Source organism: Martes martes, assembly GCF_963455335.1.
Source record: "Martes martes genome assembly, chromosome: 8".
In the NCBI taxonomy this organism is placed as follows: Eukaryota; Metazoa; Chordata; class Mammalia; order Carnivora; family Mustelidae; genus Martes; species Martes martes.
The window spans coordinates 11,300,525-11,444,339 of NC_137895.1; the positions used below are offsets into that span (position 1 = coordinate 11,300,525).

At 50.9% G+C, this 143,815-nt stretch overlaps 1 protein-coding gene across 1 annotated transcript; it reads left to right on the forward strand.

Annotated features, from left to right (window-relative positions):
• Positions 1–12,789: 12,789 nt before the first annotated feature.
• On the forward strand, positions 12,790–121,396 carry CACNG2 (calcium voltage-gated channel auxiliary subunit gamma 2; the record flags this gene model as incomplete). Its single annotated transcript, XM_080811782.1, has 4 exons — positions 12,790–13,000; positions 107,542–107,625; positions 119,695–119,835; positions 120,861–121,396. 4 exons carry the CDS (start codon positions 12,790–12,792, stop codon positions 121,394–121,396), a joined length of 972 nt encoding a protein of 323 aa, XP_080667908.1.
• Positions 121,397–143,815: the final 22,419 nt, after the last annotated feature.

The window sequence follows — 143,815 nt, forward strand, 5'->3', positions numbered from 1 at the left end:
AGCATATACAAAAATTAAATCATTATGTTGTGCACCTGAAACTAATATAAGGTTATATGTCAATTATTCTTCAATTAAAAGAAACTATTCCCAACATAGTTGTCAAATAAAAAGTTAATATTTATAATAGACAAAGAGCTCTTACAAATGGATAAGAAATTCACGAAGAGGATTGCATCAAAGGGTAAGACTCAGGAAGACAAGGTGCAAATCCAGACGGCCAACAAACACATGGAGAGAGGCCCTAACTCACTAGTTGCACAGGAACTTGAAATGACAGGAACTGTGAGATTTCATTTTGTCCCCATCAGACTGGCAAAAACTAAAAATACTACTAACACCTATTGCTGGCATGGATGCGGGGAAATAGACTCATAAGATTGTTGTTGGAAAGGTGACAAGTTACAGCATTGCTGGAAAGTGATGTGAAATTTTAAAAAATACATATACCCTCCAACTGAATAATCCCACTCCTGGGTCTCTAGTCCATCGAAATAAAAGCTCCAGCTGCAGGATACGCATACACGGGTGGGTCCTGCAGCACTGCTTATAGGCTCAGGGTGCAGGGGCAGACAGGAAGTAGAGTGAATGCCTGTCAGTCAAAGACCGGATGAAGAAACGAGAGTGACTGCTTGCTATGAAATATAATGCTTGTAATGCATTACAAGAATGAATTCAGGCTGATCCAGCTGACTCAGAGCCTCACTGGAGTTGCTATTTGAATGATAAAGCAAGATGCAAAAGCGGGGGCCTCCTAGGACCCCGCTTTGTGAAACAGCACTCAAGACCCACACGTGCGGGGCATGGGAATAGGAGAAGGTGGGGGTTGACGGGTGCACATTGCTGCAGATACCTAGGATTGTGTGAACGCCTAGAAATACACAGGATATTAACATGGGGATGGGAGAAAGAAGTGTGTACGGAGGAGGGAGACAGGCCAAAGGAAAAAAGACGGGGAAAGAGCTAGCATGGTGATGTGGTCCCTGTTAAGCCCTTCTGCAGATCATCTGCTCGCCAATCCCAGTGGGGAAGTGAGAGGAGATGTGCAAGAAGGGGTAGCACCAAAGGGCCTGGCTCGTCCAGAGAAAGAAGGGGAGCATGGCTAGAACTTGGGGTATACGTGGGGGTCGGGGGCTATGGAGGGAATAAAGCAGATGAGATTGGAGGAGACACGACCAGGCCTCACAGGGTGTAGACCCCACTGAGGATTCTCAGCAGGGAGATGCTACCATCTCCCACCTTTGCCAGGCACCCTCTGTGTACCCTCTATGCACAGCTCTAGGTGCGTGATATGAATTAATCCATACTATCTGAGGCGGCCGTGTGATTTCTCCCATTTCCAAGCTGGAGGAATTGAGCCTCTGAGAAGGGAAGCATCTTCCCCGAGATCCCTGGAACTCTAACCCCATCTTCTAGCTCCAGACTCCATGTTGTTCCCCCTACCCCATTCAGTGTGGTCTCTGTAGCTAAGTATAACCCTCTACATCGGAGGTTAGGACTAGGTGTGAGGCCAGAAAGAAGGCAAGAGCTCAGTAGATGCCCACCTGTCACTGACTCAGGGAAGTGGAAGGACAGGTGCCCCGCAGGACCTCTCCCCCATCTGGGGCAGAAACTCTACACGGGCAGAGCTGTGGGCAAACCATCATGAATCTGCCGTTTGCTGCTTGACTGAGACTCAGTTTCCCCAGGTTTTCTGTACTATTAAAGGACGACAAGGCTGGCACACAGTAGGCAGTCAGCAAATACGAGACTTTACAACGCGAGAACCTGAGGGCTGGCATCTTGACTCTCTCATTTCCTGGCTGTGTAACCTTGGGCAAATTGCTTACCCTCTCTGTGCTTCGGATTCCCCATCTGTTGAATGAGAACTATGACAGACCTCCCCTGGAGGGCTTGCTGTGAGGGTCACGGGAGTTCACGTGACCTGAAACAGACCTGGGGCACAGGCCACCCTCAACCAATGTGGGAGCTGGGTGGTCAACCGAACCCCCGTCATTGAAGAAAATGTGCTCCTATATCACTTTTGCTTCTTGTCTCTCTCCTTCCCCCCCAGCCCCCCCACCACCATTTAGCAACAAACATGTACCGACAGCCTGTTTTGTGCCCAACTCTGCATGGGATGCAAAGGACAGAGCAATGAGCATGAGGGACAGGAGTGCAGCCTCTCGGGACTCAGGACTGACCAGGAAAGACAAGGAACAGTGTTTGCAGCACAGGGAAGTGAGACCCCAGGGAAGAAAGCTCACGGTGTGCAAGAGACTCCGCTGACACCAACGGGGGCACACACAGGCACACAGGGGTTGTTGAAGAGAACCCTACATCAGGGAAAGACGAACTTGACACCCGGCAAAACCCACCATGGTCAGGAGGTGGGGTCTTCTCTACCTGCCACCGTTTTCCCCCATCAGGCCTGGACAACGGGTGCTGGGCCACATCTGGTAGGCTCTGGACCTGGCTACCCTCCCTGCCCACCACAAGGTACCCTTCGCCATCTCGACCCTCCTACAAGGAGCCAAGTCAGCTCATTTATAGAATCAGCGATGAACATGGTAGAGCATAACAACCAATTGTTCGTACTGAAAACTTCCAAAGGGGAGACACACACTTGATCGATCTTCACGATGACAACAGCCCCGTAAAGTCACCATGATGCCCATTTTACAGATAAGCAGACAGAGGCAGAGAGGGGGAAGAACCTGTCTCAAGCTCACCTAGCTTGTGGGGCAGGCATCAATCAGGATTTCTAGCCCTTGGCCCTAGCACCCCCCAGGTACCCCACATTCTGGTCTTTGGGTCAATAGCTCAATATGGTACCAGCTCCTCCTTCCCTTATACCCAAGGCCTAGAGAGAGAACGCTGCCAGGCTCAGAACTCTTCGCTCTTGAGCCATCCTTGGGTGTGATTAATGCCCCTTTAAGTCCCTTTAAAGTATGGAAGCCCATCCCTAAAAGGCAGTACCGTCGGCCTTGGGACTGCTAGTCCACTGGAGGAAGAGGCAAAGGTCACCTCCTCCATGAAGTCCTCCCCCCTTGTTGTTTTCTGGGCTGTCCTCCTGTCACACCGTGGACTGCCCTCTACCACTCCACCTTCGGGCATTGGTTCCTGCCAGGGACGGCCTTAGCTTTGCTCACCGTTTTGTTCTTCGCACAGAGCTCTCACCCCGCTAGCACTGCTCTTTTTTTTTTTTTTTAATATTTATTTATTTATTTGACAGACAGAGATCACAAGTAGGCAGAGAGGCAGGCAGAGAGAGAGGAAGGGAAGCAGGCTCTCCGCTGAGCAGAGAGCCAGACGTGGGGCTCAATCCCAGGACCCTGGGATCATGACCTGAGCTGAAGGCAGGGGCTGTAACCCACTGAGCCACCCAGGCGCCCCGCTAGCACTGCTCTTGATTCAAGACCCTCCCTGATCTGGCCCACCCTGCCAGCCTGATCTCAGCCAGTCCCTCCTGGCACCTTAGCAAAACGAATTACCTGCAGTCCCCCCACCACACACACACATGATGGCAATTAAACAATCAATTTGTAATCAATTACTCAAGGTCTGCCTCCTGGGCGTGTGCGATCCTGAGGGGCTGGGACCACGCCAGTCTCACTCACTATGTGCCTTGGCACATAGCAGGTGCTCAACACCAACAACAAAAAAAATTAGAGGATAAAGTTTTTTATTTTTAACAAATAGTTCTCAAAAATCACAAACACCTCTTGGGTTAGAAATAATTAAAAGATTGAGGGATTGATTTTCTAAATCTTTTTTTTTTCAAGTATTTATCTTCTAACAAATTCTTGTTGCGGGAATGTTTCACCTCCCCTGTCTTTTCAACTACTGTTCCTTCTGCCTGGAAAACCATGCCTGGCCTTCTCTGTCCCTGTCTCCTGTTCATCCTTCCAGACCCAGCGCCGCAGCCACGCAGTCCCAGAAGCCCTGTGCTGAACACCCAGGTGACGCTGCCTTGCCTTCCTCGCCGTGTCCGTGTGTCCCCCTCGGCCCTCCGTCCACATCATACTGACTGCCACCGGCAGGTCTCTCTCCACTTGACCGATTGCCTCCGAGCAGGGACCACATCTTTTTTCATTTTTGTATTTTATTCAAAGCACGTAACATCCAATAGGAGCTCAACATGTAGCTAATATTTATTTAGGGCTTACCATGAAGGAGGCACTGGAAGTACTTTTTTATTTCATTTAATTGTCAGCATAACACCTCGAGGCCAACGACACTGCCCCATTTTTCAGACAGGCCAGCTGAGACTTGGGAATGTCTGGTAGCTTGCCCAAAGCCACAAGGCTAGGGAACATCTGATCCCCATCCCTCGGCTCTTGCGTGGTCCTGCCCCGCCGCTCAGCAGCCCCTCCTCTTGATCTGCCCAAAATCTACAGAGAGAGGAGCGCCCTCCCTTCTCTTTGCTGCTTGTCACCTTTCCAAGTTCCACTTTGCCAGGGGACGTTGGAAGTCCCCCCCCCCCCGCTTCCTCCCAGAAATCTCCAGCACCTTCTGAAGACACTGTTGGCTTCCCTGTGCAGAGTTCCAGGCCAACTCTCCCGGGATGTTCCAACCAGGCCATTCTGATTTCCTGCCTCCTCTTGCCTGCTGGAGCCTCTGTTTCTCTTCCTACTAGCCCAGGGGCTTTCTCGAGCAATACACGAGTATTTGGTGAGCACCTGCCTTGTGCCAGACACTGTGGGGCCGACACCGTGGGGGAAGCAGGGAGGATAATAATAACACGACCAGACACTTGCCCTTACATTAGAACTCAGAAGATAGATGGATACATAAGGTGTGTGGTGCAGGGGTGCTACTAAGGGTTAAGGGGGAAATTTCAGCAGGTAAAGAATGAACGATGATAGAGGAGGGGCAGGTGGATTTCTCTATCCGGTGGTCGGTTGGGTCTCTGAGCAGACAACTGTGGGAAGGAGGGACTGAATCAGCTGCCAGGGGACAGGCATCCCAGACACCAAAACGGTGACGCAAAGGCCCTGGGGTGGGTGTGGGGCTGTGGGATCCAGGCATGGAGTCTGGATTGACTGGAAGAGAGGAGAGAGGGAGGGAAGTGGCAGAGGAAGGACTTCAAGGTGGCTGAGCCTGGTCATGAGGGACACCCAGGACCCATTCTCTGTCCCCTCCCAAACCTGCTTGTCCACGCACCAGGCCTCCCTCTCACTTCCTCCACCACTGGATTCCCCAAAGAGTCACTGGAAATCGCCTTTTCTCCCTGCCCTTCTGCCCTACCCTCTCTTGTTTCACCTCTGCATCTTTATGTATCCTTTTTATTGTATTATTTTTTTCTACTCCGTAACTTTCTGATTGATTTTCTATCATCCTATTCTCTACCATGGCTCAGTTCCTGGTGAAACTGCACACCGGCGGGGGGACCTGGGTGGGGGACAGCGATTTGGAGATTCCGAGCTCAGACTGGGGCTGCAAGTCCCAGGTGGGAAAGCCACTTCTCTGTGGGATTTCTGGTCATGGCCACGTCCACGTGTGGATTTTCAGCTTCTGGTTCTCCCCAGGCTCAGGACTAACTTCATGTACTCCATTATGAGCTGGGCTGGTCCCACACTTCCATCCGTTCCTGGCAGCAAATGCTTGGGTCTCCCTGAGGCTCTCTCCACGGCCCTCAGCAGTGCAAGGCATGAAACCCCGCCTTGTCTCCTAGCATCGTCCTTCCTCCCGGCCCCACGGGGCCTCCCTTCAGTGCCTGCTCCAGCATGAGGCTGAACAGCTATCCACGCGAGAAGTCTCTGGTCATCCATGGTGGCCTATGCTTGGGTTAAGAGAGCAGAGCAGGCCCAGGAGGGGCAGCGCAGAGAAGCCAGGCCAGCGCTGGCCTCCCAGCCATGTGGTCCCAGTCTTCCCACAGCATCTGGGGGCCACCCACACCTCCCTCACCCCACCATACCCGCCGAGTGTCAGGAGCTTCTAGAGGCCTGCTCCCACTATCTTCCAAAAGCTTATATCTGGTCCCTATTGTTTACTCCTTACAACCTTGACCTTATTCATTCATTCAAAAAATATTCTCTGAGCACCTATAATATTTCCAGCACCTTCAAGGCATGGGGGATACTGTAGTGAACAGGACCAGTGTGGCCTGACATCCTGGGAGAGGCAGGTGGCTAGGGAGAGACTTCAGATAATAAACAAGAAATGTCAAGTTGTAAGAAACACTATGATATGAACAAAACAGGCTAATTGGGGTGCCAGGGTGGCTCAGGCATTAAGTCTGCCTTCGGCCTGGGTCATGATCCCAGGGTCCTGGGATCGAGCCCTGCATCCAGCTCCCTGCTCAGCAGGAAGCCTACTTCTCCCTCTCCCTCTGCCCCTGCTTGTGTTCCCTCTCTCGCTGTGTCTCTCTCTGTCAGATAAATAAAATCTTTAAAAAAAAAGAAAGAAAGAAACAGGCCAATGGCGTATAGAGTGGCATGTTAAGTTGTGCGAACAGCAATGACTATCTGGAGGTCATCTTTAAGCTAAGACCTGAATGATGACCTGGGGATCCAGTGTCCAGGGAGGAAAACATTCCAACAGAAGGAATAGTAAGTGCAAAGGACTTAAGGTAGGAAAAAACTAGACGCCTATTAGCCCCACTTACAGACGAGGTAAGCTGAGGCCCAGGCCAGCTTCTGCCAGCAAGTGGCAGAAAGAGGATTCAAACCCAACTCTGTCTGACTCCCTGGCCTGTCCTCTTCCCACTTCAATGCTTCTGCCCAGGCAAGGGCCACACGGACAGTGACCCCAATGGGTGTCCATTGCCCTGGTACCCCAGTGGGTGGCCTACCACCCTGGGCACAGCGGTCTCTCTGGAGTCAACCCCAGTCTTCCTTCTGTTCCCATCAGCCACACCAACCTCCCGAGGTCCTCACACTGCTTCAGATCCCTTTGCATTTGCATGTGCTGTTCCTCTGCTCCAAATGCCCTCCGCTCTTCCTTGACCCATGTGGCTTTTTCTCCTGGCCTTTGAGAGTGAGCTCCTTAGCAAAGCAAAACCTTCTGAGATACTCCAAGAGAGAAAGAAATGCGTCCTTTTGAACTTCATTCATTCATTCATTCATTCATTGGTTCAGCAAAAATGTATTGTGGACCTACTATGTGCCAGCCATTAAACAGAAATTCCAAATCTGGAGAGAAGTACCACAAGAGGAGACTCCCCAGGGGGCTGTGGGAGCACACGTGAAGAATGCCACATACACCCCAGACCTTCCTTGGGCGGGGTCACACTGCCCCAGGAATTAGCCGTCTGCTTGCCAATCTCCCTGATTTGGGTATTTTAATCTCCTCTGCCTCCCTTGCACCTCAGCCCATGGCCTGACCCAGAGCAGATGTGCATTTAGACGCATGCATTTAGATTTTTGTACCAATAAGGTAATTCATTTTTATAGAGCACCTACTATGTGCTGGGCAGTATTCCAGGTGTTAGAAATACAGTATGAACATGACGGACCAAAATCCCTGCCTTCGCGAGGTTTCACTCTGGGGATGAGGTTGGGAATAGAATGTAATTGAATAAAGGACTGATAGTCCTAATTAATGAATGAACATGCGGAGAAGAGGGAGAATGGGAGCCGGGAGTGGAGAGGCAGTAGAACGTATCAGAACCATACTCAGGACCAAAGCAGAATTCTCAGTCTCCCCATGCCCCACATCCACACCCCCTCCAGGCTGCTGCTTTCTCAGAATGGCTATCTCGGTGACATGCACCAGTATGGATTAATTTTCTCCCAACACCCCCCAAAACCTCCACTTCTTTCCAATCCCATTGCCACTACTGGTCCAGGCCACCACCCTGTATTCCCAGGAGCCCCGTCACAGCTGCCCTACTAGCTCTCTGCTTCCACATTTGCTTCTCACGTGCCCTGTCCCCCCAGCCTCCTCTGGGTTGCTTCTTACCCTCCCACCTCCTTTCCATGGCCTCCATGTTCTAAGCCTAAAACATTTCCCGTCACTGTCTTTAGATCAGCCATATTTAGCATGATTTCCCTAAAACCGGCCAATCATCTTTTCCCGTCTGTGCGTCCTTTTAAACCCTGGCCCATGCTGTTCCCTCAGCCTAGAATGTTCTTCCTCTTCTCAGCTCCTCTTCACCCTCTCACCCGCATCCTGGCCTAGCTCTTTCTCATTCCTACATCTCAGTTTAAGGACATTCCTCCAGGGGCAATGTCCTTCACCTCCTACGTTGGGTTTTGTCCCCATCACCTACCATTCTCCTCGCCTCGGTGTGGCTTTTCCTTAGCTGTCTGCTCCTCTTGCTTGTCTTCGGGTCCTTGGAGGAGGGAACCACGTCTGTCCTGCTCAACATGCCCAGGGATTAGCATGGTGTTGGACACATAGTAGGTGGTTGATTTTTTGAACCAATAAATGAACTGCGGGGTTTGGGGCTAGCAGAACTTAGAGCAGCGCAAAATATTCCCATCTCCATTCTTCCAGTTAACTTGATACATGAGCTTCTGCTTACTCACCTGCATTGACAAGGTTGTTGGAAAGGTAGGTGTAAGCATCTCTGTGAAAACACCCGGCACCTGGAAGTCACTCCCTAAATTCTTGCCAAGTCTGTGGATGAGAAGTAAAACCCAGTGGAACACCCTCATTCAGACAGTTTGTGTCTTGGGTCAAGGCTACAGTAAGACATAGGCCCTCAGGCTCTGCTGCTGGACTAGAATCTCAGCTCTGTCACTCACTAACTGGGCAGCCTCAGGCCAGATACTTAAACTGTGACGTGTCTTGGTTTCCTCATCTGTAAAATGGGAATCATGATCGTACATGTCTCATAGGGTTAGAGTGGGATTCAGCCCAGATCAGTGCCTGGTCTGTTGGCTTCTATTACTGCTATTAACATGTGATACTGACAACCACACTGTAATGTTCCTCCCCTGGTCCTCTTTGACAGATGAAGAGAGGTTCCCAGAGAGGTTAAGAGACTGCCCAAGGTCAAAAATGAGGAAATGGCAGTCTTGTGCTTCAAGGCCAGGTCTGCTGCGCCCAAATCCCATGTTATTTCCACTCCATCAAAGAAGGAGCTCAAAATAGGCCTGTGGCATTTCAGCTAATTTCCTCTAAGCCCTTCCCAAGTAACCAACCACAGACACACAAAGCTGCTCCCCTAAGAGCACCCATTCAGCAGCTGCTAAGTCTGTGTGCCCGGTGGACCCAAACCATGTAATGGGGCTCACACCGAGCCAGCTCTTCCCAGGCAGCCTTGTCGGGTCTGCAGAAGGGACCTGAGGAGAAGGGTAGGTCAGTGAGGGGGAAGGGGGCGCAGAACAGGAGTTAGAGCAAAGGACGCTGGAGAGCAAACTGGATGTAAAAGTGGGGAGAAGAAATGAGAGGCAAGCCACATTTATTGAGCGCCTACTGTGTGCCAGGCACATCACCCATCTCATACTACAATCACTCAGCCATTGTTATCAAGCATCGGCTATGTCTCAAGCCCGATGCGAGGTCCCCAAGACATCATGATGAACAGGACAGAGGTACTGACCTCAAAGGGCTCACAAGTCAGTGAAAGAGTTGATGCCTACACAGTGAAGTGTCGGAAATGGGATGATAGAGGCCTGAGCATGGTGGTGGTGGTGGCAGCGGTGAAAAACAGGGAGTAACTAGGAACCACTCCAGAAAGGAGGAGGAAGCAGTACCAATGCTTTTGTTTTATGTATGGTAGACCTGAGGCTCTAGGAAGCCGACTTATTTGCAGTCATGCAGTTAAGCGGCAGAGGTTAACCTGTGGCCTCAGGCCTGTTCTGTCTCCAGAAGTCTGCTCTGTCCATACTGACAGCCCAAAGCTTTTACATTCCCCCCAACCCCTTTCCTCCTCTCAATGATGATCTGCCCAGGAGATTAATCAATGCTGCTAAGGCTGTAGCTACCGTCAGTGGCTAAGGGGTTACCAGCTTCTGTGGGCAAACTGAAGTTCCTGAGCCTCTGCTACTGATTCCCTTTGAGCAAAAGATTCAGGGGTTGGTCTGTAATGGGATGGGAGGATAAGGAGGACTCTATCTCTAGTCTGAATGGACTTCGTGGACAGGTCAGAGGCTATCAAGGTGACAAGCATAGGAGAGGGCAAGCTGCCCAGTCTTGTGTGGCTTTAGCCAAGCCTCTCTCCACTACCCACCCACCCCCCTCCGCCAAAAGGCTTAACCCATCTAAGGGGCCTTCCTGCTTGTCTTTCACTTCCTCCCTACAGACCAGAAACAAGAAAATCACCCACCCAAACCATGGGCTGAACTTGCTAAGTTCCCTGCTCAGTGGATCAAGACATTAGCCCCTCTCCCACCCCAATTCCCAACCCTGTCCTCAGAGGGCAAGAAACAAAACTGGATAAATCCTCAGTCTGCAAATGTCTTGCTCTATCCTAAAGGTACCTTAGCAGAAGTTGTTGAAATTGTCCTTCTGTTCTCCAGACACCAGCACCATCTCCCACATGCCAGGGGCACAGCAATTGCCCCTCGTAAGAGGCCTGCCCTTCTGAGAAAGAAACGGAGCATGAGAAAAGGAAGTTTTCTGCAGGGTGGAGAAACAGGTCGGGTTTCTACACCGGTTATACCTGCAGACCAACTCTTGGCTAAGGGAAGGAAGATAAACAACACCAAAAAAAGTCCGTTTTTAATTCGATCATCTATCACATACTCTCTGATAATCACCAGATCACTGAGAAATTGTGATCTCGAGACCAATGATCTCGAGACAAGAATGGAGGAAAGAGAAGAAAATATGGAATAACTGAGTTTTGTGATTAAAACATCTGTAACCCCCAAAGAACCCACCAGACTCACACCTCTCTGTAGGCTCCTCCCCCCCAAAATGAAAAACTGCACCTATCATGCCTCATGTTCTCCCACTCACTTAACTACGAAACTGATCAGAGAAAATTGTAATCAATAGCAGTACGAATCTGACGGGCTTCTTTCTCCAGGAGTCACATTAAGGAAAAGTTGCACATGCAGAAAGAAGTAGCGCTGTGATTAACCCAGCAGAGCACTCTGCTGAAGAAGGGGGGAGTGTTGTGATGTGTCTCGGGGTTCACAGCAGGGAGATTTATATCTCCTCCAATCCAGTTTATGAATGACACGGAAAGTTAGAGGGATTCACATCTCTCCCACTTCCCCTGCAAACATGTTCATCCCTGCAATGGAAATCATTGCCCAAGCCCCAGCCACCAGTTACCCTTTCGCACCCCGTTTCCCATGAATAATCTTTCCAAAATGTCTGCTAGTAGGAGCAGATTCAGAATTTCACGGAGAACTAGAGAGACACACACAAGGCAGTGTACAACCCCTGCGAGCTGGAAGAGACAAAGAGAGGAGAGAGGAACCACCAAAAGGAGACGCGGCCAACATGCCAATAAAATGAAAGGAAACAAATCCCCCGAAACAGCAAAGTGAAAACACATATAGACGGTGTTTGTAGTTACCCATCCAGGCTATATTTTCTCCGCTTCCAGGCAGAGAAACGGCGGGTTGAAGTTTTGTGCCCATCTGACTGGGATGGGAGGGTTGTATTTGAAGCTCTGGGCACGTAGAGATGGAATGAGAAGGAGGCTGAGCTGGAAGAAACACCAAGGGGGGAGGGCAGGGGAGAGAGAGTGAGAGAGAGAGAGAGAGAGAGCGAGCTATCTCTAGCTACGCCTTCCTCTGAGCTCCGGGAGCCCAGGAGAGCGCTCATTTTAGGACTGGGGAGAGGGGTAAAAAGAGGAAAGGCAGCCCCCCTCTCTGCCCTGGCCTTGCCACCCCCGAAGGGAGGGAGGACTCCAGCCCCGCGCCCCCCTCCTGGCGGGCCGCCCAGCGAGCCGGGGAGCGCGCGGAGCAGGCGGCGCAGGGAGCTGTCCAGTTCAGCACCACCCGGTAATGCAGTAGGTGGGAGCGCCTCCGCCGGGGGCCGAGCCGGCAGCGAGTGGGGGGGCAGGCGGGCGGCCCATCCTGCAGCAAGACGCCGGCTCCCTTGTTTCCAGGAGCTTTGCAGATAGGGGGAGGGAAACCCGCCTCGATTCTCCGGGAGAAACCCCTTCCCTCCCCCACTTCGCCAACACTACCCCCGCCACCAACAACAATAACCGCCGCCGCTGCTCGTCCTGCCGCCGCCGCCGCCGCCGTGCCTGCCCGCCCTGCTGCTGCCGCCGCCGCCGCCGCCGCCGCCGCCGCTGCCGCTGCCGGGGCAAAACCATGGAAGGCGAGACCCCCGCACCTGTTCAGCTGAGATCAAGGGCTTACAGAATACTGGGAAGTCTGGTCTGAAACGAAAGCGCCCGAGACCCCCCCAAGGAAGAGAACTGGCGAAGCAAAGGATTTTCATGGCGCAGGCCGCAGAGCCGAGCACGAAGACCGAAGGTTGCCTCCCGGCTTTTACAATCTCTAACTGTCTAGGTCCCGACCATGAGAGATTGTGTTGAGAATGCGGCTGTTCCCTGGTTCACTGTGGAAGCCATCTCCAAATTAGCTATCACATATGGAAACTGGAGACCAGAATTTTAGGAAAAGAGATTAAGGCATCTCACTTGGGGGGGTGGGGGGTGTCTTTTTATTTTTTTCTTTTTTTAAAAAAAAATACTGCAACTGGAACAGTTTCTGATCTCAAAAGGCAAGCCTCTCTTCCCGTGTGATCTTTATAATTTACACTCTTTTCCGTGAGCTTTCTTACCTCCCTCTTTTTATATCTCTCCATAGTCTCTATTCACACATATATCCATTATATTAGTAGTGGAATTATTTTTATTTATTTATTTTTTTTGCTTTAGTACTTGTACCCTCACACACACTCTCCCGAGAACCAGAAGTCGGTTGGGTGTTTATATAATGAAGAATTATGGGGCTGTTTGATCGAGGTGTTCAAATGCTTTTAACCACCGTTGGTGCTTTCGCTGCCTTCAGTCTGATGACCATAGCTGTGGGAACCGACTATTGGCTCTACTCCAGAGGGGTTTGCAAGACCAAAAGTGTCAGTGAGAATGAAACCAGCAAAAAGAACGAGGAAGTTATGACCCATTCTGGATTATGGAGAACCTGCTGCCTAGAAGGTATTTGATTTCCCATCTCCTCCCCCTCTCCACCTCACCCCTCCCCTTCTCACTCCCCCTCCCCACCCTCCTCCAAATAAGTCCCCTTTACATTCCACCATTTTCTTACTTCACTCCTTCCACCACAGATCAAGGTTGGCTGGGTTAGTTTCAGAGGAAAGAAAATCAATAAGCAAAAACCATACTCAAATCTCAAACCTCCACCACCCCCTTCCCTTCAACCTCTTCATTGGAATAATCTGTGATATGATGAAAACAATCAGAGATTGTCTTTAAAAGTCGAATGAGCTCTGCCTGCTTTGGAATCATTAGGATTTGCCATTTGGTGTAGCATTGCCATTTACAAGGGGGGGAAATAATTGCTTCTCTCAACACTGCTCCTCTTTTCGTAATGAAGAATTTGAAAATGCTCTTCCTTTCCCCCTCCTCTACCCCTTACTCCCCAAAAGTCCCAGACACATCATCATCTGCAAAATCTCCTTTAAAAAAAAAAAAAAAAGAATCTGTTGTTTCTAAGAATCCTTATTTGGTAAATCCTAATTATTCCAGGATCTCAAGCTGAGTTCAAGAGCATTTCGTAATGTCTGTGAGCCACACGTATCTTTCGGGGCGACTGACTGCGTGTGTGTATGTGTGTGTTTTAACGTTTACAAAGTCTAAAAATACATACGTCTCTCGCAGGAAACAAGCCCAAGTTCTAATAAACAGCAATTCACTTGAGGGTTCGGCTGAGAACCAATTCACTTGCACGCAGAGTGACATGTCTGTTATCCAGAAGGTACAGCAGCATTGCAGCCAGCTTGAGCATCAGACATTGTGCAGGGAGGCCAGGAGCGAGGCGAGGGCTTGGGGAGCTTGAGAGGGGGAAGGGGGGGGCAGTGGACCGGGGGTATCAGCTGTTTGCCTTAATCTTGCAGGGTCACTGAGACGTGTGTGTCTGTGCATGTGCTGTGGGCCAAGGGGTCCCCGCGGCGTAAAGCCTGGGAGCTCAGGGTACAGATGAAGGCATGTGTTTCTGAGATACATTAACAAGCACAGAAAAAAAAAGAAAAGAAAAAAAACTCCTGCAGGTCATACAACCTGCATTTAGCAACAGACTTGAATATGAGGGACTGCATTCGAACGGCTATGTATATATATATATCCGTATCTGTATGTACAAGCTACAGCTTACCCATAGAAGGACGTGAACAGAGAGCTACATGTTTGTGTGGAGAGAAAGGCTTATGTGCTTTGCTTCTGACATGAACCAGTGCCGGAGGCTGTTTGAGGCAGCGCTGGGAAGCGGGGACTGCAGGATTGTTTGTTAAGCTCAACATGGGATAGCGATGCAGGCACTCGAAGCCAGGAGATGGGGGAGAAGAGAGGGAAACGGATTGGAGAGGGAGAAACTGATGTGGCCCCAGGGTCTAACCCAAACTGTGCAAAAGCCGCTCTTTGGGAAATGGTTATGTCTGGGAAAGAGGACCGTTTCGTGCCCCCCTTCCCACATTCTTGGTGCAAACGGTTGAGTGATGGCTGAACATGTTTTGAATAGCTAAGTGACTTCATGGAGCGATGGTCTATTTGACGCATACTGCATTTTGTGCCTTTTCTCAATCCAAACCGCTGCCTTGAACATAGTCTGCAGAGGAGCTGTCTGCTGAGTGCTCTGTGCTCTTCCCCAGCCAGAGAATCAATATCAGGAAATTAATAGGGACTGTTTTAAACACACCCGTCCTTAAAAAATGAAAAGGCTTTCAAGCAGCTTGTCATTAGCAGTGGAAAGGCTTCCATTTAATTAAACATTTATGGCAGACTTCTCTTCCCAAAGAGAAGAAAACCAAAGTGAATGAGAGTTGCTTTAGGGAAATGATCGTAGTAGCAATTTGCCTTCCTTGGATTTTAGTTAGATGGATGGAGATAGGCAGCCAAGAAATTACAGGAAAGACGGAACATTATTTCAGGAGAAATATACTCAGAAATTGGTAAGTTGGCATAAATATACTTTGTTATCAGGGTTTTACTTGCAAATTCTTCAGACGGTGTTCTCTGAAACAGTTTATAATTCCCAGAAGGCAAGAGGACTAGAGGTGGCTTTGGATCACTTGTGTATTAAAAAGCTGAAGTATTTTCTTTTAAATTCCATCTGTTTGGTGCCTACGTCCCCAAATTTGCTGCCCATCCCCTTTAACTTTCTCTCCACGCTGCACCTCCTGCCACCCTCCACCCCCACCTCTCCCCACCCTGAACCATCCTTAAAAGGGTTAGCATTACAACACTTTCCCAAGGGCTGTGTGATGCTCAGCAGGAACTGTGGGTTTGGCCCCTCTCCCAGGTCTGGGGCTTCCAGGCAGTGAGGGCAGGGCTGGGCCAAGCTCCCTTCAGGACTCTATTCCCTTTCCACTTGTAGCCAAGGCCCAGGCAGGAAGGGTGGGTGCTTGGAGGCCCCCGTTCAACGTGGCCTTCCATTTCCAAAGCATCTGTCCCTGTGGGGCTCTGTGGGTTGGGACTGCCTTAGGAAGTTGGGCTTTGGCCCCTTAGGAAGTGGTTTAAAGATTTTAAGCCACTTATTTTCACAGACCTCGCTGATTTCCAAAGACTGTTAAGAGCACTTATTTCTGAAGATTGGCATAGACGGTTCTCTTGGGGTGTTCCTCTCCTTGCTTTCTGGAGCATTCAAATAGGGTCGGCCTTTACGGAGATCATGTTGTCAATGTTTCACCCGTCCCCCAATCTATGTTTTTTTGTGTGAGAAATTGGACTCTCAAAAAAGATTCCCCCATCACCTCTTGACTGTGTTTCCTGCCCGCACCCCCCAAAAAAGTTGTGAACAGACCTCAAATCGCCCCAAGATGCTGATAACTCCAGATGAAAAACAACCCTGTCTGCTTCTGGTCTCTTCCGCTTCCTGGTTTTCACTCGGGCTTTTTGTCGCCTGAGATGTGTTTCCTCCCATTCACTTCTTGATGAAAATAAAAATCAGGAAATAGTTCCCTGCCTCTGTTGCTCCTTCTGAAGTGAATCAGTCTGCTGAAGAATGAGGAGGGTCGGGATCACCTGTTCGTGGTCGACACCCAGCAGGAGAGGAGAGGAACCAAGAAGCTGCAAGCTTTATTATGTTTTCCTCTGCATAGTGAACAGCAGCGTCTCTGTGTGTGGACTTGAGCTCTCTAGCAGACTGCGAGTCCTTAGTGGGACTGACGGTGTGGGACGGGCTGCGTGAAGACACAGGTAGGTAGAGCCCGATAGGAGAAGTCCTTGAACTTTTCAGGAAAGCTGTGCTAAGTGCCTCCGAATGGAGAGATGAGTTAGCCCTTTCAGGGAACCATTCGATAAAATCCACAACAGGACCCGAAAACATCATTTCTGAGCGAGGCATCTCTGGGCCGTGCTGTGGCTTGCTGCTCAGGATATTAACCTCTGTTGCCACCTAAAGGAATCATCGTCTCCAGGGACAGCAAGAAATTCACTCTGTGTTTGTTCTCTCCTTCGCCTCCCTCCCCTCTGTCCTGGCTCCACGTCTCCCCCAGAGGATTTCCAGCCCTGCAGAGGAGGAGCCAACGGCAGCACAACGTGGTCTATAGCAGAAACCGCCCTCCCTCTCTCGCCCCTTTCCTTGCCGTGAGGCAGCGCGCAGAAATCTTCCTCTCTGTCTCCACTGTTCCATTCTCTCTGTTGGATTTCCGAGCTCCTCTTTCATCCACGGCTTCTCCTGTCTTGGCTTCCGCGTGCTGCCCGCTCACCGTCGCTACCTCCCCACTCCCTTTGAGCAAGAAGTGTCTCCATCCTCTTGAACTGTCTTTGCCAAGTTGAGAGTTGCATACCCTTTGCTTGGCCTGCGGGGTGGCGAGTGCTCCACGCTGGGTCCGGCCCTGGCTCTCTGGTTCTCCAGAAGGAAAACATCCATCTTTTATTTTAGGGATGACAACAGCTTCCCAGATCATCTTGCCTTTTAAGTGTGGAGGTGCTGAGTATGGAAGTTCCTAATGGGCCATCGCTTGATGCAAATATCACTCGAGAATCCCCAAGATAATCTGATTCTTTGTAGGCACTTTGCACACAATAGGTGCATAAAAATATTTATCAAGGGATGGATTTTGAAATTCTTCAAATTATTTAGGTGAATTCAAACATCATAAGGACATGTGACAAGCAAGTGATCAAGAGAGGGACAAGGGGTGAGGAAGTCAGGATGGCTGGTTTGTTCCTCCTGGTGCTTCTTTTCTAAAAGAATAATAACGAGTCACAAGATTCATTAATTCAGTTCAGAAGGAGTCCGTCATTAGGGTTGTGCAGCTCCTAATTGGCTAGTGGAAAATTATCAGCAGACTCTGCAAGCAAGGAAAAAATAACCGATTGATTTTCTCCCCTTTTCTGCTTTGAAAGTACACCAAAGTCCAGTTGGATTGTAATAGTCACCAGAATAGACACTTGGGGTAGAGAGCAGCCATTATGGACCATCCCCATTTCGGTACTCCAGAACCTTCTATTCTCTAGCAGACCTCCCCCACCCAGCACCCAGGACCCTGAGAATAGTCCCTAAGGTCTTAGGTTCTGACCAGCAGTTTTCCAAAGAGCCAAGCCCCACATTCCTAAGCATCCTCACCTGGGAAGGCAAACTTGAACCCTTTACTGTGGAACAAACTCTGTGAGTCCTTGCCCACTCACACTGCCCTTCCCACCGCCGCCAGCCCCCACCCACAGCCGCCCTTTACAGCTGAGAAGAACTAGGCACACAGAAGTGACATCACATACCAGGGCCACATGGGCAGAGCCATTCAGAACTTGAATCCAAGCCCCTTGTTTCCACCCTGCGAGCCTTCAGAGGGCTCTACGCACATACCCTGGCCTACTGTGGCCTTGTGCTCATAGTCACTGTTAGCCCTGGATTTTATTCTGTGTCCCATTAAGTGTGCCCCATCGAGGGCCCAGCCTGAGCTTGCCAGGAAATCTGGGTTCTGACACGCCTGACTCTCCAAACGCCACTCACTCCAGCTGCCGTGTGCCTTGCGGAGTGACCATTCTGCCGTAACCCCCCTCATTCCTGCGAGGCCGAGGGAATGCGACACTGAACCTCAGGCCAGACCCACCAAGCGCCTCTTTGGGTTTTGCCCTTTCATTTTCGGAGGTGTCCTCAATGTAAACTATCCATTGGTTTTATGTTTGCAAACATTTTTCAGGAAACAGCAAATTTCAGTCCCCTGGAAGTCATGGAAGTCTTCAGAGGAAGCTTCATGGCGTGTGGGGTACTTGAAAGAATTTCGCAGCCGCACGGGCCTGGGTTCATTCCAAGCACTGCAGCCTGGGAGATCCCGGGCAGGCTCTTTCTCTTCTCCAAGCCTGTTTCCTTCTCCGAAATAGCGTTCTCACGGGGTGGTTTCTCTGACGGACTTGCCTGCGGTTGCAATCAAGCACCCCAACCTGCACCCCTCCTACAGCCCTCCTGACTCTGTCTTCTTCTTTACAGAGTACTTACCACCTTCTAGCATAGTACCTAGTCTCCTCGTGATATTTGGTGTCTGTCTCCACCCCCGGACTGTGCGCTCCAGGAGGGCAGGGACTGGGATCTGTTTTTGCTCGTTGCTGTAACCATGGCAACTGGGACGTTGCAAGCCACCAACCCGCCTTTGTCCAGGGCAGGAAACGTAGGACAGGTGGGGATTCAGCAATGGCGGTCCCTTCACACCGTCACAGGGCTGTTTTTTCAGTGATACACAGTGATCGGTGGTGGCAAAAGCATCCTTTTTTTTTTTTTTTTTTTTTACATTCCAGAAAATAGTGAACTTGACACAGAGGAGGGGAGGCGGTGGGGGGGGGGTGGTTAGGGCAGGGAAGAGAGAGAGAGCAAGAGAGAGAGGGAGGGTGGTGTTCAACACACAAAGGATAAGAATAAGGAAAGATAACAAAAAGGAAAGTGGAGAAAAAATAAATGCCTGAGAAGGAAGTGCTGGGGGGATGAGCGTCCTCTAAATAGATCCTGGCCACGCTTTCCTGCCTCCACATCACTCACGGTCCCTGGCACGGGGATGCTCGGGGACAGCTTCCCCTGAGTGTTCGCTTTCAGGTCGGCGGGGAGGAGAAGATCCCGGACGAATAATGCAAAAGATTTTTAACCTGTTCAAAATTCGATGGTTCCGTTTAGCCTCAAATATAAGTAGTTTGGCCACAAGACCTGTATTCAAATGATAATACGCATTTTCAGCTTCTCGGTCAGTTTACAGGTACGGATCAGGCCATTCCTTTGCTCATTTATTTATTAAATCTTGGATGAAGTTCTGCAAAATGCCAGGTGGAAATCAGGATGGGAAGTGGCTCCTTTCGGGGTCACTGCCCTCAGTCCTTACAGCCTACTGGGAGAGATAGGCCCTAATTCAAAGAATAGACATACACACATACATGTAAATTACAACCATGATAAGTGCTCTCATGGGACTGCGAGTTCATAATATCAAGATTATATCTAATCAGAGAAGACTTCCTGGAGGAGGGGACATGAGAATGAATATTTGAAGGAGTAGGAGTTAATTGGGTAAAGAGAGGAAGAAAGACCATTCCAGGTCAGAGGGCAGTGAGTGCAGAGATCAGTGAGGAAGAGGAAGACAGGGCCTGAGTGAAGGCTGGTGTCTGGAGAACAGAACTGGGGGGGTATAGGGTGGGGGGACGGTGCTGGATGGTGTGGGGACGGGGGTGCAGAAGTAGTTAAGTCCCAAAGGGTGTTAGTCTTGTTTAAAGGTTTTGCTCTTTGACTTCTGGCTTCTTGCTTATAAGCTGTGTGACCCTGGATTAGTTAATCCCATCTCTGTGCCTCCTTTGTGCCATCCGTTTAGTGGAGACGACAGTGACCACCCTTTGGGTCGTTGTGAGGATTCAAGCCCCACTCCCCGCTCTTCTTGTCATGCTCCTCCCACTTCCATCCCAATCTAATCATGCTGGTCTCTCTGGCCTCCCAACTTCCCCTGACAGTACAGAGAAGGGAGGGAATAGATCGACTCAACTCCCATCCAACAAAATTCAAAATCAGCTCAGTGGAAGGGTTGACGGCAGATGCCAGCCCTGAGCTAACATGGGAAGGCAGTGGGGAGCAGGCGCCCACCGGCCTGAGAACCGTCCAGGCCAGTCCCCACCGGGGATACCGAAAAACAGGCACCTCAGTCCATACCAGACATTTGAGGTAGCCTGTTGCCACCTCCACTCCCCCTCCCACAAATTCAGAGAGATTCCTGGCGTCTCTCCCAATCGGTTAGGATCATCAAGGATTCGAGCTGGAATTTGAATGAGGCTCAATTATATCCAGCAGACTTTTTGAAAATAGGAATGAGAGAGGAGAGATGCTCATCCCCGATGCAAAGGAATGCATGTCAACCATTGTGAGATCATCGGTGAGCTGCGTGGGTCTCACGGTATCCTAGTCCTCTCTCCCGGGTACGAGAGGGCCTTCTTCTCCCACTTCCGTTCTCCCCTTGGTTCTAAGGCACGATCAGTTATAAAGTGAACTATCTACTGGAACAGCTTTTGGCAGAGGGGAGAACGAAGTTAACGGACACATCGGTTGTAAAACACACTCGAGGCTCAGAAACCCTGGAACCTAAAATATGTGCCTTAGAAGCAAAGGAAGATGGTAAGCTATCTTGCTGGCAGAGGGAAATGCAGGCAGGGTGCTGAGAGAGCCCGAGGGATTTCGCCAGCACACAGCTGGCGCCTGTCCCGTGACTCAGGGAGCAGCAGAGGACAGAAGAATGTGGGCCCACCAGCACCTTTCTTGACAAGGTATAGGGTGATAGTGGATCTCTGTCCAACAGCCGTTCCCTGAGCACTAGCAGGTACTGTGCGAGGGTCTAGGACGGAGTCAAAGGCTCCGTCCCTGCCCTCGGGCAAGAGGGACTTCTCATCGGGCACAGGAGACACACCAGTGAGCAGAAGACGACGACAGCAGAGCACGAAACATGAGCACAGGGGGTTCTGGGAGCACAGAGACTAGGGGGATAGTGGATGCCGCGGGACACCGGGTCCTGAAGGATGCATAGGGGTGAGCAAGGTAGGGAGAGGAAGAGCACCTCAGACTGAAGGAAGGGCCGAAACAGATGCCCAAGCCGCCATGCCGAGGGTCCCGCGCTGCTGGAAGAGAGAAGGCAGGGAGGAGTGAGCATGGGAGGCTGTGCGGATGTGCTCCCAAAGGAACAGAAATGGCTCACCAGACATGGGAGAGAAGGAGGCCCAGTAAGGCGCAAGCAAGGGCAGCCAGTGGCTTTGCCCATCAGCGAGCCCACTGAATGTGGAGGCTGTCTCGGAGGGCATCCGGGCTTGGCCGGAGCTGGTGAGCTTTACTGGGAAGGGGTGAGGCTCAACGTGCAGGTGGTTGCAGTGAGCAGGCGACTCCCACAGAGCTGGTTGTAGTAAACAGAGGGAAGATAGAAGATTATAAGGGATGCACAAAACACGTGCATCGAGGTCCTCCCTTCTCTTCTGACGTCCCGGGGTAACGCCCCACTCCCGCCCTCGCCGCCTGCCGTGGTTGCAAAGATGCAGGAAATCTCTGCTCAGATGTCACCTTCTCGAGGAGACTTCCTGACCACCCTATTCTAAAGAAGCCCCCAGTCCTGCTACCCTCTTTCCGTTCCCTCTTCAACCTTTAACATTGACTTTTCCCTTCCTAACATTTACTTGTCTGTGATCTGTGCCCCTCTCTAAGACTGTATGCTCCATGAAGGTGGGCCCCATGTCTGCCTTGGCCCAGAGAGAGAGAGAGAGAGAGAGAGAGAGAGTGCTAAGGAGCCCCACGTTGGATGAATGACTAAAGAAACAGCTCCCGCCCTCAAGGAGCTCCCATCGAGGGAGGGGACAGACAGGCTCCCACAAAAACTCCCAGCACGCTCTTGACCAGTCTTTTCTCCTAGGCTTGGCTGGAACCACACAGTGAAAGACACGAGAATAGGCAGGTGTTCCCACTTGCACCCTGCACCCTGGGAGGCTCTCTGGGGCGGGGCGAGGGGTGCCTCCTGGCCACAGCTTTGGCATAAAGCCTCAGGAAGCTGATAAGCCGCCCAGCGCCAGCTCCCTCCCGGGAAGCAGTCACCTTTTCTTGCGATCTAAATCCTTGTCCATTATCACCTGGCCCAGAGGCACTGACTTAGCAGCGCTGGGTCTGCTCTGAGGAGCCAACGGTCTTTATTCCCTCTTCCCTGAACTTCCTTGACCTTGGGTAGTCTTCCAGCTGCTAACAAGAATGCTGAGGATTAGGTGTGCGATCCCAGGTGCATGGCTGCTGCGGTCTTGGGCAGGGAATCAGCACCTTGCTTTGCTACACCAGCGACAGGCCGTTTAAGCCCCCAGCGCCAGCTTCTCTCTGGCCTGGCTATGGGGCAGAATTCACTAGTGACTGGCTGCTGCTGACCCCGAAAACCTTTATTCCAGTCTCGCCCCATTGTTCCCCTCTCTTGCTTTCTCTGCATAAAGGATCATGCATTCTTTTCTGTCACTTCCCTCCCCGCACCTCTGATCCTTCATCCTCCTTGAATTGATCCTAAGGTTGGAAACCCTTCTCCCCAGTTTTCCTCCGATATCTTTTGCGAAGAAGGCAACCCTGGCATCACTTCGAAATTCACCGTAACTCTCATAGTAACAGCTAATCACTCACTGAGTTCTTCCTGGTGCTAAGCACTATTTAGATGCTTTTCAGAGGTTAGCTCTTATTTAACCTTTACGATTCTGAAGGTATGTGCAGCGATGCCCATTACCTCCATCTTAAGAGGCTCAGAGAAGTTAAGTAACTCAGCCAAGGTCACACAGCAGAGCTGGTAGGGCTGGGATCCCAGCCCAAGCCTGTCCATCCCCAAAACTTGTGCACAGACTTCTGTTATGCTAAGTGTATTTACAATTTTCCCCTAGCCCCCAGATATATAGATAAATTTCTCGGAGAAGTTGAAGGCAAGACCAAGCAGAAATTGTCATGTGCACTCCGTGCATGATGAAGTCTTTGAAGCCGTGATGCTTCAGTCGGATAGGCTCCTTACCCAGGGCAGACTGGGGACAAGGGGAGGGGCTGCGAGTTTTTCCTTATTGCTTTGAAAACAGAAGAATGCCTCAAAATGCATAGACATCCCTTTTTCTGTAATCTGCGGATATATACACCCTCTCCCCAACCCTCTGCCCAGAGGGCCTGTGCCCAACCACATTCTGCTTGTCTCCAGGATTTGGCTAAATTGCCACTTCCCCAAAACCTCAGCTGCCCCCCACGTAGGTGACATCCCTTCCCTCTTTCCTTCCACAGCATCCACACATGCCTCTAACACATTGTCCATCTTCCCATTGCTTATTTCCGGCTCTGTCTCCACTTCTAGACCACAAGTTCCCTTAGCCACTTTATCAACAAAATTCACTTGGTTTCTACGTGCCAAGTACCACTTAGGCTCCGGTTTAAAAAAAGTGAGAAGATGTAGCCCGACCCTCCAGGAGCTTTTGCTTTAGTGGGGGTTGTAGGGACACAAGCAAGCACACTCGGGGTGGGGACCTTGCTCCAGGAAGAGGTGTGAGAGAGCATGGAGTGTTCAAGGGACCACACAAGGTTTCTGGTATTGCTCAGAGGGGTGGGAGGGGAAGGTATTAGTACCAAGGGACAAAACTGGACAGAGCCCACATCGTGGAGGGATGGCTACGCTGTACGAAGAGACCAGAGAGGAAATTGTCAAGAAGGGAATGACTCTGTCAAACTCGTAGCTTGGGAGGATGGTTCGGGAAGTAGGGATGGGAAGAGGAGGACAGAGAAGGGACTCCAGGAAGGAGGGGTGTGCAGTCTGGCAAGTGATGAAGCAGCCGACCCAGGGCAGAGGGCTGACCCCAGAGGATCCACAGGACCTGGGGACTGTTGTTGAGTAAGATGTGACCGTGAGTGACCTTGTCCGAGATGGGGCAAAGAAGAGAAACTTGCAGGGAGAAGTTGGGACCTTTCGTCTTGGATAGAGGAACTCCATACCTATGTCCCCGGGCCTTGCCCAGGGCCAGGCATGTAGTCAGAGCTCGGTGAGTGTTGTGTTGAATGAATGAATGAAGAAAAAGACATAGGACGTAGCTTTGCATCCCAAGATCGGGATACATATTAATGTCAGATTTTCTCCAGCACCATCATAATCAAAGGATATTCCAGGCAGTCCTGGGTTCAAATCCTGACCCTGTCCCTTACCAGCTAGGTGACCTTGGGCAAGGAATGTCAGCTCACTGACTTGATTTCCTCAAGGATAAATGGGGAAAGTTGTATCTCACTCCTGAGCTGGCTATGACATTTTTAGTAAGATGTTCCGTGTCAAGTGTTTAGCAACAGGCTAGCTCAGAGTGCGTGCTGACTGAATCCCAAGGGCGTGCTTATCCATCGGGGGCTTGTTACGGATCACACCTCCTGACCTAGCCAGGGGTTGCAAACGGTGACCTGCGCGTGAGTTGGGTGTAGCCCTCAAATCTTCCACAAATGAAGAACTTTCCTACAAAAATCCCTATTTTCAGCTTCTCTTGAGAAAAACAATCTGGTTTTTGTAAGCGCGGGCCCCTTTTCCTGTCTGGCCACAATTGGCAGGGGCGCGGCAGGCAGCAGCTGTCCCTCCAAGTGTGGCAGGGGCTCTGCGGTTCCCCCCAAAGTCCCCTCGGCTCCCAAGCGTCTTCCCTGGCTGCCCGCCTCGAATGCCCAGCTCGTCTGATGCCAATGGCAATTTGTAGGCGGAGTCTTTGTCTTCTGATGGCCCCCAGTGCTGGAAATGTAAGTCAACCAAGAGCGGCCCAGGCAGGGCAGAGCCACTAACGGAATGAGGGAAGCTGTGCCTCTGGAAACAAACGCGCACACGGGGAACCAATGTCCCCTGGCAGCGGCTGCTGACGAGATTGATTAGGGGGAGGGGGAAGCCAGCCTCACCGGCCCCCTTTCACAAAGCATCTCTACAGTAACTTGCTGCTTGTAAACAGAGGCTCTCACCCATTTTATGCCACCCCCATAGCTTCTCGCTCAGAGGTTGACATTTTCTGACCTTGACCCCGGTTCGGGGAAGCGCACCCTGTCGTGCAGACCACGTGGTGAGCTTTATTCAATAACTAAATGGCAGGCTCCGGGGAGACAGCCCACACTGTCGCCCCGGCTGAGGAGAGAGGGCGGGGGTGTTGCTGGAGTGCGGGGAGCACGGGGGATTCTCTGCTTTCTCTGCTTTCCGTCGTGGTTGCTTCAGAGAGAAGAGGGAAATTTCCCGAGTCTTCGGGTTGGGGGTGGGGGCGCCTCCCGCGCCCAGCCATTGCTCTGGATGGATAGGATATGAACGTGAAGCCATACAGTTGGATCCGGGGGATGCTCAAATCTGATCCCAGCTGACACGTGTCGGATGCTTGGTATGCCAGGTTCTGTGCTGATTCGTGGGGTTCGGAAACCAGTCAGCTCCTGGGGAAGGGGTTCTGCCCTGCTCCCTGCTGCTGACATCGCCCATCCTCTTCCCAGCCTTTCCTCCCTACTTCATTGTCTTCATCATGCTTCCCACTCCCTGAATTTGTGTAGAGTGTATATTATTTCTCTCCCAACCAGAATAGAAACCCTGGGGGACCAGGGTCCTTTGTCTGTCCTATTTACTGTCATAGCCCCAGGACTGAGATCAGTGTCTGGCACATAGTAGGTACTTAGTAAATGTTTGTTGGATGACAAAATACATGGCCCTGCTCTGAAAGAGACGGAGGCCTAGCAGAAGAGACAGACCCATATGAGAAGCATTGCCAGGGAGCTCCCACACCGATAAAGGGGTGTGTATGGGCGGGACGAGACAGCAGATCTATCTGGGGAGGTCAGGAAAGGGAGTCTTAGGAAATGCCCTCTGCAATGGGTTTTGGAGCATGAATAGGAGTTTGCCAAGTAGATCTGAAGAGAATGGCCCAAAGAAGGACATGACACTACCTGAGGACGCCCCCATGCGGGTGGGGCCAAGGAGAGAGCAGGGGCCTGTTCGAGAGCAGTATTTTCAAACTGTGATGGAAACACTAAGCCCTGGGGGTCTTACTGACCAGCTGGTGATGATTCGGGGGGGTCCAGGCAGGGGCTGAGATGTTGTTTCTAGCTCCCAGGTGAGGCTGATGTCACAGGTCTGCAGGCCACGCTTTGAAAAACAAGGTTTTGGAGCATGGCCAAAGGACAAGGATCTAAATCCTGCCTGTGCCACCAGCCAACTGGCCTGTTCTTGCTTACCTCTGGAATGAACATAGTGGTCTTCCTCCCAAGCACTGAATAAGTTCGGAACACCTGAGTTTGATAAAGGCATTAGTTCAGTCCCTGGCCCCTCCCGTCAGTATGTTTCCGCTAATGTGATTATCTAGGGTTAAAGGTGGTGCCCACAGGTGTGACAGGAATGGATGGTTTTCCCTGAGAACTGATGGTGTTTGAGGGTCTCCTGTGTGTTGGGCCGTGTCCTAAAGACCACATGCATGTCACCTCGCTTAGGCCACAGAGCACTCTGTGACGTGGGTGTCATGATTTTTATCTTCCCAGTAGGAAACAAAGGGAGCGTATTCACCTCCTATGACTGCTCTAACAAATCACCCCAAACTTAACGACTTAAAATAACACCAACTTATCACCCTTAGAGTTCAGGAGCTCAGGAGTCTGGAATTCATCTCTCTGGTCTGAAATCAAGGTGTCAGTGGGGCTGTGTTCCTTCTGGAGGCTCTGGGGGTGAATCTGTTTCCTGGCCTTTTCCAGCTTCTGGAGATGGCCCTCGTTCTATTGGGGCAGAAGGGCTTCCTCCATCTTCCAAGTTGGCAAGTGCCAGACCCAGTCCTTCTCCTGTTGCATCGCTCTGACTCTTGACTCTTCTGCCTCCCTCCTCCACATTTAAGGACCCTCGTGATTACATCGGGCCTGCCTGGATAATCCAGGATAATCTCCCTCTCTTAAGATCAGCCGATTAGCAACCTTAATTCCCCCTGGCCATGCAGTGGAACATATTCGTGGGTTATAGGAATTGAGATGTGGGCACCTTCAGCAGGCCATTACTCTGCCCAAAACAGGAAATGAGTGTTTAAAGATCCCCTAATGTCACAACCTCAGAATGGTACTCCTGGAGGGTATTTTAGAGCTTATATCAGGAAGGATTAGACTTGACAAGTAACAGAAACATAAAATGAACAGAGGCTTAAATAAGACAAAAGTTTATCCTCTCTTAAGTAAACCAATCTGGAGACATGTAGTACAAGCTTGGTGTACAGGTGGCACAAAGAGGTTAGCAATGCAAGCGCCTACCAGCTCCCTGCTCCACCATCCCTCTGGTGTGGCCTTCAACCTCACAGTCTATAATGGCTGCCAGAGATCCAGCCACTGTCCTCACGTTCCAGGCATCAAGGTGGAGAATGGCACAAAGAGACACAGGCAGAGGGCACCTGTCCCATGGTTCTTAAGGGAGTTTCCTAAGATATCACACAACATTTTTGCTTCGGTCATTGGCCAGAAGTGTCACCTGACCATACATTCCTTCTAAGGAAGTCTAGAAAAGAGCATCTTTATTCCAGGTTGAGGGAAAATATCTACCAGTATATCCAGGGAGCTCATCTAGTCCAGACCTTGTGGCCAAAGAACTTGAGGCCCAGAGAGGGAAGGGACCCCGCCAGTGCCATCAAGCCAGCCGACAACACTCCAGGACCTATACACCCTGCTCCCTCCCGGCGTTTAGTGCAGAGCCTCCAGCACCCAGCAGGGCACTCAGGACATAGTAGGAGCTCAGTAACAGTTGTGGGACTAAAGGACTTTTGGCATCCTGCAACACCAAACAATTCCCCGTGGACCACACTCACACTGCCTCTCTCTGGGCAGGGCTGCCTGTGCTTCTGGATCTCTATCCCATTGCTCCCACCGACGCCTCTGTGCATCCTTGGGTGAGCTCCGGGCTTCTCTACCTGTCCCATGAAGTCACATGGAAGGACAGCAGGATCTGGCCAAAGGGAGCCTTCAGATAGCACTGAGACGCAGAGGGATGGGGACATCTGCTTGGAGACGGGGCTTTATGTCTGGGGGGTGGGGGTGGCCAGAAACTGTCTGGCATTCCGCAGTGACAGTGTTCACGCCAACACGGTGAAGTGGGGGATGGAGACTGATCAAAGCCCGAAGCCAGGCAGCCACCCATCTTCCCACGGGCTGCAAAACCCAATGGTTGAGCGTCTGCTGCCCCTGCAAGTTCAGATGTGCACAAAGACTTTATACTTTCTCAGACTTCTCTGTTTTCAAGCCTCTGTCTCCTCAAGCAGGTAATAAGGCCCTTGAGACAGGGGACTGTCAGATCTGTCTGTGTGCCCCATTGCCCGGTGGGGTGCCTGGTACATGACAGGCACTTGGTCCATTAACATGGGACTGGACGATCAGTCAGAATGAAATAGCCGTGCCAGTGTCTGGCACATAGTAGGCTCTCGGCAAACTGTTCTAAGAAAAGGAGAGATAAAAGGAGGAAAGGAAGGAAAGATGAAAAGACAGATGCAGGAAGGGAGGGATCAATTGGCTTGAGTCTTGGCTCGCCGTGGAAGCAGCGGCTCGGAGAACAGGCTGCTCTCCCGGCCTCCGCCCTGCAATAGCAGAATTCCTTCCCCCAGGACCGAGTTCACAGGAGAACAGAAGAACCTGGCCCGGAAGATCTGTTTCAAAGGGCCTCCCCTCCAGCTTGAGAACACTGTGCCTTTCGGGCTTCCCAGGGGGCCTCGGTGGCCACGGCGCCTGGCACAAGGGTTCCACGGACCTGGCCAGAGGCAGCATAGGTGGGGTGACAGATGCACGCGAGGGAAAGAGTAGTGAAGGGGAGAGGACACCTCCCCACCCCCAGCTCCATGTCTAAGACCAGGAGAGCAGGAGGCGGGACCAAGGAACAAACAGGAAGCAGAAACTCAGCAAAATGAGGTTGGTGCTGCGGGAAGAGCCTGCAAAGGATGGGCAGAGACCGCTGGGAGGGAGGGAAGACAGCCGGGCATGGGGGCCAACCCCTCTCAGAGCAGATGGAGCAGCAGAGCCACAGGGTCCGTGACAGTTGGTCAGAGAGAAGAGGAGCAGCAGCAGAACTCCGAGAAGGGTCTCACCCCAGGCAGGGGCAGACACCCCTTTCCAGCCCCCAAAACACTGCAGGAGGAGAATTCACCCAGACCCAGAGAGTACAGAGAACCACCAGGCAGGGGAGGAATGTTCGTGGACTGAGGGATGAAGCCACAAAGCCTGTGGCCAGGATTTGGGCTAAAATTACAGGCCAGGTGACAGGACCACACACCAGAGCAGCCTGGGACCATAGATTTTCCCTAGAACCCAACCACATCCTGCCCTAGTTTCTTCCCTGATTGATTAAGCAGCACAATCCAACAGAAAGAGCTCTTTCTTTAGGGCATCAGACGGGCGTGAGTTTGAACCCCGACCAGCTCCGCAACCCCGGGGAGGGGGGTTATTCTCTGCCATCTCTCATCTGCCACAGAACATAGGAATTATAATGCGTACCACACAGTGCATTATAAAATTTAAAATAATCTCTATAAAGCACTTGTACACAGAATAGGGGTTCAAAAGATCATCGATGTCGCGAATCGAGATTTCCCAGCCTTCCATCATTTGGGTATCCCCTTCTTTACATTTGCTGTATCCAGGTACCACCTATATTGTTATTAATTGAACAGTTCTCTATAACTGACCCTGTTTTAGCCTCATCCTAAGCAATAATAGCCAAGGAATCACTGGCTTGATGCACTAGTGAAAATTCTAACACACATTAAAAATTCTCCACTTAGATCAGTTGAAATGTTCATCCCTCTACCAACTAAATTCATCCCAGATACCACAACAGCCCATCATTCACTTGGCAAAAGCACCATTCTGACTTATAAACCATCCACCGGTTTTGAAGAAGATGGAGAGACTGGGGTCCCTTCATTGTCATTACTCACTGACTTTCTTCTTTAGTGGCAGGGGGTCACTGGCGTGGAAAGCAAAGAGAAGGTCAGAGGCCAATCCACAGAAATTGCTTGGACTCCAAGAGCCTTTCTGTGGCCTAGGGAACACTCAGCTCTTCATTAAAATGTGACCCATGCTTACATCTCTGGAAGGACAATGGTGTGGACTACAGCCCAAAGAGAGGTCGTGAGCCTATCTCCCTTGCTGACAGATGGGCTTGAGCTGGAGGACTTGCCTCTGTTTTCCCATAGGGTCTTCAGGAACCTGAAGAGGGTCAGGAGATGCCCCCTCGCAAGACCACCTAAGTGAGAGGAATTTGCTCTTTCCTCTGCATCTACTGGAAGTAAAGGGATTTCCTTCTCTACTCTAGAGTCTCTCAAACATTGAGGGATTCGCCCCTAGTGTGAAGAAGTGCTATGAGATCTCTCAATAACAATTATCCCTGGGGGTGAGACCAGCCTTGTAGGAATAGTAATGACCATCTAGCATGACAGTAATGGCAGAAAGGACTTGGACAGTCTGGGACAGTTTCACAATAATGTGGGTTAGGACTCCAGGTGTTGGGTCAGAGCAGAGGAACACAGGTACGTCCTTTTCTACCTTGGATCCTGACTCAACCACTTGGTTTCCAGGCTCATCTGTAGAGCATGCTCTTGAAATTGTAGCTCAGAATGTCACTCCGAACATGTTTTTCCTGGAGATCCAGCACTGTCTTGTTACAGCCTAGACCGCTGAGAAGAGACAGTTATTTCTTAAGCAGTTGAACAAATCAACACATTATTAAAGGTATAAACTAATTGCGGGGTGTTAACGTGGGGGCCTAGAAATAAATCACCCTCTATGCGGCCATGAACGGAGAGGCTGGGAAAGAAAGAAAGGATGCCTCAAAGAAAGAATTGAGAGCAGTGTGCTTTCCCTTTGGAGGGGCCTGAGCTGTCATGAACTAGTTGGCTCTAAGAGCCCCCTTTGGGATGACAGGCGTGGGGGAAGTAAGCGTTCTTGCAATGAAGCTGATGGGATTTTAATAGCCAGACAGATGGCCTGAGAAAAAAGGGAAGATTTTTTTTTCAAATGAGGGAAAACACTTCCATAGCTTTCCTTCAATTAAAACAAAGTGAGAGCCCTCCGTGTCGGGAAGATTTATCACCATTATTAGTATTGTCAGTTTGGAGGTCTTTTTTTTAATAATTGCATGATTAAGCATCAATAATAAAGTAGGGTAGTATTTTACAACAAATTAGAGGGTGTAGATGTCCACTGACTTTCAATGCAATTATTATCACTTTGGCCTCATTTGATTTCACAATAACGATCCCAAATAATTGTGTTGTTGCTCTTCTTATTTATACAATCAAACATTTATTGCTTATCGGATTTTTTAGTGGCCATCCTCCTAGCAACTGCAGGTTCCACACAAGCCACCGGTGAGCAGCCAGCATCTTGTACCACAAAGCCTAGTAAGAGGAGGAAATGCAAAAAAAAGGAGGCATTCCAAAAGAAAGAGAGGCTAGAGAGGGAAGGAAGAGAAGAAAACATCTGCTGAGCAACCCTCCTAGGTGCTGAGGGCTTTCATTGTATCCTCAGAACCACACATAGCATCTGTCTTAGGGTCTCGTGTAGCAGGGAGGAGACTAAGGAGCTAAGAGAATAAGTAATTCATCCAAAGTGGCACAGCTAACAGGTGCAGAGGTGGGAGCCAGTTTCAGGGCTCCCTCTTCACCCTCTTCAGTCCAGCAAGGTGCTTCCCACCCTGTAACTCCTTCTCCAGGTATTACCATACTGTGAGAACCATCCCTGTCCATGAAAATGGGCTATCCAGAGGTTAAAGGTAGCAAATCCACAGGGGAATTCTACCTCCACGTCTGTCTATGTTACACTTCCTTAATTCAATGAACTGATTCTCCTAATGGCTGAACATTGTAAAGATAAGCTGATGGTAGAGGGATTGCTGACCCCCAAGACCATACAGCCCAGGCATCCTTTATCTGTGCCCAAAATGGACACCATAGCAGAGGAGGAAGTGATGTTCCATAGGAAATATACATATACCAAGTACATGCCTACCATGGGCTGGGTACTTTGGGAGCTACCACTGTATAGCCTTTCTTTCATTCAATCTCTACCATGTTTCCTGCATGGCAGTAATTCCCATTGCACAGATGAGAGAACTGAGGCCAAAAGAAAAATGACCTTTTCAGGTTAGTTGCTGGTGGAGTTGGAATTTAAATCCTAGATACCCAATGGATTCTAAACATTAGTAATCAATTTTACTTCAGCATCAGGGTCATGAATTTCAATAAAGGACAAAAGGAAGGAGTGGGAGAGATTAAGGATGTGGTCCGAAAAGAGACTAAGAATAATGGTGGCTGCCCAAGGGACTATGGGTTTAAGTCCTCTCCTGCCTGAAAGCTGACACTCAAGTCCAATTCAGCAAGCACTCACTGGTTGTCAACAATGTGCCCATCATGTCCCTAAAGCACCAGGTGCCAACCAAAGGTTTGGATTTACTGCCTTCTTCCATTTTAGAAGCTTTTGATGCTGAATAAAAAGATGTACTCTTTTCCCCACAGAAAGATAAAATAATTGAGTTGCTCTTCACTGTGCTGTTTCCAAATAAGAAAGTTCTAGTCTCTGTACTAGGGCGTTTGGAAGCATTCTCTATGTGCTAGGTTGCTGCATTGGTTCGCTTTAGGCTTTGAGCTCCAAACCAACTGCAAGTGAGGGTGGAGGTCTGAAGAAAAAGAAAAAGGGAAAAGTCACTGAAGTGCAACCCAAAAGAGAAAGAAGAAGAGGACGGGTAGACAGATGATGGGTAGTTTGATAGATAAATGGATGGATAGATAGGTTGATCGATCAATTGATAAGATAGGCAGATCTTGAGTTTCTAACTTATGAAGAAAGCAGATAAAAATTTTTAAATAAAACATAAGACATATTTCTATTTTCCATTCCTATTCTTTATTTAAAAAAATAAATTTATGGGGTGCTAAGTGACTCAGTCGGTTGAGCAACCAATTCTTGGTTTCGTCTCAGGTTGTAATCTCAGCGTCATAAGATGAACTCTGCATTGGGCTCCATGCTCAACAAGGAGTCTGAGTGGGGTCCTCTCCCTCTGCCCCTGCCCCAGCCTCTGCTCTCTCTTTCTCTCCCTCTCAAATAAATAAATAAAATAAATCTTAAAATTTTCAAAAAATAAAAAATAAATTTATAAAAAGGTTAACAGGAAAAAAGTATAAAAGAGTGCAGGACAGATTCAGAGTTGTTAGATGTGGTGTGCTGGTAAAAATAAAGGTACTGGTGAAGAAGGTGATGGTGGTGGTGGTAATGATAGTGTTAGTAGTGATGGTGGTGGGAGTAGTGGTAATGGTGGTGATGATGAAAGTGGTGATGGTAGTACTGGTGGTGGTGATGATGGTTGTAGTGGTGGTGGTGGTGATGGTAGTGGTGAGAGTAGTGGTGATGGTGGTGGTGATGATGGTGGTGGTGGTGATGGTGGTGGTGGTGATGGTGGCATCCTTTGTGCCAAAAATGGACACCATAGCGGTGTCCACCACCATCACCATGGTGGTGATGGTAGTGGTGGTGGTGGTGTGATGGTGTTGATGGTGGTGATGTTGATGGTGGTGATGGTGGTGGTGGTGGTGGTGATGGTGCTAGTGATGGTGTGATGATGGTGGTGGTGGTGATGATAGTAGTGGTGATGGTGGTAGTGGTAGTGGTGATGGTAGTAGTGGTGATCGTGGTGGTGGTGATGGTGGTGGTGGTAGTGGTGATGGTAGTAGTGGTGATGGTGGTAGTGGTGATGGTGGTGGTAATGGTGGTGATAGTGGTGGTGATCATGGTGGTGATGGTGGTAGTGGTAACGGTGGCAGTGGTGATGGTGGCAGTGGTGGTGATGGTGATGAGAGGTAGTAATGAAGGTGGTAATGATCGAGATGGTAATGACATTAATGATCACAGGGATTGTCATCATAAGAACATTTGGAACAGTCTTCATAGCATCCAAAGCCTTTTAACTCATGTTACTTCATTTTAGAAGAGAAATTCTGTTCATACCAATATGCTGGATTTATCAAAACAACAACTATCTCTAATTCTAGTTCCACCCCGAGTGTCACCCAGCTCAGCCAAGTTCAGAGAAAAGCAAGGAGAGCAACAGGCTCTTCCTGAATCAAACACAAATGGACCACTGGACAGAGACGAATAAACAGTTACAGAAGGGAGGACGAGGCTCTGAAAGCCCTTATGTGCCCTCCCTCAACCACCTGCCCCCAGCCACCAGCCCAAGGTCATTCACCCAAATCAGTCCCCAAAATTGATAGTACGTGATGTCCTTGTCACCTGAGAGCTGCTTAGGAGCTCTTATGAAATGCAAAAATGATGGTGGTCTGGTTCCTAGTGGCTAAATAAAAATCATCTGTAATAATTAAAACATATTTACTTTTTAATTAGGTAGCAACTGAGAATGAGGAGTCCATGGAGAGCAATCTCCTATAACCTCTTAAGGAGTCCCACTGACATGGCGAGGGGGGCGTTCGGTGGCTGGTGCCTTTGCTCTTTTCCACATTTTCCTGTAAAGACCTTCAGCCCTGAGCTGTCCACAACACCACCAGAACCGTTCACACATCATATTTTTTTATAAAGAAAATTCAAAATGCTGATGGATATGCTGCCAACAAAATGATTTCTTCAAAAATAACCTAATAACAGAACATCAGATTAAGGCACGGGCAGCTGTGCGGTTTCCTCTGGTCATGCCAGGTGCCAAAACAATTGTCTGCCCTGGGTTGTGCGGAAAACTTTGGGAATGTTGGCTGTGTCGAAGGGCTGGACATTCCAGCAATAACACCAACCACGTGTCTTTGGGAAGAGGGGCGTGCGATGACATTGATGACCTGAGTAAAGTTTGAGGAGTGGGAGAATCAGGTCAAATCCCTGTAAATGTACCTGGGGAAAGAAAAGGCTGCTGCCAAAGGTAGAGCTGTGTCTTCAGCCCTGAAAGAAGGGACTGGTGTCACCTGTAAAAAGGGAAGGTAAGCGTCTGGCTCTGGTCCACCGGGGCGGGGGAGGGGAACAGGTGTGAATGACTAGCATGGAGGTGGAAATTAGGTCAGATCTGTAGTGTGGGGAGGCGTAGGGGGAATGTTATCGCATGTGCATAGGGAAGGATGGAGACAAATTGGGTCACGTCTTTGTGGAAATGATGAGAGAATTGGGTCAGAACTGTGGGGGAGAACGCTCGAGAATTGGGTCGCGTCTTTGGATAGAAGGGGGAATTGGGTCAAATGTGAATGTGTATGGAAAGAGGGTAGTAGAAGGTGATAGAGAGAGTGGGCTGATCCTCTAAGATCAGAGGGGAAGGGGATGAGGAAGAACCTTTGATGCACACAAGGGTTAAAAATTGAGCTTCTGACTGATGGTCCTTTTTTCCCAGTTCTGTGGACTTGCTGACCCCCCCTCACGTAACGTTGGACAAAGTCAGGCTTTCCTCCTCCTACCCCAAATTGCCTGTCATTAACCTCTGCCAGGACAGGGTGTGATTCATTCTTCAGCGCTTTGCAAGACAACCCCAATTGGCATTGGGGGAGGTAACAATTCCATAACTTGGTGTGGCCTCATTTTACCTGGGATGTGAGCCTGGTGAACAGCCACCCTCCCTTTGAGCTTCAGCGTATCAACAGATCCAACACCAATTCTCGCTTCTTTCCACCCACTGGCGTTGTTGCCTGACCTCATGACTCGGAGCCTCAAAGTACATTTTGTAAATAACAGCTGAGTAATAAGTTCATATAAAGCGACCTCCAAACTGGCTTTGTTCAAGTCTGTGCAATCAGGGGCAGCCGAGCCACGACAGTACTCAAAACCATACTTAAAAGGAAAGTACTTTTATTAATTAACTGAGCTCCTATTGGCCACTTGGTTGAACAGAACTCAGGGCAAAAACAGAATGTGCTGTTCACAACTCTGTCCGCGGTGACACTCAACGGAGAAAATGTATTAAATCCGCAGAACTTTATTACGATTGAACAGAGCCACAGGGTCAGCACACGCCAGTATAAACTTCTCCAGTAATTTCAGCTTCATTTATACCCATGTGGGTTAAGCAGGGTTTCTATTAAAACGGATGGTACCCCCCTGACCTGCCAGTTCCTCCTGGGACCTAAGTAGGGAATTATAATGAATCTGCTCAGATAGGACCTCGTTGGTTAAATCTGCATTTCGGCTTCTTCTGAGAATTCCCTTGTATTGAGATGGATCATAGTGATTAATGACATAGGCTTCAGTGGTGTGTGGACCACTCTGGCGCATCCTGGAGAAAGATGCTCGTGGAGACGGTACAGTGATAGGGAAACCACATCATTCCCTCTGCCCCGCACAATGTTTAAGACATGAGATATCCAAGCACCAGTGCTTTCTATTCTTAAGGGGAGACCAGGGGTATTTTGGAATTACGGGGATGGATGCCTGACAAATATACGTTTAGATCAAATACGTTGACTCTGGTTTTCCTGGTCTCTTGGAATCTTTGAATGTAGAAGGATCTCGCAGAGTCTGAAAGCCTTCACCAGGAAGCAGAGAGAGAGGGACTGAAAGAGAGCCATTCCCTCTGCAATTCAAATCGAACCTTCATTTTCCGCCGCAGAGTTATTTTAAGTCATTCATTATTATTTTTCCTCTGAAGCGCAGGCCGTTTGATACCGCAAGATTGTTAGAACCAAAGAGCGTAAAGAGGACACTGAAGTATTATTCCTGCTGCAATTTCAGATGAATTTGGTGCTGACAAAAGATTTTTAAAATACACACGCACACGTGCGCGCACACACACACTTCATATTACAAGAGGCAGAAAGAGAGACGAGTCTTCCAATCAGCAGCTGAGGGAAATGAGGTCCCTGCCATTTTCCCAGGGTGCTCGCCGAGGCTGGCCGGCAGATGTTCCCAAGCAGCAGGGGTAGGGAAAAGGGTACCAGATGTGGAGGTCGAAGATCTGGGCTACAGGCCATTTGCTTTTCCACTTCTGTGTGGTGTGACCTTGACGGAAGCCCTTTCTTCACCCTCCGAGGCTGTCTGCCCCTCTGGAAAACAGATAGTGTAGGTAATTCCTAACACCTCATTAGGGAGCCACAGCGCACAAAGGACCCTCTCGCAGAGCGCCTCCTCTGAGCAGTCTCCCTGGAATGGGGTATTGACAAGGTCTAGGCTTTGCAGGGTAGATCTGAGACTACAGTGACTTAACATAGGGAGTCACTGGTGACCTGAGGCCAGTGGCTTCGCCTCTCTGAGCCTCGCGATTCTCATCAAGACGAGCGATGCCGCTATTACAGTGACCGGGGACATGTGCCTGACACGCGGCAGGTACACCGTGAGTGGTAGCAATTTGCCTTAGTCACAGGTGGCAAATTCTCTTCTCCTAAAGAGAGGGCCATGGTCCCAACCAGTGAAGGATCTGCGGCTCCCACTAGAGAGTCAGGTTTGGAGGGACTTCAAGACCATAGTAATTAAAGGGAGGTCCAAGTGCAGATGGCTGGTGTGCGGTGACAGCGACAGGGAGGGCGAGATCAGCTGCGTCTGTGTGGCCAGCCATACATATCCCATGTTTGGCCTCCTCAGGAGACCGCGTGAGGCAAGCCTCCCCACCCCCCACAAGGGCTGGGGCAGGACCGCAAGGGGACCTGGACACCCCTGCAGGTCCTGTGTGACTGGTAGGCACCCACCGCCTCCGAATCGGCTTCCCTCTCGGTGCCTCTTTAGAATGAGGGAAAGGGGGCACGACAGGCTCCTGGGGTCGCTGCGAGGGTCCAGCCCGACAGTGCAGAGTGTGGTCCGTAAAGATGGCAGCTGTCACTGCCATCTTGTTGTCTCTGTTGTCAGTGGTAGCTCAGAAGATTCAGATCAGCCTCTCTCCCTCCCTCTCTCTCTGTCTCAAATATCTCCCTACGGAAAGGGAAGGAGCAGGGAGCCGGGTCCTTTGGAGCCCCTGACACCGCAGTGACAGCCGTGTCTTCAGCTGGCAGGGTGACATCAGAAGCTTAATGTCGCCCAGCAGGCCCGTGGTTTTTTGATGGGACGTAATTCCTAGGACTGTTATCCATACAAATGAGACTTGCCATCTTGGACGTAGGCCCAGCTCTCTGAAAAAAGTCAACATGCAGAAGCACCCGTGTCACAGGGTGGCATTCACTCCCACCTGGCTTCAGGAGCTCTCCGAAGCGCACCTGTTGGGTCAGAGAAGGAGACGAGGGGAAAGGCCCAATACTTTCCAATCCCTCACCTCCTTAAGTTACCGTATTCCGCGCTCCCCCAGGCCGACAAATACCAAAAACCAGAATTCACTGAGCACCTACTATGTGCGGGGCGCTGTTCAAAATGACTGGCTTGTATTATTTCACTTTAATCCTGATTACCAACAACCCTTGGAGATGTTCCCATGATTAAACACATGAGGAAGGAGGCTGAGGGAGAGTCACACAGCCAATCAGCAGAGAGTGGGTTACAAATCTCGCTCCAGGGTGCCCACCTCGAGCCCCTGCAACTTGAGTCAGGCACCATGAGTCCGAGCAAGGTCTAGGGACCCAAACTGCCTGCGTTCAATCCAACTGTTTTGGTGGCTTCCCAAGGCCTTGGCTTCCTCATCTGTTAAATGGGAATGAGTTTACCCTGGGTCCTCGCTGAGGAAGAGGTGACGTCGCTTTCCCATGGTCACCCCTCCCCCTGCTCAGAGGCGGTAGAGCCAAGATGGTGGCCCAGCCCCGTGGCACCATCATCCATGGACCAACGTCAGCCCACAGCTGTCCACTGCAGGGTGGGGGCCCAGCCAGCCGATCTCCTCGGTCTCCAGGGCTGCCCTGCCCAAGCATGGACACCACCAGCCCTTTCTTGATACTAAGGAAGGGATGGGCCACCGGCTGCCCAAGCCCCATGGCCGTGAGCAGTCAAGGGCAGCTGCGAGAGAGTCACACGGCCCGTTATCATTTCACCCCGTCCCCTCACTCACTGCACTCTCCCCTCCAGATGCTCACTGCCACCTCCCCACTCCCCTGAGCATTGTCAGTTCCTAGAATGACAAGCAGAGGTGACATAGGTTAGAACTCTGGTACTTCGTCAACTGTAAAGTGCGCTGCCCAGGTGGGGGCTTGGCATGGAGGCTGGAACCGTTGGGCAGAGTCCAGCGCCCTTCTTCCCCTACCTGAGCTCACCTACTCCGCTTCCTCTAGCAACGGTGCAGCAGCAGGGTGCCAGCCCTCTCTGCTTTCTCCCAGCTCTTGGGGTCCCACCTTCTTCTTCATGTCTCCCCTCGCCCCCCTCTCCCTCCACCCACAGTGTTCTTGCCTCTTCTTTCCACCAGAATGACCCCTCCATACAGATGCTATTTCTTCTGCATTTAAGAATTTGTAAAAGAGATCCGTGTGCCTTCTGCAAGACACTTTCTTCACAGGCGACTGTCCCCATTAAAGGTTTACCAGTAGTCCTGCCATTATTGGCGTTCTGAGAATTCGACTTCCAGTCTTTTCTACGTTCTTCTAACCTTGCTGCCTGTTCAGCTTGACGAATAGCTTTCCTTCCCATCACTGGGCCCTGTCCCGACTCTACTGTCTTTGCCTCTGCGGACATTCATTACTGCACTCCTTCAAAACGGATCTGTTAAGGATGCGTCCAGCCCTATTAGCAAGGGAAATGCCAGCCTCAGCGCACACAGCCTACAGTCCTTGGGTTTGCTTCTCAGACTTCAATGTGCACAAGCCCCACCCCCACCCCAGGGTCTGGTTAAAACACAGATTCAGATTCAGGGGCCACGGCTGTGGGGAACCCACGTGCAAAAGGGGGGGATCCAGTGAAGTTTGATGGTGGCGATGATGTGGGAGGTAGCATGTCTGCTGGGAGCGTGGGGAAGGAGGACTGACCACGTGAAGTGAGAGCTGGAAGGGAATGGAAACTGCTCCCAGGTTCAAGGTCATCCCAACAAGCTGGGGGAATCTGATATCCTAAGACCCAGCTAATTAGCGTCGCTGCTCTCTACCTGCGCAGAGCCACACTGAAGCCAGCCTGCGGAGGACGCCTCTGTACTCGCAGTTTCTCAGCCTCCTGCTCCCCATCCCCTTTCCATCTGTTCCAAAGGTTGCCCCTCCCTGGGCTCCTTCCTGGCCTCCCCTCCACACACTTCCAGCAGCTGTGGCTCTAAGTAAGTTCTCTGTTCCTCTCGTCTCTTCTACCTTGGGCCCAAGGAAAGGTTTTTAGCCTCTCTATGAATTGCATCTGTCTCCTTCTTCCCATCACTCCTTAGCGCCCTTCTTCCTTAGCCTTTTGTTGGGGTTACCACCATTCTGCCCCTCTGAGCCCCTCTCCCATCCCTGCCCTCTTATCTCTGAATACACCTCTCTTCTCTTCAAAAAGGCTTGCCAATTTTCCCACTAGTGGAAGCATCTTTCCTGGGTGAAGGGCTGGGAGAAACTGGAGTGCCGCCTCCACGGCAGAAGCTCTGGGCTCCTGATGGCCTGGGAAGGAGAGGGGAGCTTTGTCCTGCAGAACGTGGAGGAAGGAGCTCCAGGCAAGCCCTGGGAGCACACGGCTCCCGTCACATCTGTAACTTAGAGCACCAGCGCCTCGGGTGTCCCAGGAAACACAGCCAAACCTCTCCCTTTGGTCGACAGGAAGGCTGGGAAGGCACATGTGTTCTGAATATCCAAGCTATTGTCTGTTGACCAGTCCGTGAGTTACTGAACAGTGAGGTTCTGACACGGAGAGTTGCCTTACGACGCTGGGGGAGGTGGCAGGTCTGAGCCCGTCTCTGCATGTCAGCCTATAATCGTCTGTCAGTCAGAGACCTCATCAAGCAAATGCCAATTCCAAGCAGTAGGCCCCACGAAAGGGTATGAATTATTTAAACCAATCAGTTGTCAATGAGTGGCCCAATTATGGGGGTCGAATCCAAGGGGAAAGTAGAGTGGTATTTTTCAGCCTGCTTGCAGATTGTCAGATTAATTTTCACTTATTTATTTCTGACCTTATAGAAAATGTATTAGCACAAGGTCAAAACATTTCTTTCTTTCTCTATAATTTTAGAACTTCAGAAGCATAGGCACGGACACCAGTAGAGTAAAAAACAGATACTTTGGACCCGGCTGGCAACTCCAGCAGCCCAGCCTGCACTTTGGGCAAATGACTTAAACACTGAGCCTCAGTTTCTCCTTCAGAGAAATAGGTATGAGAAGGCCTGCCCTGAGGGTGTTCCGGACACTGAACACACTGTGGGTAGAGCCTATTTTAAAGCTTAGTTACTTAACTACTGTGATAATCAATCTTTCTGTAATAGCCCAGCAAAATCATCAGGTTATAAAGATACAAACTTAAAAAATAGATCCCTCCAAACAAGCCAACCAGCCAGAAGACGCAAGCTATAGAATCTGTATTTACATTTCATGTTCAATGTTATCTGTAAGTGACCTAATTTGACATGTTAGGGCAAAAGTTGGGTTGTGGCGTTCTGAGCTTCAGAAGATGAACTGCTCCCCAATCTATTGGGTTTTTCCTTAATTCTTTCTTCATGTTTGCCCTCTCATCAACAATCAGTCATGGTCCAGCCCAACACCCCAGTGCGGGTCACGGTGTCTGGTGCACAATGGATGTGTAATACAGGCTTATTAATTGATTTTTTTTGAATGAGCAAAGTCTGTGAGGGGAATCTTATAGGTAGATCAGTGTTCTATGGGAGCTGAGAGACGCAGGGAGACTTGATCCCTGTCTTCAAACAGTGTATAATCTAAATATGGAAAGAGAGTGATCACAGAAGCACGCACACGCAGGCACACACCTGTTCACGCACACACTCATACACATGTTCATCCGTGCACATACACACTTGTGCACACGCGTTCGTGCATGCACATACCTGTTAGTACATGTGCACACACCCACGTGTCCAAACATGCTCACACACATACTCACACAATGTTCATGCATACACATTCATGCACACTCGTATTCATACATGCACATGCAGGCACTTGTATACACACAAGTTCATACATGCACATGTACTCATATTCATACACACTCATGTGCACATGTTCGTACATGCATGTACTCGTGCACACATGCACACACATGTTCACACATGCACACACGCGAGCACACAAAGGTTTATACATGCACATTCATGTTCATACATGCCACTCGTGGACACCTGTTCATATATGCGCACGCTTGTGCGCACATGCACACGTATTCATACATCCACATGCACACATGTGCGCACACAAGCAGTGGACTGCCAAAGATTAGAGCAGGTGGTTTGGACTCTGAGTTCAATGCGAGTTCAGATAGAATTTTCTGGCAGTCTTGACTCAAGCCAGACCTCAGAGGCTGCATGGAGGATACAGACCCGAGGCAGGTGGACATCCCGGGGTGAGTGGGCAAGAGTACCCGGGAGGTAAGGAGCCCAGACCGTGGAGCTCTGGCTTGTGCCTGGGAAGCCACATGCTCCATGTGGCCAGGATGCAGAGTGGAGCAGGGACTGGGAAACAGGGGCGAGGGGGAAGAGAGGGCCGGGAGCTCAGCAAAGGTGGCAAAGGCCCCGGAAGCATTGACCAATAGTATCCCCTGCCTCCTGACGGTGCGGAAATCTGAGCCGTCCAAGTGCCCGGACCACTTAGACCAGCCCCAGGCACCAGGCAGGAGCCGGACATGCTCGCCGTTTGGTGGTGATGGTGAACATGACCCTTGAAGAGCTTGAGAAGTAACAGCATGGGTGAACTGCTTTAGAAAGCCAAGACTGGCAAAGCAAAAAAAAAACAAGATAATTACCAGATATTTAGGCCAGAAGAGAACTGATTAGCATAGCTCTGTAAGGCATACTTAACAACACCCAGTGACCTAATTTCTCGAAGGAGAAACATGAACCCTCGCTTTATTCCTCCTTGATCCAGAGGCGATGTGATGGCAAAATGCAGCATTCCCTCCCCGGCTCTTTGTCTCAAAGGGTTTTTAACCAGGGAAATCATCTGAACAGCCTCTCAGGGTTCTGCACGGACTTAACATTTCCCCCTCACTGGACATGTTCTTACTTTATAATAATAACTGGTTTGCAAGTGCCCCCTCTGACCTACACTTTCTCCTTGTTAAATGGGCAAATTGACTCAGCAGCCACTGACTGAGGCACAGTGCTACATCCCGGACAGCACTAGGAACTCAGAAACAAGGCCCAGACCCTAACTGTCGAGTGGGGACAACGGCCATGTGAGCAGGTCAGGACAATGAAGTCATGAGGGGACCCGGGGCCACACTCTGCAGGGGGCTTGGTAGAGGCACTTAGAAGAGGGAGGGGTGAGTTCTAGGGTAGATGAAGGGGTCCTTCAAGTTCTCCCCAGGGCAGAAGCTAAGTCTGAAAGCTAATTTCATGTTGCATATGGGCAGGGGCAGGGAATCCTCACGGAAGAAGAAGTACCAGCAAGGCCCAGCAGAGAGGAAAAACAAGGTGCTGGCAGGGGCTGCTGGTCCCTGGGGCCACGGGGGACGCAGCATGTGCAGGGATAGAGCCACGCAGGACACAGAAAACTTCTAGAAGGGCTGACAGAGGCCAGATCACAAAGGTGTGGGTTTTCCTCGGGGTTGTGTGGTTTTCCTCAGAGGGCAATGAACAGCCTTCACTCATGGGTTTTAGAAAGGGGAGTGCTAGATGCAGATTTAAGTTCACGCTAACTGAGCATCTACTATGTGCCAGGCTCCCTCTAAGTGCTTCAGGCACACTGGCTCATTCTAGCCTCATTGACAACCTCAAGTCTGGCCCAACTTCAACCTTTACTTCGAGATGAGGCATTGGATGTCCAGAAGGGGCAAGTAAGCTTCCCACAGTCACACAGCTTGGGAAGCAGCACACCAGGCTTCAGACCAAGGCAGCTTGGCCCCAGGATCCACGGTGCTAATCACCAGGCTCTACTCTTGCTAGAAAAATCACTCTGGCTGCATGTGAGGGTGGACGCCGGGAGGAGAAGCCGAAGGTTAGAGATGAGCAAGGAGGTGTTCGGAATAAATCCAGCAGGACCCTCAAACCTTTGCTGTGTTAGCACTCCTTCCCTCTAACAAGTCTCCCATGGGCCCCTATACCCCATCCTGGGGTCCTTCCAAGTGGGACCTCCCACCCCCAGCAGTGTCCCCAAGGAGTCAGCCGCCCGGTGCACCAGGCATCCCATCATCAGAGCTGGGTTGTAAAATCAGGAATCGATTTCTTCTGGGTCTATTCTCTTTACGTTTCAGTCTAAAACACATGCTTTTCTCCCTGGAAATTCCTCTCTTAATTCTGCTTTCTTGTTCTGTAAACATTAGAAGATGATGCTTATGAGGAACTCCGTTTTATTATACTGCAGTCTAGCGAACATAATCGAATTAGGTGATGTTTTATTTGAGCACACTTCACCCGGGTTCTTCCTCTAGGATTGCACCAGCCCTCCCAGCTCGGGTTTCTTTGTCACCTCTGAGCAGTGAGCAGACAAGGAAGAGGCCTGGAAACCAGGCTCCCATCCTGGTCCCCAGCCTAGCGTGCAGCCTCCGACAGGCTGACCTCCCAGAGCTTAGCTCCCTGGGGCAGAAAGTGGGAGTGCCCATTTTGCATTGCACTGTGGCTTTAGTGAGATTAACCTGTGCCATCCTGGCTCCTGGAGAAACTCCCCGAAGAACACTGGGATGAACACAAGCTCTGGGGGCCCAAGAGCTTCAGCCGTCCCATCTGCCCCTGCATCCCCCGTGCCCAGGACAGTGCTTAGCACCGAGGGGTTTTCCGTATTTTTGAAAGGATGAGTGTCAAAATATGCCTCTCCGTTTCTCAGCATGCATATGCGTGTGCGTGTGCATGCGTGTGGGTGTGGCCCTGCAACTTTCTCGGCTCTCATATCCTTACCAGAAAACTTTTCAATTCTGCACGCCTGAACCTGTCTTGCGACTCCTGACTCACTCAGTCCATGGAATTAGGTCTGCGTGGTATCCAGTTACAGACCTTTCCGCGTCTGTAGCGTGCTCGGGCGCAAGCGCGGCTATGGGGAGGGAGGGGTGTGGTGAAGCGCTCAGCCAGGCCGTCAGGCCGTGCAGAGGAACGTCCTCGTCCTCGGAAACCAGGGTGTTGATTAGTGGCTGTGCTCCTTAATGAACTCAGGTGTGCCCCTCCCCCCCAGGCGTGATTTGTGCTCGTCCCTGCAACAGACAGCCTGGTTCCTTCTGAGCCTCTTCAGGGCATCGGTGCCCTTGGTTAGAAGCGGGCCCATGTGACCGAGGCCCGTGTCCTGAATTTCCCTTGTCATCCAGCCCCCCACAGATGGGAGCTGGGTTAGGGCTCTCTTGTTCTTGCCCGGGACACAGCAGGTCCCCGTGACGTGGCTTTGCTGGACTCTGAACGGTATCAGGCAGTCATCTGAGGCGCCCGGGGAGGCTGAGGACCGCGAGCAGCAAGCTCTTTGCATGTCTGCTTCCCACAGCTCGTGGGGAGAGTCCCCCCGGAGACACATTAATAAAGATTAAAGGTCCCTCCAGTCCCTGTGATCTTCGCCATGTCAAAGGGAAAGAGTCACTTTCTACCCTTCTCGCTGCCGTTTATTAATATTACAGGGCTTTGCTCTAAAAAGAAAAAAAAAACTCAGGATGCTGGAGAAGATGGGTGTTCTGAGGGCTTTCGCTTTTGTATCGCTTTGTCATGTCTCACGGGTGCGAGCGGTACTCATCGGACCTCCAATTTCTCTGATTAGGGGCAGAGCAGAGATCACGCATTCCTCTAAATACTGCTTTGGCTTAAACCAAAGACCTTTGGATTTGGGGGTCCCCAAGCAGACTGGGATCACAGAGAGCAGGGCTGTCCGAGATGTCACCCGCAACGGGGAGACAAGTCCGTATACTCTGAGTGCTTCCTACAGCGGGCCCTGGAGTGGGCCCGTGGGGACGGATGCTGGCAGGGGTCTGTGCTCACGGGCCTTCTGTCCTGATGAGCCCTGTCTTCAACCAGCCCGGAGAATGGGAACCTGGGGCACTCGACCGAGGTCTGTTCTTTTTTTTTTTTTTTAACTATTATTATTCTAGAAATGCCTCATAGTGCTCAGGATTCATTCAAAAACTATTGTTTGAAGCCCTATACGGTGTAGGGCTCCAGGAGGCAGAGACATAAATAAGCCAGGGTCCAGCAAAAGAGACAAGTTAAAGGGAACGCGTACCCAGCTGCCTCCGGGAGAACTACCCTGTGTTCAAATCCTGTCTCCTCAACCATGAAATGGAGAAAAGGGCACCTCCATTGAGGAGGGGTGCAAACAGCCTCGCACAGGCCCGGGAGAAAGAAAGTGCCAAGGAAATCGAATCCATTTAGTCCCCTGCAGGTGGTGGGAGGCTGCATCTAGGGGAGGCCAGGCTAAAGGAGTGCCTACCTCTAATGCCTCGGCAGGAGGGCTTCCTGGAGGAGGAGACACCTGGGGTGAGCCTTGAAGGACAGGCAAGACTGAGTCGGGTGGAGGTAAGGAAACGGCCAACTCAGGCAGAAGGAACACGAGGGCAGAGAGGCGTGGGTTAGCCTGGAGAGTTGGGGGTAATGTGAGCAATTCAGTCATGATTCCCATGCACGGGGGAGCAGGAGATGAGAGCAGAGGAGGGAGCAGGGACCAGGTCAGGAAATGGGACGACGAATGAGTAACCCTGAGCAGGTTACTGACCTCTCCGTGCCTCAGTTTCCCCAACTGTCAAGTGAGGCTATAATAGTCATAAGTACATCACAGGGTGACTTAGAATAGTGCCTTAGAATATAATTAATAAGCTGTTATTAATTCTCTAGTCTCACAAAGAGGGGTATTATCACACCCATTTTTCAGGTGAAGAAACTGAGGCTCAGAAAAATTAAGGAAGTTGCCAAGGCTCCCCTGGGAGTGGGTGTGGAGAAACCATTCAAATACGGCCACTCCAAGTCCCCAGCTCGTTAGGCCACTTTGCATCTAATCCCAGAAGCTTTGTCCTGTGACAAGTTCTGGACCAGGCCCCCCCACCTAGGGGACCATCAGTTGTGGTGTCCCTTTCATTTGGTGACATGCAGTGGGACTAGTTCCCAAAACAGCCCTGCCTTCCAGCGGGGATAACACAGCCCTTTGCAAAGGGGAGCTCCGGGCAAACCCCAGAGGCTTTAGGACAACAGCATCACTGGTATGGTGGCCGCCCTTGGGAACAGACCCCGCCAAGCCCCAGACACCCCAGACCGCCCCGAGTCTCCCCAAGACCCTTCGTGGAGTGCAGTTACGAACTCCATTCACAGATGGGGGCAGAGGCACGGGACAAGAGTCATCTATCCCAAGTCACTCAGCTCCCAAGTGGCGAACGTCACATGTTTTTCCTCCACACGTTTTTTCCTCTCTGGAGACTTTACGATCTCCCAACAAAGGAGTAGCGCTGTTTCAGCCTAAAATGGGTTCTCGGGAACCCAGCATTGAAATTTTGCTCGCCAGCCTGCAGGGAGGGACTGGAGAGAGCCACCGTTAGGCCACTAATGAGTCTAGGCCACTAATGAGACATGTCGGCTCAGCTCCTCGTTCCATTTCTCAACACTGGATTTGGATGGGAGTCTTCATCCAGACCTGCCCTCACACCGTGCACCTGGGAGGGTCCAAGCGTGGAAGGGATGGTTTTCCCAGTAAAAGGGCTTAGAGGCAAGGAACGTACCACCCTGAGAAGGCCTGAGCTCTGGGAACAGGTGCTAATGCCGACACAGGACGTCAGCGTCATCGCCAAGACTTACTGAGTGCTTACTGTATACCAAGCATGCACGGTACTTGCTTTGCGTCTCCTTGAATCCCCACAGTGGGGTGCCAGGGCTGTGACCCTCTCCATGTCCCAGAGGAGGACACCGAGGCACAGAGAAAGTAGTTTACTCCAAGTAGCGTAGCTAAGTGAGAAACTGGAAAGAGGCCTGATGCAGGAAGCCCTGGGTGAGTGGCAAGTGAGTAGGGATGGGAACGCAGTGGGTGTCCAGGTTGTTCCCTGGGGAGCTGGCCTCTGTCTAGTTCACGACCCACCACCCAAACCTGGGTGCACCCGCCATGGGGGCACCCTGTGGGTGACAATGCGGCCGGCCAGGCACGTACGCTGCCCCTCTTGCCGGGGTGGGGGGCCCAGGCTGGCAGAAGGGAGGAAGCCATCCAGCTGAAAGTGGCAACATCTTTGTTTGTGCGGGAACCCAGTGCCATGTGCTCAATTCTGCTTGAATCACGTTGGCAAGAATTCCAGGAGCAGCGTGGAGTTTCCTTGTGATTTTCCAAGACAGAAAGTGAGAATGGGCTTGAACGAAAGCATCGGGAGGAAACAATGCCGAAATGTGGCAGGTGCCCCGTGCACCTCGCATCCCAGAGCTGCTGAGGCGGGGTGAGCCTTGCAAGTACCAGCCGGGGCCACAGGGCTCTGACTCCACCGGGGACCATCCCAAGGCAAGGGTGGGGAAATTTCCCATTCGATTAGGAAGGGAATTCAGCAAATACTTGCTGAGCAGCCCCTGTGTTGTGCCAGATCCTGTCATGGGCACCGGGGACAGGAGATGACTCAGGCTCATCCCTGCCCTGCAAGAGCTCGCAGTCTAGTGAGGGACAGTGACACACTGACATGCAACCATGTACAGTACGGCAACACAGGTGTGTGCTGGGTGGTGAGGGACAGGCGGAGGCTTCTGCACACAGCACCCGCAGAGTCCCAGTGGGATTGTCCCATTCTGGCCCCCGGAGGGGGCTGGGCAGTCGGACCAAGCTAGAAGATATGGGGCCACTGGGCTACTGTCCTCCCTGCAGCTCGGGTGGCAGGGAGCCAAGGTGAATGAGTCAGGCTCTTCTGGGGGACTGCTTACTCAGGCAGCCAGAGGCAAGAGGAGCCATGGGGGCCTCCTCTCCGGGTGGCAGGCTGGGGGAAGGGCAGCATGGAGAATGGGGATATTCAAGACGTCCTCTCTACCTGCTGGATTTTAGCAACTGGGACAGGGGGGATTTGAACCCAAGTCAGTCCATCCAGAAAGCAAAGCCCAGCCCAGTACACCAGGGTTCTACCTGTGCCCCCTTGTCCTCTCACCATCCTCCCTCTCCCCATCATCACCCCCCTCCCCCAGAATGACCCCTGGGTCCTGCTCCCTCCCTAGCCTGGCTAGTCTGCTGCCACGCAGCCTAGTTCACAGGAAAGACGTGGGTTTGGAGTCAGGAAAGCACAGCACACCCTTATGAGCAGACTGACCTTGGGCAAGTTACTTTAACCTCTCTGTGCCTCAGTTTCCCCCGTGGAGATCTGGGAGACCTCTAGGAAGTGAGGCAGGGGGAATGGTTGACACACAGTTCTCGGCAGAGAAGACATCTGATCAAGGTTACCTCCCTCCCTCCTCTCCTTTCCTCCTCGGTGAGAAATGCCATCGCGATCTCCTCGGTAAATGGGCTCCCACCCACACTGGTCCCCACCCACTTGCACTCCCAGAGGGCCCCACCTCAACCTCTTTTCTGATCTGGGATCAGAGCTCGTGCTGTGGGAAGACAGCCTGTTGTCCAGGACCCTCCCATAGAAAGGATGCAGCCCCGCCTTCTGTTTGCCTTAATGATGCGTTCGGAATCTCTCCATGGAACTGTGTCCACACCTGTCGGGAAGCTGTTGGTATTTTCCCAACCCCATCATCTCTTTGACTTCCAAAGACCAGAAGTTTCCTAACCACTGGGCAGGGCTGTATTTCCTATTCTGACTGGAGTTCCCTTCTGACGAAGCCCACGTACAAGGGCCGAGAGGGCATACACTTGGGAAACACACCTTCTGACTCCCTCTCCCTTCTGCTCACTCCTGTAACATGCATAACCCCTTCCCACCCCTGAAATCGCCACTGCTCCCCCAGGCCAGATGCAACCCACACCTGGCCCTTCCCATGCACGGCTCCACCTTATCTCTGTCCCTGACCCCAAAACCTGAGGACAGCCCACCCCATTCTCTCCCCATGATTGCACCTTGATTGCCCCTCTGTGGTGCTACCACAGCCATGACGATTGGTTCTGCTTTGCTCATTACACCGTCCCCCGGAGATCGGAAGCCCCGTGAGGGCAGGAACATTCTTGCTTTGGCAATGGCCAGGTATCCAGCACCTGAGCAGGGCCTGGCACAAGGTGGGCCTTGGATCCGAATGTGCTGAAGAAAGGAAGGGACTGAAGAAGAGATGGGTGAGGAGGTCAGCCTTCGGTCTGAGCTCCATTCCAACACTCGAAAGAGATAGTAATGATCTACTTCTGAGCTTCATTGTCCCAGTCTGTAAAGTGGGAACAATAACCATTCCAGGAATTTTTCTGGTGCTCTCAGACATGAAATGTCTGGTACGTGTTGGGTGCTCCTTTCTGCGTGGCTTCCCTCCCAGTCCCATCACAGTCTCCAACAGTCTGTCCATGAGGGTGCCCATCTCTCCCTGCTTTCTGGCAAGGGCACCAGGCCCCCTAAAGTTAAGGGAGGAATCTGCCTTGACCTTGGTTCTTGTCCTGGTTTGAAATTCACAGTCTAGGGCTCATCTTCTTCCCAACAAAGGTCAGAGTATTTTCCCTTTACACCTGCTCACACTCAAGTTCATGGGCCATTTTTTTTGTTCACTTCTGTGGCTTTGTGAAGCCTTTGTTCTTATTTGCTGTGCTTCTTCTGTCAGGATTCCCAGGGACCAAGCTGACAACCCACTGCAAACCAGGACATGCTGTAATACTGCAGCAGAACACACTTATAGACAACAACCCGAGAGGGACATTGGGATGGCCCCTAGAAATGACAAGTCTGTAGGCTCATCCCCATAGGCACAAAGTCCATGCCAGTCCTCGGTCTCGCTGAACCTCTGTAGGGCCTTGGGCACTCAGAGCAGTTAGAAGAGGACAAGAATTTGAGAAGTGCGTTGTGCCTCTGGGCACCAGAACCATACCAGGATTTTGCCATCTGCCTGGTTCACTAGGGTCCCAGATATCTCTGCACCAACTTGAAATTCTGGAACCTGAAGCTTCTATTCTCTGGGTCATGGCAGAAGAAGACCACAAACCTCAGGACATCTTTCCTTGTCACGGCACTACCCTACCCGGGCCAATCTTATCATCCAGTTCAAAAAAAAAGTTTAAGATGTATTAAAATGAAAACTCTGTACAAGTTAAAAAAAAATTATAAGCACAGAGTATAAATCCAGGGTCCAGTCCCATCCAATTTAGGAAACAACACCTTGCGAAGATAAGCTCCTCAATCCAGGGAACCTCATCCAAGTGCAGGCAATTCCAGCCCAGTGTCCCCCAGCCTGACTTCTGGAGCAGCCTCCACACCCCTCTCCTCCCAGGCAGAGGCTTCCCAAGTCCCAGCCGAGCTCCTCCATCCTCGACACATGAGCCAAATGTGTCCTCAGTGACCAGGACCTCTCCTCTGAGGTTCTGTGTATTCCAAGGTCTAAGCACAAAGCATAACCTCCTTTGGTTTCCATTCACTGTTGGAACTCTAGACATGGAGGCCTGGGTTCTCTTTTGCTCAGCTGCCCTTCCATATGCCCAGAGCTACTTGATCTCCCTTAAAGAAGGCAACCAGGCAAGAATTCCACATTAATCCTCCACACTTAGGCCACAGACATTCCACACACATAGATGATCATCTTGCCTCCAACATTGTGAACGTCAGAAACCAAGGCTCAGGCTACAAGGAGCGACCCACCCATTGCCTATTGCCTGTGAGACCTCTTGATATTTATTCCCTGATCACCGTCAAGCACTTCCCTGCACCAGGCCCGGGGATGCAATGGTGGGCAGAGCCAACAAAAGTCCTTCCCCTCATGACACAACCTCATGCTCCAGGAGATAGACAAGAAACAAATAAAAAAGCAAAATACAGGTCAGATGGAGGTAAGTGCTCTGGAGAATTCAATAGGGAAGGAGGCCGGGGCGGGCCAGGCAGAGGAGCTACAGTCTGCACTGGGGAGGCCGGAGAAGGGAGGCCTCAGTGGGAAGAACATAAAGAAGGTGAGGGGAAAAAAACCACACAGATATCTGGGGCAGAGCCTTGCATGGCAGGAGAAATAAGAATATGCTCCGTGCATTTGAGGAAGGGTGAGGAGGCCAGTGTTCCTGGAGCTGGGGGAGGCTAAGGAGGCAGCAGGGGCCAGATGGAAAGAACTTTCTTTGGCTTTTGCTCTGAGCACAACGGAAGCCATCAGAGGGCTTTCAGTGGAGGAAGGTCATGATCTGGTTGGCGGGTGGGGAACAGGGGCCAGGGTGGAAGGAGGAAGACCAGTTGGGAGGCCATTACAACAGTCCTGGTAAGCGAGGTCGTGGCTTGGATTGGTGGACCGGGGACAGGGATGGTGGTAAGAAGGGGTGGGATTGGGGCCATGTGTTGAAGATAAAGCCAACAGGATTTGCTACGGATTGAATGTGGGTGACAAGAGAACAGGGGTTGCGGATGAGTCTAAGTTTGGGGGGCAACTTAGAATCATCTGCAAACTTACCAATGCACCATCTTTCCGGTCCCCGAATCATCTATAAGAAGGTTGACTACAAGAGCTCAAGACCATTTCCTGGTGTTACATGCATTTCCTAAGTCAGATCAGTTCCCAGAGGCAACAAGTTAGAATCTATTAGACTGTTCCATCCTATACTGCCTGAATGTTTCCAGGACTTAATTAACGAGAGATTTGGAAGTCTTAAGTGAATCACAGCCATTGGTAGCCTCATACACTCGCTCAAAGCACATTTACTGATGACCTAGTATGTGCCAGCAAGTAGGTAAGGTCTTAGTGATGGCTGAAACTGTAAAGAGCAATAAGATGTATAGTTGGTCCCTATTCTCCAGAGCCTTCTGGCCAAGGAAGGGATACAAACACATAAACTGAAGAATTACTGTATCGAGGTGCGTGGTGTGGGGATGAACACTAGGACAGAGCCATAACCACATTGGTGGCCAGACGTCAAGGAGCTAGCTAATTGCTGAAGGATGGAGGAAGGCTTCCGTGGATCCAGACTCGAATTGCTTAACTAAGGCCTTGGGTAGAAAAGTTGACATTCTCCTTACAGGAACTATTGGGCTCCAGTAGAGCCCAAACGTGTGGAACCCTAAAAAATAATAGAGCTCCAAGTGGCTCAGCTCTGCAATGTCACATGTGAGCCAAAGGGTAATTAAAAGAATTCTAATCCAGTGTCTACTCCTGATGCCTAAAGAACATGAAAGAGGACCCAATTCCCAACCCACAGAGATAGCTCTCATGTCTAGAGCCTCCTACACCAAACCCAGAATTCTCCCGCCCAGGCCCCAGCTTTCTGTTCTCGACCCTCCCCCACCTGCCTATAGTCTGGATAGATTTGGGCTTCCTTGCTCCTTGATCCTTGGGTCCCCTTTCTGCCTGCCTCCCTGCTTCTCTCAACTTTTCCTGATCCCGCACAACAAAGCTCCTGACGCCAGTTAGGCAAAGGCTATGTTGGGGTAGAAAATGTGTCCCAACGCATTCGTGTAAGAAATCGGAGATCCTGCCCTTGACAACTAGACTGCCCAACGAGGACAAGAAACACAGTCCCTTCAAGTGCTAAGAGATCCTTTTGAAATTCTTGTAAATGAAGATCACTCTGACACCATAACAAGCCTGAATTGGGTTGGAACATTTTTGTAAGGTTGAAGCAAAGACAGCCCTTCTTAATGGATCGGTATAGCTGGTTTGGGCTTGAGGTTTTCAAAGGTATGGTGTTCTCCGTAGGTTCTCCAAATATGTGTAACGAGCAGTGTTATCATGGACTTCTTGTAAGTATAGGTTTTAAAACTACAAGAAGAAAGGGAAACGTGTGGGAGAAAGCCCAAAGTCACTTAATAAAAACCAATTGAGGAGGGAGAGAAAAGTGTCCCTCAAAGAGAAAGGTTGACTCTCTTTTAAGAATATAGGAAATATCACTCATATGAGGTATGCATGAGTTTGGACCACAGCTCTTGTATGTGAGAAAGCTGCATTACTTTGTTCTAGAACGACTTAGTTCTCTGACTCTGAAAGTCCCCCCACTCCCTACCACACCCACACACACACACACATACACACACATCTGAAATCGGTTGTGTTCTTGAGATGCCTCTTTCTCTCCCTATTATCTTGTAAGAATCCTTTAGGCCAGACACTGTCCAGAGCCTGTAAGCAAGGGCCTGTCATTTCCAGGCCATTTCTTCATCCATGTCCATCCCATCCTGAAGGTGGGCAGCTCCACGGCTGCCACAAACTTGGACCCAGGGGACCAGCCCAGCCTGGGAGCCTAGTGCCTGGGTCCCCTACAGAGCCCAGAGCCTTTAGAGTCTGCAAACACCTCTGGCTTCCCAGGTTGGCTCTCCTTGACCTCTGGTAGCCCTTGGAGCCCTTTTAATTTCATATAATCCAGCTCTGTTTTCTCCGAGAGCCAAGGCTGACACCACAGAGAGGCTGGGAAGGTAGCCTAATGGAGGAACCTTCCCCCACCCCACCCAGCAAGGACTGCGGGCAGGTCCGACACACAGGTCCCAGCCAAGGCAGCCCAGGTTAGCTCCCGCCAACTGCCCCACTGCAGACCCAAGATTATAGGATCTTTCAACTTTTCCAAAGAAGCCAAATATTCAAATTCTTATATGAAACCTGCCAATTTTTCAGGGCTAGCAACTCAACCAAATTTCAAAAAAGAAAAGAAATACCGCGTGGACCAACTCTGTGCTGGCCAAACAGAGTATCTCTGCATACAGTCCAGGCCCTCCAGCACCAGGGCAACTTTGCATATTGGCTCTAAGGCTTTAATGCCACTAACATGCCCCCAGGCTTGAAAGCTAACTAGCCACTGAAGACCCAACCTAAATTAATTGCTCACCAGGGCCTCCCGCCCCGCCCCAGTTCATTCACTTGAGAAGCAGCACTGAGCACCTGCTATGTGCTTGCTGACTGCCTCCTAGGCAAAGATCTCAGAGGTGTGGTCCCTGGTCAGGGGTTCAGGTAAAGGGATGAAGGTGACCAAGAATTAGAGGGAGTGAAGGGTGTTCTGGAAACAGGGGACAGAAGGGTTTGCATGCAAAAAACAAAAAGCATATTTGCAGGATCCAAAGGAGGTCCGAGAGGCAGGGCTGCTGAGAGGGCGGGATGTGGCAGAAGAAGTGGACAGGGCTGGATCAGGCAAGGACTTTGACCTTCATCCTGGGCTTTATGGGCAGAAGGCAGTAACTATAGGGAGTGGTTGGAGGGGACATATGGGGATGGTGGAGACCAGTTAAGAAGCACATTATAAGGAGGCGTCCAGGGAGCTTGGCTGACAGTGGTACAGAGGAAGTGGAGAGGAATGGACAGATTCAAAATATATTTAAGGAACAGAATGGGTGGAACTCAAATGTGGGGGTCTGGGGAGGTTGGTGAGTGTCAAGGGTGACTCCCAGATTTCTGGCTAGTTGAAGTGGGAAGACTCAGTTATTCCCCAAAATTTTTCTCTTTTCTTTTTAAATTCTACTTAGTTAACATACAATGCAATATTGGTTTCAGACGTAGAATTCAGTGATTCATCACTAACACACAACACACACTCCTCATCACAAGTGCCCTCTGTAGTATCCATCACCCATCTAGCCTATTCCCCGTCCACCTCCCTCCATCAACCCTCAATTTGTTCTCAATCACTAGGAGTCTTTTATGGTTTGTTTCCTTCTCTTTCCCCCCCTTCCCATATGTTCATCTGTTTTGTTTCTTAAATTCCACATGAGTGAAATCATATGGTATTTGTCTTTTCTCTGACTTATTTTGCTTAGCATAATACTCTCTAGCTCTATCCACATCATTGCAAATGGCAAGATTTCATTCCTTTGATGGCTGAATAATAGTCCAGTGTGTGTGTGTGTGTGTGTGTGTGTGTACACACCAAATCTTCTTTATCTGTTCATCAGTTGATGGACATTGGGCTCTTTCCACAATTTCATCATTGTTGATAATGCTGGGGTTACATGTGCCCCTTTGAATCTGTATGTTTGTATCCTTTGGGTAAATGCCTAGCAGTGCAATTGCTGGGTCATAGGGTAGCTCTATTTTTAACTTTTTAAGGAACCTCCATACTGTTCTCCAGAGTGGTGGCACCAGCTTGCATTCCCATCAACAGGGCAAGAAGTTTCCCTTTTATCACATCCTCCCCAACACCAGTTGTTTCTTATTCACAGATCTGTCTTGAGCGGCTACCTTGTGTGCAGCTCTGTTCTAGGTCTAGGGTTACAATGATGGAAGGAAGAGGTGAGGAGCTCTGTCCTTGTGGCTCACTCTCAGGTGGGGAGAGATGCAAGCAACAAGATAAGCCAAATATATAGCATGTTGCTGGGACCAGCTACATAATTTTTGGGATCAAGGCCAAATGAGTTTGTGGGGTCCCCTGTTTAAATAAGGTATCTTACAAATTTATAGTCAGCACAGGGTCTGTGTGACTGCACATGGTCACACACCCCCACGAAACGAGCCCTACATACCGCAGAGATAAGTTCTAAGGAGAAAAATACATTAGGGACATAGCCTAGAGTGTTTCTGGGGCAAGGAAGTAGCAATTTTTTATAGAGTGGACAGGGAAGGCCTTAGTGGGAAGGCAATGTTTGAAAAACTACCTGAAGGAGATGAGGGAATATATCTAGGAAACAATAAATAAATAATAACTATCTAGGGAAAGATGTCTTTGGTAGAGGAAAGAGTTAGTGCAAAGGTCCTGGGGCAGAAGTGTGCCTGCTGTGTTGGGGGAACCGCAGGGAGGCTAGTGTGGTGGAAATGAAGCAAGAAACGTAGAAGGGAGTGGACAATGAGAATAATAGGTATTGAGGTGAATGGGGGGCAGATCTCATCAGGCCTTAGCCGCCACTGTAAGGAGGTTATCTTTAACTCCAAGTGAGGTGGGAGCCATTGGAGGGTTTTGAGCAGAAGGGTGACCTAACCTGACCTGTTTTAGCATCAGGACTCCAGATGCTGGGGTGCGGGGTTAACAAAGAGAGACGCGTGGCAATGGGGCAGAGGACAAGTACAGAAACGGAAAAGCCAGGAGGCTGTCACCACGGTCCTGGACAGGAGTTGGTGGTGGCCTGCACCAGGGTGGTCACAGGAGAAGCCGTGAGGGGTGGCCAGATCTGGGGCACATTCTGAAAGCAGAGCTGACAAGGTCTGCCAGCTGATCGCAAACGGGGTATTCATTAGAAGAGGCAAGGGGGACTCTGAGCTTTCTGGCCTGTGCACCTAAGAGGCAGGGAGCTGAGGAAGGACAGACTGGAGACTGGAGGGGGTTGGGAGCTCAGCTGAGATCATGCCAAGTTTGAGACACCAGAGGGGGAGATGTTGCATGGAAGGCCCCCAAGTGAAGACAGCAAGAATGGGAAAGGCAAGAACCAACTTGTGTGGAACTTTGTAGGTCATGGGTTGGAATGTCTTCCTTGGCAAAATGGGAACTCACAGAAGAGTCTTAAGTACGTTCAGAAGACTATGCTGGCCACTGGGGAAGAAGGGAGGGGAGGACCCCTGGAAAACCTTTGCAGGGAGGATGGTGGTTATGACCAGGACAATGGGATTGCAGGAAAGGACCAGATTTGGGGCAGGACTTGCTGATGGATGCAATGCACCTGGGATTGGGAGGAGCAGAAAAAAGCAACGATGATCCGCCTGTTACTGCCATGAGCCAATGGAGGGTGTGAATGGGTCATTTACCCAGACGGGAAAGAAACATTAAAATTTCAACTGGATAAGGAAATGTTGTTGGATGAGCTGTTACTTGGGCAGGAAAGTGAGTGGATGCTTGCCCCGGAGGCCTGGAGATGGAGGAGCAAGGAGGTGACGGGAAAGGTAGGCAGTTTGAAGCAGAAGGTACCACGTTCCTGGCATGGACTTGTTTGGGGTGCTCTGAGCAAGGTCGTGCTGGAGCAGTGAACAGCGGATGGCCGGACAAGCTAGACATGCCAGTGGGAACCTTGTGAAGGAGGGACACTTATTTCAGGTTACCCAGAGGACTGGGTCTCTGGGATGTTTCCCAATCAGTGCTTTCCGGGCTATTTACCTCACTGGTAAAGAATCATCATTGTACAATTGTATGGCATTATTTTATCCTGTTGCTTGATTTGGAAATCATATGCTCTTTTTTAATTGTTTATTTGCATTTAATTACGGGCCTCCCAGACACTTGCCAGGATGTGCTGGAATTCTTTTATAAAGGGCTGAACTTACACTGGGAAAAAAATAGCATCATTTCTCAGGTTGATGTTGAGGACTCACTGATAGTAGAACGGGTGGTAATGTTACCTGGATGATGAACACCTTCTTGGCAGCTGGGAAACAGACATCTGAGCACATGAATTTCTCCTGTGGCTCCTGCCTTTTTAGACAAAGATCTTAAATTTATCCCAGAGTTACTCATTCATTCAACATTTTTTTTTCTAAATTGTTACTTTGTTCCAGGGGATAAGAAGGGGAGCAAATGGCAGAGCCAGTTCCTGCTCCCATGGGGCTTAGACATACACCTCCTAAACACACACACCTGCAAACCATCCTAAGTATTGTGAAGGAAAAAACACTGGGAGTCAGGAGAGTGTACAAGCAAAGGTTTAGCCTGCCTGGGGAGGCTGGGCTTTAAGAGATGACATGGTGGTTAGGTGAAAGTTGAGGAAGAAGAGTGTTCCAGGCAGAGGCAACAGCATGTGCAAAGGTCCTGAGGCAGGGAAGCAAATTGAGATAATTAAGAACCAGGAAGGAAGGTAAAGTGGCTGCAGCAAAGATAGCAAAGCAAGACTTGTGGAAGGAGAAACAAAGACAGATGTGGGTTTTTTTTGTTGTTGTTGTTTTTGTTTTTTTTTGTCCTTAATGCCCTGACAGCCACTGAAGGGTCTTAAGAAAACCATAATGGAGGTGATAGGATGTGCATTTAAATGAGCTCACTGGTGACAATGCAGATGAAGAGATAAGAAGGAGCAGGAATGATTGAGGGCAGACCAGTGAGGAGCCCACTGCAGCTGTCCAGGTGAACGATGGTGGTGGTCAGGACTAAGATGGTCAGTAGAGAGGGAGAAGAGTGGAAGGATGTGAGAGGTAAATCAATAGGACTGAATGCAGTTAAGTAAGTGACAGCATCCCTAAGAATTTTAAATGAAGATCTGCCAGGATAGTTTGACTTACTGATCATTTGCAATATGGCTAATCCACTAGGAACAAAAGCCATCCAGAGCTGTTGTGAGCCAACAGGCACTGGATGGTTTGAATAAAATGGTATTTGGGGCCATCAGACCGCCATACCAAGGCCCAGAAGCAAATAGAAAATAAGGGTCCCCACCCTCATGAATTAAGCCCATGGTCATTTATTCATTCTTTTCTTTATTGATTACTCTATGAGACATCTCATGACACACAAAATATTAGGGGGCCCCAGAACAGAGACCATCAGTGCCTGACGCTGGTAAAAGGGAGGACAGGGGGAAGAAAGCAGTGGGGAGAGCTGATGAGAATTCCAAACCACATACAAGAGCATAAAAGTAGAACATCCAGGAAGTGTGTGGTGTGGCCCGAGCTCAAAGTGCCTGCTTGAGGATTAAGAAAATGGTCATTAGTCCAGGTATGGGTTTTACACTTTATTCGTAGAGAGGAGGCAATTACTGGCTCTGTTTTATAGACTAACATAGGCTTCTTAGATTTTATGGGATTTTTAAAAACCAATATAACTGATTGCAAATCAATTTGCGTGAGGCTACAGATAAACCCTGGCAGAGAACCAGCTAATGGCAGCAATGATGGCATTCTTATCTGATTCAGACTTCATCACCATTTAAACAGCTCACAAACAAGGTCTCCTGTAGTGCTAAATTCTCATTCTAGACAATTTTTTTTTTCAGTATGCCAAGATCAGTATCACTATCTCAAACTTCAGTTAGGAATCAGATACATCAGAGGAAGATTGGTAGGCATCATTGGCTAACCATACCCATAAAATAGGTATTTCCCTATAAAACAGGGGAAAGTAGATAACAAAGAAAAAACAAATGCATACCTAACAATGGAAAGATATTTCTCAAGTCGGATCTTGTTATTAGTCATTTCACACAATTTTTTAATACATCAAACCAAGCCAAGACTTGGAGGAACCCGATAAAAAATTTCAATTGTTAAGAGTTTACACCTATCCCTAACTTTGTTTCTGCTTCAAAATTTTATTTCAACCCAATGTTGCCCAACCTTTAGCATAAATTAATGGGAGGAGTGTTCTATACAGAAAAAACTGACTCTATGTGGGAAATTTTATGTAGAAATATGAGTGCCCAACTTTCTTAACACACACGTGTATAGGACTTATTTGTCAGGCAGTTTTGAAAATGCTCAGTAAATTGTAACTCATTTGGCCCTCACAGCAACTCTTTTTGGAATTAGTGTTAGTATTAGTATCATTATCATTCTTACTACTACCACCATTTTACAGGTGAGGAAATGAGGCACAGAAGGCAAAATCTGTCAGGCTCTGATAGGCGCTACGCAGAAAATTCCAGCAGGATAAGCGGAGAGGGAACACCCAAAAGGGAATGCTGTGAGAGAGAGGGTAGCCGGTGTGCAGGGACTCTCCGCAGAGCAGGGGACACTTGGGCAGAATGAATGAGAATGAGCCATGTCACTATCTGTGGGAAAAGCATTCCAGTCTGTTTTATGTAGAAATATGGATACACATGGTTGCGTCTTACAATGTTTCTTATCACATGAGTTTCACTGTGGAAATAAGAATTGAATGAGAGGGGAGATATAAAAGCAAAAGAAGAAATGCTCCGTGTACATTTCCCACTATGAGACTCCTGTAGCTCTAGAGCTACATCTCCATAAAGTGATTTGACATCCATAAATGCCAATTTACAAAGCATTTTCCACTGCCATCAAGGAAAAGAAAACCATATTTTCCCTCTCTCCCGGCCCAATAAGTAAACTTTGAAAACAATTACAAGCACATGTAATAATAATACAGCAACCTGCATTTCTATAGCAACTTTCACTAGAGAATTTCTCAGTGCTTTGCGAACAGTAATTAATCAGACCCCCTAACATCCCCACAAGGAGCCCAGGGATGTGGGTACGTGCTGAACATCCCCCAACACAGACTCGCTCTCACCCCTGGGGTAGATCAACAGCTGTTGTTTAAAAACTGTAGAGCAAACAGAATTCAACATTTCAGAAATTTGTTGGACTCGGAAGTCCAAGATGTAAAAGAAAATTGCGTCTGGTGCAGGCTTTTTGCCTTGTCATGCAAATGTGATAGAGATGAGAACAAGACACTGTTTTCTACATCACCCACCATCCCTGCATCCCCTGAAGCTAGATTTACCCCATGGCACGAAGTTACTCTGCTGGGTTCATTGTCCCAGAAATGACCCCATTTTGCTCTAAGAAATGTAACAGACTTTCTTAACACACACGTATAGGACTTATTATTTACCAGGCAGTTTTGAAAATGCTCAGTAACTTGTAACTCATTTGGCCCTCACAGCAACTCTTTTTGGGATTAGTATTAATATTAGTATTAGTATCATTATCATTCTTACTACCACCACCATTTTACAGTTGAGGAAATGAGGCATAAAAGGCATTAAGGAGGTGCCTGGGTGGCTCAGTGGGTTAAAGCCTCTGCCTTTGGCTCGGGTCATGATCCCAGGGTCCTGGGATCAAGCCCCATATCGGGCTCTCTACTCGGCAGGGAGGCTGCTTCCTTCCTCTCTCTCTCTCTCTCTCTGCCTGCCTCTCTGCCTACTTGTGATCTCTGTCTGTCAAATAAATAAATAAAATTCCTTTAAAAAAAAAAAAAAAGAAGAAGGCATTAAGGAACTTGCCCAAGGTCTCTCAGCTTCTGAGCTGCTGAGCCAATGCAGTCCAACTCCAGAATCCTTTCTACATGCTATTAACCCTGCGTGACCTCTCAGGGTTGGTATCACCTGTAAATAAGCTTGAATGGGTACAGACTGGTGTATTTTCCCAGCTTGGTCATGCAGTTTGTCTCCTATTTTGAGGAGTGGGGTTTTTTGTTTTGTTTCTTCCCACTCATGTGGTTACCAGAAGTAGTGACTCAGAGGCAAACAGCCAATCCGAAAAGTAAGCGCCACTTGCTTCAGCACCATGGAGAACGCCCCCCTCCCCGTTTTTCCCAAGCACGGCAGCACCCCTTCCAGACCTATAAGGCTCACTATAAGGAGGAAGCCTGAGAATAGGCATAGCCAAGCTCATGGGGGTGAGGGGGGGGTTGTTTTTTACTTATTTCTGCCTTTATGACAACAAGAAATGGGTACAAGATAATCAGACTAGTTTAGCTGGGGCCCTCTCAAGCCTGAGACCTAACACCTCTGGTTTTCCCATTCTTGGGATGTCCTGGGTCTGGAAGCTGATGAATTAAGTACTTAATATTTTCCTACTTCATGTGGATGTGCCTCTCCCCTTTTTTCCCTCCCAGATCTCTGGCAGGAGACCATCTCCCGGGGCAATTAGGCTTTTGCCCAAGGACCATTCATGTACTTTTCCAGTTTGCCCTGGGGGAGAGACATTGAAGTCACTGACCCTTGAATAACACAGGTTGGAACTGCGTGGGTCCACTTACATGCAGATTTTTTTTTAATATCAACACAATACAGTACTGTAAATGTATTTTCTCTTCCTTAGGACTTTATTAACATTTTCTTTTCTCTAGCTTCTATTATTGTAAGGATACTGTATGGAATACATAGAGCCTAGAAACTGTGTTAATCATCTGTTTATGTTATCAGTAAGGCTTCCAGGAAACAGCAGACTATTAATAATTGAGTTTTGGGGGAGTCAAAAGTTATATTTGGATTTTTTACTGCACAGTTCAAGGGCCAACTGTATCTGGTTAAGAACACTGGCTCCGAATTTAGACTGCTGAAAATTCACTTCAGCTCTGCCACTTTCCACATGTGACCTTGGAAAAGGCACTCAACTTTTTTAAAGACCCAGTTTTTCCATCTGTAAAGTGGGGTTAACAATGGCCACTGAATCGTAAGATTGTTTCAAGGCTTATTAAAGTAAGGTCCTAGGATTAGATAACAGATTTTATTATGAAAGGAAATAGGGAAAGTGGTGATATCCCTTTCTGAACCGTAAGACTCCTGTGCGTGACACACTTGCCCTCTCTACCTTGGCCGTCAGGGAGCCCCAGGCCTAAGTTCCCACTTAGCATTGGCAGCTCTGTAGGACCCTATGGATTGCCTCATGGTATTTCTTTCCTTCTCTGATGTTGACCTTCCCTTCTCATTGACATATCCTTTGATCCTGATTTGTGTGGGTGTGTAATTTTATTGTCTGTGTTATTTCAGGTCACTGCATAAGATGGACAGACAGATGGATCATTAGAATATAAGCCCCAAGTGAGCAAAGAGTTTTGTCTGGTTGGTTTGTTGCTGTCCGCACAAAAGCCTGGGAGGTACAAGGCAACTGCATCTGCCCGTAACCGACACTTGGAATAATCCCTTTCCTTGGATATACTCCACTCACTAACCCAGTAGCTTTGCACTGGTGCCGAGTTAGCTGGCTGCTACAACTTCACTAATTATCTATAATTCCAAGAGTCCTTGCCAGGCAGACGAGCTGCAGGAGCTGTTTCCGTGACGATGCTGTTTACAGCACAGTCTGTTTTTCCCCCCCGAGTTGTCTAAGGACAGAAAATGAGGAAGCAGGATGGGAGGTAATCAGGGAAATTCCTCTTTACCAGGATAAACTACTCTTGGGATCTCAGCTGGTGAGACCCCTTCCCTAAAACGCTAGCAAGGTTTTACCAAGGAGGTAGAAACAAGAGTAGTAAAATTAGTTGCAGAAACACGCCCTTCTGACTCAGAGACCCAGTGTGTGGGTGGAGCGGGGCAGTCTCCTGTGCTGGGGATATCCCCTGGGAAGGGCTGGATTCTTCCCTGTGACACAGCCAAAGGCTGCTGCTCTTGGTGACAGGTTATTAGGCGATATGAATGCACCAGCGAGGGTGGGAGTGGGGAGGGGGGGGTGAGACCTGGTTGAATCAGATCACAGCAGCTAACACAACCTCCAAACCCTCATCGGCCAAATTCAACTCCAATTCAGTGTACATTTCCTGAGTGCTTACTATGTGCCAGGGCCAGGGAATTGCTGATGCCGCAGATTTCCAGGCATTTGGCTGTAAGAAAACAACAAAAATTGGAAAAGATGCTCACATGTCTCCCTTTCTCCTCCACTTTCTCCCCTCGGTCTGCCGGCCCTGCTCGTCAGATTTTTAACACCCTCCCAAGTAGGAATCAGCTTCCCTTCTGGTTTTTGGAAGGCATCCAGCCTGCTCTCTTCTCTCTCTCTGCAGGGCATCGTGCACACAGCAATTCCAAGCAGGCAGGGAGCGCTTTTCTTTCTCCCACTTCAGGAAATCTTCCAGCTCTGGTCTTGTTATAAGAATCACGCATTTGAAGTCTCCCTGGGAATAAACACACGTTTCTGATAACTCTAAAGATTAAGCCAATGAAATAAAAATTCATTTCTGAGACATAAACTGTAAATGACCGGGATTTTCCACGGCAATATTGGCACTTTGGTGAAGGCACGGCAGCCCTCAAGTTGACAGTAATTTGCTGCAACGTGCCAGGCAGTCCTGAAGTCGTTCAATAGACAAGACATCATCAAATACCACATCTGAATTCTGTTCATATTACTAGAATGAAAAGGGTAATTCAATTCAATTGCCTGGAGAATCGTGGAACACAGGCATAAGCAGAGCTGGCCAGAGGCAAAACTGCTTAGCAAGTGGAGTGCATCTACAGGGCCCTTGGCTTGTCTTCCTTCACCTCCCTCCCCAGCCCGGTCCTCCCCTTGGCAGGAACCCCATGTGAACTGAAATCAACGGGTTGCCCCTCCCAAGGGTATTTGCTTTTTTATTGCTTTTTTATTGTCCTTTCTAGTTTGATAATGAAGGGATTAAAAACTCACATTTATCAAACACCTACAATGGACCAGGCCCATTTCCACAAACAATGTTAATCCTTGGGCATACTCTGCGCTTGTTCACTCAAAAAACCACTATCTACACTGAGCCAGGAACTGTGCGGGGTGCCCGAGATCCAGCAGAGATCAGAGAGTCGGATCCTCCCCTCTCGGGCTCCGGGCTCCGCAGCAGCCCGATGAGAGGAAGGAAGCAGTAAAGGAACAGACGCATAAATGTTTGTCAGGCTCTGAGAGGAGCTGTGCAGAAAGATCCAGCAGGGTAAGCGGAGAGGGAACACCCAAAAGGGAATGCTGTGAGAGAGAGGGTGGCCGGTGTGCAGGGACTCTCCGCAGAGCAGGGGACAGTTGGGCAGAACGAATGAGAATGAGCCATGCCACTCTCTGGGGGAAACGCATTCCAGGCTGAGGGACCAGGGGAACAGCCAGAGCAAAGGCCCTGCGTGTTCCAAGAGCAGAGTGAACAGGGGAGACAAGGGGGAGACAGGAAGGGCTTATAGGCCAGGACTTCAGGGGCTCAGGGATACTGGAAGGCATCAGAGGGTCGAAAGAAAGGAGCAACAGTCCGCATTCGTTGACTTGGGTTTTCAGAGGCTTGCTCTGGGTGGCGGGTGGAGCGCAGCCTATATGGGAACCAGCGTGGACACAGAGGTCCGTCAGGAGACAGCTGGCAGAACCAGTAACCAAGGCAGCCAGGATAGCACAGGAGTGAACGGTGGCCGGGTGGGGGGGGGGAGGGGGATGGGGGCTTTGATGCTGAAAGGTCAGACCCCACCCTCTCCCCTGGAGAGGATCCCCCATCCGGCAAGTGAAGAAAGAGAAGCAAAGAAGGGGTAGATAATCCCCCACCATCAGGTGGGTAGGGAACAGCCAAACAGAGTCCTTCGGGCTGCCGGTGGCAGAGGCCTGGCTCTCTCGCTCGACTCTGCCCTGAGCTGCTTTCTCTGTTGCCATACGATGAAAGGCAGTGAAGAAGGAATTTCAGTCCTCAGAGAACAGAAAGAGGGATCTGGGAGGCTGGGGATTTTTCTGGACCCTTGCTTTGGCAGGGTTCCACTGAGGTCTCCTGATAAGGGTCAACACACGTCAGGCCATTACTGAGCACAGGGCCGTGTTCTATGGGCTTCCCATGGGTTAGCGCAACCATTCCCCACAACAGCTGCCACGAAGGGACTACTACTATTATCGTTCCCGTTTTACAGATCGGGAAACAGGCTCAGTTGTGTGAACCAGTCCAAGGTGACAGAGCCGGGCTGCGGATCCTGGCAGGGAGGTTCCCGGAGCCCCAAGCCTTCAGCATAACACTCTTTCTTCTTGAAAAGATGTTTGCTTTTCAGTACTTTCCTACTGAATTTGGGGCTTGGAGACTGACGTTCACATGACTGATACGTGTTGAAACTGACCCCCCCCCCCGACATGACCTCGGAGCGCAGTAGAGAGTCTCCAGTAGGTCCCCCCCTCAAGGCTTCCAGCCCAGGACAGAAGGCAGATGAGGTGACTCAGATGGGTCCCCACCCATCTCCAAGTGGTTGCTAAGTCTCATATTCCTGGCTTGTCCATCCTGGGCACAAAGCTCCCAGAGGCTGGGAGAAGAACCACAGCTACCAGCTCCTAATTCCATCTGATGGGTGACAGAGACGTCTCCAATGCTCCATTCTTCCCAGTTTTGAGAGGAAAGGGGAAATAGAGGTACAAGCTTGCGGGGAGGGGAACAGGATGGGAACAGGGGTGAGCGTGGAGGAGGCAGGGTGAATGCGGGGTTTCCAAAGATAAACTGAACTATTCTGAGAAGAGAAGGGGTGTGTGCGCCCCCAAGGAGGGAGAAATGGAGATACAGTGATTCTCAAAACACCATAATCCAGATCCCCCCAGAAGTCCCTTTGCTGTCGCACAACCACCCCCCCACCCGCCCACCCTGCCTCAAAGGCACTTAATGCTGTATTCATGCCTCTCTCCCCTCCCCCCCCAACCCCAGTAGAGGACCTACCTCCCCCTTTAGGTCCCACCCAGCTAATAATAAAAATAACATCTCCTCTCTGTTGAGCTTTGCTTTTACACACTTCATCTCATCCATTTTAGCATCAGAATAGCCCTGCCAGATGAGTCTCCTTATCTCCATTTCACAGAGGAGCCGCTCAGAGAAGTGAAGTGACTTGCCCAAGGTCACACTCTGGGAGGCTGGAAGGTCAGTGACCCCAGCCTGACTCAGAAGCTCAGGCTTTGTCTCTGCCTCCCCCTCAACCCGTCCTGCCCTCCATCCACCCACCCCTCCCCATTACTGAGTTCCTGGAGGCCTGGCAGCTCTTCTCATTCGGTTTTGCACCCTCAGCATCCAGCATCCAGTTGGCACTTAGTAAAAATTGATGGAAAGGACACACGGCTGAATACGCGGCCGAAAAGGGCCTGAGATTGAACCAGCTCTATAAACACACTCACGGGCACTTACGTTGTCAGAGACAATGCCAACAGTTTTTGAGAACTGTTTTTTTTTTAATAAGATCTTATTTATTTATTTGAGAGAGAGCAAGAGTGAGAGAGCACAAGCAGGGGGAGCAGGAGAGGGAGAGGGAGGGGGAGAACAGGCTCCCTCCTGAGGAGGGAGTCCCACGCAGGGCGAGATCTGTCTATTCATTTGACGGATAAAACACACGCTTATTGGAAATGCGTTGCGTGCCGGACCGTGTGTCTGATGCACGGAGGTTATGGGCAACAGTCCTGGTGCCTAACCTCAAAAAGCTCGTAAAACAGAGGCGAGAAAGACCAAGACCAAAGCAAGCGGCCACCAATGTCACAGAAGGAAAAATGGTTGCAAATAATTGACAAGCAGTGAAGGGAGAGCGGGGACACTGTGGAGAGGGCTTTGGTGGACAGGAACGTTCTCTGAGGAAGAAACGTTTTCAAGGTTGAGTGGAAGTCACCCAGGAAAAAGTCGGGGAAGCGTTTCCAGCAGAAGGAATGGCATATGTGAGGGCCCCAAGGCAGGACTAAGAGTGTGGAGCCTTCCAGAAAGTACAGGAAGACTAGGCGGGTAGAGCCAAGAGTCAGGAGATGGAAGGAGACGGAGCAAAAGACCCAGGAGGCCCTTGCAGGCCTCGTTAAGTATCCTGGATTCCAGCCTCATGGCAAAGGCAACCCTGGGAAGGGTACAAAGCATGGACGTGCCCTCCTGAAATCCAGTTCTGCTCTGTGGGTGGTGGCGAGTGGCGAAGGGGCCGACAGGCTGGCTGGGAGGCTGTACTCGGGCCAGGGGTGGTAGGGAAGTGGATGCATTTGAGATCTCATTTGGAGACAGGAAACAAAGCAAAGCAAACAAGGTTGACCCAACTCGGCCGTGTCCACAAAGGCACCCATGATGGAGTAAGGGCAGAGAGGGCTTGAAAACAGACCAGATTCTAACCCACTCTTTGTCTGATGATCTGTGGTTTCAGGAGGGCCACAAAGCCCGTGGGAGCCTCCAGCCTCCAGGAAAGTCGTCACTGAGACAATGCATGCAGCCCTGTAGAGCACGGTGACCTTACTCCCCCCTTTGCCACCTCCAGAGACCTGTGGCCTGACTCCCCAAGTGGGCCCGTACTACTGGGCTCCACCAGTCCCGAGCAACATGTTTAAAGACAGAATGAATCCCCATATACTCCATGCCAAAGGCCAAGTGCAGGAAGGCCCGCCAGCTTCCTGCCACTAATACTTGTCACGGCCACAGCGGCTCATCCCTTTAGCAGTAATTCAATTACCTGTCCCTGGGCACCTTCCGGCACAAGCTCCCCTGGGTCCCCATTGTTTTCCTGAGACGCCAGGACACAAGTTGGTGCCTCTGTCCTAATGAGAGCTTTTCAACACCTGACAGTAAGCCACCGAGGATGTGCTAAGCACAGCCGTGAGGCCACCCAGGCTGCCTCCCAAGATAGGGGTCCTGGCCACCCAGGAGGTGCAACGTGGGCTGTGGCACCAGGGGCTCACACAGCAGATGTTGCCACCTTCGCAGCCGGGCCAATTATGATGTTAACGCCCTGGACATTAATCCCTGGGCCCCTGCCAGCCAGGACCTGCTCTGCTCTCTGGCTTCATAACGCATGTCCTCTGGGGGGCTCAAGGAAGGGTCCTGGAAAAGTCGCACTTTCCACCACTCAGACTCAAAGCCTGACTTCTCCTCTGCATCACATCCCAGGCCTGAAGACCCCCCCAAATATTTTAGCAGCAGGAAACGCTGGCCCCAGGCACCACCGGGCAGTCAGCAAGCAATGTTATTGCAACTGAGACCCCGAAAATTAACTGTCTTACTCAAGGAAATAAAACCCATTCGCAGGAGTTCCCTGAGTACAGATTTGCTCTCCTGGTACCCAGATTTCTGAAATGTGTTAAACAAAAGGTAAGGTCCCAGAGGGGAAAGAGCATAGGTCTGGCACATGGTAAAGATTTTTGGCACAAATGAGCAGCCTGGATCAAATTCAGTACCGGAACTGTGCCCCAGGTTCCACACCTGGTTGTGCAGAATATCCACTCTGCATTAGCAGGGACAAATGTTTTTTAACATCTGACTCCTCACCATCCAGAATGCCCCCGCGCCGTCTTTGCTATCGTCCAGTCTGTGTGTAAGACACAAAGCAGGTACCCAAGGAACCTGACCTAGATGCAGAACCATGGAGGTCTTCCTCGGGGTGACTGAGTCCAGGGGATCCGGAGGATATGGAGACGTGAGCCTCGCAACAGTGTGTTCGGAGGTGGGGGAGCGGGTTTGGAAAGTGCATCCGGAGCAGAGAGAACAGCTGAGCGATGACGTGCGGTTGGATTGTGGGGAAGGAGGTGGAGAGGAACAAGCAGGACAAGAGGGTGGAGAGATGGGAAAGGCTCAGACAAGGAGGTACCAACAGGCCAGGGGAAGGATTTGGGTCTTTGTTCTAGAAGCATCGGGAAGTCACTGAGGAGTTGCAGGGTGAGGAACAGCAGGGGTGAAATGCTCAGACACGATGTGGAACAGACTGGAGAGGACCCGAGGCTCCCTCCCGCAGTTGGAGATGGCAAGGCAGGAGAGGCCGGAGGAGGGGTCTGGCGGAGGGGCGGGGACTCATAAGCTTTGGCTGGGGACACTGAGTCTGAGAGGTCTTGGAGACACCCCGTGGGCAGCTGGCGATTCGGGAGTGGAGTTTGGAGCAGTCAGGGCCAAAGTCATGGATGCATGAGCCATCCGTGCAGGCAGTAACACACACGGTGCACTTTGATGGCGTTTCACAGGGACAGAGGACATCAAAAGGATGCACCTAAGGGTCTACCTAAGCCTTCTCCCACTATTGGACATTCGGGTCACTTCTGTTCATTTGCCATTTTAAGTGTCCTAGTAATGAGCATCCTTGTCCTAATTTACAGCTTTTCCATATTCTAGGTTACTTTTCTAATAGCCTACCTTGCTAACACGGTTGGTAATGCATAACTGCTCAGGGTGTAAATGTATCATGTGTCCAAAAGGAAACAGAATTTTTTTAGTTGGAGACTATCTGTGGTGGCCTATGTAACATTATCATCTCTTCTGATACCTGCTGATTTATTAAATCTTCCCTAACTGGCCCAAACAAAGGGAACTTCTCCCTCTGAATTCTAATGGCTAATCCTAGAGACACTCCACTCTTGTCCTTCGAGGTCTGATATTTTAGGATCTACGGAAGTCTCCCTTATCTGCAGAGACACATTCCAAGACCCCCAGGAGACCCCCGAAACCACAGACAGTACCAAACCCTCTATATACGATGTTTTTTCCTAGACCTAGTACCTATAGGTACTACATACCTATGATAAAGTTTAATTTATAAATTAAGCACAGTAAAGTGTGCCTGGCTGGCTCTTGGAAGAGCATGCGACTCTCGATCTCAAAGTCATGAGTTCAAGCCCCCACACTGGGCATAGAAGTTATTTGAAATAAGTAAATAAAAACTTACTTTAAAATTTTAAATAAATGAGTCAGGCAGAGCCCCACATCAGGCTCTGTGCCCAGCTCAGAGTCTGCTTGAGATTCTCTCTCTCCCCTCCCTCTGCCCCTCCCCCTCCAGCTCACGCACATGCTCTCTCTCCAAAAAAAAAAAAAAAAAAAAAAAAAGCCTGCATGATGAGATTAAGTATGGTGAAGGACATAGGCCTTGTGACACCACGTGAGGCTATCCGTGACCTCCGGATGACATGTCAGGAGGAGCATGTGCTTCCCAGCCCAAAGTTGCCAGAGGGTCACTGAAACCACAAAAAGCGAAAGCACGCCTAAGGGGAGACGACTACAGATATGCGGGAAGGGTCATCGTTGGCCCCATTGTCCACACCTAGAACTCAAGAGCTGGGACTGTTTTATCCTTCTTGAGAGCCTTTGACATGTACTGACTATTCTAGATTAACTCACTAGGCAAGAGGGTCATAAGAACTAGAATCTGTTAATCCCTTGCGGCTCACCGAGACGAGACCTGTTCTGGGAGCTTCAAACACAAAATGCATTTCAGCTCTCCCTAAAAACTCCCCAAATCCCAGGGGCTTAATACCCAGAATTTTCTTTCTCGCTGACATTTTTTTCTCAGGCACTCTGAGTCCCAAACGGGCAGCTCTCCTAGAAGCCCCGGTTCGGGAACCCATACCTTCTGATCTGGTGGTGCCACCATCCCAGGGACGTGGCTTCTGAAGGAGCCAGACTCCTTGGCCTCAAATGAAAAGGGGAAACAGCAGGAGGGATAGCCCATGAGAGGTTCTTATGGACTTCGCTTGCAAGTGGCCCACATTACATTCATCACGTTCCTCGGACCAGAACTCAGTCATGTCATAATCAAGTGCAAGGAAGGCTAAGAAAGGCATTCGGCCTGAGTGCTGGACTGCAGGGAAGGCAGACTGGGTCGTTCATAGTCGTCTCTGCTCTGCGACAGGAGACACCAAAGCCCAACTTTCCCAATGTGACAGAGCAGAGCTAGGATTCATGCTCCGTAGAACTCCCAAGTCCGTGCTTTCTCCACTACACCCATCCTTCTGGGGCCTCTGCACTGCACCTACTTGAATCACCTTGGCAAGTGTTTAATTTCACTTATAACCTAACTTCAAACCATGCTGAGAGTGGCAGATTCACCCTAAAACCAAGTTTCAGATGTGTTTTACAGACACAGCTTGTTTCTTCCAAATATGCTCCCAGTGTCCTCCTTCAACAAGTCAATCAATTTGCTGACACATCCTCACATTAGGTAGGCTTAGTCCTGTTCCAAAGTCTAGGCCTTGTAAACTTGACATATTCAGATGCTATGGCTTTTATCGTGAGTAAATTAAAGCTCTTAAAATGTCAGAATGCTTCTGTCTCATTTGACATTCTCACCATAGGTCAAACTGCCTCCAAAGCAGACGTGTCTAAATGGCTGTCTAACCATATCGCTCAGGGTGGCTTTTTAGGAAGTGTGGGACGCCCAGCAGTGCGTAGTTCTGAGGCCCCTGAACATCAGTAATTCTGTTTGGCTCCATTTCCATGTAAGCAATTTACAGAGCATCTGCTGGACTTGGAAAACCAAGAGGAACCTTGGGAGGTCAATGGCACTCCCTCTTTGCACGCATATATCATAGAATCTTAAAGTTGAGAAAAATAATGACGTCAGTAACAACAATAGCAATGACCTTCCGTGAATGTATTCGTTCTGCAAAAATTTATGGAGACCCCATGATGTGCCCAACACGGTTACAGAAACTGCAGGTTCTGTGTGTAAAACAAGATCCCTGACCTCACAGGGGTGACATTCTAATGGGGGAAATGCATGAATAAATATATAATGTATTGCGCAGTGCTGAGCCCCATGGCAGCAGGTTCAGGAGAGAGGATGTAGCTCGATGGTAGGTTATCCAGAGCTCTGGGGAGGGCTTCTCCGAAACGGTGACATTGGAACAAAGACCTTAGAGAAGAGAGGTAGTGAGATGCTAGGTAGAGGGGATAGCAAGTAAAGAGGCTTGAACAGAGAGTACACATGGCATTTTCCAGAAACAGCAAGGAGATCGGGTGAGCCGGGGGATGGTGGTAGGAGGCCACAGAGGAGACTGGGAGGAGCAGAATGGCAGAGCCTGACAGCCCACAGTAAGGGCACTGGGCTTTCTGCTTCGGCTGAGAGGAGGGGCACATGAGGGGTGAGCAGAGCTCGAGGAGGGGGTTTGAGGATCGTGTCCCAGGACACTCCATCTCTTGGGGTCTGGAAGATAAGGAGGAGCCAGCAAAGGCAGAAAGGAGTAGCCAGAGGGGCAGGAAGAGAACCAAGCTTGGGGAGGGGGATGCCAAACGCAAGTGAGAAAATTCAAGGAGAGTGATGGGCCAGTTCAAATGCCACTTTTATTGGTTGAACAAGATGAGGACAAAGAACTGACAGATCTGACAAGGAAAGCTCATCTATAACAATGTCCATCAGTAGAGGATGCTGGAGATGAAAGCTTCATGGGAGAGAGATGGAGAGAGAATGGGAGTAAAGGTGAATTTCCTCTCCTCCCTTTCTCCCTACCCCCCTCCCTCCCTCCATGCTCCCCCTTCCCCATTATTTTCCAGGCACAGTACAAGCTCCTTATAGGACTTTCCCAATTTAATTCACAGAACCAACTTGGGGTTGGGGGGGGCACATTTCACAAAGAAGCTCAGGGAGATAACACAGTTCCTAAAAGTATGAAAGCTGGACTTGACCTTCGTGGATGCCAGAGCCCAAAGCTGCTGTCTTCTTTCCTCTGGACTAGTCCCCATCTCTTAGAGGTCGTCTGGGGCAACCAACACAAAATGAATTCCACTTTAAAAAAATCTCAGAAAATAGGTCATTCAGCTTCTCTTTGAACAGTCTGAATCATTCTAATGATTAGCATCTCTCCTTTAGATGTTTAATTAAAGGGGTTCCATAATCCACCCCTACACTACCACATGGCGGAGTGCTCTTCAAGGAAGTTCTTCCCTCCACTACTCTACTTCTCTCCTCTTAAAAAAAAAAAAAAAAAATTTTTTTTAAGTCTTATTTGAATTGGAGAACAATCCCATTAATACCAACCTTCCTCCTCAGAGGAGCGTGAGCTAGAGTTCTTTGTCCAGCTCACACTCTAACCTGAGCTCCAGGTCCCCGCAGAAAGCCCACGTGCCTGCTGGAAATCCCCGCCCGACGCCCCACTCCCACTGGTCCTCGCATCTACTTAGACGCTCTGGGCTGCTAGTCAAAGGAATGCAAACTGGCTCTACAACATGGAAACAGGTTCCTCTCCTAAACTGGGCAGGCCCAGCGTGGGTCGTCTTATTCCCAGAGTGGTGGCGAGACAGCTGCAGTGATTTGGGGCTGCACACCCGCCCCATCAGCACCCAGAAGACCAGAAACAGTCACGTCCGGGCGCTCTCGGGTAAAGCACCGCAGCTGCTCTCCCAGAAGCCCCCAGGAAACCTCTCCTCCCATCCCACTGGCCCAAGTGAGTCACATGACCATTCTCCTACTAATCATTGGCCGGGCCGGCATGCTCGCCTAGACAGGAAGACCATCCCTCAGCAGGGGGCGGGGTCAGCCTCCCTTGAAGGACTGGACTGCAAGCAAGGAGGGGCAGGGAGGTGACTGTTGAACGAATCCGTGTTCTGTGGGGAAGAAAGGAGAGCCAAATGGCCACTACGAGGGAAGAGACACATCGTATCTGCTCCACTGGAGTCCATAACGTAACTCCTTACCTCCTCAATCCTCCCCATACTTTACGCTGCCCTGCAGTGAATGGAAACTCCACCCCTGAACTTCATGGAACCCAGAAAATGAGAGTTCACCACCTCATCTCGCATGTCTAGTGAGGTACTGTGTCCTGCACCTTCCACCCACTGACTAGCTCCTCAACCTCTCCTCTTCTCGCCATCCCCCCTTACTTCAGCTACCAGCTCCACCTGGGCGGTTACAACAGCGTCTTGACTCAACTCTCTGCTTCCTGCCACATCCTTCCAAGCAAACATCTACCTGGAAGTTCATCTCTCAAAAGACGAAAGCTGACAGTGTTACTCCCCTTAGTAAGAGTCTCCATGGGCTACCTGAGGCCTGCGTTGTGTCTGGCACGCTCCTGGGGCCAATGGGGTCCTTCCTGACCTCTGACTGTCCCCCCTGCCATCTCTTATCCCTGTCTATAAACTTGGGTTTATGCTAAGCTTGCCAGCCCCCACTTCAAACAAAACCAAACCCCTTTCTCCCACCTCTATAAAAGACCATCATCTACGTGCTGCTCAGGCAAAAGCAACCCAGAAGGTATCCTTTATTCCTCTTTCCTTCTCCCATCACTTCTAATCCTTCCATGGACACTGCTGCTTCAACTTCCAGAACATAATCCCAAACTGTCATCTTCTGACCATGTTCATCTTGTGACCATGTTCACAACTACCACCTCCACCCAGGCCACCCCGGCTTCCCACCAGGTCACAATAGCTGACTAACTGGTCTACCCACCCACTCCTGCTCCCTACAAACAACTCTTAAAGACCTCACCAAGAGCCACAAGTCCTACAAGATCTGGTCCCTGCTTACTTCTTTGACCAAATCCCTTCCCCAGTCCCCCTCACTCAACTGCCTTCTCTTCTGATCCTTAAAGACACCAAAGCTCATTCCCACCTAAAAGCCCTGATGCTTCCCGTTCCCACCACCTCCTTGAATGCTCTTCCCTGGGACTTTGCTGACCCAGGGCATAGTGTGGAAGGTCTCTCTGAGTTGGTCCCTGGCCACCTTCAGGCCCACCACATCCTCAAACCACATTATACTTTCTTATATTCACAACACATCACTATTTGAGCCTTTTCTTTTATATATATATTTTTTTTATTTATTTGACAGACAGAGATCACAAGTAGGCGGAGAGGCAGGCAGAGAGAGGGGGCGAAGCAGACTCTCTGCCGAGCAGAGAGCCCAACGCAGGGCTCGACCCCAGGACCCCGAGACCACGACCCGAGCCGAAGGCAGAGGCCCAACCCACTGAGCCACCCAGGCGCCCCTATTTGAGCCTTTTCTTTGTGTACTTGTTTGCTTACTTGTTCATCGCCTGGTTCTCTAGAAATATAAGCTCTCTGAGGGCAAGAATGTTGTTCACTCGATTCTTGGGCTAGTGCCTGGAACACAGTAGGAGCTCAGTATGATGTGTCAAATGAATGAATGAACAAATGACCATTCTGTCCTTCCAGCTTATATGCTTCTTATTACCTGGGTGCCTTTACCTACCTAACTTTTCCTGTCATTCAAATTCAGCTCTGCTGATCATCAGTGTGCGCGCGCGCGCACACACACATGCACACACACGAGTTGCCTCTCCTCTATCTCCCACAGTAACAGCCAGCATTTACCTCTGTCACTGTATAGAACACCCTGCACTATAGTTGTGGCTCCTTCCCCCATGTTCTGGGTTCTGTGGGGACATGTCTGTGTCCTCCTCCCTCTGCGGCTCCATCATTCAACTCTCAGCCTGCCCAGATAAGGCACTCAGCGACTGCCTGGTGAATGAATGAATGAATGAATGTATTCTTCACTGATAGTTAGGGCTTTGATTATTCCTTAGAGATAAAACTAGAGCTGTATTGCCCATTTCTCTCAATCAAATCTCCAAGTCTGAGACTTGGGGGGCATCCTAAATTGCCTCCCAAGGTCCCCTTAAGTCTTTACTCTTGCTGTAACAGGCTAACACTTCTCTAAATTATTTGGGAACTGGAGCTTCCCTCAACGTTGTATTTCTGATTGGTTGCTATTTGTTTTGACAGTTGTCGGATTTTTTTATTTATACCAAGCTCTCTCTGGGGTTTAGTTTACTGGATACTCTCAATCTAACACCTAGAAAGAAGAGAAAATGACTTACCTGTAAATCTCTTTTATTGAAGGTGTGCCATAAAACAGACCTTCCTTCACCTCTCCATTCTCCCCTGAGATTTAAAGATTCTTGGTTTTTATTGCTGTCTTTACCACTCATTTGGAAAGGACAGAGCAATGGTAGGCTGGAGAGGCTTGTTAGGTCCACCCAGGAGGGATCTTGGGGCTTATAGCACTCTCCTTGCGGGTGCCCCCAAACAGTGGGAGCTTTCACGGAAATGCCTAACAGTTTCATACCAGAAATGCACAGCAAGCTGAGGAAATGTACTATATGACAAACATCCACAGAGCCTAAATTACAGACCATTTTCTCCTACCTGTCCCTGTTGTTTGATTTCTGGCAGATGTCCATGGATAAAACCACCAGTTTCCGCTGGGAAAGCAGAAACCTAACTATAAATGAGGACTTCGGGGGCTCCTACAGACAGAATCTTTCTCTTGCTCATTTTAACTGGTGTTTCCATAGGAGACGGGGCAGAGTAGAGGACGTGCCAGAAATGAATTATTTCAGAAACTCAAATGAGCAGTCCCTCAAACAGTTTACTCCTACTCCCACCTCTCTCTCCAACATCCATCTAGGCTAGAATGTTGATTAAGGTCAACAGGAAATTACTTAATACCCTGCTTTATTTGGTCTCTGCACATAATAGTCACTGTGTATTTCAAAAACATCTCGTCCTCAAACATCTATCCTTTTTTAAAAATAGCAGATTATTCTTTGACTGTATAAGCAAAACATGCACATTATAAAAACTTCGATAATACAGAAAAATATAAAGAAGACAATTAAAATAATTCATGCAGAAATGCATACTGATAACATTTTAGAAGTACTGCAAATTCTTGGCATTTTTTTTCTGTGACTACAGATACACATCTTAATCCAGGCTTAGATCATATTGGGTACACAATTTTATGTTCTCTTTTGTCTAAACATCATATCAAAATTTTTCTCATATTGTTAAGTTTTGGAAAGCATGACTTTTAATGGGCTAATATTTTACTAGCCTTAAAATCCATCTTACACAAAATAAACCCTAAAGAAGTTACTGGGAGACAACAACCCAGCTACCTCCAAAGTGAGTCCAAAATTTGAAAATCAGTTATTCATGTTAACTGCTTTTTGGTGGTCTCCATGGCAACATGCCAACAGGCTAGGCTAGGGTGAATTTAAGGTATCGAAGCCCAACAATGCAGAACTCAAAACCCTGCTGTGGGTCACAGTTCTTTCTGGTTTGTGGAATTATGGGCTGTTTTTACTTCCTTTATTATTCCTTTCTGTACAGACTATATTTGTTACCACGAGCATGCCTTGCTTTTAAAATCAGAAATAAATCATAATGCTATTTTCATTTTGGAAGCAAACACCTAATTACACATTGCTGTGGTTTTATCATTCTCCCTCTCAGTTTCTGTCTATACACCCGCCCCGCCAAGGGAGCCCCACCCCGAGCCCACTGCCCATTGCCCCTCCCACTTTTCCAAGTACAGAGCCTCCATCCCCACCTGTCCTGGGGAGGCAGCTGGGGGAGGAAGGGGCTTTTGCCTGATCCCCAGCCCTTTCCTGTTGGGCTACAAGCCACTCATCTCAAGCCTGATGCCAAGAGGCAGCACTGTTCAGCAGAAAGGAGACAAACTCTGATGGAAATAGGCTTATGACGTGAGAAGGACTGGGTCATTTCCTGTCTGTGTGGCCCTGGCCAGGTCACCTAACCTCTATGAACCTCAGCATCCCCTTCTGTAAAAGGAGGATAGGATACCACCCTGCACGGTGATACCATGATCAAATGACGTCATCTCTGACAAAAGCTTGCACCAGATAAATGCCTTCCCCATGTCCTCACTGACCATCTTTGGGGCCTTCGTCTTCCCCAGAACTGCCAATCCTCCCTCTGGCCAAGGCCGAGGCCGAGATGTCTTGGCAGTAGCTGCAGACTCTTAATCAGCCGGGACTTTTCTGCTTGCACAAAGAGGTACCTTTTAACATCGAAGCCGGAAACTCTTGCAAAGGGCTGGGAATCTGGTTTCAAAAGCAAAACAGTGAGTAGATGAAAACCAAAATATTATCGGACTCTTGAGAAAAAAGCTCTCTCCTGATTGGTTATGATCCTTAGCTTGCCTTTGCAGTGAAATCCACAAGATCTTCTGTAAACACTGTCCTCATTGATAAAATGGGAAGCAGACCAACAAAAGCCTGATAGTTTCTCTCTTCTAATCGCCCATTTCATCTAATTAAAAATTAAGAAGAAAGAGGGATGGGGGTAAAGATGCAGAAGACGGAAGAAACGAGGATAAAAATGGGCAAGAGTGATATGGATCAGATGATTATTTAAAAAGAACAAATAAAAAAGAAACAAACAAGGGGCAAGAATGAAGTAGGTCAATGCTGTCATCCTTTGCCAGAGGAACAAGCTTGGGTCTGGCATTTAAGTGACTCATTTCAGAGACTAAAACAAGTCAGGGTCAGAAATAGGATTAGAATCGGGAGCTCTTTGTTGGTCTGCAATAGACACCAGTGGTAAAGATGTCAATGCCAATTTATAACTGGGTTTTCAGGGGCAGCTAGGGCACTCTGCTAGATTTCTCATGTCTATGCCTTTAAATTCCCAAACAGCACTGCCTATTACTAACACTTGTTTTCATTTTTTGCTTTTCTCCGAGAAAACGACTAGAGGTAGAAAAAAAAACACAAAGTGAAATCATTTTCAGAAGGTTTTTCTAAAAAAATTTTTTTTCTAAACTGTAGTTAAAGATAAACAAGATTTCTCCAAAGCTGAGCTATTCTATCAAATCAGACAAAATATAGTACGGTTTCTTTTAGGGCCCCGGATTAGCTACTATTGTTGGTGATTATCTGGATCTAATATGTGCCAGTCTGCAGACTGCAGCAGCCTACCAGATGCAGTCATTCATCCTACAGTATTTATTGAACACAGAGTTTGTGAGAGGTGCTGTCTAGACCTTGGGGACCCTGACCAAGGCAAAGGAGGGGTACCAGAGCCCTGCCTTGAAGGACCCTGCCCTCTGGGCAGTGTGAAGGCAGAATGTGACCTCCAAATTACAGAGCCCAGAAGGATCCTCTCATCCGTGAGGTCCAAAGAGAAGAAGGGACTTGTCCAAGGTCAAACAGTAAGTTTTGGGGAGAGCCAGAATGTGTTTGCAGATTCCACACCCAATGTTCTTTCTGTGTAAAGCACAGATTTGAGTTGGAAGTATGAAATGCAGTATAGTTCCACCCCTGGATTTCTCCAAGCTAATGGAGCTCTAGATGTCCCTTCTGAACACATTCAGGATCCTAGCCTCAAAGACTGCTGGATCCAGAAGGGACCTCCATGGATCACCTGGGCCTATGGTTCATAATCAAGAGAGCACATCACCCCAGACCTACCAAATCAAGGTCTGGGGGTTGGTGTCTTTACTGCTTCATAGTATTTTGAAGGAGCTTATCAGACCTTCCCTGGAGTACCAGGCACAGGCTCAGAGAGAGACCTGCAGGATGAAGGGGTAACTCAGAATCAGGGGAAAGAGGAAGAAAGGGACCAGAGAGACAGTTTACAGTGGTGGTCACTGGCATGGGCTTGGGAGGCAGACAGGCCCAAATTCCAATCCTGAGTCTGACCCTTGAGCTGGGTGACTTTGGGTGAGCAGCCTGACCTCTCTGGGCCCGTTTTCTCATCTGTGAAAGGGATGGCTTACTACAAGGCTCAGGGAGCTCAGGGGGATGACATGCAGTGCCCAGCAGGCAGTCAGTGCTGCAAAAAGGACAGCGGCTGCACCCACTATCAGGGTGGGCCAAGATGGTGCCAAGAAGTCTCCTCCCAATTCACAGCTTCACTATGAGCTACCCTGCCCCCTCCCAGATGCCCAGTGTGCAAAGGTGCTGTATGGCGGATAGGATTCATGAAGTGTCTAGAATTCCAAAGCACGAATTCCAGGGAACCTGGTCCTTTGACACCTGAAGCTCAAGGGGAAGGAGCTCCCCACTCTGGAAACCACCAAGGCTTTATGAATTGACCAGTCCTAATGGCTGGGGAGAGCAGTCCCAGGAGCAGCACAGCCCTTAGAGAACATCAAGGTCAATCCCATCCCGGAGGCCGACAGAGGTTAGGCAACTTGCCCAAGGTCAAACACTGTTCCAGGGATTAACCCCATAGACCCTCGGTCTCTTCATCCCAACAGCAGAGGTAACAACTGGGATTACTAAAAGAACTCGGTAGAATTTTGCACAATGGCCCACAAATGTCTCAATGAATAACATTAATAGCAGTTATTATTATTATTATGACCATCATCATTATTATTATTATTAATATCCGTTTGTAAGCGATTTCCCAGACTCTCAGCCCATCTCCCTTTCAGTAGCTTGAACCTTACTCATTCGGACTCAGTCTTTCTGTGTCATTGACAAAGGCACTGACAAACTCGGGGCCAGGCCTTGCTATTCTAACTCACTCAACCCTCCCAGTGAGCATCATAAGGGAGGTACTCCTGTTGCCCCAACCCCCAAATTGGCCAACTAAGGACAAGACAACGAAGTCATGTGCCCAAGATGACACCTGCAGGAAGGGATAAGGCTATGACTTTTACTGAAATGCCAAATGCTCTACTCTTGCCCCTTCGAAACCCTCTCCAAAGCATACCTCTGTTCCTTCTCCAAATTCAGAAGACTGAGGGAAATGTCTTGCCTTTGAGGTAATTTAGTGTTGGGGTGGGGCTGGCAGAGAGGAGGAGCCTAGAACTTGTTCATTCTTCCGTCTGAAGTTTCAGAGCTAACTTTCTTTCACTAAGCATGTCCCACTCACAGATGGCCTGTGTCTACATACCTTGAGGAACTCGCTCTTCCTGCTCTAAGGGAAAGGAAGTTAAGATTTTAGAGTGCGTCCCCAGCCCATCAGCACCTAGGAACTCTGGCTCCTCTCAACGCTCTCTTAATTGGAACCTCTGGGGCTGGGGACCAACAGTCTGTCTCAACAAGCCCTCCAAGACTTGCTGGGGGTACGCTGACAAGTGAGAAGCATAGATGTAGTGATTTTGTGCGACACCTAGTTGGTGCTCAGTGCCCAGGGGGGACTCAGGAAAAGTAGGTTGAGCCAACAGGCCAGGTCTGAGTCCTACCCCTCCACCGACTGGCTAAGCCACCTTGGGCAAGTCACTTGCCTTCTCTGTGATGCGGTTTCCTGGTTTCTAAACAGAACGACAACAGTGCCCGTTCGCAATCACGTCTGGAGGGCTAAACGAGATCACAGATGCAGAGCACTGACAGAGTGAACAGCAGACAGCGAGTACTCAGTAAATGTCACCTGCTGTTTAATTGTTGTTGTCATAGGCAAGTACGTGAACCAACGTGCATACTTAACACGGTGGCAAACACATGTTTGCCTTAAATGGATGGAGCTCCAGTTGTCTTTTTAATTCAGCTATTCAAGAAATACTCACTGAGCGTCTGTTACTTGCCACGGCAGGGTGAGGCCAGGAGGAGTAAGACACTGTCCCAGGAGACAAGTGCAATGATGCTGTGGGGAGGCGGCCAGGGACAGGCATGTGTCACAGTACCTAGGGGGCGCACGGAGCAGAAAGGGGAGGCTCCTGGAGAATGTGTGTGTGTGAATGCGCACAGACTCTACTTAATCTTTGATCTTTTTTTTTTTAAATATAAAGCACATACGGGCATGAGGGGTGGAATGCATTCTGTTCTCCCGGCTTCCCTTTTATCAGTTTCAGGGATGAGCTCAAACCTATGCAATATCATTATTACTCATTCATCCAAGCACCGAGTGTAATCCAAAAACAAAAGTCTTCTTTGTCCTCAATTTGCTCCCATTAGGTGTAAAATTCTTAAAGACAAAATAGGTGGTCAGAATAGACGGGCTTGGACTGGGGGGCAAATCCAGGAGCAAGAGTAGGCGGGCTTGGACTGGGGGGCAAATCCAGGAGCAAGAGTAGGCTTCGGGAAGGCAGCTCTCTCGCTCTGAGCTCCTGGAAGCAGGGAAGGCGTCCCAGAGGAGGTGCAATCCTTAGTGGGCTTTCTTGAAGGATAAGGACTTGAATTATTGAATATCTCTTCCTTTTGGTGCTCCTACTGGCCTCTGGCCAGATGCTAGAGAGAAGTTGGTGAATAATGCAAATGTGATCTTGTACTGGGTCTCGATGCAAATCCCATGCGGAACGTTTAAAATGCACCCCTCTTGTGAGCCTCCCCAAACAAATCCAGTACGTGGCCACACATCACCACCAGTAACATTTTACAGACTTGCAAAAAAAAAAAAAAAAAAAGCAGAGTTCTTTTAGGTTCCCAGACCGAATTCCAGTGGGGGGGGGGGTCCCCCAATGCCCACAACACCCAGCAATTCTCTGACTCCAGCAGGGTGTTAAAGAGTTCAAGTCAATTCTGACACTGTCTACCCAGAGAAAGCCCCAGATCCCACAAGAGGAGGGCCCACCCCCCATCTCAGAGCTAGTCGCAAGCCTCTCACGAGGGACCTGTGCTTCTGAGCCACCCACTACAGATTGGGGGTTCCAACCACTTCCTCCTTGGGGTCTTTTAATTTGCTAGGACAGCTCACAGAACTCAGGGAAACACTCCCTTAGGTTTACTATATTAAGAGATACAATAAAGGATTTGCGTCAACAGCCCAATAAAGAGATGCGTAGGGCCAGGTCTAGGGAAAGGGTGCGGAGCTTCCGTGCCCTCTCCAGGGAAGCCAGGGTCCCCACTCCTCCACGTGTTCACCAACCAGGGAGCCCCTATGCCCAGGGCTTCTGGGTTTTATGGAGGTTTCATTGCATAGTCTTGATTGACTAAGTCCCTGACCATTGGCTGATTCAGCCTCCGGCCCCTCTCCCATCCCCTGTAGTCAGGGGATGGGACAGAAACTTCCAACCCTCTAATCACAGGGTTGGTTCTCCAGGGTGCCACCCCCTCCTCCGGTTACCTAAGGGCTCTCCAAAGGTCACCTCATTAACATAAGATGCTTTCCCGGCCCTCTACACGGGCAATTCCAAGGGTTTTATGAGTGAGCCTGGACATCTGGACAAGCCCAAATACCTAGGAGAACTATATTTTGGTCATCTGAGTGACAGAATAGATATTTTTCATCAATCACAATATCGCAGAGGTTAAGTAACCTGCCCAAGGTCACACAGCCAGTAAGGGGTGTGGCTGGCTCTCGGATCCTGGGAGCCTCCCTCCTAAGTCTATGCTCTTAAACACTCCACACCATAGAACAAATGAACTGGCAGAAGGGACCAGAGAGGTTTTCTAGGTGGGGGCGTTTAATTCAAGGAAAAGGGAGAAAACACAGAATTCTTTTTCTTCAAGTGAACCCATGGGAACACATTTCTTCCCAAACTGTCAGCCTCACTCCAGACCCAGGGTTTGCTATCACTTGGTTGAGAGTCATTCATTTGTCTCCCGGAGGACCACCTGCCTTAAGTTATCAAGCCAGGAAGGGAATGCTTCTCCGAGCTGCTTGCCCTCTGCAAACAGATTTGGAAGGTTTGCACTGAAAGCTAAGTGTCCAATTACTTGTCTTTGCTGCTCTAATCTGAGCAAAGTCACAGAAGGCAGGGGAGGATTTCCCTTCCTAGACTCGCGGTCCAGGCACTGGGCATGTGTACACACACATGTATACGTTCTCTAGTTGATGATAATCTTTTAAAATCCACTTACGCATAACTGGCTTACGCGGATCTGCGGAGGCCCCTCTGAACACCCTCGCTGCACGGGAGCCGGCCTTTGTATAAAGCAAGGACCCCAAGTGATACCATTTAATTTGTAACAGCTGATAAACATACCCAGCCTCCAGAGGCAGGCGGGTCCGACTTTCAAGTGACCGCGATCGGCTCTCGGCTTGAAATCGGCTCCATTATAAACTTCTCTCTTCTGTTCAATGGAAATACTCTGTTTGCAGAATACTGCTTTCGCTGAAATTATCTGATGACTTGAGACTTGGCTCTCGCGAAAGTAGTATCGTTGGGGAGGAAATGTACCCCCTTTGTTGTCACAGACTAATAGAAAGGAGGAGAAGCAAATGTGGATGACGGGCTCTGGCGAATGGAGGGCCTTTATGGAGGAGGGTCTTGGGATGATTCACCGTGAAAACATTGGTCGACAACGGAGTAATCACTCGGTGTGTCCCAGCCAAGGCATAATGAGCTCAAGAGAGGCCTGGGCGAAACAACGTCCTCCAACACTTTAAATGGGGGCTGTTGATTTGAATTCGATCAGTACTGCAACTCCGCAGTTCCCTGGCACTTTTGTTTACATTTACAATTGGGTAAGACCTGTAAACTCGGGCTGCATGCGTAAGGAATTTGCAACCTGGCAAATATATGCTTTTACAGTTCAAACATCAGACTTTTTTAAAATATGTCATCCTGCAGAGCCAGGAGACTTCTGTGCATTTACTACAGCCCTACCCTACACTAGTAGAGTCTGGAAAACCCCAATGCAGTGCAATGAGCACAGATCTGGGGACCTCACCGAACGGAGGTTAAGTCCTAGCTGTGCCACAGCCACTGCGTGATCTTGGCCAATGAGTGATTAACCTTTCTGGGACTCAGTTTCTCCACCTGAATGGGAATAATGACACTGCTCCCCACCCCAAACTGGTCATGAGACTCTTAAAAGATCTTTTGTGGAAAGTGCCAGGCATGCAGTAGATCCTAAGAGTGAATTTCCAGCCCTTTCCTCTAAGCTTTCTCCCTATCTGCACGGCATTCTGTTGCTTCTCTCTTTCTTTCAAAAGCGGAGGCTAGACCGGGAGCAGCAACCACATCCACACTCCATGACAACTCTGGTTTAATGTCAGTCGGCACCGGGGGCAGGCAAGTCCCGGTGGCCATCGGGAAAGCAGCAAGGAGGAGGGAGACGCAGCCCAAATAGCTGCCACCTGTCTCCCCAGGAAGGGGAAAGCCGGTCACTGGCGAGAGGGCAGGGAGCAGACCTGGCAGCAAATTGGGGCAGCCTCTGCAGCCTGGGATGGAGCGGAGGAGCAGCTGCCTCCGAGGGGCCCCTGCAGGCACACTTGGCTGCTCTCCTCTGGGTTCCACCCAGGTTCCAGCCCAGCTGAAGACACAGCCATATGGCAGCAGGCTCTTCTTCGGGAAGAAAGGGGAGGTCGGCCCTTCCAAAACCCAAGGGAGCAAAGTCACAGAGGAGAGGCCGGCAGTGGCCCGGGCCCAGAGTCCTGGAGTCCATCCAAAGGCCGCCAGGTGTCACCAGCACTCAGCTCAGGATTCACTCTACCTGTCCCTCCGCTCTGCCCTCCACCTCCACGGAGGACGGCTTCCGGCCACCTAAAACTCAGGGACAGTCTTGCAGCTCATGTGTACCGGTCAGCTGCTGTGGCCAGAGACACACCGCGAGGCTCTCACGCTCACACTCTGAGCAAGCGGCCGAAACATACAGGCTTCTAAATTTTAGACTGACGGCTAACAGAGCTACCAGACCCCAGAAGGAGGCAGGTGTTCAACATTAGTGTTCAACTAATCTCCTTAGAAATCCTCAAAAGCAGGAGCTATTATCCCAACTAGAGGTGAATAAATAGGCTCAGAGAGGTTGAGCAGAGGGGCGATGAAGGCACAGCTCAGTCCTTGGACCGTCCAATTCCCAAGCCCATATCCCTCCCTCCACAGCACACTTGCATTTGAAAGGGAAAAGAGACTGGTGTTTTATTGAACACCTACTCAGGACCAAGGGTTGGGATTTTATACAGATTTCTTCCTTTTATCTCCACAATAAGCCCATGAGGTCGATATGATTCGACATCTTTTTCAGGGGAGGAAACCAAGACTCAAATGGGTGCAGTTCGCGGCTCAACATGAACTAGCTGGTGACAAAGCCAAGGTTCTCATGAGGTCTGTCTGCTTTCGAAAGCCCTTGCACTGCCCCCCACCAAGTCCTTCCTCGTGCAACTGCCCAGATGACAGCTCTCTCAACACGACTAGGTTGGCATAATAACCCTACCTACCATCAAGGAATTTACAATGAGTACCTATGTTGCTTCCAGCCCTATGCTAGGCTCTAATAATTTTTTAAAAAACTGTTTCTGTTCCTAGCCCCCAAGAAATACCCATCCAGACAGGCAGGTAAGACATGCATGCAACACAAAGACAGACTAGTAAATACCCTGGTGCTCTGAAGGACTAGGCGATGGGGAAACATCGGTCTCCCCACTTCCTTGTCCTCTGCCTAGCTAGCTCCTGGTCATCCTTCAGGTCCCCACCTCAATGCGGCTTCCTCGGGGAGAAAGTCACTGAAAGCCCACCTTGGTTCAGGTCCTCGGTACCCATCTCCAGGATTCTTAGAACTTTTTCTTCCCGGTACCCTCCACATGTGCCATAACTTGCCCTCCCACCAGCCTAGGTATGTCGTGAGTGCAAGGATGGCCCCTGATTCATTCACTCTCTCCCCAGTGCTTAGCATCCCCAAGGCCCGGCATGACACCTGAAAAGAGTATCAAATAAATATATAAAGAAGAGTAGAAAGTCAGTAAGTCATGATGCAATAACTGAATAATGACTTAGTCAGGAAAGACTTCACGAAGGACACAGGATTTTAGTTATGCCTTGAAGAACATGGGAGACTCAAACCGGTCATGAGAGGGGATATGACAATCCAGGAGGCCAAACTAGCGGGACACATGGCGCTGTGCCAACGGGATATGCACGTGGGGACCATGTGAATGGCAGCCCCTACCTCACACCATACATTAAAAAATCAATCTCTGATGGATCACGGATCCAAATGAGAAAGAGAAGGCATAACGCTTCACGCAGCCCTCTAGCAGTGACACTCTCACCTCTGGAGACTTACTAACCGGGAAGACAGAGTAACATGAACTGGAGACAATAAAATCTAGTGAATCATAAGGCCCTACTTTCTGTGGCAGAGCTTTACCAGGATAAACTCAAGAGTAAAAGACAACTATTTTAACATAAATCTCCAATGCAACTGCATGAAAAATACATCAGAAATTCAAGGATGGAATTCTAATATGGGGAAATTTCAATAAAAATTCAGTAGGAGAATAACCCAACATAAACTGCATTTAAAGAGTTCTTCGTATGTGTCAGCCTCTTCTCTTAGCACTTGACCAAATCAGCTCCTTCACCGCAAACTGGGAGGCACATACTTTTCTTATCTCCGTATCAGATGTGAGGAAACCAGGGCCACAAGAATTTAAATGATTCGAGGATATTGTCATTCAGGAGATAGCCGATTTGGAGTCTTTGGGCAGGTGACTATTTTTCTGAGCCCTGGGTTAGGACAATAGGACATGAAAATTCTACCAGCCACCTAGGTAGTGGTGAAGAATAAATGGGGGCAGGGGGAGGGGCAAACATTTTCTCACTTTTAAATGCAGTGTGCCAGTAAAGTCTTTTTAACTGATTTCTCAGCTGGCATTATTTCTTTAGAAAGCAGAAGGCTACATCAGAGCACACACAAGATCTATTCACGTAATCCACAAGTATTTACTGAGCACCTGCTATGTGTCAGGCACTGTTTTAAACACTGGAGCTTTTATAGAATGAACCAAGTAAAGCCCTACCTTCGTGGATCTTCCCATCTAACGAGGGAGACAGAGAGTCAACACCTAAGCAATAAAAAGGCGACCGGACATCAACTAGTGATTAAATAAGACGCAAAAGAAATCCAGCTAAGGGAGTAGAGGATGACAGTCAGACAGTTTTTGTTCAGAGACCAGAATGAAGCAAGAGAGGCAGCCATGTGGACCCATGGTAAAGGCATTGCAGGCAGGGAGCCCCAGGTGCAAAGGCCCTGTGGAGGAAGCCTGCTTGGTACAGTTAAGGACAAACTGGCTGGAGTGTGGCTGGAACCAGGGGAATGGGACAGAGTGGCAGCAGAGGACAGCAGTCCGTCCCCATGAAGCCAGCTGGGGCCCTGTGGGCATGGTACCGATGAGATGCATAAAATGTATACAGTGGGTGCCAGTCTATGCAGTTTGCTTACCAGGTCTTCTCAGCGTGAGACTCCAGCCAATCACAGCCAACCTTGTGCAAACGCTTCCCCTCCTGGACAGTCAGATGGGGGTTTATGTTCTGTCGTGGGCATAGGGCTGTGAGCACACTGTTCCATTCACTCTTTCCCCATACCTTCGCTGAGCACCTGGTGTAAGCCACCCCCCTTGCTGGGCAGCAGGGAGACCTCGGGAATGCTCCGACGACAGGCATCCTCTAGCAAGGGAGACAGAAAGCAAACCCAATCACAGTGCCTGGTGACAAAGGCCCTTGCTGCCCGTCTGACACTGCTCAAGGGGTGAGGGGAGGCCCGAGAGAAGCTGGAGAAGGAGAAACAGGTTCTGCCTCCAGGATCCAAAACCTCCCCCCCGCCCTTTCCTGTGCAGTAGGTCCGGGCCGTATGTCCAAGTTCCCAATTTCACAGCACAGCTGGTGAGGGACAAACGGATCTCCGCAAACCACAGAAAAGCCCCAAATCTCACTGAGTCAATAGTTGTACCTTCTTCCCTCCACCAGCACTCAGGAGAGCCCAGCAAAACTGACTGCGATGCGCCTGTCCCCACTACCTGTTGCTCCCACCCTCCGTGCTCTCTGGCAAGGGTCACACGGCGCGCAATCACGTCTGGAGACACAGAAGGTGGGTGGGCTACCTTTTGCCTCTAGATGTGATGGTAAACACAACAGATTTTGAAAAGGCTGCACTCCCGCGGAGGGGCTTGGCAAGGACACTGGCCAACGAAGGGCTTTTACAGAATGGGCTAGTGCAGAGTGCGGTGAGGGGCTGCGCGAAACAGAAGAGGGGCTGGCAGCTCTCTGGGAATATGGAGGGGGGAAAGCAGACCCGAAGGAAGCCTTCCTAGAGGAAATTGTGTGTCAACTGAGAGTGGAAGCTTGAACAGGAGGCAGGGAGGGAATGGGCGCAGAGGAGGGAGAGGTGAGGGAGTCCAGTGGAAAGGGAAAGTCAGTGGTGGGCTGGACTAAGGTGTGGGTGATTCCGGGACCTGTTAAAGAATTAGAGAATTAGAGGTTAGACCAGAGTGGGGATGGAGAGGTCAAAATCAAGGACAACTCCCAGGTTTGCAGCTTGGGAAACCAGCTGGATGAAGGGAGAGCCTCTGGGAAGGGGGTCTGTGGGAAAAGGAGTGAGTTCAGGCTAAGGCTCATGTAACTGTGGGTATTTCTGGGGGGACACCAGTGCACCATGAAATCAGGGCTAAGAGACAGGTCTGGGAGAGAGACAGAGTCTCGGGTCATCACTGCACAGAGGGAAACTGAAGCCACAAGATGAGGGGCTCCAAGGAACTTTTATAGAGGGAGCCATGAACAGGCCAAGGGGAGAGTCCCAAGGACACCAAAATTTAAAAGATAATCAGAGGAAGGGGAGCTTGTGAAAGACTATGGAAATGAGCAGGAAAAAACACAGCAACAGGGCTATCTCAGGTGCCCTGGGAAAAGGGCACATCGGGAGGCCAGAGTGCTAGGCTGTGTCAAATGATGCCAACAGGACACAGCAGAGGCACAAAAACGTGTACAAAGCCTTCCACGCTAGCACGCAAAGTATTAAAAGGTGTTGGAAATGTCTGTACCTTACTTTTTCATGACCTTCTGCTCTCCATGAAAGCACAGCTAGAAATTCCAAGATTCATTCAGTGCAGTGTTGCCCAAAAGATGATGGGAGGAACCCAGCGCCGCGAGACGGAAGCAACACATGCGCACACGCAGTCCGTAGCGCACGCAGGCTCAGAAGGGCCGCGCACTATATTTTCCCATCAGGGTTTGATGATGCAATTAGCAGAGCCAAGGCTCTGAAAAGCCCAATGGTAAAAACACCTGTTCAACCTCATTTCATCCAACACTTCCCAAACCTATTTGACAACAGAACCCCAGTATGGTGTATCCCCTACCAGCATCTCTTGGGTGGGCATCAGCAAAACGCACTTTGGAAACTGCAGTGTTAATGGAAAAAGGCACAGGTAACTGATGAAATTACTGCAGCTGGTAAACCACTGGTGAAAAGCAGCCTGTCCCAAGTTTGTGACAGAAGGAGTCCTTGGGCTGGGTCCCCCCACCCCATTCATGCATTGGTTTAGAATGTATGGGTGTCTACTAGGTAGTGCCATAGCTAGAGGGTAGAGGATGTGGCACATTTGGGGAGACAAAGAGGGTGTTCTTTGGACGTGCGTGTTCCTGGTAGAGGATATGACCAGTCAAATAACCAGACAGATGCCAACCCGTGTAGCGGGATAAGGGAAGAAACACTGCTATGGGGTGGCCTTCTGTCCTCCAAGTAGTTATGAGATCTGGGGAACTAAAAACAGTAAGGAAAAATGGTGATAAAGGCCAGGAAGAACCCCAATAAGGACTAGACCCCAAGTGGTTGCACCTGCTACCATTTATTAAGCACCTACTATACGCCAGGAACTCTACATAATAATGACATAACAGCAGCTAACATTTGCTGAATTCCTTCTTTGCACCAGATACTTTCCTAAGTCTATCAGTTTACTTATCCTTCCAACAACCCAGGAAATATTTATTAGCTCATGTACTAGACAGAGCAAAGGAGACGGTCAGAGGCTACACTCCTCACCCAAGGCCATGGCCAGCAGGGTCAGAGCAGAGATTTGAACCTAGACAGTCTGCTCCAGATATCTCACTCTCGCAATTCTGCATTCGACACCCTTTAAAAATATCCCACTGATGCTTGAACTTGGATCTCTGGAGTCTGGATCTAAAGTGCCCACCGCTATACTCTGGAAACACCCACATTGTTTATGTTCTTTGATCTTCACGACATTTTGACGTACGTGTGATAAACTCCATTTACAGAGGAGGCCTGGACTATTAACCCAGCTCCTAGTGGCTCCTGAATCGGCGGGGGGCGGGGTCTGACTCCAAAGCTCAGACTACTAGGTCTCTAACGTCTTGCTGTCCAGACTGCTGTCATTTTTACAGGCTAGAAATGAGATGATAGTGTAGGGAGGTCTGGCAGCCTGACCAGCCAAAATATGGACACTGGATCTGATGGGAGGACAGCATCCTGGAAACACCCATGTGTCAGGCTCCAACCCTTGATTTGCTAGGGGCGGGGGGGGGGGGGTCCAGGAAGTCCTGGAAGAGGGGCCAGCATGGCCAGAGGGCAGAGGGAGAAGGGGAATTTGGGGGTGCTTGGACAGCAGTCATGTTCCTGACCAGTATCTGACATCCAGCGTAGGGGTATCAGTACACACGTGTGGACTGTGAGCCCTGCCTGGGACCAAAAACCTGATCGGTTACCGGTTTCCAGCAGCCTTGACCTTTAATGTCCCTGGACTCAAGGCCATGTGGGCTCCAAGTCAGTTCCCCTGTGCAAGTTTGGCCTCCTCTGAGGAGTCCTCCCCTGACCCAGGGTCATGGCCTTGAGCCTGAGGTAGGTCAAGTTCATTTACCCCTTTCTTGGGTCACAGGCCGTAGCCCCAATCCCACAAATGCAGATTCCCTGGCCCAGAAGAGCCAGAACCTTGCAGCCCCTCTCCCAGAGAAGCCAAAAGCAAGGCCTCTGCACCAGGACCTGCAGACCGCAGGCCTCAAGGCTGGGAGGGGCCAGCGGGTGCAGCCCACACAGCCCACGCAGCCCACACAGCCCCTCGCCTGTGCCACACACACCAGACCCCCAAGGAGCTCCTAACCAAAGGGCCTGCAAAGCCCTCCTTGCGTTGTGGATCCAATTAAGTTCTGACATCATCTCAAATTGAATCCTTTTATTAAACATTTATCTTCAGATTCTGGAGTGTCACAACACCACATTGTTTTAAGTGACAGAAATGCAAACAGCGAGCGCCTCCCCCACAGCAACTGAAGTCCTACTCTTAGCAGTCAACCAGCAACCTGCTCTCCCTCTGCCTTGGCGGTTGGTGGGGGAGGTGGGGGTGGGGGGGAGGAGTGCTTGGTGGTCCCCCTGCCTCAAGCTTGCCCCAGGCTCTTGGACACACCTGCCTTCCTCCTGATCTCCGGAGGCGTCACTGAGTTGTCTGGATCAGCTGCAACTCCTCTCAGTAATTTTCCTCACCCTCCCCAGAATCCTTTCCTCCCGGGGATTGCGGTGGAGAGGCTGGAGGCGGCCCCCACTGTCTCGGCGGCCCCCACTCTGTGCACAGGCTGGCTCTGGGGGGCTGGGGCTCACGGGGTCTACTCCCTGTCCTCCCCCCATCCCCACTCCCGCCCCCAGATTCTGAAGGCTTCGGAGCAGATTCCAGCATTTTCATCCCTCCCTGCTTCCCTAGCAGAGAGCCATTCTAGCACGGAGTCGGCTGCCGATGTGTTTAATCGATGAATGGCTCAATAACGACCAAGTCTCGTCTTTAGCTTTGTAGTTTTGAGAACTCTCTTCGCACTTTTCCCAAAGGCGATCAAGATCTAGGGAACTGAGTCCTGCCGGTTAGTCTCCTGGGAGACCCACCTTCCCTCTTCTACAAATGCCCGCCCCGGGGCAGAACTCTCTTTCTTATAGGGAGCAGACAGTTCTGAGGAATCAGAAGCTCCCACATGGTGACCTTGCCAAACTAAGGCTCAAGTTCTGACCCTTCTCTTTCCCAGACATGACAAGACCCACCACTCCTCTGACAACAGTAGTAACAGATCCCGTGTTCTTACAGCTCACAACGTACACTGTCCTAAGAGCTTTACCTGTGCATTAAATGCATTTAACCCACACAAGAAACTCTGGAATAGGTAACATCTATTATCCCATTTTACGGAAAGGAAACTGAGGCCCAAGGTGGTTAAGCAACTTGCCCAAGGCTATACACCCAGCCATTCTGACAGGATCAGTCCTGAGTTTCTACGAAACTAGGTAATATTCATGCACTAGCTCACACTTACCAAGCTTTGCAAGCCTCCAGGTCCTCACCTGTAGCATGGGCTCATGAATAGAACCTACCCAACCAGTTGATAAAATTGAATCAGGTGAGACATGCAGTATTGGCACAAAGAGGATTCTCAGCGAATAGCACAGGGTCTCCTATACCCAGCGGGAGAATGGAAAGTGTGCAGTTCAATCCCTGTCCTTGATGCGTGCAGAACGCCACTAGGAAAATGACACACAAACTCGTGAAATCCGAAATAACAAGACAGGCCAGCTGTACAGGAGCTGTCATGAGGCAGCCTGTGGCTGACAGCCCCATGAGTGGTCTTGGAAGTAAAAGCAGAGTTGGAAGGAAAGAGGCAACTCTGAGATGTGCCATCAGGAAAGGCTCCTTAAATCCTAGCTTCCAGGGGCGCCTGGGTGGCTCAGTGGGTTAAGCCACTGCCTTTGGCTCAGGTCATGATCTCAGGGTCCTGGGATCGAGCCCCGCATCGGGCTCTCTGCTCAGCAGGGAGTCTGCTTCCCTTCCTCTCTCTGCCTACTTGTGATCTCTCTCTCTCTCTCTCTGTCAAATAAATAAATAAATAATTTAAAAAAAAAAAAAAAATCCTAGCTTCCAGGGAGTAGAAGACCCCCACTCAGAATCATCTATTCTACCTCCCAGCTATTAAAGACATGCCCTCTTCAGCATCCCTAAAAGGCAGCTGCTACCTTCGGCTTGAATGCCTCCAGTGACAGGCAACTCACTACCTTGGGAGGCAGTTCTGAAAACCACCACACTCGACCAGGTACTGATCTGACATCTCCTGCCCTACACAGGACCAGGCCAGGTTGACGTTCAAAACTAAAGGAGGTGCTCGCTGCACCCCCTCAACCCCAAAAGTGAGTGCCTCTTAGATTTGAACCTTACCTGTGCATGCCCACCCATGGCTCCTGGCTGTCCCTCCGCAATAAAGCAGGTACTGTTTTAGGTGAAGAAGAGGAGAGAGCTGGATTCTGCTGGGAGAGAAGCTGTAAGCAAAGGTGAGCAAAGGGACAAGGGCAAATGAGTTCCCAAGATGGGAGTAGCTGGGAGAGAAGCACGTGAGCAGAGAAGGTGAAAAGCTTTGGGTCCCACTGAACATAGCTGCGAATGTCTGGTTCTCCAGATGTCTGCCCTTTGTGCCACAGGCGTCCAGAGTCTTGCAGATTTCCAAGTGAGGGAGTGTGTTTGGCTCGGAAACAAGAGCGTGCATGGATGGGTATCCCCAGTCCTATGGCTCTTCATCACGTAAAACGTTTACGTCCTCGTGGGTCTATGGTTTAGATGCTGTTTGACCACTCTGGCCTGGATCTCTGTCATGGAATTGAATGTGCCTAAGCAGTGAAAACGAACCGAAGGGGGCTTGGGGAAAACTGTTCTCAGAAATTTAAGGTTGGATTATACAAAGCAGGAGAGGACTCTGGCATTTTTCACTCCATGGAGAAATCTGGACAACATATTGGAGACCTTCATGAAAGCTACCTAAATGTCTGAGGGACATGTCTGGGCAGCCGGGCCCCAGGATCTTGGTGTATGGGGGAGCAGAAGAGACGCTATCCCTGTAGGGATCTGTATTTCTCTAGCATTTATTACATGGCAGGCATGGCATCCAGCACTTTCCGGCATGATCTCGTTCGTGTTCACAATAGCCTTAGCTCGTGTGTCAGAGGAGGCAGAGGTGTGGTTGGTTTGCCCAAGGTCGCACAACTAGTGAGCTTCAAAGCAACGATGTGTCCAGGGAGTGGGAGCGTCTGTAAGGGAGACCTGTAAGAGGTCGAGCCATTTCGTTCACTGCAGGATGCCCTGCAGCTCAGCCTGCACTTCAGCACCAGGTTTACAATTTACCAAGTGGGTTTATTAGTTCTCACTTCGTTTATTCACTTACACCATCAGGGAAGCAAGACTGGGCCATGTCCCCATTTGACAGATAAACACAGATCTCAGCTGACTTCATCCCTCCTCTCCAGCCCTCCTGTCCCCACCATGCCTGGACCGCCTCCCTCTCTCCCCTGGACACCTGCCACAGCGATCCAGGCAAGAGGGCCTGGTGACTCCGACGGGGTTAGTGGTTTCCAGTCTCACCCCTCCTGCCTGGTCCCCACTTGACCACCAGCACCAACATCCTAACGCACAAGTCTGGTCACAGGAACTCCCGGCTTCAGACCCTCCCGTGGCACCCCATGGCTCCTAAATTCGTACTCTGAATGGCTTATTAGGCCTGGAGTAATCTGACTGCAGCCACTATCTCTCCCAACTGGTTACACACACATACACACACACACGATTATATCCAGCACAACCATCTGTCCTTCAGAAAGACGAAGGCTCTTGGCCTCAGGATCCCGTCCTCAGTCTCTGGTTAACCCTTCCTCCTCTCCCTAGCATCTGTCTGCTCTGCCTTTCATCTGCCAATTTCTACTTACTTACCCTTCATGGCTCATCTGAGATGGGGCTTCTTCCAGGAAGCCCACCTGACAACCCACCACCACCCAGACTGAGCCACGCACCCTTCTGCCCACCCTCCAGCGTCCCACGCTCTGCTGTAGCACTATCACGCAGGAATCACCTAGAAACCCACTGCCTGGAGTCCGATCTCAGCTCCTTCACTCACACTGGCAGTGAAGCTTCAGATGCATTCCTCCACCTCCATGCCTCCATTCCCATAACCTTTAAATGGGAAATGAAAGGGTTTCTTCAGGACTAAATGTAAAGTGCTAACTTTAACTAGTCATGCAAGTTAATTATTTGTCCCGGTGCCTCCTGGACTCAGATGTTGGGGATAGGGAATCCCGCTGTACCAATCTCCTCTCTATCGTGGTGCCCAGTTCAACTACCATACCTGGCAGGCACTCAGTGAAAGTTCGAGAACTGGCCGACATACAGACTGAGTCAAACATGTACAGCTTGCCCAAGCTCATATGACTAACAACTGACAGAAAGGGAGCCAACTCGAGTGCCCTAAGAAGCAAGGCCACCTTTCCATCACACCACAAGGCCTCTCAAGATGAACGCAGAGCTGTTGACACATGACAATATTTATTCGTTACCCACCTGCCTCTGGGACTCTGGGGTTGACAGAATCATCTGAACAATCCTGTTTCATAGGACCCATGCGTATTGGGTTCCCATACGGCCTGGGCGTGCCTCCACCAGGGAGCCCTCTTGACATCTTGGTAGTGTAATCACCACTCTCTGGCTAGTCTGCGAGCTGTCTGAGAGCAGGGACTGTCGTGTGATCCATCTGTGCCCCCCAGCATGGAGCCCAGCGAAGGCACTCGCACCTACCACTTACCTAGCATCTACTAGGTACCAGGCACTGCGCTGAGCCCTCTCAATACGGTGCTTTAGGCAATTCTCACAACACTATCAGGCAGGTCCCACGGCCTCCTCATTTCACAGATAAAACTGTGGTTCAGAGAGGTCCTGTGGTATAACTGGGATACAAACCCAGCCCGTCTCCAGACTCTGAGGCTAACCGCTGACCTTCGTCGCTGCCTCCCTAATAGTAGGAAATGAACTAATTGAACTGTATTTTGGGAAAATTCCTTCATGGCCTATGACAACACCCAAGCCTACAGGTCTATTACTTCAAAGAGTACGGTTTAGGTTGTTTCCTTACCTGTGAGGACGGTTCTTAACCTCATCTAGAACAGGCTTTCCATCACATTGTGAAGCATTTCAGAGGTCTTCCTGTCTCCAAGGCCTGTTCCAGTGTCAACACTGTGGGAAGGAGAGATGGGGTAGGGGAGACAAAGTTGGGATGAGGGCGCTTAAGTTCAGGACCCAGATCCTCCCCCATCCTGTCTTAGTGAAGTCAGGCCCGTATCAGTCCACAGGGTAGGGCCCTGACGACCACCACCTCCAGCATCGCCCACCAACTCAGTCTCTAAGCTGGCCTGCTGGTCTTCACCAGACTCTGTTACATTCTTCCTGCCTGAGGTCAACCCCCCCCCCCTCCACTTCCCTGCTCCCTTTGTCCAAGGCCTGCTTACAGCCATGCCCTGCCTTCCCTCACCCACCGCCACAGCTGCCACCATCGCCAGCGAAGGTCATCCCAACCAAGGACGCAGTGAGGAATACTGAGACACCTCTTCACTCATTCATCCGTTCAATTACTCTATAGATACGTAGTGAGCACTCGCTGCATGCGAGCACTGAGGTTGTTCAACGAGTTGCCTTCTAAAACTGTGTCTCATATCAAACCCATAGAAAAGACGACTTTAAATGTATGATTATGTTCATTAGGAGTAGGCTTGGCTCCCAGGGCTTCTTTGATGAACTAAAATTATAAAGCGTGGTTTACTTCTCCTCCATCACTCAGCTCTGGAGGTAAGATGCCCAGGGCTGGTGCGGCTTCGTGGCGGCGTGGCCCAGGCGCCTCGTGCTTCTTCTACCGTGGTGCAGCTCTCCATGCCCGAGGTGGTCTCGCGGTGCAAGGCGGCAACCACCCCACAAGCCCACCAAGAACGTTTCCCTCCAAGAGTGCTTCCCGCGCGCAGCTGCCCTTTTCCCGGAAGTCCCACCCACCACTTCCGCTTACACCCCATTGGTTAGAACTCAGTCACGTGGTCACCTGCTTGGCGTGAACTGTGGAAGTTCCCGGAAGCCCTCTGCCGGGGTAAAACGTGGCCAGACCTGGAAAACGCGGTGCTCAGTGCCAGGCGCAGAAAATAACTATAAAATGAGCACACTCCCCCCCGCCCCGCCGCATACCCCACCCCAGGTTAGGAGCTAGAGCATTCCGCACACTGAAGCCATCCTGGGCCCTCCCTGCCGCCGCCCCCACACCCCCATCTCGGGTCCACACTCTCTTGAATTGAGTATGTCGTTGCCTGCCCGGGCTTTACCAAACGCGTATTTCTAAACAATCTATACGGCCTGGTACGACAAGTTTTTACCTTCTTGAAAATAGAATCCTACTTTATATACGTTTCTGCAGCTTGATTTTCCGTTCAGGGTGATGTGGGTGGGATTCGCCAGTGACATGGATAGCCATGAGCCACTCATTTTCACTGCTGTATAATATCCCGTCTGATCAATATACTCCAAGGTGTTATCATTCTTCCGATGGTAGAAATGTGGGGTTGCTGCCGGCGTTTCGCTGTTACAACTGGGCTGTTGGGAAGATTCTCACACACCCCTCCCCAGGGCCTACATGCAAGGGTTTCTCCAAGGCAAATTTCTCAGAGAAATTGCTGGGTCGTGGGATATACACAAATTTCCGTATGGGTTTTAATAAGGTGCAAAAGCTGTGGGTGCCCCAGGGGTTCTAATAGTTGAGATAGTGTTCATCTCTTTTAGGAGGATGGAAATGTGGAGTACATTCCCTGCCGACAGGCATGTGTGTTCACAGCTACACACACACACACACAGACTTATTTGTCCATTTGTTCAATAAACATTTGTCATGCAGCCCTTATCATTAATTTTAAGACACCCCATCAATGTAATAATGACTCTTCAGGAGAAAAGAAACACACTGCTGTAAATGAACCCCTCAACTATAAGGCACATTCCAATTTCAGAAACACTGGAATGTGCATGTGAGCATCTGAGAACCAAGGGAAATAGGGTATATTCGAGGAGCTCTCAAAACTTTGCCCCTAGGAGCTTACAGACTTGCACCTACCTACTTATTCCCAAGGATACCAGAACACCGACTCTGATCAAAACAGATACGAAGTGCTTGAAAGCCTCGCTACCCAACCCCAAGTGTGGTCCACAGGGGATGCTGCAGCATCAGCGCCACCTGGACGCTTGCGGGCAATGGAGTCCCCGGCCCCACCCCAGACCACTGAGTTAGCATCTGGCTTAACACGAACCCCAGATGATTCCTATACCCATTAAAATCTGAGAAACAGGAGTGTCTGGGTGGCTCAGTGGGTTAAAGCCTCTGTCTTTGGCTCAGGTCATGATCCCGGGGTCCTAGGATGGAGCCCTGCATTAGGCTCCCTCCCTCAGCAGGGAGCCTGCTTCCCCCGCTCTCTCTGCCTTCCCCTCTGCCTATTTGTGATCCCTGTCTGTCAAATAAATAAATAAAATCTTTTTTAAAAAATCTGAGAAACAAGCAGAGACCCATTGGAAAGGGAAGGAGTCTTTCCAGTCGAGGGCAATCAAGAAAGGCTTCCTGAAGGAGGCGTCATTTGAAAAAGTAAAACAACATTCAGTGAGTGCCTGCTCTGGGTTAGGAACCACACTAGGGAACTTCACGTCTCCTATTTCATTGCATTCTTAGAATCACCCCACGAGGCAGGGATGAATATCTCTATTTTGCAGCTAAGGAAATAGAGGCACAGAGAAGTCACATAATTAGCTCCAGGCCATACAGCTAATAGTAGCAGAGCCGGGCTTAGAAGGCAGATCTTTCCGAGTCTGGAATCCAGCCTCTTCTCCCGCATCAGATGGAAAGAACTTACAAAGTAGCTGTGGGAACAAGCATCAGGACAGGACACACCTGGAGGTTGTAGGAACAAGTACTCTCGCTGGGCTCAGCACCTCTGGGAGGTGAGCACTTAGACCAAACAGAAAGGGCAGAGTCGGAGACGGACGGCGGGCAGTGAGACACCTTACCCCACACTCACCCTGCCCGGTGACTACACGGGAGCTAGCACATAGTAGGCGTTCCAAACAATCCAATGAATGCACGGACGCACGAGCAAATTCACGGACAACCACACAGGCAGCTTCAAACCCTCCAGCACCAGCTGTCACCGGCGCTGTGCCAGGGGGCTGGGGTTCCAGCCGGGGAGGAGCCCGGCACTGCCCACCCACCCCGAGGTCTCCCCAGTCCCCGCCGGCAGGGAGGGCCCTGCCAGCAAAGCAAAAAGCCAGGAGCAGCAAAGGTTTAAAACAGAGAAAGCAGCTCCCACCAAACCCTTCATTTGCTTCACTTAAAAAATTACTTAGCCAGCCAGCCTCCTGCCGCTGCCTCACCCCCTCCCTCCGTGCACCCGCCCAGCTCCACGCGGTTCCCTCAGCTTCTCATGAATATGTCTGTTCAGCCCCTAATGACCAGGTTTATGAAGAGCTTATTGTATCTCAAAGAAATGAGACAGCAGTTGGTGTTGTGAGATATTAATGCGTTTTTTACAAAGCTGATGAAACCTCCTTTAAACTACTTAATACCTGCAAGCTGAAATTTCCAGTCTGAGGGCAAATTCCTGGAGGCAGAGCTGCGGCAGCCCGAGGCACAGCCCTTGGCTTTTCTGTCTTGGCTTGGCCTTTAGTGCTTTGGCTTTGGGGTCGGCGGAGCACTGCTGTCCTTTGGGGCGGGGTGCAGTAGCGATTTCATGATTCCCTTGGTGGAATAATCCTTTATAGTTCAAGGGTGGGAGAGTCCCCCCTACAGCCTCATCCTTAATAGCTCAAAGCCAATGTCTTTCTGGGGAATGGGGGGTGAGAAGCCCCCTCTTCCATTCAGCCTGGCCCACAAGCCCCTGGGGACGTGGCCCACCATCTCCCACCCTCACCCTTGCCCAGGGAGCCTCTACACAGGACCCATCTTCTTGGAACTCTCCAGTCCCACTTGGAATTCGTGGATCTGCACCAGCCAGCCCCTCTCGCAGGCTGCCCTTCTTGCAGTGGTGTGCTCACAAATATTTAACAACTGGCTCTCCGAGCAGGGAAAGGGGACATCGATTTACAGTACATGCCAGTTCTCGCAGTGCACATCCTCCCACCGTGGCTGGTTTCCAGCTGCTCCTGTGAGTTACGAAGAGGAGCTAACAAGCAGATCCCGGGAGCTGAGGCAAGCCTGCTGGCTTCCTTGTATCCCAACTCTGCTCTGGGGGCCCTTCCCTGAGCCCCTGAGATAGTTTGTCCCCTCTCGTGTGCCCAGCGCTTCCCTGCATTTCCTTTTGCTGATCCCATTCCTAGAAATCTCTTCTCACCCCCAACTACTTCCTCATCATGCCCTGAGACACACACGAACACACACATACACACACACGCACGTATGCACTCACATGCACACGTGCACACGCACACTCACAAACCTGGACGTGCATCCCTCCTGCGTGCTCCCAGACATGCTCTGCTTCGCCACAGCACGTGTCATCCATCTCCCACCACACACTGCTAGGCCCTTGGGGACAGAAGGTATATTTTTTTCCTCTGTGTCCTTAGCATGGCATACAGTTGGTGCCACACAAATGTTAGCTGAACAACTCAGCTCCCATAGGCCTTGTCGATTCTCTGAGATAGTGTGATTACATTCTAGTAGATTCTGTGCTGTCTTCTCCCCCTCCTCCAGACTGTGAGCCCCCAAAGGACTGGAATCGGGTTAGATTTCCCTCCATCTACCCCAGTGCCAGGCATTTGGGCAGCCCTTAGTCCCTACCTGGGGGAAGGAAGCCTACCTAAGGATGAAGCCAATGGAGAGGAAAATCAGAGATGGAGAGAGATACCAGAATTTTGAGCACCTAGATCCATCTGTACCTGAAGCCATATGAGCCTCAGGGCTTGAAGACCACCAACCACGAAGAAATACAGCAGATCTCTAGGCTGGCACCAGGAAAGCAAGATTACACACTCTTCACTGACTGTTGGGGTGTCCCATCCAAATTTAAATTCCAGCCAAAGTGATTAAATGCCGCTGGAACCACCTCCCCTTCATGAACCTCAGCACCACTTTATTTGAACCGTGAGTCCATGGCCACAGAGCTCCAAGGGCTCCTGGAGACCCCTTATGTCTCCAGCCCATCCTTCCCACCTCATTGCCACCATCAACCTCAGGGACTATGGGACCAATAGCATCCTGACCCCGGTTTACCTCTGTTATTCCTCCCTACCAGTCATCTGTCCTTCAGGGCTCTGCTCACCTCCCCGTCTGACTCAATCTCCAACTCCCCCAGCCTTCCAAACCCTGGCCCTGGGCTCCCCGGCATTTTGTCTGGATGTCAGCAAACTCCCCGTGTTCCTAACCTCTTTTCTTTTTTTAAGATTTTATTTATTTATTTGAGAGAGAGAATGAGAGAGAGAACACGAGAGGAAGGAGGGTCAGAGAGAGAAGCAGGCTCCCCACTGAGCAGGGAGCCCAATGCAGGACTCGATCCTGGGACCCAGCATCATGACCTAAGCCGAACGTAGTTGCCCAATCACCTGAGTCACCCAACCGCCCTCTCCTCTTTTCTGCTCACTCTGACAGAAAGCTGGCTGTCCCTTGAGGACACCACTCCCTCGCGTTCCTTCATAGGGAGTGTTTCATCGCCCACACCCCTGAGGTGGTAGGCCCCTCCCTGCTGCTCACTGCCTCATAACCACTCCATAACCTAAAGCCCTGCCCCTCTGAAACTCACCCAGCCTTCTCTTCCCTGACTCTCTCCTGCCCATTCCCAACGTGGGCATCCCCTCCACTCTTTGAGGAGTGAAACATTGGCCCGCCTCATTGTCCAAGGCCACCGTGCAGCCCTCCTGGATTTCATAAGCGGGCAGACAGCCCTCCCGGTACCTGGCCTTGCCCACCTTGCTCAGCCGGCACGTACCAGTCCTGTGTGGCTGGCTGTTACCTGCTAAACCCTGCGTACCAATGAGCCCCACAACGTGCAGCCACGAGGGGTGGCTCCTGGCTGGGGCAGACAGAGCAGGGAGGGGTGGCACGGAGAACCCCATCTCCTCTGTGCCCCAGGACCTGCAGCTCTCCAAGCTGTGGGCCCGGCCCAGTCACACCTGCCTCTGCGGAGGTGGGTCAGGGCCCCAGGAGCACAGAACCTTCCTGCAGCCAGAGCAGCCGGGCCAGGCTGGGCGCACACCACCACCCACGAGAGAACTACCTTTGAGGTCCCCGCTCTTCTCCTCCCCGCCCCCCACTCCGCCAACCCCAGGAGCATCCCTCCCCACCTCCGGGGTTGCCCGGGATGGAGGGCTACCTTCTGGGAGAAGCGTACGGCATGGGACAGGGTAGAAGAGAATTCTGTACCCACTGAGATGAAGCAGAGTACTACTCTAACAGAGAAGTGTTGGAAGCTTCTGGTATGGCTCCCTGTGCCAAATCGTGATCCAGACAGGGCCATCATTCAGCTTGAAGGAGCCTCACACCAATAGTTTCTAAAAACCAACTAATGATTTGGGATTTATCAGAATAATGTGATGAATCCTTTGCATATCAACCTTAACATGGTAAGCAGGTTCCTAATACGTACTTGACTGCATACAGGAAGTAAAAGTGAATGTTAAGTTTTCTCTTCTGTGTTAACTTCTGTGTTAACCGGGATGAACTTCCCGGTTGTTAGATACTTTGACTGTCATCCCTACCTCCTGAGCCAACCCAGTTAGTTCATGGACTTATCCTGGACCCTGACACGACCAATCACCGCACCCCTCTACAGTCTCAGTCCTCAGCACCCACTTTCCGACTCCCATGCCCCAGCTTTCCAGCTCACTCCCATGAACCTCCCGCTCCCACAGTTCCTTGACCTCCCACCCAGGCTTCTAGTGCATTGACCCCAGCACTCTCCACTGCCCCCTTCGCCAGCTTAGAGTCTGGCCTATCTTCATAACCACTACCTCCCCCATCCCTGCTCCCGTGCTCATCCCACAGACCCCCACCCTGGTTAAAGGCAACCCTCCAGCCAGACTCAGTCACACCCTAAATGTAGCCTGAGAAAACCACACAATCTGAAAGGGGCTTCGAGGACAGACACACGTGCCTCATGTCTTGGGCCTGGTCCATTCTCTCTCCCCGTCTCATGGAGAAAAATCTCACTCCTTTCCTCCATTCTCAAATCTCCAACCCTGCCTTCCCTTCCTCGTGCTCTGGTAATGATCCTGCTTCCCATCTCGTGGATGGGAAATGGAAAATGGAAACAATCAGAAGAGAAGTGTCGGGGTTCTCACCGTGTCTACTCATCCCAGCACATGCTCCCACAGGTGGTGCTTTCCCTTCTGCTACAGCAGACACACCACCATCTACCCCATGTGACGCCACCCTCGCCCTTGTGTCCTGGACCTCATCCCCTCTGGCATTGCGCCTGCATCATTCCCTCCTCTCTCAGGTCATCACGTCTTCCCTCTCTACTCGAACATTCCCACCAGCATCACCCACCTTAACACTTCCCCCCAACACAGAAAGGACAGCAGAACAGCAGACACCCCACTAGCACAGTGCAAGGGGGGCAGAGGAAGGTTGAGGAAAGGAGATGACGGAGGATGTGGTGGAAGCTCAGGCAGCCAGACCAGCATGTGCAAAGGTCCTGTGGCAGGTGGGAGCATCCATGAAGGCCCACTGAGATGGCATGTGTGCAGACAGGGAGGTAGGTGGGAAATAAGGCCAGAGAGAGGTCAGGGTCAGGCCTCTTAAAGACACAGAGCTTTCCCTAGAGCCCCAGGAAACTGCTGAGTGTTTCAAGCTAGAAATGGCTTGATCAGATTTGCATTTTCAAAGGATCACTATGATTACTCTGTGAGGACGGATAGGAGTGGGTGTAAAATGACCAGTGGGGAGGCCACGGCTGTCATGTAGAGAAGCCAGGACGGTGGCCTGCCCGTGGGTGTTGCTGCCAATGGAGAGAAACTGAACTGACCGTTTTGAGAGCTACTGAGCACGAATGCAGATAAGACGTCCTGAGGGATGGAGCCTGTAGCGAGGAGGAGGAGAGGTCAGTGGTGACAACTGGGCTCAGGCTGGCACGGGCAGCGACGGGAGGCCTCCAGAAAGCCAGGCTTGAGGGAGAAAGATCCTGAGTTCAGAACTAGACGTGCTGAATGTACAGTGCCTATAACACATCTACCAGGACGCATCAGAGAGGCAGGTGGATACCAGGGCTGCTTGTGACTTCGCACAGCCTCCCCATAGCATCTCTTGGATCCTTCCTCTGCGCCCGGCCCCACCCTGGGAGCCCAGGGTCTAAGAATGACAGGGCACAGTTCATGCAAATGAGCAGGCAGGCTGCAGGGGAGCAGGTATGGGTGTGGGAGAGAGGAGTGGAGAGGAGTGGAGGCGCCATTCATGAGCCCCCCTGTCCCTGATTAGTGAGGAGCCTCGGGGCACATTGAGTACCGCACTCTCCACCTCACCACCTGCACAGATCCCTTAGAAAGATGCCCAGCACCGGGTGGGCGCTGATGAAATATTTGTCAGATTGAATTGAGAGAAAATGAAAGTGCTTCGCAAATACACCGATTTGTAATTTGAACAATAGGGAGGATATTTTATCCTCTTAGCAGCGGATACAAAGCCTTCTCAGGAGAGAAGGGTGTGGGTGGGACCTAGGGAAGAAGTCCTAGAGGGAGCCCAGACCTCCTGTGAATTCCTGAGGGCGGGGAGGGGAAGCAGGCTGGGCAAGCAAGAAGAGGAATCCTCCAGAACTCTTGGACAGGAGGCAAGCCCCAGGGGAGCGTTTCAAGTGAACCCCTGGGCTCCTGAGATCCCAGGAAGCTTCACTGCCATTACCGAAAGTCCCCACGAGCTCTGGGGAATGGTTTTCTCTTGCAGAAGTCAGGAAAGGAGGTGAATTTGTGCAGAGACAACGAATGGGGAGTCAACCAACTTCTCTGTAACATGGAATAGCTAGAAATGTCTCAAACACCTATCTTTATGAGTACACCTGTATCCTATATAAGCAGGTGCATATATGTAAGAATGCCTTAAAATTCCTAAATAATATCTATAGGACACAAGGAAACCTACTTTACGGGATCTGAAGGCTTAGGACTCTACGGGAAATTAAATTGCTAACACATACCGAGGACCGTATTAATTAGGTTATATTAGCTCCTGTCACAGAACAATCCCAAATGTCAGTGGCTAAATATAGTCGGTGTCCAAGTGTCCCTCACAAGGATGCCCCCAAGCACTTTTCCTGACGTGCCAGCCACTGCACTGAGCACTTTCCCAGCGTCCGCTCTTTAATCCCCACGACAGGCGAAGGGAGAACTCTGATCTCCACTTTTCAGATGAGGGAACAGGGGTCTCTGTGATGCCGAGCTGGACCCAGGCAGCCCAGCTGCGGTTGTTGTTGCCACATCGCCCAGCACGGGTCGGTTATTTGCGAGAAAGTTCACCGACATGGGCTGTAGCTGGGCTGGTCCCGGGGTACAACGGTGTGTGAAGCAGATGGAAGTTTCTGCTGGCCCTAAGCGGACCCGCTCGCTCGAAAGCTCTAGTCCACGATTCTGTCCTTAAGAAGATTGCATTGCATTCAATAGTTGGCTCGATCACTTTGTGGTCGCTGGCGGGAGGCAGTGGGGGGGTGGGTGGGTAGCTGTGACGTTGTGTTTTCACCTCAGCCGCTCTTCACCTTCTCAGCCAGCACCCCAGGAAAGATTTAGAGTCAACAGGCCTTCCTTTGAGCATCATTTGAGCCCTACTTCCATCATTTCCTGGCCACGAGCACTTACTCCCATCAAGGAGCTTCCATGAGCCTCAGTTTCTTCATCTGTGTAATGCAGGAGAGAATACCCCACTCACAGGCCTGCGGCAGAGCCCAGCCGAGTTGTAGTTCAAGGGCCTGGCCAAGGTCCCAGCCCCCAGGGCGGCTCCACCTCCTCCCTGCCCCCACCCCTGGAGCCTTTCAGCACAGCTGGGGGCTGGGCACAGAGCATCCCAGTCACTGCTGATGGGAAGGCGCTTCTGCAAACTCACGGAAGGGCCGTGGGAACGTTTGTCATCCTCCATGTGGGGTCTGCCTTCTTTGCAGAGTGATCTGCTCTCTGGCATGCAAAATGCGAGGTGACTCCCAGCCGAGTGGGGGCACAGAGGTGGGTGGACTGACCCGTTCATCAGCCTCCTCGGCGGCAGTCCCCAGCCCCGAGCCAAACCTCTGCTGCCCGTCAAGCTTCCGCTAATCTTCAGAAGCCTCAGCGCAGCGATGGAAGGCTGGGTTTTGAAGTCTTGGGCCTTAGATCCTCTCTACAGCACCGCGGGTGTGTGTGTTTTGATTCACCAGGCAGATGTCCAAACAGACAAAGCGATACCTTCCTTCAGGGGCCTGGGAGAGGGCTGAGCCAGCTTCAGAAGAGCGAGAAGTCAGCACGAGGCCAGTGGGCGCTGAGCCCCTGGAAACTCTGATGTTTCAAGTGTCCTCTCTCCTCTTGTTTTCCAGGGAACTTCAAAGGTCTCTGCAAGCAAATCGATCACTTCCCAGAGGATGCAGATTACGAAGCTGACACAGCAGAATATTTCCTCCGTGAGTGCATGCAATTTTTTCTCCCTTCTGGGGGTGGGTCCTGTCCATCCCAACCTCCGGAGCACGGACGGCCAGGATTAGCTAGAGATCCCTGTCTCAGCAGAGGGCAGGAAAAAGCTGAGCCTCCCTCCTTTCCTCCTGTCCAGAGACCAAAACTTCATGCATGCTGTTCCCTCTGCCTACAACACTAGTCCCACCCCCTTTGTCTGATAAAGAACTACCCATCCTCCAGGTCACAGGCTGAAACACCACCTCCTACAGGAAGTCCTCGGTGCCCCTGAATGGGTTCCCAGAGCACAGCACCTTTGTCATGCTGTGGGGTCCTTGTCTATTTGTGTAAACATCTCCCTGGCAGTCCTGCTGATTCTGTGAGGCCATGCGCCCCTCCCCCCTTATCTTGTCCACTTGTTCCTATTCTCAGCGCGGTGCCCCACACATAATGAGCGCTCAGTGAATATTTCTTGAATAACTGAAGGAGGAAACTCATCAGGCAGTGTCTGACTGGAACTTCTCCCGAGACAATAAGTGAGATTTATTTTTTTCCCCCAACAACCAACTCAAAATCCTGAAGCAATAGCTGTGACCTTAAATCTACCTGAGGCATATTGAGTCCCAAAGAGAATTTCTCAAGAATCAGCGAAAACTAACACGGTAAAATGCTCCCTGAGAAAGGGATTTCCAGGAGAGGGGCTGAGGGTCCTTGACGCCTGGGACAGCAAAGCCACCCGAGCAGAAGTGGTTGAAAGCTCGGCTCCGGGCTCTCAGGAGGCTCTTCTAGAAGAGGTTTGCTCTCTTCCCAGGAGCATGCCCACCTTCCGCCCGCCCCCCCCCCCCCCGTGCCCTTCCCAGCGGCTCAGAGCCCAGTACTGCCTCCCTCCCATCCCCCACAGCAGAATGGCTAGCATCCCTCTCCGATCACTTTTATGGAAAGTGTAGGAGGCATTTCATTACATGGATCACCCTGTCTCTTTCAATAACTACTCCTCACATCAAAGCCAACTCCCGGGTCAGCCTGGAATCAACCTGGTTTCATTGAAAAGCGCCCGGAACATGCAGTCAGCCGGGCAGCGAGGAGGAGAAAGGAAGGGAACACGATGTAATTTATAGATTTCTTTTTAAAGGGAGAAAAATATCTTACAATGCTCATCATTTCCTTTTATGAGTTCCCCAGAGACACTGCTCTTAAATGGAATTCCTAAAAGACCGTTTGATCATCCTTCTCCCTTACCGCGTTGGGGTTCTTGAAGGAGCCGGGGACGGGGTGGGGGGCGGTGACATAAAGGCAGCCTGAGACTGACTCTGGGCCAGAGCCTGTGCTCAGGGCTGGGGACATCAAGGGTAAAGAATGGCGCGCCGTCCAGGGCCCCAGGCAGGGAAACAGCTGGCCTTGGGAGACAGGCCATGGCACAGATGTGGCCAGCTGGTGCAGGTTCAAGTGGGGGACCAGAGCTGAGCCTCACGCCGGAAGCCCTCATGGTTGACCACAGTGAGGATGTAATACTGAATCAGCTAGACACAAAGGGCTGGGGGTGGGAACTTTGTCTCTTTCGTGGCTGCCTCGAACATCTTCTAGAATAGAACAGGTGCTCCATAAATGTTGTCTGTTAACTAACGGGCATACATAGGATTCTTCAGTGACTATTTCTACCTATTCTATACCTCCAACTCTTTATTATTAAAGAGAGAAGAGCTCAGAGTGTTTGGTTCACTTGACATCCCTGGACAAAAGACTGGAACTGGTGGTGTTAACAAGGCAGGATTCCAAGGCTCTGATTTAAGCCTACTTAATCCAACAGTACTTTTTGAGTATTTGTAAGAAGAGTTGGCAAAGTTTTTCTATAAAGGGCCAGACAGTAAATAGGCTTTGTGGGCCGTACAAGACTCTGTCCCAACTACTCCAGGCTGTCCTTGGAGTATAGACAGATGCTCCAAGGAAACCTAACTTTATTTACAAAAACAGACAGCAGGCTGCATTTGGCATGGTTTGCTGACCCTGATCTATAATACGCTAATCTCAGGCCAAGCAACAAACTTCATTTTTGAAAGTTGCAAGATGTGAGTTCCTATCATTCTCTAACAGATTCTAATCCTAATTAGGGTCTCTCATTTTTACTAAGCTCTAACCTGGTTGCCTAGAGAAGCTAGAAGGCAGGGATCCTTCTTCTAGAAGGATCCCCAGCCCCCACTGAAGTGGGAGGAGCTAAGGCCCAGGGAGGTGGATGGAATTTCTCCCAGAGGTGGGGAGCCCTTCTCCCGCAGGGAGGTGGGTAGCGCTGTGCCTGGAGGTGGGCGGGGCTGCCTCCGGTGGGCGGGGCCTGAGCCCGCTGCCACTTCGGGTCTGTTACACTCATCCTCATTGCCAGCCTGCCACATGGGAGGTAGGAGAGGGGCTCACTACCTAGAAACAGGCCCAGGAAGGTAGCATGTATGCCATGACAGACAGGGTTAGAGGGAAGTATGTGGTGCTGAGGGAGCCTGGCTCCTAACCCAAGCCAGAGATCATTCCAGAAGGCATGAGACTTGGCCTCTAGCAGCATTGGCTCATTTACTAATGAGACATTCACTAAGCACTCACTCCGTCCAGGGCACTGTTGTCTCGGTACAGGGGATCCAAGGATGAAACAAAACAAAGTTGGCACCTCTGTGAGTCTGATGTTTCAGGGGGAGGAAGCAAGCAGTGAGCAGAGGCACGAGCAACCAACCCCCTGAGATAGTTTCAGAGCTGGGAGGGGGCAGGCGGAGGGCAGCGGGGGGTGGGGGGGTGCTCCTTAGATGTAGGACAGCTTCTCTAAATGAAGAGAAGGAAGGAGCTAAGAGGATTGGGGGGGAGCACACCCCTGAGGAGAGACTGGCAAGAGCAAAGGCCTTATGAAGGCAGGGCGGAGGAGGGGTGTGTGGGGGTCGGGAGGGAGGCTGGCCTGGCTGAGCACAGTGCACGAATGGAGGGCATCCCACAGCATGAGGTCAGACAGGTAGAAGAAGAGCCCAGTCATGTTGGGAAAAATCAGATCTCATTCTACGTGTGATGGGAACCATGAGCAGGGGACGCTGATTTGGAAAGTTAATTCTGTCTGCTGGCTGGGGAGCCAAGGAGGCCAGCGGGGGGCTCTTGCAAACATCCTGGACATCCTGATGAGAAGCTATGGCTGTTGGACCAGACTTTTAGCTGTGGGGATGGTGAAAAGTGAGGGGTTGTTTGGAAGACAGGACTGAGAGGAGTGGGGTGGCCAGGCCATGTGGGGTGGGCCCCGGGACGGGACCCTACTGGGTTTCCAAAGGACAGCAGAGGACCATGAGGAGGGATAGGGTAGGGGCAGATGACCTAAGAGGGTGGAAAGGGGCTCAACGAAGAGAGACCCTCTAGCTTTGACCGTTCACACCCAGCCTGCTTCAGACTCAGAGGGCCAGTGGGGCACGCAGGGTGGGCCCCAGAAAGACGCCTGGATCTCCTGCTCTTACGGAGGTCAGGGACACAGTCTACCGGACCCTGCTCAACCAAAGGGCAGGATCTGTTCAGAGCCTGACACAGGGCCAGCCCCCTCCTGGAATGGACAGGCCTGACCATGTGGAAGTGTGGGATTGTGGCCTTGCCTGGCAGAGCCATAATTCCCGAAAAACCCTCTGAGTGTCTTCTGCTCAGCTCTGTGGGGCTGGTACTCCAGATGCCAGAAAAGATCTGAGCCACCCGGCAGCCGTGGGTCCTTTTTGGCTGCAGACAAAATAAAGACCTGGCCCTCGTGGCACTTGCAATCGATGATAAATGAAATGAACAAGTTAATTATATAGTCTGTTAAACCATGAGGAGTGATATGGAGAAAAATCCAGCAAGAAAGGGGGTTAGGAAATTCTGGGGTAGGGGTGGGGGCTAATAAAATCCTTCTTGTGAAGTTTGAGTAAAGATCTGAAGGAGGTGAGAGGGAGCCATGTGGAAAGCCAAGGGAAGAATGTTCCAGGGAAAGGGAAGAGCAAGTGCAAAGGTCCTGAGACGGGAGCACGCCCACCATGTTTGAGGAAGGGGTCTGAAGCCAGAAAGACAAAAATAGAGTGAGCAAGCGGCAGCCAAGAAAAAGCCCATGCAGAGAGGCCCAGGGGCCCCTGGGGTCATGGAAAGGGCTTGGATATTGCAGAAAGCCATCGGAGGGTCTGAGCAGAGCAGTGAACACCATCTCACGTTCTACAGGACCCTCTGGTTGCTACGTTCACAGGAGACTAAAACAGGGCAAGGGCAGAAGCAGGCAGAACAGTTAGGAGCCTGCTGGTGATAATTTAGACAAGAGAAGGTGTCCTGAACCAAGGTAGAAGCAGTGAGGGAGGCGGGAAGGGGTCAGAGCTGGAAACTATTCCCAAGGACCTGCAGATAGGATTTCCAGAAAGGCTGCATGTATTTACCAGGGAAGAAGGAGTCAGGGTTTGAGCCCAAGGCTGGGTTTGGGGGAGATTGGGAAGCTCAATGTCGGCCGTCTTAAGTCAGAGAGGCCTGTGGGACTCTCTGGGGGAGATGCCCTGGAGTCTGGGACTCTGGGGACAGGTCTGGCCCCCGACGGGAGTGTGCAGTTGTCAGCAGGTGGATGATATCGAAAGCCAGGAGACTCGATGAATGGACGAAGGCAGTGGTGCAAAGAGGGGCGAGGTCTGAGCCCCAGGAGGCCAAGCCTTAGAGACCAGGAAGCTGGGAAAGGCCCAGGGAAGGAGGCTGAGGAGGGTGGCAAGTAGGTGGCCCGGGTCATCCCTACTATCCTCATTCCACCTGCTGGACTGAAGGTCTAGAGCAGAGCGGGAAGGAGAGAATGCCGGAAGGACATGGCTGGTCAGGAACACGGAGCTCATCTCCTGGGGTGGCAAAGAAAGCGGGGCTCACTGGCTCTCAAGCCATCAGGCCAGACTTTGGACATTGTCCAGTGCCCCGTGAGGGACCTGGCAGAAGTAAGGCACCCAATCAATATCTGATAGAATGAATGAATGAATGCTCTTACCACCCCCCCACATACCCCCGTAGGTATTTGAGGAGTTCCACGGCTTGTCCTGAACCACAGAGTCCAGGGGCTTTCTAGTGACAGGCGGTGGTCACAGCGTGGGCCTCCTGACATCTGGGCCCCACGAAGGTGTAGCCAGTACGCCCCTCACCCACCCGTCACTAGCTTACCCAAGACAAATGATGACCCGACCTATTTTCCCCAGCAAGCTTTGGGGGTCACCGATGTGTCCTCTCTGGGGCTCCCCGTCCTTATCCCTCCTTACCAAAGCTTGAGTGCGGGTGAAGACAGAGGCCGTGGTGACCCGGGTGTGACTTCCTTTGTGTGTCTGTCTTTGTGCACGAGGGGGTGAGTCTGTGCTGTGTTCTGTCTTCTGGTACCTGTGTGTCCACGCATGTGAGCATCTGTCTGAACAGGTAAGTGCCCATGTGCTTGTGTCTGCTAGTGTGTCTGCAGGTCCCTGCAGGGTGTGTGTGTGTGTGTGTGTGTGTGTGTGTGTGTGTGTGTGTTTCTCGGTGGTCACAGTGTGATTTGGAAACATCTGAAGCTGCCACCCACACTCACTCACATCCACAGAACCAGAGCAAACGTGTCTCCAAACAGGGCTGACCTCCTGCACGCCACACACGGTGACACCCTCAAGTCAGTCCTGGTTCACTTCTTGAAGTGCCGGTTGCACCTGGCAGGCTGACTTCAGCACCTCGTCCTGACTGACAACCTGCACTGGGATAACCACCAGCCCAGAGAACCCCGCGCCCCTCAGGAAACTACACCGGTCCCCTCTGCCACCATGAGAACTAGCGTCTGCTGGCACTCAGCCAGACGGGCCACTGTTGTAATTGCTTAAAGTGCGTTGATTCCTGATTCCTCGTGGCGGGCTATGAGCTGGGTGTGCTCACGATCTCCCTACAGCAGGGGCGACAACCGAGGCTCAGAGGGCAGGCAGCATAGTCAAGAGAGGCAACGCAGGCCGCCTCCATCCTGAGTTGGTGCCGCTGATCGGCCACCCTGGGGACAATAGGGAATGGGACAGCCTCTGGCCCCTGCACAGAGGGAAGCTCCTGGAGCCTCCAGAATTCTTTCCCAATGTCATTCTCTACAGCACACTTGACTACTTTAGGTGTTGTCTGCGTTCCCCTTCACGACAGCCTGGGAGCTAGGTCTGGTTGGGGTCTCCGTTGCACAGACAAGAAAGGGAAGACACAGAGGCCACACTGCCAGTGGGAGGCATAGGGGGACTGGGATGGGGCCCCAAGGAGGCCACGTGTGGAGCCCAGACTCTGAACCGCCACTGTCGACTCCTCTCTCTCCCTTCATCCGCTGTCTTGTCCTTCCTCTTCCTCCTTCCCCGAGGAGGGTCTCCTCCAGGAACACTCGCTCCCCCCTCTTCACCCTCTCTCTCACATTCATATGTGCATGCTCGCACATGCACCTGTGGTCCTGGCCACCTCCTCCAGCACAGCACGGAGGGGAGCGACAGCAGAGATGCCCAAGAGCTTAGAAGGTTCTCCTGGGCCACTCCTGGGTGATCCTGTCCTGTGAGAAGGGACCAAATCCCAGGGGAATAACAAACTTCAAGAGTTGAGCGCTGGCCCCCCGGAACCAGGGCGCCCGCCCTCCATGCACCTGGAAATGACGACCATTCTGATCAAAGGCCACAAGTGACACAGGGACTACATAAGACAGTGCCCTGGCCTGGCTGAGTGGTCCCTGAGGGGAGGTCTGGGGTGCAGAGGACCCTCAGAGACAGACATCACCTAGAAATCATCTAATCCAGACAAGGAAGCGGAAGCCAGTCACCCCCACGTGATTTGCACAAGCTCTTCCTGAGTTGTCTCTAAACCCTGCGGTCCCCCAAGCCCCAATGCTAGCCCTCTCACTCGTCCATGGCCAGGCTCTCCCGTGCTCACCTCTGTGTCTATGATCTCTCGTTTACAGTTTCAGCCCAGACCGTGCCTCTGTGCCCCGAGCCCGCATGTCCGCCCATGAACCACAACCTTCCCCACAACCCCCCGCCGGCCTGGCCTTGGCCCGCCTCATTTCCTTTAGAGCTCCCCAAACCCTCCAGGGACTCTCTGTGACCCAGTGCCTTCCAGCTCCCTGAGCAAGGATTCTTCCTCCAGCCCTGCTCACGCCGCTTCCTCTCCCTGGCTCTCTTCTGCCCTGTCAGCTTCTCCTTATCCATCAGATGCCAACTCCAACATCACTCCCTCTGGGAAGCCCTCCTTGATCCCGTGAGCTCAGAAGAGGCTCTGAGGGGCGGGAGGCACAGGCCTGAGAGCAGGGGAGTGCAGTGGTCAGACAGCCAGACCCTGGAGGCAGACTGTGTGGGTTCACAATCCAGCTTCCCCACTTCCTTGCTGGGTGGACTCAGATGATTGGCTTAACCTCTCTGTGCCTCGGTCTTAGCTGCTGTAGGAAGGGGGAATTCCAATACTTACTTGGCAGAGTTGTAATGAGAACTGATGAGTTAATATACATACAGTGCTTAGAACAGTCCCGGTGTACATTAAAGACTGGATTATTATTATCTGGTGACATACATCTCCTTCACGAGAACCTAAGCCCCATAAGGACAAGAACTAGGCCTGCTCATGAACCCCTAGTTCTCCCACGCCCAGCCTGGAACCCGGTTCCGTAGTAGACACTCAGTCTGTATTTATTCACCGGACTCGCAGCTAGTCAAAGGCAAAGCCTCTCCCCACGCTGGACCACACAGCCTTTCCCCGGGACACCACACTTCATTCTCAACCAGGAAGGGCCACACTGCAGCTAATAGGCCAAATCTGGCCCACCAACTGTTTTTACAAATAAAGTTTTATTGGAAAAGAACCGCACTCATTTGTTTACAGATTGCCTTGGGCTGTTTTCATGCTGCAACAGCTGAGTTGGGTAGCTGTAATAGAGAGCATATGGCCAGCAAAGCCAGAAATATCTACCATCCGCCCTTTTCCAGAAAAAGTTTGCCAATACCTGCTTCAGGTATTTGCAATCTCCATGAGGCCAAGGCCATGGCTTCGTGGGTTTTGTCTGAGGTTTCAGTGGGTTTGTCCGCATGCCAGGATGGGGCCTGGCACACAGGCAGAGCTCTGTAAATGTTGGTAGGTACTGCGTAGTCCCATATGCTTAGTCGTAGGAGATCAATAAATATTTATTCATGAGATAAATCTGATACCTTCTGCTCCTCATGACAGATTTCAGCACTAAAACCACACCAGCTTCAGTGGGAATCAAGACGATTCATGGGGAAATAGGGTCTGGAGGAAGGAGGGGGAAACAATAGAAGTCATGAATATCACACCTTTGACTATACACTTTCCAGAACAGAACTAGAACTGGTAAGATCCAATTGGATCTTGACAGTGCTTGTCAAACTTTCGTGTGCATATGACTTGGGTTACACACTTTTGTTAAAATGTAGATTCTGGGGCACCTGGGTGGCTCAGTGGGTTAAGCCTCTGCTTTCGGCTCCGGTCATGATCCCAGGGTCCTGGGATCGAGCCCCGCATCGGGCTCTCTGCTCAGCAGGGAGCCTGCTTCCCCACTCTTTCTGTCTGCCTCTCTGCCTATTTGTGATCTCTCTCTCTCTCTCAAATAAATAAATAAAAATCTTAAAATGTAGAGTCTAACAGCTGCCAAGTGAGGCCCGAGACTCGGTAGTTCCAACAAGCTTCCCACGATGCTGGCCCTCCGACTGCCCCTCGAGCAGCAAGGGGGCCTTCCATCCCCGTTTGCTGGATGGCTGGGTTCCTTTTCCCATTCTGCAGGTTGCAGAAAGAGACCCAGAGAGGTAAAGACCCTTGCCCACGGCCACACTGTGAGGGAGTGACAAAGCCAGGGTAAGAATTCCCATGCAACTAACCCCCCCATCCTCACTCTGCCTAGGACGCTGCCCAGCCAGAAAGACCTCCTTCGAGAAACTTCTCCAATGTGGGAGTCCCAGCTTGCTCTGAAGTCCCTCCCTGCCCAGCCTGAATCTGGGTCCTGCAAACATCAGCCTCCCTAGGCATGGCACAGTTTACAGGCTGTCTCCTGTCACCTTCGTCCTGGGCAAACCTCGTCCGAGAGAGGCTGGTGTTTGGGGTGGCCCTGCTGGGCCGGAGAGGCTACTGTCCATATGGCCCACTGGCTACCCTGCTCTAGAACACATCGTAAGCTGCCCGGGATCTTCTGAAGTGGTCCCATTGCTCTCTGCTGGTTACAACACAGGAGACCTCCCTCTCCAGCCTCCTACCTTGTCTTTGCACACATGTACATGCGCACGCGCACATACACACGACTGCGCACACAGCGTCCCAGCTCCCTCTGCAGCTGGCGCTCCTTCTTTCTGCTCTCTGCAAGGCTAAGTTGGGATATCCGGGCTCTGCCGGCAGGCTGAGCTAACACCATCAGGCCCCTGCTGCCTGGGAGGCATTGGCTCCGAGGGTGCAGCCTGGGTTTGCCAAATGCGGGCATACGGTGGGCAGGAAGCGCCTGCTTTCTCAGAGGGGAAAGACTGGAGAGCTTCCTCCTCCGCTCTGCTCCTCTGAACCACTGCGGCTGCCCCTCGGAAGTCACACCAACCCGCCTTTCCTCCTTTCTGCTGTCACCCTCCATTCTCAGCTGGCCAGAAATCACAGGCACACGGAGAGGGCAGAAGCATGAGAAATCATCTAAAGGTCCACACCCACTTTTACACATGGGGAAACCAGAGAGGGCGAGGTACCTGCCTCAGCCACACAGCAAGGGAGTGGCACAGCTGGGACCCCGAAGCCAGATCTCTGGACTCTGCAGCACCCTTCCCAGGCTCCTTGAAAACCCCATAGGGAGAGTACAGGGTGGTCCAAAATTGGGACCGAGCTGAACTTGAATCCTGACTCATGAGCTGGGCTGCCTTGGGCAAGTAACCTTGCCTCTCTGAACTTCAGCTTTCTTGTCTATAAACTAGAGCTAAAAAAAAAAAAAAAAAAACCACAGCCCCTCAGGGCTGGTATGAGGATTAAATTAGAAAATGTCCGTTAGGTACTCATTCAGGACTCGACACAGAGTAGGTGCTTATCAAAGACTCTCTCTTCTCTCCTGAGTCTTCAGTAAACTCCCCTATCCCCATGAGCTTATGAAGATGAAGATTCGAACAGTACTGAGTGTGCACGTCCAGGCACCATGTATGCGTGTGTAGGGGCGCGGGGGATCACGACGGGGACACAACCGTTGTCTTAAAATGGCTTGCAGGGGGCGAACGGCCACTCAGATCTGGGGGGAGGCGGCCCATCCCTGCCTGCAGGAGAGGGGAGCCCAATGGCCCAATAACCCAGCTGCATCCCGTGCACGCCTCATTCTTCAGCCCCTAGTTCAAGCTCACCCTTCTTCAAGCCCCTAAAATAACCCATTCACCCCACAGCATCCGAAAGCAGTGTAGACTTCCTGAAGATGCAGGGGGAAGAGAGAGGAGGAGTTTTACGTGACACATCAAAGCAAACTGCCTAAAATCCTCTTGGAAAAATTCCTCAAGTTCTATATAGAAAAACTGGTCTCCACAGATTTCTGTAGCCACAATGTCACCAAAGGGGGCGGGGAGCGAGGGGAGGCTCTCTTCCCAGCACCTTCCTCTCCAAAACACATCCCCAGGAACCAACCCCACCACCCTCCCCAGGGGGGTTGAGCCAAGGGGCCCTAAACCTCCTCAGAAGCCACGTAAACAACCCACACATGTAAAGAAAACCTCCTTTCCCTCCCAGGAGCCTCCAGCAACTGCCTCCAGCCTGGCCCATAGCTTGCAGGACAGGGACTCCAGGCCCTGGGGTCAGCGCCGCCTTATTTGAATCTGGAGAGAAAGACTATTGTACTCTCCAGAGACACTTTGTGGGGGACCCCGCAGCCTCTGGGTCCCCATAGGGACACTGCGCCCCACATCCGCCCCCTGCTGGCCTGGCCTGCCCCTCCCCCCTCCCACCCTCGGCCATCTGCGTCCCTCTGCCCTCCCCGTCCTCCCACACGCAGAAGTAAAATGTTCCCGAGGGTGTTCTTTTCTTGTGCCTGTTTGTCGGTCCTTCCTTCTCACCTTATCCTGAAGGCGTTTTTTTTTTTTTTTCTTTTTGTTTTTCCCTTGTTCTTTTCTCGGCAATATGTCTGCTTCTTTCTCTGTCTGGACTGGCTCCCCACATTTATTCACTCCATGAGCCTGCACTGGGGACCTACAGTGTCTCCAGCACCCACCCAGGTTGGGGGGCCAGAGAGATTAAAAAGAGAGAACTAGGGGGAAAAAGAAAGAAAGAAACAGTTCTCGCCTTCATGGGACCCCACGGCTTACGGAAGCATATATAGAAACAAGTTTTTCCTATACGAACTATCCTTTACCCGGCGTTTACTACATGTCCCCAGAGACTTATCCAAGTGCCTTATCAGCATCAGTTCATTTAATCCTCATGGCAATCCGAGGAGGCTCGGCACTATGACCATCCCCATTTTACAGATGAGAAAACTGAGGCACAGGGAGACGATTCGCCCCACCCTACACAGCTAATACCTGTTAAAGCCAGATTCAGATCCAGGCCGTGTGGCTCCTTCACCACGATAACACACTGCCCCAGGGGCCCCAGCACAGAGGAAGGGACGGATCATTTTGCTTAAAGAAGTCAGGGAAGGCTTGACAGACGAGGTGAGTTTGAGTTGAGTTTTGATGGGTGGATAGAAATCTGCTGAGTCAGAAAGAGCAGGAAAGTCATTCTAGTAAGAAAGGTCAGTATGTCAAAAGTCAGAAGCATGCATTGACAAGACACGGGAAGTTTATTGTGTCTAGACCAGAGAGGACATGGGGACTAAGAGTGGGGACCAGGAGGCATGAGGCTGGAGAAGGGCCGAGACCAAGTCACATAGGGCCCTGTGGGTCTCGTGAGGCCCTGGCGTTTGGTCCTGTAGGTAGACGGGAGCGCCTGAAGGGCTGTGAGGTGGGCCCTGGATTGTTCCTCCTCCTCCCTCCCTAAGCAAACTTGACTGTGGCCCCGAGTCCACAAAAGCCCCACCCCATGGGCCACTCTCTTCCCCATGTGTCCCTCTGGCTCACAGCTGTGCGGTTCTCTCTCTCCTTGACCACCCCCCCCCCCACCGTGTTCCATAGGGGCTGTAAGGGCCTCAAGCATTTTCCCGATCCTGAGTGTGATTCTGCTCTTCATGGGTGGGCTCTGCATCGCAGCCAGCGAGTTCTACAAGACTCGACACAACATCATCCTGAGTGCTGGCATCTTCTTCGTGTCTGCAGGTAAGGGCCTCCGAGATGCGCAGGCCAAAGCCCGGGCATGCCTGTGGGGAGCAGGCTGAGGTGTGGGTGCTCGGCGGCTGGGAGGACTCGACAGAGACGGGGGTGGGGGGGGGGGGAGAAGAGGAACCTCCAGGTCTTGCAACGGGTCCTGTCATAGGCTGTGCTGAGGTTCCTGCCCCACAGTAGTGACCAAGCCCCCCGTGGAGTCCTCCAGGAGCACCCCCAGACCCTGTCTCTCAGCTCCATGGCCCATCTCCCTTCCAGTTTTTAGAAAAACGCCCAAACCCCAGGTCCCTCTCAGAATACTGGGCCTATCCTCACTGCCCTGTCCCCTCACTGTCCCACTGCCCTGGGTAGCAGGCAAATACCTAAAACCACTGGCCTCAGCCCTGTTACGGGACAAGTCACATTGCTTCAGATGCCAGAAAAAGCCCGTGGCCCTACTTAGTACACCCCAGCTCCAAACAGCTTCACATGTGCTAATTCATTTATCCTCTACATGGCCCAGGGAGTCCTATCATTCCCCCCCACCCCAACTTTACAGATCTGCAAACTCTGACTCAGGTCACTTTGCCAAAGGCTTTGAATCCAGGCAACTGGCTCCAGGAGCCAGTCCCAAGCCCCTGTTCTACCAGCTCAAACCTCTGTGCAGTCTCTAGAGCAAGTTACTTAACCTCTCTGCGATCCATTTCCTCATTCGCAACCCCCCAGACACGCACAGCACAGCGAAGGCAGATAGCAAATGCTCAATAAACAGCAGCTCTCCTGGTTACTCCGCACTGTGGTGGTAGAACGCCTCTCCCCTCCCCTAGCTTCATTCCCCTCCCCTCCGTGGCTATCTCCAATGGCACGATCCAATATTAAGGCCATGCAGGCCACTAGCCCTCTCCCGCACTGGCCACAAAATCCCTGGAGCCGGGAAGGCCCCTGTGGCTGCCCCTGGCCTGACACTTGCCGGGAACTAACCACCCCTCTCTCCGATCCCCGCCCCCCTCGCCCCCGCCCTCCCGGTGTGTGCCCCGCAGGTCTGAGTAACATCATTGGCATCATAGTGTACATATCCGCCAATGCCGGGGACCCCTCCAAGAGCGACTCCAAAAAGAATAGTTACTCGTACGGCTGGTCCTTCTACTTCGGGGCCCTGTCCTTCATCATCGCCGAGATGGTCGGGGTGCTGGCCGTGCACATGTTCATCGACCGGCACAAACAGCTGCGGGCCACGGCCCGCGCCACGGACTACCTCCAGGCCTCCGCCATCACCCGCATCCCCAGCTACCGCTACCGCTACCAGCGCCGCAGCCGCTCCAGCTCCCGCTCCACCGAGCCCTCACACTCCAGGGACGCCTCCCCCGTGGGCATCAAGGGCTTCAACACCCTGCCGTCCACGGAGATCTCCATGTACACCCTCAGCAGGGACCCCCTGAAGGCCGCCACCACGCCCACCGCCACCTACAACTCCGACAGGGATAACAGCTTCCTCCAAGTCCACAACTGTATCCAGAAGGAGAACAAAGACTCTCTCCACTCCAACACAGCCAACCGCCGGACCACCCCCGTATGAAGCCCGCGGGGGGCCTGGCGCAGCGCCCGCAGGAGGGGCGCGCGGCCCTCCCCTCTCGCGTGGGCCCCCGAGGTTGGGCGGGGGGCAAGGGGAAGGGGGCGGGAACCCAACCATCCATGGGGGGGGAACCTTCCAAAAGCAAAAAAAAAAAACCACAAAAAAAGAGAAAAACATAACAAGTAAATTAAAAAAAAAGAACAAACTATAAGAGGAACAAAGAAGCAAAACGACAGGAAATGTGAAAAAAAAAATATTAACCGAGGGAAAGAAAAACAAACTTTAAAAAAAAAAAGCGAGAGAGGTTAAAAAAATTAAAAATAGAAAATAAATCTAAAAGAAAATGCATGAATTCCCATGTACCATTATTTTAACATTTAATAAAAACCAATTTAAATGAAAAAATAAAAGGGAACCAAGATAACATTAAAGCAAAAAATGAAGAGCAGAAAGGAAGGGGGAATGTTCTCTGCACTTATCAGGGGTTTATGTTCCTTTTTGTTTTAATGCGGGCGAGTTACTTTTCTGTTCTCTTTAACCCCAAGTGGGCTCTGCCTCCCTGGGCGAGTGGGGGGGTGGAGACTCAGGGGCCCCGGGGCCAGGTGAGCCCCTCGGTCACTGCCAGGTCCCCGGAGCCTCTGGATGGGTGCCCCAGGAACGCTGGGCAAGCTCCGAGGCTTGCAAGCCGACTCCACCCAGCATCGTTGGGGCAATTGTAGGCCTCCAGGCGACCCTAGAGTCCTTGGTCCCTCCTGTCCGAAAGGTGCCTGGAGGGGGGTGCACTTGGGGCCTGTCCAGCCCCCAAGTTCCCAGTCCTTAATGGTCCTTAACCCACTGTGATGACTTCCTAGGCCTTGAGGGAGGGGAAGGAGAGGGGATGGCTGCCGTAGGCTTGCGAGATGCCGGAAACCCTGGAATCCTCAGGGTGAGTTTCTTGGGGTCACCACTCCAAGCTCCTGCCCTTAAGCAGGAGATGCTCACTCCCCGGGGGGGGATATAAAGCAGCTCTCCCTCCTCACCTCTCACCTCAGGGCCACCTGATGACCCTGGGGCGATGGTGGACCCCCAGACTCATAGGCCCCCCCCCCGGCCCCCTGGGAAGGGGGCTTATTGACCCTTTGGGGGTCCTTGGACTCACTGAAGCCCCCCTGGGGCCCAGCGGGTCCAACAACGACACTGCAAAAAGGTTTCTTTTTACAAAAGAAAAAGGAAAAACAAGTGGTGATTTTTTTTAATAAAAAAACCACAGACTATAAATAAATGTAAATATATAATAAGTGGATTTACTTGCAAGAAAATCAGATAGTATTTTTCTTTTAATTCTTTTCCAGCTTTAAACTGTGAAACAAACAATGGGGTGGGGTGGGGTACTTAAAATTTAGCAGGGAACTTGTAAAGAGAAAACAGAAAACAAATATACAAATCCATTAAAAAAGAAAAAAAAAAAAACCTGCTGGGAGAGATCAGGGCTGGGCTCAGGGGGGAGGTCCCGGAGGAAGGCCCCCCGGGGGAGTGTCAGGGAAGTCGTAAGACAGAGATCTCTTCCTTATACCAGGAAGGTGCTGCTAATGCGGAAGAGAGAGAGAATCACGACGGAGAACCAGGTCTACAAGAAGGAGATCGCACACCCACTCACACACACACGCACACACACCCCCAGTCCTCCAGGCCCCACGCTCCAATCCACCGGGATACACAGTCTAAACCCTTCCCTCCCCATACACAGCCAGAAGCAGGGTTCAGAGAACACTGACTCCTGCCCTCCAAAGCCATTGACAACAGTAACACTACTGACACGCACACGTGCACGCGCGCACACACACGCGCGCGCACACACACACACATGCACACACACGCGCGCACACACACACACACCTCACTGGCATGCATGGAAAGGACCCCAGTCAAAAACCCAGCTCTGGATTCTGGAATCCCTTGCTGCGGTGGCCTCTCTGGGCCTCAGTTTCCCCCATTCGTAAGCATATGGATTGACCTAGATGAGCTCCAAAGGCCTATTCTTATTCTTGGTGTTGAGGACTTTAAAATCTGCCACCTGCCCAGAGGAAGATGCCAGGGATGACCGAAATAGCAGCCATCCAGCCCCCAGACATCGAGAACATTCCCAAATCATCAGTCAGCCTCTCAGCCACACACACACACACACACACACACACCCCCCATATGCCTCCTCACTGTGCTCCCAAACCCCTGCCCCCACATCAGATGTCAGAGCAAAAATACATACGTATGAGCAAACGTATCCTGCCATTCAGAGAGGGGGAAAGCCACCAGAGGTCCCCAAAGTCACTCTTCATTTTGCGTCCCCTTTCTTTAGTGCCATAACCCAGTCACAGAGAGTGAAGGGGGCTTCTTCGAGAGAAGAGATCAGCTGCCAGGCCTTCCCCGCTCTCTTTGGGCGTCAGAGAAAAAGAGAATCCTCTGGGGTCGGCTGGGAGGGGTTAAGGTCAAGGGGATGGAGGAGATGGCTTTAGAGTTTGGTCGCAGGTGGAGGACCAACCCCCAAAATAAAGCTGATGCCACGGACTAAAGTCTGGGGCATCCCTTGTCGCTCCCCGTTCTTCCCAGACCAACAAGGCCCAGTTCAGACAGAGAAACCCAACAGCTTCGAGCCCAGCCTGCCGGCTCCTCTGCTGGAGGAGGGGGCCTCCCCACCGGACCCATCGGCAGGTCTCGCTTTGCCTCTTCCCTGACCCTGGCCCGGCCCGAAGTTCTGAAGCAGGGAGTGGTTCTCGAGGCTTTGCGGGCGCTGGCACACTCCCAGCCCCCCTTCCCGTGTTTTGTGGGGGAAACGAGAGCTCTGTCTTCAAGTCAGCTGCAACGGAAACCCCAAACTCAGCCTGAGCCACAAGGCAGAGCATCTGCCCCCCCCCAGCCCCCAAGTGCACCGAAGGCCACACAGGCTCCGGACAGAGCACTGGCGGCCAAGGCTGGTGCCGTGGCGACCCAGCACCGGTCACTCTGGGCAGAAATCTCAGTCTCTCCCTCCCTTGCCCCACCAGCTCCCAAACCCAAACCGGAAAAGATGAAGGACTAGAGGGATGGAGAGGCCCCGAGGAGACAGGAAATAAGCGGGGGCCGTTCCAAGAGCAAAACTGGCCCCAGTTGTGGCAGAGGGTTTGGGATGGTGACCGGGGCTTCTTTCCAGGCTGAACCCCGGGGTCCCGGGGCTGCCTGAAGAAGACCATCTGGGTGTGGAGTGCAGCCAGCACTGCTAAGAAAGGGCTAGGGGGCCCCCCGAGGGAAGGAGCGGGGAGCGGGATGCAAAGGGCGCTGCTTGCCAGGGGGGATGATTGCTCATGTCCAGCTCAAACCAGTTCAAGAAACCAACCTCCGTTTTATTTTCTTGGTGGGTCCTTTTTTTTTTTTCAGACTGTTAACAGAAAAAAAAAAATTTTAAAAAGCAGAAAACTTAAAAAAGAAAAAAAAAAGAAAAAAATCCTGGTACATGAAATAAAGATTTTTTTTTATAGCTTGGTCCTCATGTCAGTGGATTTCTTTCATTGCTTTCCCAATCCTGGCATCCCCATTTAACACAATTCTAAAGCCGCAGATTCTGAGAGCTGGGGGATGGGAGGCTTAGAAGCCATGCAGTAGAGTGTCCCCACTCCCCCGGTCATGAATCTCCTCTTAAATATCCCTTAGGGATGTTTGCATACCTCCAGTGACAGGGAGCTCACCCCCCCCCAATAAGCAGCCCTGCCCGGGCTGGGCAGTGTTTATTCAACAGAGTCTCCTCCACAAGATGAATTTCAATCCACGTCCTCCTTTGAATCCAGCAACACTGAACGAATGCCTTCCCTTTCCAACACAATCATCCTTTGGATACTTGAAGATCGCCGGCATGACGTCCTTGAGTTTCCTGTTTTAGAATAAACCAGCTCCACTCCACAGCCCAGCGACTCTCCAGGGTTTCAGTTTTTCCCATGAAAGCATGCAGCCTGGAATGAACGTGACCCTGCAGGGGTACTCAGAGGGCTCCCTGCACAGGGCTGCTCCCTGGAGAGGACTGTGGATTGGGAGACAAATGGGGAGGGGATAATAGGGAGTCCTGGGGATTCTCCTAACTTGGAGGGCTAGGAAAGGCAAAATGGGACGAGTCCTAGTCTGCTCAGGTTGCCGTAACAACAAACACGCCCTAGTCTGGGGGGCTGAAACAGCTGACATTTACTTCTCACCATTCTGGAAGCTGGAGGTCTGGGATCAAGTTGCTGGCAGATTCAGTTCCTGGTAAGAACTCTCTTCCTGACTTACAGATGGCCACCTTCTCTCCTGTGCTCATGGGGCAGCAAGCTCTGGGCTCTCTTCCTCTTCATATAAGGTCACTAATGCCATTGTGGAAGCCCCACCCTCCTGACCTCATCTAACCCATGATCTCCCAAAGACCCCCACCTCCAAATATCCTCACACTGGAGGCTAGAGCTTCAATATATGTATTTCAGGGGGCTGCAACGTTCAGCCCATCACAGGAGGCCAACAGTAGAATCTGACCCTTGACATTGACACTGGCAAAAGGCCCCGTTTGCAGGGCGCTGAAGAGCCAGCCCGCGATGTCCCACCCTGGTCTGCTCAAACCGCCAGCATCAGCTATCTGAAAGACGGCTGTGAACACCTCTCAAAACCCATCAAATACATTTAATCTAGTTCCTTTTAACTTTAAAAAAAAACCTGTCACATTGGAGAGGAGGGGAGGAAAGAAGGTATTTCAAAATCAAATCAAGATTTAAAAAGCAACAAAAAAGAACTCCTCTGTTGGCAAATCGTAAAATGCTTCCTTCCTCCTTCTTCTATTGCTTCCCGGGGCCCACCTTCCCATCACCACCTTCCTGAATTTATTATCCTTAACTAGGAAGGTCAGGTGCAGAGCGCGTGACAAACAGGAAAACGGAAAGCTAACCAAAGCTTGTTTCAAAGGAAAACACGTTGTTCTGAAAAGAGAAAAGAGCTTCATTCTGTCCTACTGACATCCACGATCACAGACAAAAAGAAAGCATGAAGGTCTCATTCATGACAATAGCTGGGCTTCTTTGGCTTGGTTAGTTTCCTATTTTCATTTGGAAAGCCAGAAGAGTGACCTGTGTGCGATCTTAGAAGCAGCCATGATAACACACAGTGATGGGCACTGGGGAGGGTCCCAGATGTCACGACCCCTGTCCTGACATGGCCCCCGGCTTCTTCTTGAGCTCTGGAAGGTGGGGGTCCCTGGGGGGAGGGGGACACTGTGTACGATGTGGGGAGAAAGCTTAGTCATTGTACACGTCTCCTTGGGGCCCAAGAGAAAGGAGACCCAAGTGACACAGATGGGAGAGAAGACCATCCCACACCGCGAAACTCCAGAAAACTCTGCTCTGGAACCCGCCAACATTCAGAAGTCCCTGCTTCGCGCAAGTCCCCTCGGGCCACACCGCCAAGCCCCTCTACGGTTTCAAGCATCTCTTCCTCCACACTCACCCCTAATATTTGCAGGCCCCAGGGTAGGAACACAAATGGATCCCACATAGCATAAATCTGAATATTTAACAGCTACAAATCAAACAAACAAACTTTCAAATGTTTAATCCTTCTCTCCTGACAAACATTTCTTCACGATGACCTAAAACACTCGGTGCGATTTTGGAAATCTCAACCTCGCCAGAATTCTGTACCCAAAAAGCGGCGTGGGGCAAACCCACCCTGGCTCCTAGCCCCCAGCCCGGTCCCCTGCCCCTCCCACAAAGGGGCTGCCCCGCCCCCCTGCACATCTGCGCTCCAGCTCCAGCCACCCCAAACAAGCACTCCTTGGCCACACCTCCGGCCGCCCCAGCCTGAGGACAGGTGGTAGCCAACCCTGGAGGCCGGCTCACGATCCTCTGGGCAGAAGTTCTCGAGGAGCATGCACCAGAGAGAAGTCTGAGAAGCTCAGGGTAAGCACATCCCCATGGAGAGGGGCATGGCCCAAGCAGGGCCGGAGCAAGATTCCCCAAAGCCCAATGCCCAAAGCAGGGGTCCCTCTTGCCCACGTCTGGGGTCAGCACAGCCTCTCCCACCCAAAGGTTCTGACTACCTGAGGGCAAGAGGCCACCGAACTCAGAAGACCTATCTCTTCAGGCAAAAAGGCACGCTGGAGTCCAATAAGGGCAAGCATCACGTCCATACCGGCACAGTGAACCGGCTTGCAGTAGGCTCCAGGCCCCAGCCTCCCGATCCCCGCTGTCCCCAGCCACCCCTTCGGACAGAGGTTTGAAGAATCCCTTCTCCTCCTACACTCGTGCTCCAGGCTTAGAGCTCCCTCCTTGCAGTAGTGCTGACCTCCCCAAACTCCGAAGGCACTGGGAGCATCTGCAGGACGGGTGGTGGCCCAGGGAGGGAAGGTGGCTGTCTCGGGGAGTGTGTAGACCTGTCTACCAAGCAGCATCAGTTTGGACGGGCTGCTCCAGTCGCTGGGAACGCTGGCCGGTAGCCAACAGCCGCCTGCTCCCCTGGGGCACAGGCTCTGGGAAGATGTGTCTCTGGCCAGCTTGCTTCTCTGGGGGTCGGAGGAACTTGACCACAGGCTGGCGCCAGCCTCCATCCAGCCGTGTGCTGGGACTGCCTCCTACAGGCTCACGGGAGCCAACCCTGCGTTCCCCCCAACTCTGTGTCCAAGACGCCACGTGGTGGAACCTCGAAAACAGCTACAAACGGAGTGTTTGCACCACAGAAAGGGGCAAATGCTATAGACAAGGGACCTTTCTTTAAATAAAGAGCAGATTATCAAACATTTGCCTGCACACCATTGCATAAAACCGTAGATACAGTGCGTGCATATAGGTTCCCTTGGACACACCTTCCAGATACATCCATACCCCCCCACGGTGTGTGTGCCTTTGTATGTGCTCACATACATATTTTTATGCGTGTTCACACTTACACACATGCGCGCATGCGCTTCTGGAGTTAGACCCCCCCACACACACAAACATATTCCTTCAGTCCGTCAGCTTTACTGACCATGTCCCCTCTTCCTAGTCCTTGATCTTGGTCCCAAGTGTACAGACATGACAAAGATATGAGCTGTCCTGCAGGAACCGGGGCCGTGAACAGGGAAACAGAGGATTGCTGAGAAGTGGGATCAAGCTGGGGTGCCTGGGTGGCTCAGTGGGTTAAAGCCTCTGCCTTTGGCTCAGGTCATGATCCCAGAGTCCTGGGATCGAGCCCCGCATCGGGCTCTCCGCTCAGCGGGGAGCCTGCTTCCTCCTCTCTCTCTACCTGCCTCTCTGCCTACTTGTGATCTGTCTGTCAAATAAATAAAAATAAAATCTTAAAAAAAAAAAGAAGTGGAATCAAGCCACACCAGGGCGTGGAGAGGGGTGGGAACTCCTCCAGGACACGGGGTGACCAGAGCAGGTGCCCACAGACTCATCTGTGCACCCCCTTCCTGGTGCTGCCCTGGCCTGATTCTCAGAGACAGAACAGGACTGCTCTGATGCTTTTCATTCATTCGTTCGTTCATTCATTCATTCATTCAGCTCCCATCACCTGCGGTACCTGCTCAATACTGGGGGGAGTGGCCATGAAGACACACCGGCGTCCCACCTCCTGTAAGTCCCGTTCCAGAGGGGAAGCAGGAAAATTAGCAAGTTGAGAATCAAATCATAGTAGAATCACAAATTTTTATGAGGGCTACAAAGTACATGCATTGAGGCAATGATCTAAAAAAATAGCAGGGGTTCACCTCGCCTTCGGTCATCTGAAACTTAGTGGTTTAAAACCGCAATAGCCATTTTTCTTATTCCTCACAATCCCGTGGTTCTTCTGTGCCCCAGGATGACGACGGGGGTGGAGGGGGGGCTGTGGTCATCCGAGGGCCCAGCCTCAGAAATCTCAGCAAGTCACCTCCGCTACATTCTGTCAGTCAAAGCAAGTCAGGCCAGTTCAGGGTGGGGAGGGGGGAGGAGAAACCCAGCCATCAGGCTCCACCTCCGAAGGTTAGATACTGAGACCCCTGTAGATAGAACAGTCAGTAGAGGCTCTCAAGGATACTTTCAGCTGCAATTGGCAGGGTAAGGAGGGTGAGCCGGGCAAAAACGGGAGATGGGAGAGGAGGGAACAGCATGGGCAAAACTCGTTTTCCTGAGGCAGAAAGCATCTGGCCTGTGATCAGACATATGAGATGACCCAGGTGATTATCCTGATGAACAAGGGACAAGTGGCATGGGATGAGTAGGAAGAGGTGGGCAGGGGTCAGTCCTCACAGGACAGGACTTTGGATTTTATTCTAAGCGCAAGGAGAGCCCCTGACCCAGGCATGACAGGGAAAATCACCACTGAGCTTTCTACGCGAAATTCACCAAGCCAGGGCTAGACACTGTAAGGGGACAGAGAGAAGGAAGGTACATCCCTTTCCTAAATCCGGGCACCCTGGAAAGGAAAAAGAAGCAATAGGACAAAAAGTACAAGCTTCCCGGCAAGCAAAGCAAGAAGGGAAACGTCACAAGTTCCTTAGCGTTCATTGTCAAAGTCAACACTTCGGTTGCTACAGAGAAAAAAAAAATTGTTTCTCGACCTCGAGCTCTCTGAAGAAGAGAGGAAACACACGTGAAGTGACAATTAACAACTTGGAGCTAAAAGTTAAAAAAGGCCAGAAGAGCAGCCCAGGCAGAACCAAGATGGAAATCTCAGCGTCCTTGCGTCTCGTCTGGGCGCCGCCATCCTCTGAAAACAGCAGGGAAGGGCAGCTGGGAAAGCATGGGCAGAGAGTTAGAAAGGCCTGTATTTGCAGCCCAACTCGCCCCTTCACCACCTTTGTGATGCAAGCAGGAGGCGGCCCCCCAGAGCCTTCATCTTCTATCTTCTCCTCCGCAGAATGGGTTTGATAATCCCTCCATAGGATCAGCAGCCAGGAAGCCCCCAGGAGACATTGAATGTGAAAGCTCCTAGTACAGTGCCTAGATGTAGATGGGGCTCAATGAAGAGTCATTAACAACAGGGCAGAATCTCATCGGCTTTCCCTTTGTGCCAGGCATTAATTTAAACCCTTTACATTTTAATGCCAACAGCAACACTGTGAGATAGTTCCTACTTATTAGCCCCATTTTACAAATGAGGAAATGAGCATGGGAGAGGTTAGGACACAGGACCAAAGTCACACAGCAGGAATACGGTGGAGCTGGGACAATAAGCCAGGCAGTCTATTGGCTCCCCCTTCTAACTCCCATTCTACCGCACTTCTCTAACAGGGGTCTCTAACTTGTTCCCCTTTTCATCTTCATCCCCTAGTGCGTACCCATTCAGTCTTGCTAGACTGCCCACAGCTGACTTTTTTTTTTTTTAAGATTTTATTTGTCAGAGAGAAGGAGAAGGAGAGAGCATACGAGCAGGCAGAGAGGCAGGCAGAAGCAGAGAGAAAAGCAGACTCCCTGCCGAGCAAGGAGCCCGATTCGGGACTCGATCCCAGGACCCTGAGATCGTAACCTGAGCTGAGGCAACGGCTTAATCCACTGAGCCACCCAGGCGTCCCAACTGCTGACTTTTGATAGAACCAAAACCCCTGGCCCATTGGCTCGCCTCACACTCACCTCCCTCTCTCCCATCTCCCAGAGTTACTCTGTCTCTCTCTCCTTGTCTTAACTCTCCTCGATGGAAGTCTTGAAAACCAGGCGACATTTTTTTCCCATAGGACAGTCCTTTAGAGTCAATTGCTTCTGCCTAACAGACTGGCAAGGGGCTAACAGAGGGAAGGCTCAAAGGCTGGCCATGAAAGATGAAGAGGATTCTCATGGGCTCCTTGACCACAGAGACGCAACTCACTTGTCCCCTGCTTGGCCCATGGCAAGACCTCATCATTTTAGGAAGTGAATAAAGGTGAACGGAATTGAAGTGAACTTAGTTGGGTTGGACTGGATTGGCCTCAGCTGAATTGTAAGGCTGACTGGATGGAGGGTGAGTGGGTAGAGAGATGGAGAGATGGAGAGGTGGACGGTCGTTGGTTGGATGGAAGGGCGGATAGATGGATGATTGGATGGTGTTTAGATGAACAGTTGGTTGGATACATGGGAAAACAGGTGAATTTTTAGATGCTAAGATGATGGATGGATGGATGGATGGATGTGGATTTAGTGACCATAGCAGGTAGGAAAATCTGGTACTGTGGTTGGAAACACTGAATAAATCAGTATGGCAGGGGCAGAGAGCTCATGCCAGGGAGAAATAGAAAAAGAAACTCTCCCTCCTATAGGGACAGATGGAGGTTCTGGGGAGGGTGTGATATACAAGTCACCTGCTCCGTGGCTGCTGGGAAGGGAGGAGTTAACAGCAGGATGGCTCCCCCACCACCGGCGACCAGGGTGACACTGACAGATTACAGCGTGTCCTCCGCACTAATAACACTGCGGCGTCCTCCTCCTGCCGCTGCCCAGCCAGTCCGGCTCCAGTGGATCGATACCAAAAGGCACACTGAAAATCCTCTGCCGACTCCCTCCAAGGCTTGGACACTTGAAAGCACAGAACTGCAGAGTAGAAGGGACCTCGGAGATCAATTCATTCCCTGGGTGCTCCCTGGGCTAGGAATGGCGTCCCATCCACCTTGGCATCCCCTCTCTCATCCTCGGGTTGGGCAAAAGGACCGGGAGGATTTCAAAAGTTTGCTGAGTGAATAAATCAACCTCCCGGCCTCGCAGAAACCTATCTGTGCCAATGGTCCCTCTGCCTCTACTTACATACTTCTAGCCACAGGAGGCTCTCCACCTTTCCCAAGCAAACAGAACCTTCCTTTGTTGGACAGATCTGAATTTTGAATTACCTGCCCCCCCCATTTATTTGTCCACAAACATCTCTTTCTCAGTTTCTTCCTCTTCCCTAGTCACCTCCCTTCCCTTGTCCCAAATCATCCAGTAATCCGGTCCTGACCTCCTGGGATGCTGAAGTCCCATGGTCGAGGAGGGATGAGAAGAGAATTCACACTCACTGAGCACCTGCTCTAAGCGAGGTGGGCCAGGAATCTAAGCGCATTGTCTCCTGTCATCTTCATGCTAACAAGAGGTAAGTGCTATTATGCCCATCTCACAGACGAGGATCCTGAGGCTCAGAGAGGGTAAGTCACATGCCCGGAGTCACTCAGACACACAGCAGCAGAGCTGGGGCTTGAATCCAGGTCCGCGGCAGCCCAGGGGTACACAGCTGGAATATTCCCCATGTCTTTATCCTTGGCTTCAGATGAGTCTGGAAAGGACCTAACCAGACCTCCAGTCCCCCACCCCCAGGGGAGGTGGAAGGGACTGCCACACTGTGGACTCCTCGCCCAGAGCTTGCTGCTTCTCTCCATCTCCCCAGCCCAGAGTGTGGCCTCTGACTGGCGTTTCTCATGGAAGGGACCCAGGGCTCCTCAGAGAGATGGCGGATTCCAGGACTTGGGAAGGGAAGGCACAAGATGTTCTTCCAGAAAGCCAGGAAGTTATCAAAGATGACGCAGGCTGGGTCACAAGGCTCAGCGTCCGGCTTGAAGGGGCTCCCAGGGGCCACAGATGAGACCATCTCAGCATGGAGAAGGGGAGGACGCCAGAGAGACCAGCATGTTATTTTGAAAACTGGTTTCACCCCAGGAGGAGGAGACAGTCCAACAAAATAATGTATATAGTACATATGATTCATGCATTGTGCACATATTAGATGTAATGTGGAATAGTGGGTCGACACGGAGGTTCCCACCCTCCCTAGGAGAGCTCCGCAGCTGGGAACGCTTGCTCAGAAGCAGCCTGGAAACGTCCAGAGAAGGCTCCCGTGCCCCCAGCCCATTCCAGCCTGGGGCCTCTCTCGAGCCCTTCCGCTCCCCACCACGGTGAAGAATGACCGTGTAATGAACCTCTGGGAAGCGCTAACCAGCCCTGAAGCTCGGGGAGGGAAGCAGCTTGCACAGAATTCCCTGCAAGCCACTCAGGCTGGACCGCTCGAACTCCTGAGTCCATGGCCTTGCCGTCAGCCCAGGACCAGCAGCAGCTCAGCTCTGGTGTGTGTCAGACGAGCTGGAACTGCCCCAGGAATCACGATGAGGGGCTGTCCCCGCGCCCCATGGGCCCCACGCAGTGCCCCTCCAGCCCTGCTAACCAGCTGCCTTTTGTGGCGCCCTGCCACAGTCTGCCCCCCCACCCAGTCCCTCTTTGGGCCCCGCTGGTCCTTATTCCCTCTCCTCCGTCCTGTCACTGTGTCGTCCCTCCACCCCAAGCCCACTCTGATATCTCTCTCTCTCTCTCTCTCTCTCTCTCTCTCTCACACACACACACACACACACAAATACACCCTGCCACGTGCCCTCTCCCTCCAAGCCCTCCTGGCCCTTGCTCAATCCCTAATTTAGGCATAAGACTCTTCACGACCACCTGAAAAAGTCAGGATTCAATCCCCCACGGGCTGCTCCCAAAGCCCAGGCGTGTGAATAGCATGCACTTGGCATTTCTTACCCTTCGGGCTTCAGTCTGGGTAGAATATCTCTAAAAGAAAACACCAGAAACTACAAAGAGTGGTCCCTCTCTGGGGAGGGCGGGTTAGAAGGGGTCGTAAGCAAGAGCACCTTCACTGGGCACCTTCTAAATTTTGTACCATACGCATGAAAACTCTATATAAAATCTATATAAATCTATATAAAATTAACGACTTAGCTTTACTAAAGGTGACCGTTAAAAAGCAAAAAAAGGCAAGTCCTGGCTCTAGTTCTGTGACTTCAGACAAGTTGCTGAAGCTCCGTAAAGGTGTCCACGTTCTCCAGGACGTTCTGAGCTCTCTGATGGCAAGAACCACAGCGCTCAACGTGGGGTCTCAAGTTCAGCACGGCCCCTGGCGTGATGGTTAAAAGTCTTGAAATGTTTTCTTTCGTCGATGAGAGGACAATCCGCTGTCCTTGGGATGGCTTCGAGGCCCCTCTGTGGCTGCCCCACGGTCTTTCCGGGTGCGCCTCCTCCCCGTCCCCAAATGCACGACGACTTTGACAACTCTTGCTTCTGTACTATGCACAGCATCGTCCCTGATCCTCCCTTCCCTCTGGCTGCAGGCTCCTTTGGCCGGCTTAATATGCAAACGTGTCTCATCCTTCAAGATCCCTCGAAAGGCTCCACCCCTGGATAGCCTGCTCCCTCGCCCCTGGTAGACCCCCCATGAATTTAGAACAGACCTCCAAGCCACACCGGCCAAACTCTATTGTTCACTATTTGCCCTACCTCTTCCCCGCTGCTCTGAAAGTCCCAGGAGGACAGGGGCTGTGTTTTGCATCTCTGTGTCCCTCGTGGTAGGCACATAACAGGCTCTTAGGGACGGTTTGTTGAATGAATAAGTGCGTGAACGGATGAATGAATCATTCCCCACCACTCGGTCACCTGGCAGCCTTCGGGGGCCAAATTATGGTGAGTCACTCACATGCTGCCCATGCCTCGTGGTGAAAGCGGTGACCTCTCCTTGCGGTCTCTTCACAGGCTCCAACCCAGACACTGCGCCTCTCAGCCCAAGTGTATCCGGAGAGCCTTCCAGGCCTGGCCTGGATGCTGCAGCTGGCGCGCTGTTGGGCTCTGCAGCTTCGGGGAGGCCGAGTGGCCTGAGGGAGCCCGGCTGCCTCTCCTCTCCCTGCTACAGACACCTGCTGACGCCCTCGGCAAGCAGGACAGGGAGGGGTGCGGACAGAGAGCCCAATAGGGCAGCCCCGTCCTCGCAGACCTAGACCGGCAAGGGAGGACGTGTCTGGTCTCCCCCGTTCAGGCTACCACCTATGATTCGTTGAGTCCCCAGCGTGTCGCTCTACTCTGAGCCTTTACGTGAGCCCTGGCACCTCTCTGAGCCTCAGTTTCCTCCTCGGACGTGGGTGGAAAGACTCTCCACAGCCGATATACCAGGGTTATTTAGCAAATGGAACCAGGTAATCTATGTTCCAGCATCACTGGTTCTGTTGTTGTTGTTCATGTATCTTAATAGGACAATAGTGACTAACTGAAGCCCTCTTCTCAGCGACCGCGGTGACTTGGCACCCAGTAGGTGCTCAATTGATATCTCAGCCTTTGAAATGCCGTCTTGGTGAAGGGCTGGACTTTTCATGGCTTGGGGAGCAGCGCCACCCTGTGGCCAGAACTCGAAACACATGCACCTTCTGGTAAGGGGATCAGGCTGGGAGGGGGCTGCCGGGAACCCCCCCAGGTGGTTCTAGGACACAGGCCAGGAAAAGTCAGTCTGACACCACAGCACAAGGAGAAGTTTCTCCCCACACACACACACACCCAGAGGTGGTATAGGCTCGGAGTATAAATATAAATACAACAAGGATTTGAAGCAACGCTCCGGATTATTTTTCCATAAAGGGGTCTTTAGAAGAACCGGAGTGGCCAAGGAGCGGCCCAACTACATGAGCAGGTGGTCTGCCGTGGCCCTGTGGATGACACTGCACATCCTTCATCCGAGAAGACTTGAACTGGCTCTCCCATTCACGAGCTGTGTGACCTGGAGCAGACTGCTGCCCTCTCTGGGCTCCAGTGTTCTCATCTGTGCAATGAGGTCATAATCCCTGTACAAAAAGTTGTGAGAGTCGAATGGGATAAGAAAGGCACAACCAGTTCGTAAATGCTTAAATGCTGCACAAACGTGACGTGTGGTTTTTATGACTATTTCCAATAACAATAATATTTGGCACTTATGGAGTCACTCACTATGCCAAGCCCTTCACCATATAATTTCACTTAATTCCCACAAAGCTCTACAAAAGAGGTACGTTTAGGAAGCCCATTTTTCAGATGAAGGCATTGAGGTTTAGAGAAGTTTAAAATTGTGTTCAAAAGCACACTCAGCTAACAAAGAGGAAAGTCGATCTTTGAACTCAGGACACTGGAACCCCCAGATCAAGGTAGTCAACCACAATGCTATGTTGTGTCAATAGTTGAAGCCACTGGACAGGGATTTAAAGATAGCCCCCAGGGGCGTTTGGCTGGCTCAGTCTAGTAGAGCAAGCAACTCTCGATCTCGGGGTCATGAGTCCAAGCCCCACACTGGGCATTGAGCTTACTTTGAAAAATAAAAGATAAAAAGTAAATAGGGGCGCCTGGGTGGCTCAGTTGAGTAAGTGCCCAACTCTTAATTTCTGCTCAGATCATGATCTCAGGGTCATGAGCTCGAGCCCCGCAGCGGGGGGGTATGTCGGCTTGAGATTCTTTTCCTTTCCCTCTCCCTCTACCCTTCACCCCTGCTCATGCTTGTTCTCTCATAAACAAACAAACAAACAAATGAAATAACAGTGTCCCCCAATACGCAATGGTAGATGTCTTAAAGAAAATACTTATTGACGTTTCTCCTCTTTCCCCCAGGGAATTTGGCTTCATTCTCATCCCTATGTCAGCATCTCCTTTGACCTTGGAGCCTCCTGAAAGAGGGGAGCCCTTAGGCTCTGCACCTGGGATCCCGTTCACAGTCAAGGTCAGAGAATCCCTAAACGCTCCTCCCGGGTCCATGCCTGGAAAAACCCGTTCATGTTCCCACACGCAAAGGAGTGGGCATGGGCATGGCAAAGGAGGGGGGCAGGGGGACAGGTGTCTGAAGGGGGACCCTCCAAGGTGTCTGCCGAACAGATGTGCCAAATCAGTCGGAAGAAAGTGCCTATTTCTCTACAGTCCCGATGCCCCTCACAGGTCTAGAGTCCTTTTGAACTTATGAGTGTCCCCCTATCCATTTTCTCATTATCTCGTCCCCAGAACACTCCCTTGAGGTCAGAATCCTTAACCCTACTCCACAGGCAAGGAAACCGAGGCTTAAGGAGATGAAATGAGTTACCCACGGTCACACTGCAGGTAAGTGGCAGAGACAGGATCAAGATTCCCGAGTACAAACTGCAGACTCCCAAGGCCCACGGCTATTTCTGGTGGAAATTTCTGGTCCTGGTTCTAGCTGGGTGTGCCATCAGCTGGCTGTGTCATCACACAAGCCACTGAGCCTTGGTTGCTTTATGGCAGAGATCCCCGTCAGCTCAGAGGACTTGGTGTCCTCTGTTCACATCCTTGAGCCATAAAGACAAGGGTGTTCAGCAGCGTTCACGAGTAGTATAGAGAAACAGCTGGGACGTGGCCTCCCCGGGAAGCTTTTCCTGGCCGCTCACAGCTGAGTTATTACCCCTTGTTGTACTCCCAGTGCACTCACAGCATCGCATTGTAATTTACCTGCAAATTCCCAAAAGGCCAGGCAGCAGGCACGAACATGAACATGAAGACAGGCAGGTAGAACGCAATAGGGAAGAGTGAGGAGTGAGGCAACATAGAGAGACCCCAGCCTGGACGGCAGTACCTGTGCTGCTCCAGCTTCTTACCATCACACACGAAAGCCAACCTGGTGTTGCTAATCATAAAAGAAGCCAAAAATCTGTATGTTTATGTGAAATCTGCTTTTGAAATGTAGACTGAAAATATTTCGTTAAGCACTTTATAGGTATTGTACCCCCTGAATCGGCCACACCCGCTTTCCCACTAGACTTTGAGCTCCTTCGGAGCATACTTCTGAACTCTGAGTGGCCAGCTTGGGGCCTGGATCCCTACAAGTGACCAACGATTGCTTTTGGAATGCTGTAAGATCTTCCTTCCGTCAAAGCCACCACAGGCTTCTGGTGCCCATGCTAATTGGACTGGCATGGATTAAGAGTTTATTTGCACACTAGACGCTGCTTTAAGCACTTTCCACATCATCTGACTTAATTCTCACTACCTACTTACTATAATTCCACCCATCTTACAGATGAGGAAGCTGAGACTCAAAGGGTTACAGGACCTGCCCAAGGCCATGCAGCTAGTGGTAGCCTGGGTTCAAATGCAGACAGTCTGTCTCCACAGTGTCTGTTTTCATTGTCATGACACTGTATTGCCCTAGGAGACCTCCTTCGGTAACACCCTGCAGTCACTTGGCCCAACAAGTCTCTCCAGGCACCCGCCAGGCAGGGTTTCTAGTCCTAAAGCCACAGGGAGCCAGGGCGGGCAGCGCGAACAGAGGAAGAGAGCAACGTCTGTGCCATGGAAAGTGGGCCTGAGGTTCAGAGAGCGGTACCTATTAGCTCAACAGCCACACTGAGCCCAAAATCGGTGTTTGCCTTTGTCCCCAGGACACCGCATCCCAGCTTCCATTTGAAAAGCAAGTATAGGGCGGAGAGAAGGAGCCAGGGAGAGGCTTGGTTATTGCTCATCCCAGTGAAACAATCAAGCAGTCCCGAAACCAACTAAATGGTTCCGAAGGAAATGGGAGTCTATTTTGTCTCCTGTCACCAGAGCTGCAAATCCTGATATATCTCGGGCCCCAGCGGAGAAGCGGATGGCTCAGCACTTGGAGAGATGCCCGCACGAGGCAGGAAGTGGGGTGGCTGGTTCAACAGGTAGTTCTCTGTTCTGACAGCTGATGCTGTGATGCGAGAGTGTACCCCCCACTGAGGTAAAAAATAAATTTGAATGCAGACCATCCGGGCATGTAGTAAGCCTCGCTTTCTTCCTGTGGGGGACTTGAAGCGTCCTTTGGGGCTTTCATCCCTCCAGATTTTCTATTTTTAAAAATTTGCTGGGGCAACAAGGCTCTTCGGAGGCCGGGGTGAGATGGTGACTCAAAGGCTTCCCTTCCTCCCAGCACGTGCTCCAACAGATGGTAAAATGCTGTGGTTCTATGGAGACAGCCTAGGGCACCATGGTCCCCATCCTCAGTCTTTCTCATCTGTAAAATGGGGCAGTGGTCCCTATGTTCTCACTGAGACAGAAAAGGTTAGTGTGAGTCCCCAATTTCTCATCTGAAACCCTTGGTGTTTGCATTCAAAAATGCATTTTGCAAAAATGCTCTTTGCATTCAAAAATGCCTATGGAGAGTCTCTATTATGGAATATGCCCAGTGAGCTCTGGGACGTTTTAAGGAACCATGGGTACTCCATAAACTCTTTCATTTTTATGCAGCAAAATGTAAAAATGGTCACGCTAGGTGGGATAAGATAAAGGTTGTTAAGTAACATCCTGTCCAATTCACATCCGGTTGGCCAACAAGGGCTTGCCCCAACCTCATGAGAAAGATTCTGGTTTTCCAAGCTTGTGGGGGTTTGGGGATTGTGTCTGAGTGCCCGCTTTGGTTTCAGGCCCAGCTGGATTGTCATTCCAATTACACCTCTCCCAACTGGCTGCCTCCTCACTGCGTCTCTATTTTCTCACCTAGAAAATGGGGCAGTAATCCCTGTGGAGGTTCATGGAAGACATACAAGGAGGGGCAGGTCGCCGGCCAGACTCCCTTTCACCAATCTCATGAGGCCGCCGGCTAAACAGAGGATCCATCTATTAACGGAGAGCTCTAGAAATGCAACCACCAGCAGGACAGGGTGCTTTTGTTAGCCGGCCCAGCATCCCCCGCCCCCTAGCAAAAGCTCTGGGAGGATTCACGGTCTCCCAGGGTCTCGGGGCAGCAGGGAGGCAGAACAAGGAATAGCATTATTCTGAAGAAGCGTTTCTCAGCAGAGGCAGCTTGAGGGAACAGCCCTGCCCAGGAAACAGGGGTGCTGTCCCAGCTGGGACAGCCAAGAACCGCGCCGCCGCACCACCCCCTCCCCCGCCGGACAAGGCCAGCCCCCCGCTCTGTGACTCTCCATTTCTGTGCCTCCTCCCAGCCAGATTTCATCAGAAACTCTCCAGTCACATGTTTGCTGATGACCAACCGGTGACTCAGAAGAGGCCGGTTTGGGCCACCTGGGAGGCACACTTGGTTGAGCATCCGACTCTCAGTTTTCGCTCGGTGGTGATCTCAGGGTCAGGGGATCGAGCCCTATGTTGGGCTCCGCATTCCATGTGGAATCTGCTCGGGACTCTGTCTTGCCCTCTCCCTCTGCCCCTCCTCACTGAGCGCTCTCTCTCTCTTTGTCTCTCTCTCAAAATAAATACATAAATCTTACAAAAAGAAAAGGCCAGTTTACATCGGTGGTGGATTTTAAGTTCCTCAGATGGTCCTGACGGTATCATTCCACACTTTCTTTTTTTTTTCTTAAAGATTCCATCTATTCATTCGACAGACAGAGATCACAAGTAGGCAGAGAGGCAGGCAGAGGGAGAGGAAGGGAAGCAGGCTCCCCGCCGAGCAGAGAGCCCGACGCAGGGCCCGATGCCAGGACCCCGGGACCATGACCTGAGCCGAAGGCAGAGGACCCAACCCACTGAGCCACCCAGGCGCCCCTCATTCCACACTTTCTTCCAGAACCTTGTGCCTCGGCTCTGGGCAGGCCTGTGACATGATGGTAACCAATGGGACCAACGCTGCCTGACATCTGAGACTGGGCTCATTAGCTGGAGCTCTTGTTCTAGAAATCTTCAGCCCCGTGTACGTGGTCTGACTGCCCTGAGGCTGCTCCTTTGTGAGAAAGCCCAGCTCTCAGGGTGCCTGGGTGGCTCAGTGGGTTAAGCCTCTGCCTTCAGCTCGGGTCATGATCTCACGGTCCTGGGATCGAGCCCCACATCGGGCTGTTTGCTTGTCAAGGAGTCTGCTTCCCCTTCTCTCTCTGCCTGCCTCTCTGTCTACTTGTGATCTCTCTCTCTCTCTCTCTCTCTGTAAAATAAATAAATAAAATCTTAAAAAAAAAAAACAGAAAGAAAGAAAGATAGAAAGCCCAGCTCTCACGTGGACTTGCCACATGGGAGACCCCGACACTAAACAGAGACGGAGAGAAAGAGAAGGTTCTAGCCACCCCCCAGCGACTCCAGCTCCACACGCATCCTAATACAGCCTAGGAGACCCCAGGCTAGAACCAGCCAACCCCTTCCCAAACTCCTGACTTGCGGAAACCAACAGAGATAACGAAAGGATTACTGTTGTTTTAAGCTGCGTGTTGTGTGACACAGCAGCAGACAACCAGAACACAGGGCCATTTTACTTCCCTCCTGCCTAGGGTCACCAAACTCCCGGTTTGCCTGGAACCGTCCCAATGCATACCTTTTGTCTGGTATAATTTTTGATAGGGACCCCTTTGTCTCTCAAAAGGGCCCCCATATGGACGGTAAATGATACGGTCTGGTCAAGTTCTCAAGCACACCACAGATCCTGACAACTCTTTGCCTCACAGTCTAGAATAATCCAAATACACGAGATGCCTCACGTGTAGGCACCCCTCGAGGAACTGATGCTTGCTTTCTTGTCCCTTCCCCCCTTGTCCCCGTTTTGTCTGAATGTTCTGCCAAGGGATGTCTTCGGGAACAGCCCCCATGCAAGCTCCATGGCTCTATTGGGGGTGCTTTCCCCCCAATAAATGGGCTTCAGGGAAAAGAGGGGATCTGCTAGCAAACGCAGCTTCAAGACAAGCCCAGGGCTCCGCCCTTTTCACCAGAGCCCCTCCCGTGGGGAAATTCCAGAGCTACCACTGAGATTCAAAACAGGAAGGGTCTGAGTAAACTGGATATGGCAGAAGGCAAGAGACAGAGGAGGGGAGTGAGAAAGAAAAGCTTCCAAACCTCAGGAAAGGCCTTCCCCACCACCCCGTAAGGAATGGAAGCTTTTGAGTCCACAAAAGTGTTCTCAAATCCTGGCTCGGCTGGTACTCCCTGGGCCAAGGACCCAACGGGCCTGAGCATGCTTCTCCCCACCCACATCAATGCGAGGGTGGATGCCTGTCTTAGAAAGCTCTCAGGGAGAATCAAAGAGATGATTAATGATACGAAGCATGAACCCATTGCCTGGCATATAGTAAGCACTCAAAAATGCTACTTCCCTTCTGAAGGTATTGGAGGTTTCTATTAGCAAATGCCTTTGCCTTATCTGGCAGGGACAGGCCAGGACAGACTAGCACAAGAGGCTGGTCAGAAAAAAGGAACAAGGGTGCCTTCCCCTTCTAGACATGACATGAGGGGGTGTCTATGGGGGGCCTGCCGGTCACCTATGGCTCTCCCTTTTTCAGTTTAGGAATTGCTTTGCCAGTCACTGACTCAGCTGGACCGGAAGCTATTTGAAGACAAGAATCTCACTACCAATCATTATAGACACAGAGTCCTGCTGCAAAGGGATGGCTCTCAGTGATACCCATTGAAGGAATGATCACAGACCAGTTCTGACCCTTTAATCCATTGACTTAGTCAACCAATACTAATTGGGCACCTTATTCGATGTCAAGCACTGTTCTAGCCACTGGGAATACAAGCCCTATCCCCACCTTCTCAGGGTGCTCCATGTGACCGAAGAGACACGTGGACCAAATACGTACATACATAATCATTTAATTACCACTGCCCTAAGTGTTCAGAAGGGAAAGCACAGGGAGCAGGAAGGAAGGTGTCCCCCAAAGAAGTGACATTTGACCAGGAGCTGAAAACTTGTCAAAGAACAGAGATGCCTTCCAAGCAGAGGCAACAGCTTTGGGGGAGACGAGAGGAAGTAGGAATGGAGGAATCTGGGCACTGGAAAGAATGTGGGCCAGTCAAGCTCAATGAAGATGCCCGAGCCAGCCGCTGGGAAGGAGCTCATCTACCCGGGCACTGAGCAGACTCCGAGGAGATGAGGGTGCCCGGATAGTGCCAGAGAGGTCAGAGGAGAGAGAATGGGTTCATGCGTTGGGGGGGGGGGACGGTGTAGAGAAGGAAGTTAAGAAGTCCCCCAAAAGGAGGGAAGAACCAAGCAGAAATCAGAGATCCCAGAGGAAGGGAAAAGAGTGATTCTAGAAGTGGCCGTTTTGTTAGAATTCTGGCAAAGTGGAAGGCATGGGGAAATGAGGACCAAGTGGCACTAGAGGTGACACCAAGAAATAAACAAAGGAACTGGAGGGGTCCCTGGGTGGCTCAGTGGGTTAAAGCCTCTGCCTTAGGCTCGGGTCATGATCCCAGGGTCCTGGGATTGAGCCCCACATCAGGCTCTCTGCTTAGCAAGGAGCCTGCTTCCTCCTCTCTCTCTCTCTCTGCCGGCCTCTCTGCCTACTGGTGATCTCTGTCAAATAAATAATAAATAAAATCTTTAAAAAAAAAAAAAACCAAGGAACTGGAAATGTTAACCAAAAAGAAGTCCATAGAGGGTAGAGTGGCATCAGAGAATGAGCTCCCCAGCACTGGGGACATCCAAGCAGATGTAAGCCGATCTCCAGGCTCTTCCCCACTCGCTCCCTTTTACCCTCCAGTCTCTGCTCAAGTGTCACCTCCCCAGAGGCATCCCTGAACTCCAACCTCATAAGCACTGCATGCCAGACCATTCTTGAACACAGAGCCCTGGTGCAGCATCTTTGCCTACTGGTCACATCTCTATACACCTGCCCCCATTTAAAGTATCCTCCTTGAGAGCAAGCCCCTTACTCAGTCTGCCGCCTGCTGCATCCCACACCTAGCCTCTACCAGGCACGCGCAAGGTACTCTGCAATTTGTCTGTGGGATGAGGAAATAAAAGCCCAGCTTTGCCTCTCACTGGCTGTGTGACCTTGTGTTAGTGACTGTACCTCTCTGAGCCTCATCCTATCAACTG